General features: G+C 39.6%; 1 protein-coding gene across 2 annotated transcripts; it reads right to left on the reverse strand.

The window, feature by feature from the left end:
* Positions 1-29,847: 29,847 nt before the first annotated feature.
* On the reverse strand, positions 29,848-117,723 carry EPSTI1 (epithelial stromal interaction 1). Of its 2 annotated transcripts, XM_032402950.1 has the most exons (11): positions 117,396-117,723; positions 99,518-99,576; positions 97,649-97,732; positions 94,329-94,402; positions 93,587-93,670; positions 83,188-83,261; positions 65,554-65,647; positions 55,236-55,319; positions 41,263-41,336; positions 36,562-36,661; positions 29,848-30,382 (listed from the first exon to the last, which is right to left on the reverse strand). In XM_032402950.1, exons 1-10 carry the CDS (start codon positions 117,581-117,583, stop codon positions 36,586-36,588), a joined length of 891 nt encoding a protein of 296 aa, XP_032258841.1. In that variant the 5' UTR covers positions 117,584-117,723; the 3' UTR covers positions 29,848-30,382; positions 36,562-36,585. The 2 variants fall into 2 exon arrangements, with proteins under 2 accessions (XP_032258841.1, XP_032258842.1); XM_032402951.1 differs by lacking the exons at positions 99,518-99,576; positions 117,396-117,723 and having other exon boundaries at positions 97,002-97,731.
* Positions 117,724-144,179: the final 26,456 nt, after the last annotated feature.

Below are 144,179 nucleotides of genomic sequence, written 5' to 3' on the forward strand. Positions count from 1 at the left end.
ACACTTACAAAAGAAATTGAGGAAGACACAAAGAAATGGAGAAACATTCCATGCTCATGGATTGGAAGAACAAATATTGTTAAAATGTCTATGCTACCCAGAGCGGTCTACACATTCAATGCAATCCCTATCAAAATACCATCAACATTTTTTACAGAGCTAGAACAAATAATCCTAAAATTTGTATGGAACCAGAAAAGACCCCGAATAGCCAGAGGAATGTTGAAAGAAGAAAACCAAAGCAGGTGGTATCACAATTCTGGACCTGAAGCTCTATTACAAAGCTGTCATCATCAAGACAGTATGGTACTGACACAAAAACAGACACATGGATCAATGGAACTGAATAGAGAACCCAGAAATGGACGCTCAACTCAATGTCTACTAATCTTGAACAAAGCAGAAAAGAAAATCCAGTGGAAAAAAGACAGTCTCTTCAACAAATGGTGTTGGAAAAACTGGACAGCCACACACAGAAGAACAAAACTAGACCATTTTCTTATACCATACACAAAGATAAACTCAAAATGGATGAAAGATCTAAATATGAGTCAGGAATCCATTAAAATTCTCCAAGAGGAGAACACAGGCAGCAACCTCTTTGACCCTGGCTGCAGCAACTTCTTGCTAGACATGTCTCCAAAGGCAAGGGAAACAAAAACAAAAACGAACTATTGGGACTTCATCAAAATAAAAAGGTTCTGCACAGCAAAGGAAACAGTCAACAAAACTAAAAGACAAACTATAGACTGGGAAAAAATATTTGCAAATGTCTTATCAGATAAAAGGCTAGTATCTAAGATCTATAAAGAACTTATCAAACCAAAAAGCAAATAATCCAGTCAAGAAATGGGCAGAAGACATGAAAAGACGTTTCTCCAAAGAAGACATACAAATGGCCAATAGACACATGAGAAAATGCTCCACATCACTTGGCATCAGGGAAATACAAATCAAAACCACAATGAGCTACCACCTCACACCAATCAGAATGGCTAAAATTAACAAGTCAGGAAACAACAGATGTTGTGTGTGTGTGTGTATATGTTTAAAAACACAATGGTATATTACTCAACCATCAAAAAGGATGAAATCTTACCATTTACAAAGACGTGGATGGAACTGGAGGGTATTATGCTGAGCAAAATAATCAGAGAAAGACAATTATCATACTGTTTCACTCATACATGTAGTATAAGAAACAGCACAGAGGATCATAGGGGAAGGGAGGAAAACTGAATGGGAAGAAATCAGAGAGGGAGACAGACCATGAGAGACTCTTGACTATAGGAAACAAACTGAGGGTTGCTGGAGGGGAAGGGGGCCTGGGGACGGGGTAACTGGGCGATGGGCATTAAGGAGGGCACGTGATGTAATGAGTACTGGGTTTTTTATGCAACTGATGATTAACTGAACTCTGCATGTTGGCTAATTGAATTTAAATTTTAAAAAAGGCATTATGCTATGACTCAATGCATGGATTTGTATGAAATGATATAAATGAATGTATTTCTACATGTATAAAGAAAGTTGCTTTTAACTTTAAAAAAATAGCAAAATCTGCTCACATTTGTGAAACTCAACTGTTCCCCTAGCACTAGAGCCTGGTGGCTGTAGAGGAACTCTGCAAGTCTCCATGTAAGGAGCGAGAACAAACCACGAGCCCTCACGGCGACGTGCAGTGAGCTGAAGTGAAGCAAGGAGAAATGGGTATGTGGTAGAGTGTTTGGGATGGGGGCTGACTGGAAATCACTGCTTCAAAAATACACCGAAACACTCACCACTGTGGTACAGTCGTGGATGGCAAGGAAACAAAATGAAATGTCAGTTGAGCATACAAGAGAGAATGAATATCCTTTTCCGAGCCAGGTGTCAGGCAGAATGCGCACTAGCACGAGGCAGTCATGGGGCAGAGGTAAGGCAGTGACCCGGGGACTGGAGGTCCGTTGTTTACACTTTATCTTGGCTCATACGCATACCAACTACATGACCTTGGAAAAGAAACTTGACCTAGTGACCGCAATTTCTACACGTGTAAAAATGAGAATAAAAACAACACCTCACCTGTGATGATCAGATGACATAATATGGGTGCTTTAAAAAGTGCCCTATATTTGGAAATGCCAGAAAGATTGCTTGCCCCCCCCCCACACATATGTGCACACCTCACCATTCACACACACATTCCCATATAGAAATATACACAATTCACATATACAAATGTTATATATACCTAAGTGTGACAGCAACACAACTCTCCTCCCCACTTACAGATGGGAAAGCAAGGCTTGAAGGCCTCAGAAAGCTAAACATCATATAGTAACCCATTATGATGTTGTTGGGATCTAGCAGAGATATACATATTTTTTAAGTAGTCTCTTTCATAGTTGTTAAATATTATTTCTGATCTGGAGAGGGGTCTGTAATCCTTGACCTGAAAAATTCTAAACCCAGCTGCTGTGGACTAAATTATGTCCACCCCTAAAGTTCCTATGTTGAAGCCCTAACCTTCAATGTGATGGTATTTGGAGATAGGGAAGTAACGAGGTTTAGATGAGGTCATGTGGAGGGGGCCCTCATGAGAGGACTAGTGTCCCCATAAGAAGACACCCCATGGAGCTTGCTCTTTCACTCTCTGCTATGTGAGGACACAATGAGAAGGCAGCCATCTGCAAGCCAGAAAGCAAGCCCATACCAGGAACGGGAACCCAGAAACCTTGCTCTTGGACTTGTCAGCCTCCAGAATTGCGAGAAAATAGAGGTCTGTTGTTTAAGCCACCCAGGCTGTGCTATTTTGTTACAGCAGCCCAAGAAGTCTAAGACACTAGGTCAGGGGTCTCTAAATCAGGCTTTTGCAATATTCTGAACTTCCCACATCAAAACACTGTCACCTTGTATTGTTAGTGCCACTTCTAGCTGTGTGGCCTTGGGCAAGTCACTTAAAAGTTTCCCTGTGCATCCGTTTCCCTTTCCCTACAACAGGGATAATAATGGAACCTAGCTCATAGGACCTTCTCTCATTGTACTGTCACGATGACATGATGTAATACATGACCTCACCTAAAACAGTATCTGGCAAACAGTCAACACTGAGAAAACACGAGAAGCTGTCGTTGTTACGGTTGTTTTTTATTGTTACCTGTCTACTTGGCTGCATTATAAACTTCATAAAGGCCTAGGGACCTTAATCATCTTGCTCATAATTGTCACCCTAAGAACAAACACAGTAACTCAGCCATAAATAAATATTTGCTAAATGAACAACTAAAGGATGAGAAAGGAGAGAATGATTCAGCGTGAAGGAAAACATTTTCAGGAAGTACATACTGCATCTATAAATAGAAACAAAAGCTATTTTCTCAGAGATTTTAAGCAGAAATTTATAAGTTGCAATTTAATTGACTCAACCCATAGCCAAAAAGATGAGGAAAGAACAGTATAATATTCTTGTGCATAATAAAATATCCACTACAGAATGGTTGGGGGTGTGCTCCATCCCAAAGCCCATTAAAGCTGTTTGAACAACTACCCTGCAGATTTTGGTTTTTCATTTAATTTTAATAAAATATTTTACTGGAGGAAGTTTGGGGTGTAATAGCAATGAAGTGTGTCTACTGCTTTAGGTGACATTTCATTTCATTTCTGGACGCCTGTGGAGATGAATATACTAATCTTAATGCCTGGGAATTTGGGCTGCTGGTTATCCAAAAGTGAAATGTCATGTACAAAAACTTATTTTTATTGTTTAATATCCAACTGTCTGCCCAGCAAATCAGAATGACAAAAACAACAGCTATTTCAAGACAGGGCACCACATGCATTATAGAAAATGCATCTCATTTGGAACTTCGGTCCTACTCTTGATAAAAGATTGATGAAAATGTGAACTTTGAAATATTCCTCCTTGCGCCCTGAACAAGGGTGATTATGAGCCTTTAATTTTGTTTTGACTGAAATCCTAAAGCAAAGGTAGAGCTGCAGCCACATCATCTGCATAAACAACCCATATCTCTAGGCAAACCTTTTATAGCCTAAATAAGTCTAGCAGACAATGAGAGCAGTAAGTTAGATGTGAAAGCGAGATGGTGATCTGTAGCTCAAGGAAGTCGGAGCAGAGAGCCTGTTCAGTCTATTATCAGGACCACGGCTGACAATTTTTCAACCTTATCACGTATCTCAAAACATCAGAGCATAATTCCCACCTTGGACTAAATTGTCTGAAGAAATTTAGCAATATCACTCTGCTCCTCTGAAGTACAAATAAGTTGCTCAAATGCATAACTTAGTCTCCCCAAAATAAGGAGGGAAGAAAATGCTCTTCTGGTCCATTCTCAGTAGCCTCTGGGGATATAGCCAAGATGAAGCTCCCCAGAGATTTCTAACATAACTATTTATTTTGGACAACACCCATGTGTCATCTCTGTCAGACCCTCCACACCAATCCTTACGGAAAAGGATGGAAGAACATATTTGTGAAATCTTTATGCACATTTGTTTGGGAAGGTCAAGTCATGTTGGAGGGAGAGTCCAGAAAGTTTATTTCTCCTCCTCTGAAAATCCATAGTGGCCATCACTGGCGGTTCCATGTATCAAACTTCTGAGTTAAGCTAATCAGATAAAGTTTTGATCATGCTGTTTAATTTCTTTATGAAAAGGCACTCCCTCATTTTGCATATATTTGTTCAATGGTATTACCTTGAAGCTCTGACCATGCCACATTGGTGATCATTTCAAAAGATGTATTACCTTCTCTTTTCTAATGACACTTCACACCTCCCCTGGGTACTACCATTTAGTCACATGGCTTTAAATATTACCTATATACTGATGATGCCCGAATGCATATCTCCATCCCTGACTTCTGCTTGAGTTCCAGACTTTTATATCTAACTTGCTACTTGATTTATCCATTAGGATGAAGACTAGAAATCACAAACATAAGGAATCACAAATATGAAAACAGGTCTCTTGATTTCCATTTCACACTTATTTCTCTTACAGAAGTCTGCTCACTTGCTCAAGCCCCAGATCTAGGATTCATCCTTGATTATGTCTTTCCTCCTCCATCAGCAATCCCTGATAGCTGGTCTCCAAAATAAACAGTAAACAAGTAAAAACATAAAACAATATGAATTAAAGTGATAAGTGTCATGAAGACTAAGAAACAGGGTAATAAGAGAGGAAGGAGTGAGGTCCTACTTTTTTTTTAATCATTTTAAATATATTTTGTGTAACTCGGTATGTCCATAACATCATCATTTCAACCTGTTTAATACAAAATATGATCAATAAGATATTTTATATTCTTTTTTTATCACAATTTTTTACTATGTTATATTAATCACCATACATTACATCATTAGTTTTTGATGGAGTGTTCCATGATTCATTGTTTGCGAATAACACCCAGTGCTCCATTCAGTACTTGCCCTCTTTAATACCCATCACCAGACTAACCCATCCCCCCACCCCCCTCCCCTCTAGAACCCTCAGTTCGTTTCTCAGAGTCCATAGTCTCTCATGGTTCATCTCCCCCTCTGATTCCCCCCCCTTCATTTTTCCCTTCCTGCTATCTTCTTCTTTTTTTTTTTTTTTTAACATATAATGTATTATTTGTTTCATAGGTACAGGTCTGTGATTCAACAGTCTTATACAATGCACAGCGCTCACCATAGCACAGACCTTCCCCAATGTCTATCACCCAGCCACCCCATCCCTCCCACTCCCCACCACTCCAGCAACCCTCAGTTTGTTTCCTGAGATGAAGAATCCCTCATATCAGTGAGATCATATGATACATGTCTTTCTCTGATTGACTTATTTCGCTCAGCATAACACCCTCCAGTTCCATCCACGTCATTGCAAATGGCAAGATTTCATTCCTTTTGATGGCTGCATAATATTCCATTGTATATATGTACCACATCTTCTTTATCCATTCATCTGTCGATGGACATCTTGGCTCTTTCCATAGTTTTGGCTATTGTGGACATTGCTGCTATAAACATCAGGGTGCACATACCCTTTCGGATCCCTACATTTGTATCTTTGGGGTAAATACCCAGTATTGCAATTGCTGGGTTGTATTGTAGCTCTATTTTCAACTTTTTGAGGAACCTCCATACTGTTTTCCAGAGTGGCTGCACCAGCTTGCATTCCCACTGTTTTCCAGAGTGGCTGCACCAGCTTGCATTCCCACCATTCCATATGGGGCGCCTGGGTGGCTCCAACACCAAATGGGAGTGTAGAAGGGTCCTACTTTTGATAGGCAGCAAGGAAAACCTTTTTAGGAAGGTGACAATTCTGCCATCTGGATGTCCGGATGGAGATGTGCATGCAAAGATCTAGGGACCAGCCATTCCAGGCAGAAGGAACAATGACACTAAGGCAAGACGGAAAACTGGTTTGACTAAGGGGAGAAGGGGAAATACCATGATCTCTGGTTGCAAAGGGAGATAGGAATCAACTCCTATAGGATATTTTAAGCCAAAATCAGGAGTTCAGAGTTTATTTATCTAAATGCAATAGCAAGTCATCAGCAGGCTTTTTAACCTCAGGAGTTACGAGATTTATTTCATTTTTAAAAGATCACCCACGATCCTTGGGCAACATGAACTGAATTCATCTGCATCCTCCAGGGCCATTACCACCACACTCAGGCACTACTGATCCTGTTGAAAACACAGGAATGCCAAGTAAAAGGATAGAGCAATAGTATAGAATACATAATCAATGCACAAGGAAGGAAGGAAGGAAGGGAAGTGGGGAGAGAAGGAAAGAAGAGAGCAAAGAGGAGAGAGAAACCTTAAGAAAGCAGGATGAAAAGAAAACTCAAAAGCAAAGTGGTAATTGTGACCACTGATGAGAGAAGAGCCCACAGGAGGCTTGGTCTGCACGGCCAGCCAGGAAGCTACCGAGCCGAGGCTTTACCTTGCACTGGGAAAAGGAGATAATGCCCTGGGGCAGTGTGAGGCAGGAAGCTAAAGAAAATAAGAATTCTGCATAGAGTGAAGTCCTAGGAAGGACTTCCTTCTCTGGAGACAGAGGACTAGACAAATTCCACCCATCAGCTTGGTAAAGGGGAAAAAAAGCTTACAAATTGCTGGGAATCTGGGTGGAAAACAAACAAAATCTTCCATGAAATTGAAACCCAATACCAGATATGGTATCAGAAGTTATAATGCCCAAGGAATATAATAAATTCAAACCAAGAGAATATTATAAAAACTGCTCTAGTACTAGGGATCCCCTGAAGCCCAAACAAAAGTAAATGCAAAAAATTGAGCCACAAGGGAGTACATGACTTATATGGGAAAAGCAATCCCAGTTTAACAGGAGCTTGCAGTGAAAATTTACAAAACACACATGAAATGAAATTACTTGAAGGAGAAGAGCAGACACAACCATTAGTAGATTTAACACATGTTCTAGGGTAGTTGACAAAATACTCTGAAAGAGATCATAAAATAAGAACCAAACTAAAATGGAAGAGCTGAGAACTAGGAAAAAGAAGAGACAAGTTAAAAACAAAAACAAAACACATACTACCTTTAAACTTTAAAAAAAAATAGCTATTCCAAAACAATCTACAAAACAATGCTAGAGGCCTCATACTTCCTGACTTCAAAACATATTACAAAGCTAGTAATTGAAACAGTGTGGTAGAACAGAACAGCCCTAAATAAACCCACACATACAAAATGCCAAATGATCTTTGACAAGGGTGCCGTGACTATATGATGGGGAAAGGACAGTCTCTTCAACAAATGATGCTGGGAAAACTGGATATCCACATGCAAAAGAATAAAATTGGATTCTTATCCTATACCACACACAATAATCAACTCAAAATGGATTAAAGACTTACATGTAAGACCTGAAACTATAAATAAAACTCCTAGAATAAAATATAGGGGAAAACTTTGTAGCATTGGTCTTGGCTATGATTTCTTGGATATGATCACAAAGAACAAATAGACAAGTGGGACTGCATAAATAGGCAAAGGAAACCACCAACAGAATAAAAAGGCAACCCATAGAATGGAACAAAATATTTGCAAACCAAAAATATGATAAGGGGTTAAATCCAAAATATATAAGGAACCCCTACAACTCTAGCAAAAAAGACATTAATTCGATTATAAAAATGGACAAAGGACCTGAATAGGCATTTTTTCAAAGATGGTCAACAAGTATACGAAAAAGATTCTCAACATCACTAATCATCAGAAGACTGCAAGTCAAAACCACAATGAGAGAGCACCTCACACCTGTTAAGATGGCCATTCTCAAAAATCAAAACAGAATAACAAAAAATAACAAGCATTAGTGAGGATATGGAGAAACTGGAACTTCTGTGTGCTATTAGAGGAAATGTAAAACAATGCAGCTGCAAAACTGTATGGAGGGTCCCCAAAACACTAAAGATAGAACTACTATAGGACCCAGCAATCCTACTTCAGGGTATTTATCCAAAAGAATTGAAATCAGGATCTCAAAGAGACTATCTGCACTCCTATGTTCATAGCAGCATTATTCACGACATGAAAGAGGTGGAAACAACCCAGTGTCTGTGAACAGATGAATGGATAAAGAATATGTGGTATATACCAAAAAATGGAATATTATTCAGCTTTTCAAGAGAAAGAAATCCTGTCATATGCTTCAAATGGATGAACTTTGAGGACAAAAAGCTAAGTGAGATAAGCCAGACACAGAAGGACAAATACTACATGATTCCACTTATAGAAGTTATCTAAAACAGTCAAACTCATAGAAGCAGAGAGTAGAATGGTGGTTGCCAGTGGTTGGGGGAGGGAGAAATGGGGAGTTACTGTTCAATGGCTATAAAGTTTCAATCATGCAAGATGAAAAAGTTCTTGGGCATTTTCCATACAACACTGCGCCTATAAACGACCAATACAGTGCTATGCACTTAAAATTTTACTGAGAGAGGGGCGCCTGGGTGGATGTCAGTTAAGCGGCTGCCTCCGGCTCAGGTCATGATCCCCGGGTCCTGGGACTGAGCCCCACGTCCGACTCCCTGCTCAGTGGAGAGCCTGCTTCTCCCTCTCTCTCTGCCTACCGCTCTGCCTACTTGTGCTTTCTCTCTCTGTGTCAAATAAATAAAATCTTTAAAAAAAATAAAATAAATAAAATAAAATTTTACTAAGAGGGTAGATTTCATGGTATGTGTTTTTTAACCACAATAAAGGTATTAGAGACAAGTCTACATTTTAATAAGCTGTTGTATTTCAAAAAATTACTTATTACAATTAAAAAATTCAATGAATAGATTATAGCAGATGAGAACCAGCTCAAGAGAAAATTAGGAAACCCCAAATATATTTGAGGAAATTGCACAAACTGCAGCACAAATACAAAGGAATATAAAATATGCAGGAGGGATTAAGAAACATAGACGATGAGGAAAAGCTGGACATATATCTAGTAGAATAACAAGAAGGAATGGTGAAAAAGCAGTATTTCAGTCTGACTAATCACAGAACTCTATTCTCCTGGACATAAAGTATGCTCCAAGGGTGAGCACACACTGACAATTCCAGATATTGATAGGGCAGACAGATGAGGTTGGGAGACATCTTTTCAGTGGGCTGCAAGATACAATGTCAGAAGGTACTGTGCCTTGGGTGGGGGTAGAAGAATGTGCAGCAAAGGATGGAAATCTTTTATAACTCCTTAGCTTTTTTCCATGCCTATTCTTTCTTTATACAAGCAATGTCCAGGGGTGGGGAGCTCTAAACACAAAAGCACACACTTATGAGCACCAACTGTGAGCCTGACACTTTCCTAGGCAGTGGGAATGGAGTGAATAAGACCTGATCCATATGGGGCGCCTGGGTGGCCCAGTCGTTAAGCGTCTGCCTTCGGCTCAGGTCATGATCCCGGGGTCCTGGGATCGAGCCCCACATCGGGCTCCCTGCTCTGCGGGAAGCCTGCTTCTCCCTCTCCCACTCCCCCTGCTTGTGTTCCCTCTCTCGCTGTCTCTCTCTGTCAAATAAATAAATAAAAATCTTTAAAAAGACCTGATCCATAGAGAACCAGAATGTCAGGGCCTGAGAGGGGCTGGGACCCAGGCCTCCTGACGTCTAGTCCAGAGCTCCTTGTGCTCTGTCCTCCTCCCTCATGATTCTACCGCATAGTGTGCCAGCCATGACAATGACTGAGAGCTGAATAAAGATAGGTTAACCTCCTCTCGACCCTGGTTTGAGTTCATAATGAAACAAAATACACAGCCTCCCTCTCGTAGTGAGAGCTGCTCTCACTGCCTTCTTTTGGCAGAAGCATCTCATCTGGAACAGCTTGGGGGGTCCCTGGGCTCTTTGAAAGGATTGGTGGCGATGACTGTCTATGTTTTATGATTGCTGTGAAAATCCTCTGCTCACAGCCTAAGGGGGAGCAAGGCTGTGTGCAGAGTAGGGGCCAAACCGTGCGGGCAACTGGGCCTGCTGGAACCTGGGGCCAGGCGGCCCTGGACGGCGGCAGGGTCTGCTGAGTGATCCGCACAGGGCAGCAGACACAATGATCACAAAGGGACTGCAGAAAATGGGAGGAAACACTGCAGAATAAATAAGCACTGCCACACTCCACCCTCGACAAATGGTGGAAATAATCTACTTAAACCCTTTTGCATTTAAGGGAAACCGAAGTGAAAATTCAAGCAAATCAGCTCGTGAACGGGCAGCTCCCCCTCCGAGGCTATGAAGTGGAAGTCCTCCTTTCTCGGGGAAATCACGCCTTGCGCCCCTCTAGGGCCAGGGTGGCTGCCTCCGGACGTGCTGAGGGACAGCCTTAGTTTACAGCTGCTGTCTCGGGGGGTCCCTCCTTCGGCATCTGTGCAGGATCTTGCGAGGAAAGTGGCAGTGCTGCTGGCGGCGGCGGCAAGAATAGTGGTGGCCTGAGCTAGCCAGGACGGGCTCAGCTCACTTCCGGGGGCGGGGGGATGACCTTGTCAGGGCTGCAGGACCATCCGCACAGCTGGCCCAGCTGGCCCAGCTGGCCGCCCGCAGCAGAACTGCTTCAGATGAAAAGTGTCATCTCAACATGGCCACGCCCTCTTCCCAGGGCACCCATGTTCAATGACTTGTTTATGGAGAAGTAGAAAGGCCCTGCCCAGCCTCAGAGCTCCCATGGGGTTGCTCTGTGTCAAGGTTGCCTTCTCCTTCGGCCCCAGCCGCCTCCCCTCCTTCCTCTCCCAGAGCTGGTGGTCTCAAGAGCACTCCCCACAGAGTCCTGCGCACCAATCTCCATCCCAGAGGCGGCTTTTGAGCAGCTCACAGCCTCCGACTGGCGCCATTGGGTGCTTTCACTTTTGACATTAGATGTATCTGGTCGTCCACGAGACACACAGGTAGGGAACGGAGTTCTTACTCTGGTTAGATCAGAGGACGCCCAGAGGTAACCTATCTCACTTTTCCCAGTCTTATCTAGACACCATGTGTGCCAGACTCTGTGATGCCCAGATGCCTCTTCAAGGGAGGACTTGCTGCCCACGTGTGGGCAGCACAGTGAACAGCCAGCCTCCACCTGTCAGCTCCTTCAGGGTCTGCTCAGTTGCAGAGAGTGGCCCCACCGAAGGTCATGCGCCTTCCAGGGCAGCGCACACTCAGTAAGAAGTGGGTGCGAAAGCCCAGCTACTTGGCCTGACGCAGGACACTTCTGAGGGGCCACCCTGGCTCCAGAACTCCCAGCCAGGTTAGCCTAGGCTTTCTCAAACCTGCATCACAGTTGGACACCTTCCTCTTCCCAATCCTGCTCTTCCCCCTTCCTTTCCTCTTGATCCCCCAAAAGACCATCATAGACCCCAAACTCCCTCTCAGCATCTTCTGGATAATTCGACCTGCAGCACCACATAACACCCCCCTTTCCACGACAGCTTGTGAGGTGCTCACTTAACAAAGAAAGTGCCAGAACACTAGCAGCTGGGAAGAGTTCTCATCCACCTGGGAGAATGATGAGCGGAGGTGTGGTGTTGCCTCTGCTGTCCTCTTGACGCACCAGCCAGTTGCGGGGTGACCCTTGTCTTAATTTGAGAGATGCCTGAAGTCAGCAGGTCACCATGTCAGTGCAGTCAGCAGTGGAAAACCAGGGAACTTCTAGTCTAGATGTACATGAAATATGGGTAACAGACACAGTAGTCCCATCACATAGCGTATGGAAACAAATCTAAATGCTCTTGCTACAGTGGTTTTAACATTAATGGTATGCTGTATGCATCTACAACTATTAGATTTTGTTATTATTTGGTAACACTTTAAAAACTGGCACCAAATATTTTGGCATTAATTTGTTCAAAAAATGAAAGGGACTGTATAATGGAAAATCAAATACTCTATTCAGGAGAAAGTCGATGACAAACCTATCAATTCCAAATGTTGATCGACACTTATCATCTACTATGGGGGTCATATGTCACTGATCCCACAAAAACTAGAAGATGCAAATAGGCTAAAGTATCTGTATTAGCTCCCAAGACTGTGCCAGAACACAATGACCTGATACATACAGCTGTGGAAAATATGGAGGAAAGCAAGATTTTCATTTAGATCAAATAACTGCTGTTCTAAATTAACTTTATTCTACTAATTATTATCATTTATTGATTTCTATTTATTAATCAATTTAATAAATTAATTTCATTCTATTTTTCTTGTGCACATACAAAAAGTGTAGATAGATATTAATGTGCTGGCTCCCCTGGCAGAAAATCATTTCAAGTAATTAAATGATGCCACTTTTATATAAATATAATCAGATGCTACAAACTGAAAAACAACAGTTATTTTCAATAATGATTCCTTTTTTTACATTTTAATTCACGGTACCAAAGTAAAGCATTTGGGATTTTATTCTGTTGAAGGTAAACATCTGACATTACTAAAAGTGAGATGCCATTATAAACTCAGTTAAATGGGGCACCTGGGTGGTTCAGTCGGTTAAGTGTCTGACTTCGGCTCAGGTCATGATCCCAGAGTCCTGGGATCAAGGCCCATGTCAGGCTCCCTACTCCCTCTGCCCCTCCCCTGCTCATGCTCTCTCTCTCTCCCTCTCTCTCTCTCTCTCTCAAATAAATAAAATAAACTCAGTTAAATGAATCACTGCTGCTGTAAATTCAGTTCTTAGTCCAAACTAAAGATAAAGCTATCCTTGCATAATAATGTAAGTACAATTTTTTTTAAGAGAGAGCACGCATGCATGCATGCACAGGGGTAGGAGCAGAAGGAGAGGGAGAGAGAGAATCCTCAAGCAGACTCCCTGCAGAGCATGGAGCCCATCACGGGGCTGGATCCCACACCCCATGAGATTATGACCTGAGCCTAAACCAAAAGCCGGATGCTTAACCGAATGAGCCACCCAGGCACCCCAAGTACAAATTTGATGGAGCGCAGTACCATGGTAAAACTACATTTTCTCTAAAAAAAAACTTATGCAGTAGAAATGTGCTCAGAATTAGGTGTACAATAATATAATTTACACTCGCACTCATTTCAAAAGAGTAGCAGTGGCTACAAGAGTCTATATTAGTGTGTGTGTGTATGTGTGTGTGTGTGTGTATATATATAATACTTAGAATAACTATACCTTGTTTGTGAAAAGTCTGATTCTGAATACAAAGCAGTATGTATTTTCTCTTTTTGCCAGCTGCCATAAGTAGGATTTTAGAAAAATTTGATCCTTTGAAAAAATAATTTGTAAATCAATCTAAGTGTCTGATGATGGTGTTGAGCTCTTTACAAAAGAGCCTTCTATATTTGGGCCATATTTCTCCAAATCAGTTTTAGAAAATTTGTTATCAACATTTTCAGTGAATGCAAGATCAAACTTCAGTTTCCCAGAATCTCAGCAAACTGGGATTATTGGTGACAAGGTTTAATAACAGCAAGACACTAAAATTCGTTCCCACAAAAGCAAGAAAGAGTTGAACAAATTAAATACTGACAACTCAAATGATGTGTAAGACTCAATTATTAAATTCCAGAATTGCATTTGGAATACCTCAATTTGTAGAAAGAATTTTTTTATAGAGTTTCTATCTTTCATTGTACCAGAAGGATAAAATCAAGAATTAAATTTTTGCAAAATATAAACTTGGCAAAATAGAGACAGCTAACTTGACAAGCTCTGCCTTGTAAAAATACCTTTTGAAGAAAGGTACTCTGAATGGAAGCAAAAGTACCCTTGAAACTACGTTAGAATTGAGAATATCACCCACTTAGAATTTATTCTGATCCTATTAAGTATGCTAGAGAAAGTACAGTCTCCAACATAATATGGTCTACAGAAATGTTAATTGAAAGTTCATCTCAAATTTGTTAGCCATAAAATGCAACTTTAAAGAAAAATTCAGGTAATTTTTTTTTTGTAGTTTAAATAGCAAGATCATATGGGAGAAAAAAGCCCACATCTTCGGTGCCATGGTGTGTGAAATAAATGTGTTTTAAAGAACTGATTTAAAGGAGTGAATAATGATTCTGATTTTTTTAATGTTTACTTTTCAATATAAAGCAGTTTTAAAGTTTATTCTAATGTACACACATAGATGTTATACATTCTAGGAAAAAACTATGTTTAAGTAGTTCTTGAATATAACTTTTATGGGTCCATCAACATAATGAAACTACTTTATCAGTCATTAAATAAACACTTCAAAAATATATAGTTATTTTTAGTACCTCCTTTCACTCTCAAAAGAGTGTTCTGGTTTGAATGGTAAGTTCTATGGTCACCCTAATTACAGAGTCATCAAGCTCTTTAAAGAAAATGAGTGTTCTCTGGCTCCCCTTTCTAGGGTCTTCTAGGAGCAAAGGCTTCCAAGATGTGAAGGCCTTTCAAAGAAAAGATTAACTCTCTTCCCTAAAGTTTTCAGTGTACATAAGGATTTCTTTGGGAACCTATTATAATGCAGATGCCTGCGCCCTGTTCATAAAGTCCAGGATGGGGCCCTGGAGTCTGTATTTTGCCCAAGACCTCCCCATCTCTCCAAGAGATTCCTGGAGATCCAAACCACACTTTGAGAAATGTACCTGGCCAATTCTCAGATCAACTTCTAGAAGCTTTTCTTGGCTTGGAGTTGAAATCTACATCCCTGCAGTCCCACCCATTACTAAGAATAGCCACAAAGAAGAAAAATGGAGCTCTCTTCACTGTGATGGACCTTCAGATATGGGGAGACAACTGTCTTCCATTTCTGGAGTTTTCACTTCTCCAGCCTAATTACTTTAGTTACTTCAATTCTTCTTCAAAACATAAAACCCACAACATAAACTCATACAAGGTTATTGAGAATACAAAATATTCCAACAAATAAAGATTAGGGTGATATGGTTCAGGAATAAAGTGAGTGGAAAAGTTAAAGATTTTAGGGATGCCTGGGTGGCTCAGTCGGTTAAGCGTCTGCCTTCGGCTCGGGTCATGATCCCAGGGTCCTGGGATCGAGTCCCGCATCGGGCTCCCTGCTCCGCGGGAAGCCTGCTTCTCCCTCTCCCCCTCCCCCTGCTTGTGTTCCCTCTCTCACTGTCTCTCTCTCTCTCTCTGTCAAATAAATAAAAATTTAAAAAAAAAAAAAAAAAGTTAAAGATTTTAGCTAATGGTAAACTCAATAGGAGTCAACAGTATTAATCATTACAAGAAGAAGAAAGAGCAGGGGGATAAATTGGGAGGAGGAGGGAGAAGGAAAAAGAGGAAAAGGAAAAAAATATCCCTACCTCTAGCTGTTGGTATCAAATGAAATGATACTGATTACTCAGACATCGTCCCCCTAACATATTCCACTGTTTCCATTTACATTTCTTTAACCAAATATCTCCTACTTCCTAGAATATGAGCTGTACTCCTCCCCTAAAGCAACTAGCTATTTTCATAACCATTCATCTTTCAAGATTCAGGTCCTCAAGCACCCAAGGAGAATTTACTCCTCCTCCCTCTGTGCACCCACTGTCCCCAAAGAGCCTTACATATCACCACACCCATCTGTTGACACATCTCTTATGGTATGTACACCTTCGAGTATACTATATAATTTAAATATTATGTTTATTGCTAGTCATCTATCTGTCCTCTACTATAAGCTTCATGAGGGCAGGGCTTTGGTTTTATTTAAAACCCTATCTCTAGCACCTGGAAGAGTGCCCAGCACACATTGGGCCACTTAGTATTTGTTGAATAAAGAAAGAACTAAATTCTTATTTTTTCCTCTAACTGTAAGAACTATAGGGCAAGAACTATAGTAAGAACTATAGGGCAACTATGTCATATTTATCTCCCTAGACAATACAACATAGTGTGCACTCAACAAATGTTTATGGAAAGAGAAAAGAAAGGGAGAAAGGAATGGATTATTTGACAACTGTAAAATAATGCCCCCATTAAGGGCTTATTATGGTGCTAAGGAAGGGGATCACATACTAGACAGATAAGCTGGGCCTATCAAAGGTGTCCTTGAATATCCATAAAACACTTACTTGTACATGTAATAATGCATTGGATATGGATTAACTAGACATTTAGGCCCTTTACAAATCTGGATTCTACAGTTTCCAGGTGGTAGAATTTACCTATCTCCAGCCAGCCTGCTTTTCTCCCTTTCTCCACCCTCAAAGCTCCCCCTCCTTAGGTGGGTAAGCTCACTGGCACGTTTTCTCAGAGCCCTGCACTGTAGTTCATTCAGAGCCAGAACCTTGGGCTCATTTACAGCCAAAGCATGCTTTTGCAGAATCTCTTCACCCATCTTGGGTTTACAGTTCTTCTCTTAACAATGTTCATTCTATCCTGTTTAGTCCAAAGACAGCTCTCTTTAACAGAGAACACAGGAGAAACTGGAAGACAGGAGTTCTGCTTTCTTCACATTATCTATCAACATTACACCATTGGCCTGAAGCAACCAGCTTCTTCCTTCTTGTTCTTGCTCCGAAGTTAAAAGCCCCCCATTATCTGCCCTTAATCTTTTTTTCCTCAAAAGCCTCAGCACACTCTGGCCTTTGTTCCTTCTGTTCTCTGTTATTCCCTTGCCTCTCTTTCACATAATCTTTGGCGACAGGCCTCTCCTTCCACTTTTTGGCACATGCCCTTTTTAAATGTGAGTTTCTCAGAAGAGAGTGTTGCCATGTTAGCTCTAGATGCCTTCTCTTTTCGTCTTCAATATACACAATAATTTTGACAGCTCACTCATCCCTTTGAATCTCCCCTTCAGTAGAATTATAACCATCTTTTCTTGAATTCATTGAAATCTGCTTTCTCTGAGAGTTGAGTACTTGTTTTAGCATTCCAAGCTTTCTTCCTGCTTGGCTAGCAGAAATCCTAAAATGACAGTTACTTCCTCACAAGATTCCCATCACTTCCATGCTACCATGGGAGTGAGGTACAGGGGGCTGGAGAACCAGGTACTCCTATCTAACAATGGTCTCTTTACAACATACCAAGGGACCCAATAAGGTGGATGGCAGTAAAGTGGATGGTGGTAAACTGAAAGAAAGGGGACAACTGCTAAGATACTGTGGAAGTTTGACAAGCCCTGCCAGTTAAGTTCTGTGTGGATGAGCAAAAGGAAGACTGTTGAGTCCTGCAAGAGATGATGGTGTTCTAATTCAGAGGTGTTCTATAAAGTGGTGATAAAATTAGGGAGCAGGAGAGCCAACGTTTTCAAAGAAAGAAGAGCAAGAACGAAGAAAGCATCTCAATTGTTATTGTGGATAGCAGAGCTATTCTCTCACATTTCCCAGCAACCCAGTGGTTCTCCTTTCTTTTCCAAGCTGCTACAGCTGAAGGCATTGCTAGTGACCAGCAGGCATTAAAGGACAGGGTTTGACAACATCCTTTTGCCAGCCCTTTGGTTTGTGCCGGCAGCAAGTTTACCTGCTCTATCCTGACTGCTCCGTTCCCTGAGGACAGAAACTGTACCACTTTTCTTTATGTCTCCACAGACTAGAATATAAATACTGTATTTAAGTTGATTTCAGATTTTTCCTAATTCATAATGTTCAATTTCAAAATTTCCTCTTATCTGTTTCTGCTGTCTCAATACTAAAGCACAATTTCTGCTTTAGTACCATTATGGTTTCTAAAATATAAAAATTAAATGCACGCAGCTCTGAGTGGCAAAGCAAAGGGGTGGTAAGCAGCTTGCTAGGGAACGTGAGTGTTGCAGCGCCAGTCTCCCTGTATCCTCTGCTCCAGAAATTGGCACAATGACCAGGCAATAAATGTAATAAAAATGTTCCTCCATTTGCCCTTATATGCCTTTTTTTTTTTAAGATTTTATTTATTTATTTGACAGAGAGAGGTACAGCGAGAGAGAGAGCACAAGCAGGGGGAGCGGGAGAGGGAGAAGCAGACTCCCCGCTGAGCAGGGAGCCCGATGCGGGGCTCCATCCCAGGACTCTGGGATCATGACCTGAGCCAAAAGCAGACGCTTAACGACTGAGCCACCAGGTGCCCCTGCCCTTATATGCCTTTAAAACTCTCACTTTTGAGCATATAATTCTGTGAGGGAAAAAAATATCTTTCTTTGATCCCTTTTAAGCTCCACTGTTAAAACGGTGGACTATTCAAAAAGAAAAGGATTCCCACACAGAGCTTCCTCCTGAAAGAAATGCCTAACATGTACTTATTCTCCCTGTAATCCTTGTAATAACGTGAAAGGCATAATTTTTCTTCCTCGTGTAAATGTATTATACATCAACCCAATCTTATTTCATGCACATCGGCACAGAGCTAGCTATTATATGCACTAGTTCACAGGGTTAAAAACAAAAAATCCACAGCCTCTTTAAGATTTCCTTCTACCTATTACAGTTCAAACACAATGCCTGCCATCTCCTCTGGCAGTCTCTTTCATAGGTCCAGCTAATCATCTCTTTGATATCCTGAAAGTTAAAATTAAACCTGTAGGTGCTGTCACTGTGACTACTGGTTTAACTAAAGTCAATTACAAATTTTCAGTTAGTTACTAAAACTTTGGATTTTAACTTAACGTCTTCATTGTTTTATAAACGCCAAGAATTTTATTTGGGAGGAATATACGTCCACATTTACTGTACGTACAATTAATTTCCCAAAGATGCTTTCTGAAAGACAACCAAATCTTCAACTTAAAAATAAGCTTACAGAATTTTGATAACATCTAACAAAATCAATCCGAAGGAAAAAAAGTGTTTTGTTTTGTTTTTTTCAACTTAAAGTGTTCAGGAAACACAGGAAAAATTTCTCTAGTGTAAAAACACATAAAACGAATGTGGGTGCTCGGGTCTATATTAGGAATGGAATAAGATCACCTGCCCCATATTGTCCACAACCACTCCAGGCAGTTTTTCATTTTCTCATGAGGAGTCACTAGATGGGCTGCTGCTCTGCACATTTTAAAATCTATCCACACAGACACCTGCTTCTAGCTTCTGGTTCAAGATGGCGGCTAGGAGGGCTCTGAACTCACCTCCGCCACGGAGCACACCAAGTTACACCTACGGACAGAACAATCGGTCCTGAAGCGGAACTAAGAGCCGACTGAACAGCTACTGAACAACCACAGAGAGCACAGCAGGAGAGATGCAGACACGGTAAGGAAGGGAACCCCCATCCCCGCTCGGCAGTGCGGAGGGAAAGTACGGGTGGGATCAGGAAAAGAAAAAGCTGGGGTTTGAAAGAACTAGCAGAGAAAAGAGACAAAGCTAGATCTGTGCCAAGCAGTGGAGGAGCCCCAGGAAAGCTCTCCAGGTCAGAGGGTCTGGAGAAGGACACCGTTTACATTCCCGTCCTACCTTACAAGGCCAGACGGGAGCAGGGTCGGGGACACCACAACGGAAGGCCGGGCCTTTCGGTGAGCTTGTGACTTCGCTGCGCCCGGGGTCAGAAGCCCACCGCAGCCGAGTCACGCCGGGGCACAGAAAAAGAAGGCGGGGTTTAAAAGGGCTCAGGAGCTGCTGGAACGCTCTCTCCCCCTCCACCTTAAAAGCCCAGACCCAAGCAGCGTCTGGATACTGTAAGGGGCGGGCTCTGACGCCATGATTAGTGGGTCCTGACGCCATAACTGGCGGGTCAGAGCTGACAAAAAGCTTGCAGCCTTCAGTAAGTCCAAAGTGTGCGGGCCCACACAGCCCGATTGTGCTGTGGCACAGGAAAAAAGGCCAGTGTGTAAAAGGGCCAAGGAAGTGCAGCAGTGCTCCCCTCTCCCACCTTAAAAGCCCAGACTGGAGCCGGGTGTGACCACCATAAAGGGCGGGTTCAGATGCCATCATTAGGGGGTCTAGTAGTCACGGGGAGCTTGGCGACCTCAGCAAGCACGGGGTCTTCAAGCCCATACCAAGCTCCAGTTGTACTGGAACTTAGAAAAAAAGCCGGAGTTTAAAAGGACTGAAGAACTGTGGGAATATTCTCTCCAGCCTTAGAGGCCCAGGCCAGAGCAGGGTCCAGCTCATTGTGAGCTTGGGACCTCAGCGTGCCCAGGGTCCACAAGCCCACACCAGCCTCCCTGTGATGCCAGGGCACAAAAAAACAAGCAGCGATTTTGTGGGGTTTTTAAATTTTTACCTTACGTTATTTTACTTTTTAAAGTTTGTCTTATTGTTTGGGTGGGTTTTTTTTTTTTTTTTTGGTTTTGTTCTTGTTCTCTTTTTCGTTGTTTTTCTTTCTTTCTTTTTTTTCTGTTATTATTTTTTCTTTATTATTTCTGTAAAAAGCCACAGTTTAAAGGAGTAAATAGCATATACAGCCACAGCTCCTGCCAGCGAGCCAGCCAGCAAAAATCACAAAGCACACACAGTCTGCACAGGGGACATCATACACAGCACCACTCCTTCACCATTAGAAGTAGCCATTTTGCCTAGTCCATGGAACCAAATACAGAAAGTGGAGCAAAATAAGAGGCAGGGTAATATACTCCAAAAGAAAGAATAAGGAAAAAACCTCAGAAAAGGAACTAAATGAAACATAATCATAAAGATACTGGACTGGAGAAAAGAGTGGAAGAACTCAGTGAGACCTTCAGTAAAGAGGTAGAAAACATTTAAAAGAACCAATCAGAATTGAATACAATAACAGAAATTAAAAAAAAAAACAAAAACAAAAAAAAAACACTAGAAAGAACCAGCAGTAGATTAGAGGATGCAGAAGAATGTGTCAGTGATCTGGAAGACAGGGAATTGGAAAGCACACAAGCTGAACAGAAAAAAGAGGAAAGAGGAAAAAGAGGAACACTAAAAATTGAGGACAGATTAAAAGATCTCTTGGACGGGCACCTGGGTGGCTCAGTCAGTTAATCGTCTGCCTTTGGCTCAGGTCATGATCCCAGAGTCCTGGAATCAAGCCCCACATTGGGCTCCCTGCTCAGCAGGGAGCCTGCTTCTCCCTCTCCCTCTCCCTCTGCCACTCCCCCTGCTTGTGCTCTCTCTCTCTCTCAAATAAATATTTTAAATAAATAAATAAAATAAAAGATCTCTTGGACAACATCAAGTGAACATTCACATTATAGGGGTCCCAGAAAAAGAAGAGAATGGTGTAGAAAACTTATTTGAAGAAATAATAGCTGAAAGCTCCCAACCTAGGGAAGGAAATAGACATCCAAGTCCAAAAATCACAGAGTTCCAAACAAGATGAACCCAAGGAGGTCCACACCATGGCACATAATAATTAAAATGTCAAAGGTTAAAGATAAAAAGAAAATCTTAAAAGCAGCAAGAGAGAAAGAAAAAGTTACCTACTAGGAAAAACCTATAAGACTATCAGCTGTTTTTTCAGCAGAATCTTTGCAAACCAGAACAAGTGGTGTATATCACAGTGCTGAAAGGAAAAAAACCTACAACCAAGAATACCTGGCAAGGTTATCATTCAGATTTGAAGGAGAGAAAAGTTTCCCAGACAAACAAAAGATATAGGAGTTTATCACCACTAAACCAGTCTTACAAGAAATGTTTTTATTTGACAGAGAGAGCTACAGCGAGAGAGGGAACACAAGCAGGGGGAGTGGGAGAGGGAGAAGCAGGCTTCCCGCAGAGCAGGGTGCCCGATGCGGGGCTCGATCCCAGGACCCTGAGATGATGACCTGAGCTGAAGGCAGACGCTTAACGACGAGCCAGCCAGTCACCCCTAAAGGGACTTCTTTAAGTGGAAAAGAAATGGCCATAATTATACATAAGAAAATTCAGGAAAAGGATGTAAAATATGACAACATATTACATAAAATGTGAAGAAGGGAGTAAAAAGGGAAGAGAAGGGGAAAAGAAAAAAGATTTTTTACTTTATTTTTACTTTTTTTTTCTTTTTTGAATGTGTTTGAATTTAAATAACCATCAAATTAATATGGACTACTATTTACTTAGGATGTTATATATAAATTTCATGGTAACCACAAACCCAAAACCTGTGATAGAGACACAAAAAAAAACCAAAGAAAGCCAAACAAAACACTATAGATACTCATCTATCACAAAGAAAGACAGAAAGAGAATAAGAAAGGAACAAAGAATTATAAAAACAGTCAGAAAACGAATTTTTTAAATGGCAATAAGTACATACCTATCAATAATTACTTTAAATGTAAATGGCCTAAATGCTCCAATCAAAAGACATAGAGTGGCAGAATGGGTTAAAAAAAAAAAAAAAGACCCATCTAAATGGTACCTACAAGAGACTTACCTCAGACCTAAAGATGCATATAGCCTGAAAGTGAAGGGATAGAAAAACATTTACCATGCAAGCAGATATTAGAAAAAAGAAAAAGGCAGGGTAGCAATACTTATATTAGACAAAATAGACTTTAAAACAAAGACTGTAATAAGAGTCAAAGAAAGGCATTACATAATGATAAAGGGATCAAGCCAACAAGAAATTATAACAGTTGTAAAATCTATGCACCCAACACTGGAGCACCTAAATACAAAGCACATAAAGCAATTATTAACAGACATAAAGAGAGAAATTGATGATAATACAATAATAGTAGGGGACTTTAACACTCCTCTTATATCAATAGATAGATCATCCAGACAGAAAATCAATAAGGAAACAATGTCTTTGATTGACACAATGGTCCAGAGGGACATAACAGATACATACAGAACTTTCCATCCAAAAATGACCAAATATAGATTCTTTTCAAAATGGAATATTTTCCAGAATAGATCACATATTATGCCATAAAACATACTTCAATAAATTTAAGAAGATTGAGATCATGCCATGCATCTTTTCCAACAACAACAGTATGAAACTAGAAATAAATCACAAGGAAAAAAACTAGAAAAAACACAAACACGTGGAGACTAAACAACATGATACTAAACAACCAGTGGGTCAATGAAACAATCAAAGAAGAAGAAAAAAAATACATGGAGACAAATGAGAATGAAAATACAGTGGTTCAAAATCTCTGGAACAGAGCAAAAGCTATCCTAAGAGGGAAGTATATAGTAATACAGGCCTCCTTCAAGAAACAAGAAAAACTTAAACAATCTAACCTACCCCTAAAGGAACTAGAAAAATAAGAACAAATCCCAAGGTGAGAAGAAGAAATAATAAAAATCAGAGCAGAAATAAATGATGTAGAGACTAAAAACACAACAGAAAAAAAAAAATCAATGAAACCAAGAACTGGTTCTTTGAAAAGATAAAACTGACAAACCGTTAGCCAGACCAATCAAAGAAAGGAGAAAGGATCCAAATAAATAAAATCTGAAATGAGAGAGGAGAAGTAACAACTGATACCACAGAAATACAAAGGATTATGAGAATACTATGAAAAATTACATGCCAACAAACTGGACAACCTAGAAGAAATGGATAAATTCCTAGAAACATACCATCTTCTTCCAAAACTGAACCAGGAAGAAATATAAAATCTGAACAGACTGATTACAAGTAACAAAATTGAACTGGTAATTAAAAGAACTACCAAAAAATAAAAATCTAGGACTAGATGGATTCACAAGTGAATTCTACCACGCATTTAAAGAAAAATTAATACCTATTCTTCCCGAACTATTCTAGAAAGTAGAAGAAGAGGGAAAGTTTCCAAATACATTCTATGAGGCCAGCTTTACTCCAATACCAAAATCAAAGATGCCACACACACACACACACACACACACACTATGGGATATTACACAGCTATAAAAAAGAATGAGATCATGCCATCTGAGACAGCAAGGATATACCTAGAGGGTATTATGCTAAGTGAAATAACTCAGACTGAGAAAGACAGATACCATATGATTCTACTCATAAATGGAATCTAAAAAAAAAAAAAAAGTGAATGGGGTGCCTGTGTGGCTCAGTCAGTTGGGTGTCCGACTCTTGATTTCACCTCAGGTCATGGTCTCGGGGTCGTGGGTTCAAACCCCATGTCTGACTTCATGCTCAGTGGGGGAGTCTGCTTCTCTCCCTCTCCCTCTCCCTCTGCCCCTCCCCCTCCTCACTCTCTCTCTCTCTCTCTCTCTCTCTCTCAATAAATAAATAAATCTTGTTTAAAAAGTGAATAAACAAGAAGCAGAATCAAAACTATAAATATAGAGAACAAACTGATGGTTGCCAAAGGGTAGGGGTATGGAGTTGGGCAAATGGGTGAAGGAGAGAAAGAGATATAGGCCTCTAGTTATAAAAGAGTAAGTCACCGGGTATAAAAAGCAGAGCATGAGGAACACAGTCAATGATACTGTAAGAGCATTATAATGAGACAGATGGTAGCTACACTTGTGAACATAGCATAATATATAAACTTGTCAAATCACTAAGTTGTACACCTGAAACTAATGTAACATCGTGTGTCAACTACACTCAAATAAAAATTAAGTTACATTTTTAAAAGTAAAAAATCTATCAACATAATACCAAGAGGAAACCACAAAGGACAAAGATTGAGATCCAAATACATAAATATTTAAAACTCAATACTAAGTTAAATAATACTGTATTAAAAGATATATAAAAATTATATTACTTACAACATAATATCTTTACATAGACCTTTTATAAATCAGCTGTACACACACACACACACATAAACACACACACACACGAAGATAAAGAATGACCAGTAAATCTATGGAAAAAAGAAGGGTTAAGCTCTCAAATGACACTTTTTGCTCAGCATATAAACAGTGATTTACAAACCACAGACAGTATTAAGGATAGGGCATGCTTCTAGTGGTAATAAATATTTGTGCCACCTTTTGGGAAAGTAATTTGACTATATATATTAAAACCTCTATAAATTCTAATTCAAGGTGTTTGTCCTTATCCAATCATTAGACAAGTAACTATAAGGATTTCTATTGCAGGGATTTTGATATACATACAGATAGAGAAATATCTGGAAGGGTGCATACCAAAATAATAACTGTGGCTGTCTATAAATAACACCTGAAAAATCACTGTTTTTTTCCTTTTTATTACTCATCTGTATGTCTAAAGTTTCTATAATAAAGACCTATTTTGTAACAATTTGTCTCATTTTTATTCTCTTTTTCAGAAGAAAAAAAGCACTTCAAAAGCATAGAAGTTGTGATGGAAACTTTGAGATTCCTATCCAAAGTTATCCACAAGTCAAAATTGTATTCCAATTGATTCAACAGGGCAGATTAAATGTGAAAAGCAAACAGTAGGCTCCCTTACACAGCAACTCTTGCTTCTTTTCTGCTTACTTCCACCTACATAGAGAATTGTTCAAGAACGATGTTTACAACACCATACATATTCTAGATAATTTTGACCATGAAGTCACAATTTTCCATACCTGCACAATGATTTTTTTCCTTTTTTAATGAGACCAGGTACCTGAACAAAATCTTTGTTTTGGGGAGGCAGGATACGGCAGGCAGTTGGAAGGAAATTAATGCCAACTGTCCTGAGATCCACTAATGTAAAAAGGCATCCCTTTCCCCTATATCAGCTCCTGATTACACACTGGGAAATAGCAGCAAGTGAGGAATGCTGAGCCTAGACACAACAACCAGAACACGACTGTGGACTTCCTAGGTAGCTAGGCTGGCAGGTGTAAGGCTGAAATGGCTGCATGCCACAGCAGTAAAATGCCTGCAACATTCACACATTTACAGTCATTTCGGTGATGTTTCCAATCCGGGTGGAGGGATTTCGTTTTCCCCATATTAGGCAACGACAAAGATTTCCAATGGACCAAACATTTTATGTTAGCGTCAGCAGCACTAAGGTAGCTTCAGCTGGCAGAAGAGAGGAAAACCAAGCGTATTGGCATTATTTACTCCAGAGAAGCTGGCTGAGTGCCATCCGTTCTCAGCCACCCACCCCCACCCAATGCAGCCCTATCTATACTACAGCTTTGTCCTGCTTCTGTGAGCCCCCTCAGTCTCGACCCCAGAACCTAAAGTCCCAAGGCTTCCCTGAATACACGCTTGGAAAGTTCATTTCAACAGAATGACTGGTAACACAGAAGATCTCTTAATGCTGCAAAGTATTATTAGTTTGGGGGAGATTTCCACAAGATGGTAGCATAGGAAAATCCCGAACTCACTTCCTCCCAAGGACACACCTACATATGGATCGTTTTCCTCTGAAAAAGATCTGAGATCTAGAACTGCTTCTCCACAACAAGGGATTAAAAGACCAATATTGAGACAGGTAGAAGTAGAGGCACAATTTCACCCAAAACCCCACCCCCAGCCTGGGACACACAACAGGAATCTCACCAGTCTGGCGCTTCTGCTGGAGAGAGGGGTTGGTGCCCACGTAGTCACCCCAACCCCTGGGACCTGCACCAGAGTGATGAGCCTCCCGGACATCCAACTTAGAAAGTCAACAGGGCTGCCACCCAAGGGACCCAAAGTGCTGTAGGAAACTGAGACTCCCCTTTCAAAGGACTTGATACAGCCTCATTTGTCCCAAGACCCAGCAGAAAAGCAGCAGTTTGAGAAGCACCTAAACTGTATGTGAAAGAGATTCATTTACTAATCTAAAAGCATCAGCTAGAGGGGGAGGGGACAGCTGAAACTCCGCCCCCATCCCAGAGATGGAGGTACTAGCCGTGCCATTTTTGGACACTCCATCTAACCTGCTAGCACAGGTGGGAGCGCCTGGACACACAGCCCTCCCACCACTTTGCTAAGACAGGCAGGGGCCAATGGCAGCAGCTCCGTCTTGCTGCCTCGCTGAGGCCAGCAGCCCAGGTGGCTGTAGCATTCCCCTACTTCTTGGGCAGGCAAACTTCAACGGTGGCAGCATTCTTCTGCTCCCTAGCTAAAGTCCATGAAGTGTGGAAGGCTGCAGCACTCCCCCATTCCCTGGCTACGGCTAGCAAATGTAGCGGTCATGGCATTCTTCCACTCCCAACATAAAGCTAGTACATTCTGCTGCTGCATTTTTGAAGCCCCTGGGCACATTCAGTCAAGATATTTTCCTGCTGCCTTTCTGAAGCCAGAGAGTGTGCCCTAACCCCTACACTTTCTGCCTAGCTAAAGCCAGTGGGGACACACAGGAATGCCCCTTAATCACCTGGCTCTGGTAGGCAAGGGGGCTAGCATTTGTGAGCTCCACAGGAATGTAACAATCAGAAAGACAGTTCTTGGAAGGCCACCAACCCCAGGGCACTGTATAGACAGAAGACAAAAACACAACTGCAGTCTTCCTGGGACAAGGTTTATTTACTTAACCTGGGGCTTCAGCCTGAGGGACAGGCTTCCAAAAAAAATTGGAGAGAATACTTCCAAACTCATTTTATGAGCCAGCATTACCCTGATACACAAACCAGACAAGGACACCACAAAAAAGCAAAATTACAGGCCAACATCCCTGATGAACACATATGTAAAAATTATCAACAAAATATTAGCAAACCGAATCCAACAATACATTAAAAGGATCATACATGATTAACTGGGACTTATTGCAGCATACAAGGATGGCTCAACATCCACAAATCAATTGCAATATACCACATTAATAAAATGTAAGATTAAAATATGATCATCTCAGTAGATGCAGACAAAGCATTTGGTGCAATTCAACATCCATTCATGATAAAAACTCATTAAAGTGGGGATAGAGGGAACATACAAAATCCACAGTTAATATCATACTCAATGGTGAAAAGCTTAAAGCTTTTTCTCTAAGACCTAGAACAGGAAAAGGATGCTCACTCTCCCCACTTTTATTCAACATAATATTGAAGTCCTAGCCAGAGCAACTAGGCAAGAAAAAGAAACAAAAGGCATCCAAATTGCAAAGGAAAAAGTAAAACTGTTACTATTTGCAGATGATTTGATACTATAAATGGAAAACCCTAAAGATGTTACCAAAAAAACTATTAGTATAAATTAATTCAGTAAAGTTGCAGGATATAAAATTAATATATAAAAATCTGTTGCATTTCTGTATATTAATAATGAACTATAAGAAAGAGAAATCAAAAAAAGCAATTCTGAAAAAAAAAGAAAAAAGCAATTCTGTTTACAATCACATCAAAAAGAATAAAATACCTAGGTATAAATTTAACCAAGGAAGTGAAAGACCTGTACACTGAAAACTATAAGATATTGATGAAAGAAATTGAAGGTAATACAAATAATTAGAAAGATATTCTGTGCTCAGGGCTTAGAAGAATTAATATTATTAAAATGTCATACTACCCAAAGCAATCTACAGATTCAGTGCAATCCCTATAGAAATCCCAATGGAATTTTTCACAGAAAACAAATAATCCTTATATGGAATACTACTCAGCCACAAAAAAGAATGAAATCTCATCATTTGTGATAACATGGATGGAACTTGAGGGTAATGTTCTAAGAGAAATAAGTCAGACAGAGAAAGACCAATACTGCATGGTTTCACTTATATGTGGAATCTAAAACAAAACAAACAAAACCCAAGCACACAAATACAGAAAACAAATTAGTAGTTGCCAGAGAGGTTTTAGAGAAGTAGGGGACTGGGTGAAGGGGATGAAGAAACATAAACTTCCAGTTATAAAATGAGCAAGTTATGGGGATATAATGTACAGCATGGGGAATATACCAAATAATATTATATTAACTTTGCAAGGTGATAGATGGTAACTAGACTTAATAGTGGTGATCAGTTTGCAATGTATACAAATGTCAAATCACTATATTATACACCTGAAACTAATATAACATTGCATGTCAATTACATGTCATTAAAAAAATAGTATTAGTTTCCCAGCTGCAAAAACTATTTGCTCTTCCAACCTTCATTCTAAGACTAAATGCAATGCTCTCCTATATAACATGGAGTTGGGACTAGAGCATAAAGCATGGAAAACCAATATTCTTGCACTCTAAGGTCTATAACCTGGTTAAAGGCATAAAAGTAGAACAGGAAAGCCTACTGAATTAGCTATAGAACATTTTTCTCTATTGTATAGAGAAAAGACAAGTTTCCAAAACACCTAAAAACCACACATTGTATCCATATTTGTATCTAGTTGATTTTTATATAAACAATGGCCTTTCAGGCAATTAACTGGCCCACTGTGAAAAACCAGAGGAACAGCATTAGTAAGTAAATCAATACCAAAGGCTGATGCAATAGTGACTGCAGTCCTACATTTGATCTACATGGACTATAATGAATATAAAAATGAGACCCATCAAGAGAGAAAAACTTAAGTGCTTTTCATTAAAAATAAAAACAAACTCGGGGCACCTGGGTGGCTCAGATGGTTAAGCGTCTGCCTTCAGCTCAGGTCATGATCCCAGAGTCCTGGGATCGAGCCCCGCATCGGGCTCCCTGCTCAGCGGGGAGCCTGCTTCTCCCTTCTCCTGCTCCCCCTGCTTGTGCTCTCTCACTCTCTCTGTCAAATAAATAAATAAAATCTTTAAAAATAAATAAATAAATAAATAAATACCATTTATACAGAAGTATTTCAAAATTTATTCATAAATGTGTTTAAAAGAGTATAAAAGATTTTTTCTTTTGCTCAAGTTTGTACCCCAGATTAAGTAGAGCTTAAAATCTAAAAAATGCCAAAGCTTCCCCAAATGTGATCTGAGAATTACATAAGAATTAGCTGCTTTGAGAGACAAGCATGCAGCACCCATAGCTCTTGCAAACCTGAAAGTATCAAATGACTCCCTCCTTTCTCATCTTACTAACATTGCTGCAATTAGGCTTCCAATAAGATGTGAAACCAATGAGAGAAATAGTGTAACATTCCAATGGCAATAGAAATTAAATATGAGCTCAGCAATCAGCTCCTACAAACATGTGTAAATAATGACAGGGAAAAACTGGCCATCCCCAGTTGTTCAGAGAAGTGGGTGGGCAATTGAAGTCAAGATAAAACCCGTGAGGATAAACAAAGGAGCATTAAGGAAAATCATCAAGTGAGGTTCTTCAGGTCAGTTGACAAAGGACAGATGTAAGTAAGTATTTCTCATACATCCTGGAAGAAAAAGAAAACAAAAATGAATATAAGCAGCAAAACAAAATTCAGAGCCTCTGTAAGTACAAAATGAAGTTCCCTCAAAGAACACTCTTTACTATATTGGGCTTAAATGCCTATTTTTTATTTAATGATTTGTCCCAGTGACATGTTTTAATTTTCAAGTCCCATTGCATTTGATTCACAAAATAGTCTCTATCAACAATGTAATGGCTTCTTGAGTGACAGCTCATCAGCTGTGTTCTTAGAGATAGGTTAACGTAGGTCACAAATAATAGTGTTCACAAATACCCACCTCCATAGTTACGGCAAGGACAGGACGAACACAGTGTGAAGCGGAGCAATTTAAATGGAAATGTATGGAGTAGAATGGCATCGTATTATGCAGCAGAAAGTTGACTTCTAAGGGGACCTCCAGGAAGGGAGCTAGACTAAATGAGTCCCCTCCACCCCCCCACCCTGTGCAAAGGGTCAAGAAGTCTCCATCAAGCCTCCCAGAATGCTGGGCAATGTTACACTTGGGATTCAGACTATTGCTGTTCTAACATTCTGGGAAACTAAAATCTCAGGTTTCCTCATAGGTCATGGCAAACGTGCAACTGCCCTTGAAGACACAGGATTTAGAGTTTCTATAGCATTTCAAAGAGTTACACCTACTGGTATCAGAGAAAACAGAACTTGAAGTGATTCTTTCAAAGTCCTACCCTAGTTACATCATGAAAAGTAGTAGAGGAGTCTAGAAAACCAAAAAATTTTTAATGTAAAAGTAATTTTAAATTTTCAAAGATATATCTATCTATCTATAGATAGATATAAAGGAATATGAGACTAATGTGATTTAAATTTGAAAAGATTGAAAAATAAAGATCAATCTAATTTGTTTACCCAAAATACACTTATCAAAGACCTACTACTTAAGTGTTCATATGATGTTCCAAGAAACAAGTTTTTCTCTCTTTGGCTTTCATCATTGTTTTGTTGTATTTTCTGCCCTCCTCCTTTTCTTCTTCCTCAGCTTTTTATTGATTCCAGTAGTTCTTCCAAGCCCCATCTGTGAACTCTTCTCTCTCATTCCTGGGGAAGCTCAGGTGTTATCTATCAACTTCTAAATAAATGACACAGTCTAAATACATTCTGTATACTAAACTTTTGTCCACTTGTTATTTACAAAACATGTCCAGGATAAAAATCTTCATATATGGCTTCTCCTCTTTCTTTTGTATGGTGTCCTTTGATGAACAGATGTTTCATTTTAATGTATATTTATCATTTCTTTTTGGTTTATACTTTGGATCTTACAAAATCTGCCCTAGGTCAATTTTATAAATAGTCTATTTTCTTCTAAAATTTGAAAAGTCTTCTTTTCTACTTATAAGCCTTAATCCACCTTAATCCACCAATCTATGTGGGTATTCAACTGTCCCAATAGTATTTGTTGAAGAGTACACTTTCCCCCAATGCTGTACTTTGCCTTCTGTCATATGTCAGAATTCCAAAAACGGCTGCGTCTGCCTGTGCCAATTCCAGACTGTATTAAATGTTTAATCAGGTCTCCATGCATACTTTTCATTTTTAGTAGTGAATTGGTTATTCTTGGCTCTTTGCTTTGATTATAATTTAATTAAATCTATAGATTATTTGAGAGCTCCTTCCTATTCCTGTCTATTAACAAGGTATAACTTCCTTCATTTATCCCTTAAGATCTTTCTATAATAATTTTTTTAAAGGTTATGTCCATTTTTGGTTTTGTCTTTTTATTAAATTTTCGTTTATTTGCAATTTACAGAAATGAAGTTTTTATAGATTGATCCTACACCTACCAACATTGTTGTGCTCTTATTTATTTTAATAACTTAAATATCAATTCTTTTGGATTTTCTGAGTAGATAATTATATCATCTGTGATTTATAAATGTTTCTTTTCCTTTCAACCCTTGCATATGATTTAAAGGAAATGCTTTTGATGTATTTCTATTATAGATTTTTGCTCCCTTTATTAGCTAAAGAAATTTCCTAGCAGCTTTTACCACAAACGAGTATTGAAATATATCAAATGTTTTCTCTGTATCTACTAAGATGATCATATGGTGTTTCTCCTATAATTTATGAGGTAAATCATCTCAGTTTTTCTGTTTTGTTTTGTTTATTCATTTGTGATAAATCAAGCTTGCATCTGGGATAAATCCAATTTGATAAGGATATATTATGCTTTTTAAATAAATTTATTATTGAATCTGTCAAAATTTTGTTTGTGATTTTTTTAAATCTGTGTTTATGAGTGAGCCTATAGTCATTTTTTTTTTTTCTGTATAGTCTGTGTGTGATCTTGATTCAAGTTATATTCACTTGCTTAATTCTTTGGAGATTATTTTCTCTTATTTATCTGGAAAACTTTCTAGACTTTTGGAATAATCTGTTTTTTGAATATTTAGTAGAGCTTTTCTGCAATATGTCTAGGCCTGGTTTTTATTCTATGCAAAGACAGTGACAAATTAGATAGTGTTTGTATCATTTTGAATTCCCACCAACGATGTGTGAATGAACCCTTCTCCCCACAGTCTTGCCAAAAGAGTATATTGCCAATCTTTTGTTCTTTTGCCAAAACAGTCGATGAGAAATGGTATTTTGATTTAGTTCTTAATTTGTGTTCCTTTTATTGTGATGAATTCATTGAGTGCTTTAATTCCAAAGATTATGTTTCTTTATTCCTAGAAGTTCTATTTTGTTCTTTTTCAAATCTTCTTGGTTGTCTGTCTCTTGTTTTTGCTCATTGTTTCAAATCTAATATTTGTTCCATCAAATGTTTTATACATAGCTATTTTAAATTTAGTATCTCAGCATTTCAGTATATCAAATCATTTGGTTCTAAATCTTTGTTGTTTTGCCAACCCTCAATCACAGCCACCTGTTTCCTTGTGCCTGTGCTAAGTTCCAATCACTGTCCTATGCTTGGGATAAATCAGTGAACAAAACAAAGGGCCCTGATTGATGCAATATGGAACATACATTACCTCAGAGAGAGACTAAGAGTAAACAGTAGATAATACATATAAGTAAATAATGTTAGAAAGGAATGTTAGAAGTTGCAGAGTGCCATAAAAAAAAAAGTAAAGCCCAGAAAAAGGATGGCTAGAGCCAGGCGTAAGGGCACAAGTGGCAGCATTAAGTAGATGGCCAAGGAAACCTCACAGAGGTGGGATTCAAGAAAAGACTTGGAGAACAAATCATATGGAGAAGAGTAGAGAGGGAACAGCCAGTGCAAAGGCCATAAGGTGAAAGCCGCCAGCTCCTTAAATTTTCAAAGAGCAACAAGAAAGCTAGTGTGGCTGGGAGGAATGAGGAAGAAGGGAAGGGCAGTGGTAGGAGAGCACCAGAGGGATAAAGTGGGGTCTAGATCAGGAAGCACCTGGTAGGCTACTGTACGGACTTTGGCTTTTACTCCATGTGATTTGGAGAGTCATGGGAGCCACTGAAAGATTTTAAGGAGGGAAGTGACAGGATCTGGCTTCTGTTTCAAAGGGATAACTCATATTGAGAATAAGTTGTATGTGGCTAAGTGTGGAAGCAAGGAAACCATCTAGGAGACTATTTCAAGATTCTAGCTGAGCACTAACGGAGGTTAGAAGTAGGATGATAGTGGTAGTGAGAAGCTGCTGGTTTATACATATTTGGAGGAGAAGTCAAGAGGATTTGCTGACGGATCAATTGTGAGTGATGTGAGATGGGTTGTACCAATATATAAAAGGAAAAAGTGCAGATGGAGCACTCAGGTAGAAGGAATCAAAGGTTAACTTTTAGACATGTTAAGGTTGAAATGTCCATTAGAGATGCAAGTAGAGATGTTGAGTGGATAAATGGATATGCAAGTCTGGAGTCAAGAGGTCAAGGCTGGAATTAGAAATGTGGGAGTAATAAACATATAAATGGTATTTAAATTCATGAGAATGAATGAGGCCCCCAAGGTGTTAAGTGAACATAAAGTTCAGAAGGTGATCCAAGGTGGAATTCTGAGGTGCTCCAATGTTGAGAGGACAGCAAGATGCAGGGGATTCAGCAAAGGAGAATGAAAAGGAGTAGCCACTAGGATTGGTGGAAACCCAGGAGAGTATAATGCCCCAGAAGCCAAGTAAAGGGCTTCAGAGAGGAAGGAATGATTCACCATGACAAATGATGCCAGTAGGTCAAAAGAGGAAGACTGAAAAATAACCACTGGACTTTGTAATGTGGACATCATTAGTGACCATGACAAGAGCATTATGGTTGGGCTGATAAAGTCTAAATCATGATTTAAATGAGTTTAAGAGAAATGGGAAGAAAGAAATTACAGACAGCTAAAGGATAGATACCTCTTGAAGTTTTGCTTGAAAGGGGAATGAAGAAACAGGACAGTAGCAAGAGGGAGAAGGGTATCAATATAATTTATATTTCTATTTTATGCTGATGGGAATTTTCTAGTTCAGAGGAACATTTGAATTTTCAGGAGAGAGGGGAGTATCATTAGAATAAAGTCCCCTGGTAGGTGGATGAGAAAGAATCTGGTCCCCAAGGAGAAACAGACATAGAGGTAAGGATGTCTGTAGGGAGGTGGAGGTGGGGCCCTGAGGAAGCTCTCGCCTTTCTGTCACTGCTTCTTTCAAGTAAGGGAAGAGCTGATAACCATCTTGGACTCGACCAAGACTGTCCTACTAAGGAAACTTTAATAACCTTCACACATATCAAAAGAAAATGATGATCTTTTCTTTTTATCCATGAAAAATCTAAGCAGAGATTTATAGCTCACTTCCATAAAGCCTACCATTAGTCAGTGGTGAACTAGATTTCCAAATCCTCATTCCCTTAACAGCAGCCCACGTGGTATTCATTTACTCTCTCCCATCATCTTCCCCTCAATTCCAGGTATTTTTCTAAGTACTTTCTAAATTTCGAGAGTTGGTAAGTAGAGGAGAAAATGTGAAGTTTCCAAGTCTTGTCCAAAATCCAAGTTTCAATCATGTCTCACAACTTATAAATTCCATGAGCTTGGATAAGGTCTTCAGTCACAATGCCCCATTTTCTACAGGACTCCTACTCATATATTCTTATGAATAAGTCAGTAATTCATAAATTGTAACTCCTGATACAAAAATACTGTGTTTTCTTTTCTCTCTCTTCCATGTTGTCCCTATTCTGAATGCCATAGTTATACACATGAACATACATTATGGATACACATCCAGTATCATTCCTTGCAAATTTGCCTACATTCAATTATCTTCTATATGTATATATATAGAAGATAGTTGAATATATATATTTGTGAAATCTATTCATCAATTTTAACTACTAAATGCCTTTCAAGAAAACATGCATAAGATTTCCAACAGATTGTCTTCTCAAAAATTATCTTTTGTCCATCAAGTATTTATTAAAGCGTGATCTGTAGAGTTTCCAGCAAGCACTTGATTATTTTGTTGTATTTTACCAGTTTAAAGATTTCTATCTGCTCCGTTTTTTTAGTAGGTACATATGCACTTGGGCTTCAATTAAATTATAAAACCCAGTGTAGTTTTGATTCTATACACATTGCAAAGCCTGCAGTCATACACATTCCAAAGATTCGGTGCTGGTTCAATGATATATTGTGCCCACAAAACACATTAAACACATATTACAACACAGTTGCAAGGTTTTCTTCACAAATCCATAAGGACATTTCATTTCCAAAAAGTGCCTTTTGCTGTAGGGTTTGTTTTTAAATCATTTTGTAGTGAAAAATTAAATACTGGCTTCTTTGATGTGCTAGTTTCACTGAAAGAACATATTACTAGAGAATGCTTACTATTTTTATAACCATATTGCACTTAAAATCCTCTTGAAAAAAAAAATTCATTTGTTTTTGTTGTAGGTCTGGGCAAGGGGTGATAAAAAATCTTTACAGTCCAGGCAATCACACTGAGAACAAAGGGCAGGTGTCATTTTTATTTTGATTGGCCAGCCCTGAAACCAGGACTTTCTCCTTCTCTCTAGAAACTATTGTGGAACTTACAGTAATCACCCTGGCTGACTGCCCATCACACAGCTGAACAGCACACCAAAAAAATAGTATCTTGGGAGAAAGCCACAACATATTTTTAAAATTCTCATTGTTTTTACTCTTCAACTTGGAAAGTTTTTTTTTTAAGAGAAAAGAAAAAACTCACCCAGCTGTCACCGCTATTCATATTTCAATGGCCTCCAAAGTGCTCGAAGCCACCTGGTTGACTTTTGCCTTGGAGCCGGTCCAGAAAAACATTATTTACCCTTTAAACAATGAAAAATGTGTGTAAGTGGAAAGCTTGCTACAGGGCTGAGAAATTTTTGAGAACCTAACATGCTGTATGAACTGACTGTGAGGATTGCTTTCCCCCCTCAGCTTAGAAGTTATCTATAGAAAACTTCACATTAGCCACCTGACATGCTGTTAACAGCCCTTTGCTGGAACTGGGGCCAGTTATGGCTCCAGCCGGAGGGGGCACAATTCTGAACTTCAGAGCTTCAGTCCTTCATCTTCTACCAGTTCAGCAAGAGTCTTATTGCCCAGCAACCATAACCCTCCAGGCCATGCCAGGTGTGAACTCTAGAGGCTGAGGAGGGGTGGAAGCTTCAGCAAGACCTGAAATATGAAGGGAACCCAAAATAGCTCTGTGGCACTATTGTTGCAATGGAAACGTCCCTCCCATATGCCCTGTACCCCTCTGCCAGTCTTGCTAAAGTAAATCCCATAAGTGTAAAGTAGAAAGAAAATAGGAAGAGAGTATAAGAAATGGGAAATATCAGAAAAGGGAAACTCAAACTTTTAAAAGAAAGAATGGGTATATCTTTTCCCCGTGTTTGGTCATACTTGCAGCAATCAATTTCAGAAATTAAGGTTAACACATAGAAGGTAAAACCTTAAGGAAAGGCAAGAAAATGATTATCATAGAGGTCAGAAAAAGGGTTAACTGTAGGGTGGTGGTTATATTCTATTTCTGGAGCTGGCTACTTGGATGTTCACTCTGTAATTAATCATTCTAAATACTTGTTTCATGGATTTTCCTGTGTGTTATAGATTATATATATAAAAAAAAAACTTCCCATGGCCACCATTCTAGTCTAAATCACTATCCTCTCTTGGGCGCCTGGGTGGCTCAGATGGTTAAGCGTCTGCCTTCGGCTCAGGTCATGATCCCAGGGTCCTGGGATCGAGTCCCGCATCGGGCTCCTTGCTCAGCAGGGAGCCTGCTTCTCCCTCTCCCTCTGCCTCTCCCTCTGCTTGTTCTCTCTCCGTCTCTCTCGCAAATGAATAAATAAAAATCTTTTAAAAAAATAAATAAATAAATAAATCACTATCCCCTCTCATGTTGCTTTTGCTTCCACTCCCACCCCCTGTAATTCATTCTCCACACAACCACCTTACTAAATTATAAAAGGGATCATGCCTTCCTTTTGTTTAAAACCCTCCTATGATTTTCCATTAGTCTTTTTAATTTATTTAAATTCAACTTAATTAACATATAGCGTATTAGTTTCAGAGGTAGAATTTCGTGATTCATCAGTTGCATATAACCACCAGTGCTCATTCCATCATGTGCCCTCCTTAATGCCCATCATCCAGTTACCCCATTCCCCCACCCCCTTCCCTCCAGCAACCTTCAGTTTGTTTCCTAGAGTTAAGAGTCTCTTACGATTTCCCATTAGTCTTAGAATAAAATCACTGGCTTACAAAATCTTGTATTTTCTGGCTCCTGCCAACCTCATTTCATCTTATTCTCTTCCTCACCATCTATAATCCAACCGCTTGAGACTCAAAAAGTCCAAACTCATTCCCACTTGAGGGCCTTTGCATTTTTTTCCTATATACCTAATAATAGGGGACATCTAAGTGTATGTTTTGGACCCCAATCTCTATATGACTGGCTCTTGTCCTTTGATGTTACCTCTTCATGGAGGAACTGTCACCTCCAGTCTCTCTACTCACATACATATCATTGTCTGAAATACTCCTGCTGTTAACTTGTTGACTTCTATTTCTTTTCTCCAGATTGTAATTTCTATGCAGTCAGGGATGTTCTCTGCTATTTTATGCCTATTCGCAGTGCCTAGAACAAATCCTTCATGGAGTGTGTCCTGATAGGTAAAAAGTGAATAAATGAATCATCCAGGTGTATGGTCCCCACATCTGCCTACTTCTGTGACTGCATAATGAAACCACCAATGGTGGTGAGTATAGGCTGCAAAACAGCCCAATGTCCACAGCTCTCAGTTTGTTCACACACTGTGAAGACTGATGGCTTGTCATGTACGCAGGTGGTATGATTCGCTTTTGAGCATCATTTACTAAGAGGACAGCACAGTGGGTCAACAAGAGATCATAGGTGGTAAAGAGATTGTTTTTTCTCAATTCCTATTGAGAATTCAAAGAGAAGAAAGAGTACCAGTTTATAGATTTGTTTACTAGTGTTAGAAAGTGCATACATTTTATTGCTGTCAAACCACTGCTCTGGATTTTCTTCTAAGGGTTAATATGGATAAAAACTACTATTTAAGGATGGTTCAAGTTTCAATAAATCAATTCAGTTCACTCCAGTTTTCAGCTCATAGAGCAGATCTTTTCAAGTCCTTGACCCCCATGCTTTGTCTTTTCTCTTTGAGGTTTCAACTGTCTTCTCTTACTTGGAAAGTTACCATGGGTCAGGTTCAGGTGCAGCCGGGCTCAATCAATATAGGATGCATTGGAAAAGCTTGTGAGGAATTCCACAAGCTTTCTATTATAAAACACAGAGTTGAATTGTCTGCTATGTCAACTTCTAAATAGTAGAAAGCATGTTGTCTTTTTGACTCTAATAAAATTATGTCCCTGGAGAAAACCTCACTTATGGCCTCTACACATAACACATCCACAAACCCACACACACACACACAGCTAATGCTATTGCCCTCAGCAGGAACAGTCACAGTGATTTTATTCATTAAGAGACTACTGAATGAGTATTTTCATTTAACATGCGAAAGCTCACTGTAAACTCTAAAGGACAATACAAACATATGCTCTCCTCAAAAACTGAGTGAGAACATAAAATATGTGTTCAAAAACTTGATCAGTTACCTCAAAACTGGTTACTGAGGTTATTAGTAGAGGAGATTTAATTTAATCTAAGAGGAGAGATTTCCTCTTAGATTAAATTTGCATCTATATTTAACTAGAATCAATAAAAAGAGAAAATAAGGTGTAGAAAATAAATGGCCCCACCAATATTTAGGTATCCAGTATTATGGAAATAAAGAATGAGGGTCAAGTTTCCTACAACAAGAAATTAATCCTTTCCCCCTCTAATCAAATAACTTTCATTTTTATTGGATGCCCACTGAACATGAATTTCTTAGCAAGAGGGCCTATTAATGTAACATATCTCACTATCTTTAAGATGCTTAAAGCTTTACAATCTAATCAATCCTCAGAAATCCAGAGAAATAACTGGCTACTTACTAACAACCAGTGTTAAAGAAATGCACTATCAGGTTTTTTAGTAGAAATAATTTTAAAGAGAAAATGAGAAAAACCAGTAAGAGACTAAACTATTTTATATCCTACTTTATTTAAAAAAAAAAAAAAATAGGTAGCAGTAACTGTTACCACTTACCCAAAAAAAATAGCCTAACCAGTGTATCAGAATTTTGATGTCTTTTAGTCAGAGAAAACCACATAAACTTGACATTTTAAAACTATTTTGACTGGACTATGGAAGCAGAATAATCCAGCAAAAAAAAAAAAAAAAATATGAGTACCCATCCATAGTTCACAGCTCCAGCAGAATTGGGAGCTTCCATTAACACTTTAAAGTCTCAATTACAAAATGAAACCACCACAACTAAAAAATACACATTAGCAATAGTGGGAAGGTTAAAAGTATAAGTGAAACCACTCAGCTTCAAAAGAATTTGCTCTTTTAGATCAGGAAAGCCTTTACATTAAATTCTTCTGAGATCCTCAAGCACACTGCAATAAACTCAGATAACCCAAGCGCCCCCAGGAAAATCCTAGAATAATGATAGATATGGAGGTAATTAGCACTGGCCCAACATCAATATGATATTTTACTGGGTATTCTCAGTGTCTGATATTAGGGATAAGAGAGTACTTACTTACAATGTTAAAAATTGTTTAATGGTTCTATTTTAAGATATTTTTCCTAATATGTTAGTCAATATAAAACAGTTCTTGTCTGACCTTTCATATTCAAGTATGAGTATCTCACCATCTATACGAGTTCAATTATTCTAAAGTTGTCTACAAATAGTAAAAGATCATCTCAAAGTAGTAAGATTCTTTGTCCCATGGGAGGCAAATTAAGTATCTCCTAAATAAACAAATAGCTTGGGCGCCTGGGTGGCTCAGTTGGTTAAGCGACTGCCTTCGGCTCAGGTCATGATCCTGGAGTCCCGGGATCGAGTCCCGCATCAGGCTCCCTGCTCGGCAGGGAGTCTGCTTCTCCCTCTGACCCTCCCCCCTCTCATGTACTCGCTCTCTCTCATTCTCTCTCTCAAATAAATAAATAAAATCTTTAAAAAAAAAAAAACAAAAAAAAAACAAATAGCTTGACAGCATGATTCCGTTTTCTAGTGTGAATTTATGCCACCTATCCAGAAAAATTGGATATTGTATGTGTATGTATGAAAAATCAGATATTGTATGTGTATGTGTGTATGTAGGTAGCAGTTGGCATCCTCAGATACATACCATACCCCAATAATATAAAGATTGAAAAGGGAATATAGATTCCAAAACCATATTCAATATGACTATAGTGTTTTCTTAAAACATTGCAAAAACTTTATAGGTAGTTATTTTAATCAAGGATGCTTATCTTATTAGCCATTTATACCTCCTGTGTTCAGCTTGGTGGGTTTTGGTTCTTTCTTCCTCCTGTTGCTGTCGGTTAAATTCCAGTAATTCACTCTAAGAACAATAAAAGTTTTAAAATATGGCTTTCAATTAACATGGTTGTACGGAAGATACCCAAATCAATTACATATTTAGCCTGAGCTGGTATAATAGTTCATTTTTGAAACTTCTACTTAAGTACCATTTCCATGTGAAATTATTTTCTTATATAATTAGGTAGCAAAAATAATTGTGCCTGAGTCAAACAATAGCTCTGGGAGTATAAAATTGTAAGATTAAAACGCCAATGTGCATGCTCAAGATATTACACTAATAGGTACAATATACACAGAGGAAAATACAATATGAGTCAAACTCACCTGTGTCTTCCAAAGAAAAATCACATCAGTTGTTCAAGAAATGTCACACAATACTACTTCCTGGTATTTCTCTAACATTTCTTTCCCAACAAATTTATAGCAGCTTACAAATAAATGTTGGACTCAATTCTGTAGTGCAATTCCATTAGGAAAACGTTCTCCATCCTGGAGAATAATCAACTTACCTATTATTGACTAGTTATTTCTAATACCAGCAGAACTTTGGACTCCCTAGAGGGGATACTTTGCTTCGGGTAGGAGATCATGTTACTACAACTAAATCTCTGCTTATTCTGATTATTTTCCTAGAAGAGGTAACTTCCAAACTTAGTTACTCTGCTTATGGTATTAAGCCAAGTGTCTTCCTTGAGGCTGACTGATTTTTAACCACTTTTCAAAGACAGGAAAAGGCAAGGGGATATTTTTAACCACAAAATGTCCTGGATGCAAAATATAAAATAAATTCAAAGTTCAGGTTGACATTTTACTTTTTTAACTTTATTCAAAGGCCTTCTAACATTCCACCATCCCCAAAACAAAGAGACTGGTTTCATATACTGTGATATCCCAAATATATTACTCATCAATCCTTAAAGCACATATTTAATTCTAATTGCTATCCAGCACCACCACCAAGAGAAAAAAATTGAAGAGTTTTCTAAATAATTGAACAATATTCACTCAACCATTCTACAGGCATTTATGCACTAGATGCCAAGCCTTGTGCTAGAGACTCACTTTCCTGCAATGACATAAAGTCCAAATGGCATAAAGTCATTTATTTCATTTCATTTTTTGTCACTGTAATGTATGAACATAGTTAAAAGTCTACCAAGTAAGAGAGCTACTTATTATTAGTACTACCAAGCCTTATACTAAAATAAAAGAAGCTGCTGTCCTCCCCCATTAACCTCCAAATCACTTTCAATTCCTGTGTGTGGTTTATCTTCCAATTACCTCCTTCTTAATAGTATGCATATTCTTCTATTTCTTAACTTTGAAAAAACATACACCTTATGACTTCTTGCAAATGAGTTCTGGCTTTTCCTGCTCTATGTTTTAGCTTCCAAAATTCTGCTGGTTCCTTTTCTTTACTGCAGTCTCCAACCTGTTCTTTTGCTCTTACTGGCTTATGGCTTTGAAAAAAAATTTTTTGGGGGGAGGGGCGGTGCAAAGGTGTTCTCTCTCTCCCTAAAATAAATAAATCTTAAAAAAAAATTTTTCCCTTTATCATCTTTTCAATGGGCTTTAGGGAGAGAGAGACTAGAGATAAGCAAATGAAATATTTTAAAGGTACAATGTTTAACCAGAACTTAACATTTTCCAACAAAAATTTTACCAGAATTCTGTTATTTGATCCTTACAATAATTCCCAAAGATAGGCAGATAAATAAAGTATTAATTGATGAGTGAAGATTACGCTTATTTTACAGATGAGGGAACAAGATCAGAAACTCAGCTTAAGTAATTTATCAAGAGCTAAATGGCTCATTAGTCGCAAAATAAAGACTAAAGCTCAGACTTTTTTTTATCTAATCTCCTGAAAGATGCATCCAAAATAGGCAGTTAAGATTAAGAATAACTTGTCAGTAGTTCATCATACTCAAGTGTAAATGCCAGAATATAGCCCCCATTTAAACTCAAAAGTTCTAGCAGAACATATCTAGCTTAAATAAAAAACTCTCTTGTCAAAGGATGCTAATTCTTCTCACATGCACTAACCCATTTCTCCAAGGAGCAACTTCTGATATCCAGCCCATCCTAAGTCAAATAACATGAACTCTGAACAAATTAAATTCTCATCAGTTCTAGACATAAGACAAAGACAAAAACTATAAAAGGTATATACACTGGCTATACATGAATATTATTACGTATTTCTTCAAACTATTTTTTTCAGCCTTGGCAAAAATGATCCTGTAGTTCATCTGGAAAAAATATGCAATCATAGCCATGAAAAAAAAGAGAAGAAATGAGGGAGAATCAGATTCTCCAAATATTAAAACCTATCATGAAATTACAGCAATTTAAACAATTTGATTGAGTTCAGGAATCCACGGAAATGTAGTTTACCACAAAGTTGTATGCTAAATGCATGCAGGAGAGACAATTCAATGAATGATGAAGAACTAGCTAACTATTCCGAGAAAAATTAAAACTACATTTTTTAAATAGAAAAATTTTATTGAGGTCTAAGATTTGACCTTAAAAGATGGAACCATAGGAGGTTTTCACAGAAGGCTTGGGTAAATTTATTTATAGGTGTAGAGCAAGGAAGGTTCAGAAATCATAAAGGAAAATGATTGGTAAATTTGGCTGCATAAAAATTCAAAGCTTCCATCGGAAAAAGTAGCATAAACAAAATTAGAAAACAAACTTAAAAAAATTTTTATAACACATATAAACTAATTCAATTATTCTTTCATTCATTCAACAACATCTGAGTGCTTATTATGAGCCAGGCTTGGATCTATGTGACAGGGATACAATAATGAACAAGTTAGAGGAGAATTTTGCTCCTTAAGAGTTTCTACTCTAGAAAAAAGAAAACCCATAAACAAGTGAGAAATATATCCAGTTGTAATCCTATGTGGAGGATTAAACACACTGATGTGAAGCTCAGTTACTATTTTAGATCAAGGCTCAAGGGAGGCCTGAGGAGGTGGCCTCATATAAACTAATGAGAAAAAACAACAACCAAACAGAGAAAGGGCCAAAGGATAGGAAGGGAAAATTCACAAAGTACAGATTGCTTGTAAATTCAAAATGGTCATCATCTTCACGCACAAAGAAATATAAATCAGAACAATGAGATAAAATTTTTCTATCATACTGAAAAAAACTAGAAAAGATCAACAGAAAAACAAGTATAGTCAAGCACTTTGGTGACATATCTAAATTAGTGAAAACTGCTTTAGTTTTTGGACAATTTGGCAACAACCATCAACAGGTAAAATGCACACCTCCTTTGCAGAATTGTTCAAAGATACACATACAGGGATAGTCACAGTTGTAGTATTGAAAAGTAAAAGTTCAAGAGAAAGTCTTAGTGCCCATTAATAAGGAACTGGACCAGTAAGTTAAACAATTTACACAATGGAATACCATGCAGGAGATACAAAGAATAAGGTAGATGAGAGAGAAGGGGAGGCACTTATAGAGGGATCTCTAAGATATATTAAGTAATAAGAGATAGGTTCAGAGAACAAACTGATGGTTGCCAGAGGGGAGGGAGGTGGGGGTTGGGCAAAATGAGTGAAAGCTTCCAGTAATGGAATGAATAAGTCACAGGAATAAAAGACATAGAATAAGGAATACAGTCAATGATATTGTAAAAGTGATGTATTGGGACAGATGGTAGCCACGCTTGTGGTGAACCTAGCATAGGTATAAACTTGTTAATTCACTAAGTTGTACACCTGAAACTAGTGTAACATTCTGTGTCAAATACTCAAAAAACTTTTTCTCATGAGACAAATAAATAAAATAAATAGAGGGGGAAAAAGATAGGTTCAGAGCAGTTTTCTTGGGACTATTCCATATAAATAGAAAAGATACATGTACATCCATTTCAACTTTTATATACAGATGTGTATCATATTTAAAATAATTTTATAAAAAACATACACCAAAATGTTAACTGTAATTATCACTGGGGAGAGAAGCATGGAAGGTGGATAGGCAGGGTAAGGAGCTTTAACATCACATATAATTTTTGCTTTCTAACTTTTGATCCATGTGCATACATTACTTCCTCATACTATCAACAGAGATTTATCTGCATGGGAGGCCATTTCTGGTCCTTTATATTTTCCTCTATTTAAAAATCCTAATGAATACACAGTTTTTTATATGTAAAGATGTTAAAAAGCAAAACACTACATTCTGAAGCCAAGAACTGCCAGGGAGGAAGAAAAGAGGGCAGGAAGAGAAGTAACACGCATCCTCCTATGACAGAGCAAGCACAGGGAGAGGAGAAAACACAGAGCGGGAGGGAAACCGGGACAGAGCTGCTAAGGCATCACCACGCAGGAACATCGCTCCAGATGGCAGAGGGGAGGCTCTGGGAAAGCTGCACTCAGGATTATTATTCTATATCTAGCAAAGCGTATTTACTAGAGACAGGCTGGCTTTCCTTTGGTACCACGAAGGACAATTTCAACTAATTAATTTGTTCTGCTGAATTGACAGCCATTGCAGATGCATCCGCATGCCTTATGAGCATATCCTTGGTTCATTTACTGGTTTCTCATCCAGAAGTGCAATATCTAGTTGGACAGATACAAATAAGTTGTTCTTGTTCCAAGGACTGAGCTTTGGACATTAAGGACATCAAAACATTTTTAAGCAGGAGGAATATGACACACAGCGGCTGAGAAACCATCAAGCCTGTCCCACTCAATACACGTTTGTTAAGCACCAATTGTTTTCCAGACACCTGGATTCATGCTGAAGGTACAGATGCAAATAGACACAGCTCCACCCTGAAGGAAACCACAGTGTAACGAGGGAGACAGGCCAGAAACAACTGTGAGACGAAACACAAAATGTGTTGCGGAACACCAGTTCAAGCAACAGGACATGGGGCTACAAAGCAACGGGTGCAGAGAAACAAGGAGCAAATACTGCTGGATGTTGTTCAACAATATACGTGGGTCATGAAGGCTCCCAGAGGAAAGAGAGCGTGTCTTCTCATTGCTTTCCACATCTCGCTACATTCAGACAGAGCTGCATACAAAGAGGGCGCTGAAGTAACAGGATAAATAAAATAACATCTTGGAGATGCTACGAGCAGAACCTGCTGTAAACACTGGCCAGAGTGGGGTAGGTAAATGCAGACAACACAGCAAACCGTGCCTCTGCCTTTGCTCAGCCCTCTGGTGGGGCTGCTCTCGTTGGGGGACAGACTGCTTGGCCGGGGAGCTACAGAAAGTGCCAAGGATCAGCCTGGGGCCCAAGCGAACAACAGAAAGTAGAGGGTTCACCATGTCCTGCTAGAGGAGGTAGAAGTCGCTCCTCTGTGGTCCAATATATCAAAGGGTCAACCACACGACAGCCCGGTGTGTGCGAGCGGGACACTGGAGAAACGTGATGTGGCCAGAGTGAAAGGGATGCCCCAGAGCAAGGCTATCATGCAGTCACTGAAGAGTAAAATAGGGTCATCTTGAAATCATGTCTGAATCCCAGTGAGGCATGTTCCGACATGGTTCAGCTTGACCGCTTCATGTAAACATTAAAGTGCCGTCGCCTGGCCAGGACAAACTTCTCCCAGGAGAGGGTGTTCTCTCAACTCAAGAGGAAAAGGATAGTGGAAGCAGGAGAGTTGATGCCACGGATGTTAAAGAACCCCTTCTTTTGAATGTTTTTTAATACAAGAGAGGAGCTGTATGGGGAGGGGACAGTTTAGAGAGGTCCTGGTTTGGGGGCTCCTCACAGCAATACCTTTGCCCAGAAGGACAAAGATGGCCTTCACTAAGGAAAAAAAGTGGAAACCACTTCAAAAAATTAAGAGGAGACAACCAAATCAAAAGAAGTAAATATTAATGGGTAAAGTAGGGGAGTCAAAAATGCATTAATAATGTGTATTCTCCTTTCACTAATTATTGTTAGTTCTACCACTTTAATATAAAGAGAAATGGACTTCCTGCTATAATAAGCATTGAATCACCAGCTCTCTTATCTCCCAACCCAGAAATATATCCTATCAACGTTCTTCTTTTAAAAAATATTTCTCATAAAAGTTACTTATTCATTGTGGAAAGTGTAGAAAGTGCAGAAACTATAAAGGAAGACAGAGAGGTGCCTGGGTGGCTCAGTCAGTCAAACATCTACCTTTCGGCTCAGGTCCTGATCCCAGGATCCTGGGATGGAGCCCTGTGTCTTCGGGCTCCCTGCTCAGTGGGGAGTCTGCTTCTCCCTGTCTCTCTCACTGCCCCTCCCCCTGCTCATGCCCTCACTTTCTCTCTCTCGAATAAATAAAATCTTTTTTAAAAATAAAAAATAAAGTAAAGGAAGACATAATAATCACCCATAAAATCTCTCTACCCAGGGATAACATGTCAGTTTCCTTCATATCTTGATTTATACACACAGATTATAACTTCTTATCAGCAGCTCAGGTCACATTTGTAGGCTTACCACATGCCAGGCATTAAGATAAACTTTCCACAAGCTTTTCTCTCATTTGATCCTAGAAACAGTATCACAAAGTAAATAACTATCATACATAATAAAGCTTAGAGGGATGAGATAATTTGCACAAAGCACAATAAGAAGAGGCAGGTTTCAAAAGCCCAGAGTCTATTTTATAATTTTTTTTCATTTTTATATAGGTGATCATATTCCCCATATCATTAAAACACAGTAACACTTGCTGCATGGTATTCCAAACTTCAAAATCCTCAAATCCTCTATCACTGAACAAATTATTTCAAACCTTCCAGTAATATTTAAAAAAAAAATGTTGTATGTACATCTTGTATACATCTCTGATCTCTGATTATTTCTGCAAAACAAACTTACACCTTTTATATCTAATAATTTCACATTTTGGAAACTCTAATTTGATGTTGTCAAAGAGCCCTTCGGTTCACCTCTTACGAGCCGCAGTACAAGGGAGTTTGAGGTATTTTTTAATAGCTAATTCTGTACACTCTCCTTGCCCCAGCAAACACACAAATTATTATCCATATTTTTGTAAAGCTTCTTATTTAATCTTGTGATTATTCTCACGGTTGAAATGTAGAAATAGTTTTTCAAACCACCTCATTCCACACTGAAAGCTTTATTGGAATTGCACACACCTCACTAATTTGGATAGAACTACAGTGATTACAATATTGAATTTTACCATTCAGGAGCATCATCCATCTCTACATTATTCAAACTGACACTTACAGGTCATAGGAGAGTTTGGGAGTTTTTTGGCTTTTTTTTTTTTAATTGAGCAATGTGTTTACATAGTTGTTTTTTGATAAGGTCTTTTTATTCCATTTTATTTTCTAATTGATGTTTGCTAATATTTGAGAAAGTTTTTGATTCCTGTATGTATTTTATAACTCTTTAATTTAATTCCATTTGTTCTAATCATTTTTCAGTTGATTCTCTTAGGTTGTACAGGCAAATTGCGCTCATCCAAAAATAACTGTACTTATTTTCAATAATTAGAAAGGCTCCTTTTTTATTTTTGTCTTATCAAGTTGCTTAAAATAATTCCCAAACCTTGTTCCATGCTATATTAAGAGTTTTCAGTTTAAAGAAAAAATGTTTTCCATCAAATAACTTTACAAAGCACTAGGTTAGAATTTCGGGTGCGGATACTGATTGGTGGTAGTAGGGGTTGAAGATGTCCTGATATTGTTCACTGCTCTAATATTTCACCATTGAGTTAATGTTGGTTATTGGTTTGGAAGACTATATGTATGTTAAGACAATCTTTTAAATTTCTAGTTCACCATATTTGTTTTTGTTGTTTTTAAATTAGTAAAAGAGATTAAAATTTATCAATGCCTCTTTTTTTTTTTCTATAGCTAAAGAGGTGGTCCAATGGATTTTTTTCATGACCTATCCTGTAGTGAAAAGATATAAAAAGTTATAATATATAGTCAGTCACTTCACATTCCTAGAATAAACCTTACTTTGCCTTGGTAAATTAAGTAAGAGAAAAAATAACTAGAATTTTCTTTCAAAGTTAACCTCTACAAGTTTCTATGTGTGTGTGTTTCTCTTTCTCAGGCTGTGACATCATGGGGATTACAGTTCAATATTAATTCTAAATTACTTCACCTTTTTCCTTGCTCTGAAACAACTTTAAAGAAGTTGTTCCTAAAGCATGAGAAAAAAATGTGTTCCTTGAAAATTCCAATGAACCTGCTGGTAAAATTTTCCAAGTTTAGCTTGTTAGGGGAGAGTAATTCTCAGAAAACTTTAGAAATCACTTGCATTTTCATTTGTCTTTATGTGTTTTAACTCTGAATCATTTTAGAGTTTTATATTTCCCTGTAAAATCATTCACTTAATCCACATATTTGATTTATTAGCATAGTCTTATCTACAGTAATATAAGCTTAATCTTTTCCAAATCTATGGTTCTGGCTCCTCCTTTCTAATGTTGTGTATTTGCATTTTTACTAATCTCTTCTTGATTAGTCTTGCCATAGATTTGTTCATTTTGTTGACCTTATTAGAAAACAAGCTGTTGGATTTTTATAACAGCTGTTTCTTGAAGTTGTTATTAATTTCTGTTCTTATCTTAATTACTGCCTTCAGTATCCTTTATTGTTCGTGTTCTAAATTCTTAGATTGGATGTTTAATTCATTTCTTTTTTAGTACTGATTGGATTTAAAAGTTATGATTTTTCGTTTCTGAGTACAACATCTGAGAATATAACTTTGCATGGCATTCCCCATAAAATGCTCTCATAATTTTTTATATATTCTAAAAGAATTTTCTCTGTCACCCAATTATTTCAGTATTTTCTTATTTTTTTGGCTTGTTTTTACTTTCCAAATGACTATATAAAATCAATAAACATGCAAAATCAGTAAGTGCAACTGGCCTATTGGATATCTGTTTAAGTTACCGAATGGTAGAAAGGAGACAGGATAAATTACACAGGGAACCAAACGTGCAGGATAAGCTGAGCTGAGTTAGCTGTACCTCTGAAAGAGCTCCAAGGCGGAATACTGAGGTAGTCACTAAGAGGACGAGATGGAGAAGTTCATGGAGAGCAGCTTGGCAGCGGGCCCTTTTCCCTCCCACACTTGCACTACACAGCAGACAGCACTGACATGGGCCACTGGGTAACCAGTGAATGGAGGAGGGGTGTCTGGGCTCAGAGAAACAGGACAACATCCCAGGTACCTACTGACTATAGGAGAAAAAGAGGCTACTACTTCCAGAAGACAAGCTCCTAACTACCTCACTTGGCAACATGCCCAAAGAAACAAGATGACCAAGAATCATACAATTGAGAAAGAAAACCACAGGAGATAAAAAAAAAAAAACTTAAAATGGAAAGGAAAAAATACAGTTAAAGTAGTAAATAGAAAACCTTAATGTTTGTGTAATTACCATCAGTGAAGAGATCAGAAAGAGTATGGTGCTTATAAAGCATAATATTGCTATGAAAAAGTCAGCAATCTTGGTAAATAAATTCAATACATGTGCCAAGTAAGCAAAATGGAAACTTATGAAATAAATTAGTAAGCAGGATGATCTAATTAAAGAATTCTCCCAGAATGCAACGAAAAAGGCCAAACAGATAGAAAGTATGAGGAAAACAATTAAGAGATATAAAGAATAGGTCTCAGATTTCCAAAATCCATTTGATACATATCCCAGAAATAAATAACAGAGACAAAATAGGAGAAGAAACATAAAAGAATTAGAAATTTCCCTAAAGTGAAACATATATTTTGAGATTAAATAGACCAAAGGTCATACAAGATCAAAAACAAAAACACTGAAATTTATTACCACTAGGGAGGGGAGGGAGAGGTAAAGAGAAGAGAGGAGAGAAAGGAGGAAAGGAAAATAAATGGAACAGAAAAAATTCAGAGAGTCAAAAAAATAGAGAATGGAAAACAAGAAAGAAAATATAGCTATAAAGCAAATTACATAGCAAGAATATGTACAAATGCACAAGTAATCACAATAAATGAGAATATATTGAAAGAAATCATGATTGGGGTGCCTGGGTGGCTCAGATGGTTAAGCGTCTGCTTTCAGCTCAGGTCATGATCCCAGCGTGCTGGGATCAAGCCCTGCATCGGGGTCCCTGCTTGGCAGGGAGCCTGTTTCTCCCTCTCCCTCTACTGTTGCCCCTGCTTGTGCTCTCTTGCTCTCTCTGTCAAATAAATAAATAAAATCTGGAGAAAAAAAAAGAGATCATGATACTGGGTAAAAGGAAAAACAGCTACTTTTTGTCACTAGAAATATAATTTAAACCAAATGACACAGAGAGGTTAAAAATTAAATGATGGAAAAAGAAATTGCCATATAAATTCTAACAAAAAAGTGAAGAGAAAATATTAGAATCAGATAAAAAAAGGCAAAAAAAGGAATCAAGCTGAAAATCATTAAATGGGAAGACTAGTATATTTCATATTGATAAAAATCTGTATTGAAAGACAGGCTTCCCTTAAGTTTCATTGGTTGGAACAATTTCCCATGTCCATAGCTAAATCAATCACAGTTGATGAGACTGGAATTCCCAGGAGCAGTTAGACCCTTTGGGATTAGATCCCTGGGACTTGGATGTGCCTGCCTTCTCTGAAAGATGGGCTATGCCAAATAGGATGTATACCTGAGGAAAAAAAATCAGGGTTTTAGGACAAAGGTAGGCAATCAACAGTATTCAATACACCACCCTGAAGTTATCACAATACACAATTTCCTTCTTTTGCAAGAAAGAAGGACTACAAAGTGACTATATCACCATATACTACAAAGTGACTGATCACCATAAATTAAAACATGCAGTGTTTTATTTCTTTGTCTCCTTTTAATTGTCTATCTCCTCCACTGAGAAACAAACTTTGGGGGGGCACCTGGGTGGCTCAGTCCTTAAGCGTCTGCCTTCGGCTCAGGTCATGATCCCGGGGTCCTGGGATCAAGCCCCATATCGGGCTCCCTGCTCAGCGGGAAGCATGCTTCTCCCTCTCCCACTCCCCCTGCTTGTGTTCCCCCTCTCTTGCTGTCTCTCTGTTAAATAAATAAATAAAATCTTTAAAAAAAAAATAGAAGCAAACTTTGGGAAGTCAGGGATCTTGTCTATCCTGTTCTTCATTGAAGCTCTAGCATCTTGCAGAAGCCTCCAAATATAATAGGAGTTCAATACATGTTTGTTGATAGGACGGATGGATGGATGGATGGATGGATGGACAGATACTGGGATAGATTACTCTGAGATAGATCCACCAGGAAAAAAAAAAAAGCTAGAAAAGGAAAGCTTCAAAGTGGTATTAAATACTGTTACAGAGTTACAGGGAGACAGGGATTGCAAAATGACCACTGAATTGAAGGAATTTACCTTTGGAGAGGTTTTGGTACAAGCATTTCTAAATATAAGTCAGAACATAAGGAACGAAGGGCAAAATGGATAATAAAGATGTGATTATAGTAAAATCACCTTTGTCTTTTTTTTTTTTTTTCCAGTAGAAGCAGAAGAGATAGTATCTCTAAGGATAGCAGAATCAAGGGAAGGGGTTACTTTAGAAATTCAAGAGTGAGTGTACTTGTTCCCCCAAAAAAAGCAGTCAAATGAGAAGAATATATTGAGTATATAGGGGAAAAGGGGAATTAAATAAATTTATGTAAGAAGAGGGAACTGAATTAAATGTAAAATATTGAAAGGTTAACCTTAAGGAAGAACCTACTGTGTCCAGAGATCAGAGTAATGAAAGAATGTGAAAAAGACACACAGAAAGAAAATAAATGTACTATCACCTCAACTTAACTTAGACTAGCTGCTCATGAATCACTTCATCGTGGGTGTTCACTAAATATTTGTTGAATGAATGAAATGAATAAACACATGAATAGATGTGATATTATACGTCTGGGGTTTTTTCTGTATCTTCTTATCATAAACATGATCCTTGTTTTCTTAAGCTAAATCCTAGAAGTGATACAGAATGAGAGATTCTACCAATCAGGAAATGCCTTCATGGACATGTAAACAACAGATTGAACAAAAAGGAAGAGAAATAAAAATAAGGTAAATATCCTTCTCTATCCTACTGTTATTGAAAACTCTAATGATGGGATTATGTATATGCCAAAGTTAGTCATTTTACTAAAAGCTACAGTAAGTAAAGGGAAATAATTTATGCAAAAGAAAAATATGCTCAATCAATAACCAGAAAATATGTATCAATATTTGTCTAACTCTACAAGAAAAATAAGATTAAGAAATAAAAAGCTTAATTTTCACTGTTTAAAATAACTGCTCAACCTGAAAATTAAATCCCAGATCTGATTTTCTAATCTGTTGAGCATTCTCTTTGTGAAATGTTCTACTTTTAATGGTTTTCATGTTGCAAGTATTCCACCAAACTTTATAAAGTACTATTTAAAATTCACTAGAAGTTATTTTTATATAAATCATATCTTAACACTGACTTCACAACATTCTCCTCAGTATCTAAGTACCTCAGGACTTGATATTAAGTTAAAACGTCATAGAAATAGACCAACATTTACATGTCACTTGACAGACATTATTGAAAATACAACACGAGTGTACATCAGACTTAGCTGCTACATGCTAATTACTACAGAATCTTACTATAATATTAATTATTTAATTGAGGATTTCAATATGAGGCCTTTGTCAAAAGAAAAAGATGTTTTTTAAAAAGCACAAAGGAATAAAAATGTTTTTTGGTTTCTTCATCATTTACATAGTGGCTCAATAACTAAATGTACAACTTACATTATTTCTTCCAATGATTTAATTATTACCTACGATGCACAAAGCAGTTGAGTGACACAGTCATCTATGCTGTGTGCTGATGGAAATGACGAGTAAGGGGTTGACCATTGTTGGAAGGAGGATAGCACTCAAAAGGATCAAATTATAGCAGTGACAATCAGTACATACAGTCTATTTCATAAAGTGATTTTACACACAATTGCCATAATAAATTATGTTGTGCAGCAAAGACATAAAGAAAAAATTTAAACCAGTTAACTCAAGGAAATCAAATGAGAGAATTCAAGTTAATTGTATAATAAAGGAATAGATTTGAGAGATATTCTGGAAGAAATGACAGGATTTATCAACCACCAATATGGCAAGAGGAGAAGTTGGAAAAGGAGAATGATGGGGAAGATAACGGTGTCCAACTAGCTAAATAATTTATTTTGTTCTTTAAAAGATCTGGAATGAAGAGACACCTTGGAGCAAACCACTGGTCTTCATTCTCATCCCATGCTGAGGAGCTTCTGGCCCCATCTGATCATATGTAGAAAAGGCAAGTATGACCATCAAGTCACAACATTGAATGTTTTCGGTTATCATGCCAGAAATTTTATATTCTAACGAGAATTACCCTTTAAGCACTGTTCTTAGGAGGCTCTGCATTCATTGCACTGATTTCCATTCTCAAAACATTTGGAATACCTCACATATTTGTATACATGTGTAGAGTATCCTCGTTTTATATGTGCATTTTTAGGTGAATAGTTAAGCTAGTTTCATAACTTTTTATGGCTATTTGTTATGCATTATAGTATTCTCTGAACACTATTTATAATTTCATATATCTTTGGTTTGAAAAATGACAGTGACATTGATATATATTGTAGATCAGAAGTTCACGAGTGTTCTGTTATCTTCTGAATTACTGGCCCACCTACAGCAGATACACTATACCCCCTCTATGAAGCTAAGTACCATGAGAGTTTTGAACAGAAGTTTTGACCACACCCCATCATACTCTTAAAATACACCCGGATCTCACTTTTTATTTTTAATGCTTGTTTTTTCATAATTTTCATGTATGTAAATATTTTTGTTCAGAAAACCTTCAAAATTATCTAGTCCTACAAGCAAATAATTAGCAGTGACTAATAGGATCTTGTGAATACCTTCTGATGTTGTTCCTCCTTCTTCTTTTGCAATTTTTTATTTTCTTCTTCCTTTAGAGAATCCTTATAAGCCTGGCTTCTGGCCTATAAATGTATAGGGAAAAAAAATCATAGGAAAAAGCATCAGCACAATATACTAGTCTGCCTGCCACGGGACTGGTTCTAATAACTCAACCTCTGTATCAAGCATACAGTAAGCTCTCCGTACACACTCGCTTACTGAGTGATTTATGCATATGTCTGAAGATGTCCCTGGGGATATATAAAAACAAGGCTAGTATAAGCATAATCATCCAGCACATTTTAAAGGATGATCTAAATGTTTGTTTAATTAAGCTTAAAAATATCCCCTCAGAGATAATCAACATAGTTTATTCTTCTAGTGATAAGGATTTGAAAAACATATTTAACTTTCCTCTATTCCAAGTATATTCCAACTAACTAACAGCAGTTCTAACTAGACTCTGGTAAGGAGAGAGAATGGAGATGAAACTGGACTAAGAATAAGCCCATCAAGGAGGAGGAAAATCTATAGTTTTTACCTCATTTACAATAGCATCAATGCATTAAATTGCCAGGCATTTATTGCTATTACTTTATTTAACCCTTAAATTCTATGAAGTAGGTATTATCCTCATTTTGTGAATAAGGAAATGGACTTGGGTATGTGAAATAACTTGATTGGACCACAAGGCCAGAATGGATCTCCAATTCCAGGTGATCAGACTCCGAAGCCCTGAATCTACCATTCTCCTCCTTGCCTGGAATATCCCTCCTTCAACACTTCCTACTCCTTTGCTGCTCAGCTAAAATGCTGTCATATTCAACACATATGGAATTCAACATATACGGAACTCAACTAATGGCTTACACATGTAAATTCTGGAAAGTGGTCCCTGCCTAGGAAAGATATTGCTTTCAAATAAAGCTATATTCTTCTGTAAATTATATAGACTCTAAGTAGCTGATCAGTTAATCTCAGAGACAAGCAATAGAGACGGTGACTTTAGAAGCACTGATATACCTACTGCTCATCAATGGTATCCTATTAAATAGCCTGTCAACTGGTGACTGATACCGCAGAATTCCAGAGATGCATTTCTTTCTAAGTCTTTGCATCCTTCATTGGTACCTGAAGCTCATTTTTATTTCTCAGAAGGAAAACAAAGGCTGTTCAGGAACACAAGAGTCATTACTTCTGGCTGAATTAGAGCCTCAAGGGGCAGCGTTAGGAGAACCAGCACACACAGTAGGATGCCCTCCAGTCCCACTGACCCAGCACGACAGGGTTTCACACACTGGCATAGTGACCATGCCTTCTGGAATTTATGAGGTTTCAAGTATTTTGTCTGTTCATTTGTCATACACTTTCCCTGTTCACAGTGATTTGTAGCCTACCCTCTGTGAGGCAGAGAGGGCAGCCTGATAAGCTAATATGTAGGAAATGCCATTGTTCCCATAAAACTACCAGCAGCATCATGGCAGGACACTACATATTTCAGGCCTAGTTCTTTGGACTAATAACCCATAAAGCTTATGAAGGCTGGTCCCCCCCCTTTCCTTACTATAATTTTTCTCAAGCACTTCTTAATTCATTCCCCCATTTCTGTCACTATAAAAACCCACATTCCATCAAATAATAAGCTCTTGCCAGGAAGGGAGAGAGGCCTTTGGAATGGTATCATCTACAGCACTACTAATTGGAATAGTGGAACTCCAGATGTGTTCAGAAAGCGCTCACATATTCCAATCCTGCTTCATTAAACGGGCAAAAATATCCTAGGATTTTCTCTTATCTAAATCCTAAACACAAGAGAACTGTGATAAGACACTGAAGGTGAAGAGTTGTTCTCTAATGACCCCTTCTTTTTACATTAGAGAAGGCTAGTCTTTATCACAAGTATTCCATATAAGACCTGAAAGAAGGAAATGGACCAGGGGCACACATCTTCTACTCAAGAGATTAAAAGGAGTAATAAAATATTTAGTTAAAGCAGATATGATGATTGAGTGAGAAACCTAAATTCTATTTGTATAACTTCCTTTTAAACCTAACCACTTTATTGGTCTTTTATCAGAATACGGGTCCTAGTTTTTTACTCAGAAAAAAACACAGTGATTAGACACAAAGTGTCATTTTAAAAAGGCCACAGAAACTGGGAAGTCACATGGCTCCTCAACTATGAAGAGTTCAAAGTTACTCGCAATCCTAATTCTTGCTTACCCAGCTGTGATTCCCAGGCAGGACAGGAAGTTTCTGTTCAAAAATAATGGGGGGGGGGGGGGGGACTTTTGATCACGATTTTTCTTAGTTCTAAATCCCAGCAATTTCTGTCACTGTATTCACATGATTTTTCTATCACTAAATATTAATATAATATTAATACTAAATTTTTGTTATTCAACCAAAATATACATTTTTACTCACCCTGCCCCAAAAGTTATGCTTATAATACATACATTCAATAAATAATATTTAAGCCTCTATGTGCAAGCACTTTGTAAGACATGATCTCAGACCACAAGTGCCTCATAGCCTAGTGTGGAAGTCAGACAAGATGACTGATGATTACAGTACAGCATGATGGGTATTATGGACAGAAAAAGCTAAAAAGCACATTTAATTAAACTGGATCAGAACACCTTCTTGGGGTGTCTGAGTGGCTCAGTCGCTTAAGCATCTGCCTTCAGCTCAGGTCATGATCCTGGGGTCCTGGGATCGAAACCCACATCAGGCTCCCTGCTCAGCAGGGAGTCTGCTTCTCCCTCTCCCACTCCTCCTGCTTGTGTTCCCTTTCTCTCTCTCTCTCTCTCTCTCTCTCTGTCAAATAAATCAATAAATAAAATCTTTAAAAAAAAAGAACACCTTCTCAAAATGGGTTGACACTAAGTTGCGTTTTAGAGAGTAAGCATGAATCAGACTAAGCAGGGGGAAGGGCACTGTGTGAACAAATGAAAAATAGCATGGCATTAGTTTGTTAGGGCTCCCATAACAAAGTACCACAGTCTGGGGGCCTTAAACACACAGAAATTTATTGTCTCACAGTTCTAGAGACTAGAAGTTCAAAAATAAGGTATCTGTAATGTTGATTCCTTCCGAGGTCTGTGAGGGAAGGATCTAGGATCTCCTTGGCTTGTAGATGGCCATTTTCTCCCTGTCTCTTCACATCATCTTCCTTGTAGATATGTCTGTCTCTGTGTCCAGATTTCCCCTTTTTATAAGGACACCTGTCCTGTTAGATTACAGCCCACCCTAATGACCTCGTTTTATTATTCTCTCTATAAAGACCCAATCTTCAATACAGTCACACCCTGAGGTACAGAGGGTGGGGACTTCAACAAATGAATTCTGAGGTGGGCGTGGAGACCACAATTCAACCTGTGACGAGCAATTAAGTTCCCATTTCAAGATGGTGGAGTAAAAATGTTTCTGTGCCATCCTTCTCTCAGAAATTACCCTGCACAGAGGAGAAAATGAATCAAACTCTACATTCAGAAACCAAGATACCCACAAGAAGCTGGCTTTCTCCACAGAGCAACGTGAGGGCCCAAGAAGGACGTGACAGCTGTCGAGGACGACAGATGGAAGATGGGAAAGTGGCTATTCCTGCTCCCACCCTGAAAATTCAGCCACTAATTCTCCCAACACTGACAGTAAATCAGAAATGTATTCTCTGGATAAACTAAACCAGGCACACCTAGCACGGAAGGCCACGGTGGTCAAATCCCAGTTGGAGAGTGAAAGGACTGTATAAAATCCTGCATACTGAGTAGTGAGCCTCTGGGCCCCCTTCTTTGAAGTTTTCCTCTGCTCCCTGCACCGGGTCCTCTGAGGGCTAGAAGGTGATATTTTATCCATGAAACAAGAACAGGCTGCTATTTTTATTTTTTTTTAAGATTTTATTTGTTTATTTGACAGAGAGAGACACAGCAAGAGAGGGAACACAAGCAGGGGGAGTGGGAGAGGGAGAAGCAGGATACCCGCCGAGCAGGGAGCCCGATGCGGGGCTCGATCCCAAGACCCCGGGATCGTGACCTGAGCCGAAGGCAGACGCTTAACGACTGAGCCACCCAGGTGCCCCACAGGCTGCTATTTTTAAGAAGCAACAAAGAAGAAAGAAGGTCTTGAAAAATAAAAATATCTTCCCTCCCCCCACAAAAAGGCTGCCCATAAAATATTTAGAAGATAGTCAAGAAAACATGTGAGATAACAGAAAAAATATGTGTACATACACACACACACACATACACACACGTGTGCATCTCTGCCCCCGTTCCTGGCACAGACATCCTAAAACCTTTGTAGTTTCCTAAGTATTTCCTAAGTGATAAGAGCATTAGGAGCATCTCTTGGTTTCATATTTGTCTTTGACCCCATCCCTCACACAGGGCTCCTAAACCCATATAAATTCCTAAGTGTTAAGAGCATTACAGCATCTTTGTTCTAATGAGGCTTGCTGGATGGGCTCCAGGATGGGAACTGGTCACCAGAAAGACCAAGCCATGATTAGAAGCTTGGAATTTCCCGACCAGTCCCCTCCAACCCTCCAGAGAGGGGAGAGGGGCTGGATATGGAGTTAATTATTGATCATGCCTACATGAGGAAGCCTTCATAAAATCCCAGAAGTATGAGGGTTCTGGGAATTTCCAGGGAGATGAACTCATCCACACTGGGAGTTTGACCCTATCCCAACCCACAGGGACAGAAGCACCTGCACTCAGGACACTCCCAGACCTCACTGTATGTATTTCTTCATCTGGCTGTTCATCTGTATCCTTTATCATATCCTTTAATAAACTGGTAAACATAAATGTTTCCCTGAGTTCTGTGAGCCACTCTACCAAAGTAAGGGAACCCAGGAAAGGAGCCATGGGAACCCCCGATTTGTAGCCATGTTTGACAGAAGTTATGGGTAACCTGGGAACCTACTTGCAATTTGGCATCTGAAGGGAGGGCAGTGTTGTGGAACTGAGCCCTTAACCCCTGTGGGAACCTCCAGGTAGGTAATGTCTGAACTGAGTTAAACTCTGGGACCCCCAGCTGATGTCACAGACTTGGTTGGTGTAAGGAAAGTTCCCACACATCTGTTGTCAGAAGTGTGTGTGTGTAGTCACAAGACAGGAAAGGAGACACTCAGGAGGGAAAGGACAGGAGATTTGTCTAACCCAATACACCAAGAAGGAGAAAAAAAGGTCAAAGATAAATTAAAGGAGAAAAATATTTTTTTTCCACAAAGAAGAAAATAAATCCAGGAGGCCTAGGATTTCAATAATAAGAATTCCTTAGAGAAAATGAAGGGAAATAAATCAAAGAAATAACACAAGAAAATCACCTAGAACCAGAAATGAGTTTCCAGACTGAAAATGAATATAAATGACCCTCATACTAGGGTACATCACTACAAAATTACAGAATACCAGGGGGAAAAAAAGATATTAAAACATTTTCAGGGGAAGCGGGATAAAGCCCTTATGTATAAGGAATGAAATTCAGATTGCTTTGGATTTCTCAGGAACCAACACTCAAAGGTAGAATAGCAATGCCTTCAGAATTCTGAAGGAAAATTATTTCTAATTTGGAATACTTATTAGAAAATTACAAGCTAAGTGTGAGGGCTCAATAAAGATAGTTTCAGACATGCAATGACCTGAGCATGCATCTTCTCTTGGGAAGCCACTAAATAATACGCTCCATCAAAACAAAGAAATAAAACAAGAACATAGAAGACAGGAGACCCAAAAATCAGGGGACCCAACATAGGAAAACAAATAAGAGCAATTCCCCAGATGACCTTAAAACAGCGAGCCTCATCCTAGGCTGCACATTAGAATTACCTGGGGAGTTTTAAAAGCCCTGAAGCCCAGGCCACAATACAACAGGATCTCTGAGGGGAAGACCCAGGCATCAGTGAATTTTAAAACCCCCCAGGTGATTTCCGTGTGTAGATGAGGTTGAGAACCATTCAGTGAAAGGAAACTCCCAGAATAACAGCTGTGTAGGAGGCCAAATGAACAACCAGCCCCAGTTAAGGCAGAAGACTGCTGCAAGAGGGCTGTTTCCAGGAGGGAAAGGAACCCGAAACTGACAAGCTTTCTCACAGGCACAAAATGGAAAATTTTGTGGAAATTTGCATCAGAGACACTTGGTGGAACAGTCACAAAATCTGAAGGAAGGCATTCAAATAAATGTTCAGAGGAAACTAAGCCAATGTTAGCAAAATTTTTGAAAAGTTGTAAAAGAAAGAAAATGTAAAGTATACTAACTGGCTTGGCAGTGAGAAAAAATTTATGTAGTCATAGTAAGAGAAAGCATGAAATACTGAATAGTTTTATATTCGGAGAATGGAGAGGAAGGAATAAATTAACAAAATCTAAACTTGATTAGTCAAGCAATAGCAATATATACATTGGGTAGATGAATCCAAATAACAAACAGCTAGGAGAGTGTGGTGGGAAGAATAATGGCCCCCCAAAGATGTCCACGTCTCAATGCCTGGAAGCTGTGAATGTCACCTTACATAGCAAAAGGGACTTTGCTGAAATTGAGGATTCTGAGATAGAAGAGGATCCTGGATGATCCAGGTGAGCCCAATGTAATCACAAGGGTCCTTACAGATGGAAGGCAAGAAAGTCAAAGGGAAGTGATGTGAGGATGAAAGCAGAGGGTAGATGCAGCCACACGCTGGGGGGCCAGAGTGTTGGCAGCCAAAGGGAAGCTAGAAGAGGCAAGGAACGGATCCCCCCACCCCCCACCTTGAGCCTCCAGGAGAAGCCAGCCCAGCTGACACCCTGATTTTAGCTCCTTCATACTCAATGCTGACTTCTGACCTCCACATCTGTAATGGAACAAATCTGTGCATCTTAAGCCACTAAGTTCGCAGTAATTTGTTACAGCAGCAACGGGAAGTTTTTTTATAGAGGCATAACTGACATAACATTATATTAGTTTCACGTGTACAACATAACGATTCAATGTTTGTGTATATTGCAAAATGATCACCTCAATAAGCCTAGTTAATATCTGTCACCATACATAGTTACAAAATGTTTTCCTTGTGACTAGAACTTTTAAGATCTCTCTTAGCAACTTTCAAATACACAGTCCAGTGTTGTTAACTAGAGTCACATGCTGGGCCTTACATCCCCAGGACTTATTTTATAAGTAATGGGAAATTAATGCAAGGAGTTTAAAATATTGGGAGTGGGAAAGAGGTGGAAAGGGTGCAAGGGACACAGGTATTTCTTTAAGTGCTGACTTTTTTTTATTATGTTCAGTTAGCCACTGTCTAGTACATCATTAGTTTTTGATATAGTGTTCAATGATTCCCATAACACCCAGTGCACATCACAACACGTGCCCTCCTTAATACCCATCACCCTGTTGACTTTTTAAAAACATGTGGCACATGGATAAAAGTTAAACCAAACTGCACTAGGTCTTCTAAGGAGCGGAAGTGAGAGGAAATGGCTGGAAAGGCATGAGCCATGGAGCAGCGCCCCCCAAACATTAATGTGTACACAAGTCACCACAGACTGTGTTAAAATGCAGCTTCCTATTCAGGTCTGGAGTGGAGCCTGAGATTCGTCTATACCTCTATAGGCTCCCAGGTGATGCCCATACTACTGGTCCACAGACCCCATACTTGGAGTGGCAGAGACCTAGAGTCTATGTAGAGAAAGGTATCATGCAGGGAGGGAGGAGGGCAGAGGGCCGAAAGGGCTTTGTGCTTAAGCTAAAGCATTTTGACTTTATCTTTGAAGATACAGGGAGCCACTGGGCAGTGGAACCACAGAATGAGATTTTTTACATTATTCTTCTCTGTAGAAGAGGAGGCAAGAGGCAACAAAGTGGACTGGAAACCATTTAGTGTATAACCAGAAATATTCAATGTTAATGATTAGGGAAGGCATGATGATGCTGGGACTTCTGACTACACACACACACACACACACACACACACACACACTACAGAGAACTGTATCAATCCATGTGTAAGTAAACACTGCATCTTTTGTCTGAAGTTCTCTTATGTATCACTTAAAGGAATTTTCTTGTAGTCTTGATGGAATTGCATAGTATTTATTAAATTCCCATCTGCCCATGGAAAATCCACATTTAAATAAGTGTGATAAGAACAATTTTCTCAGAAAAGTTGCATTATGTTAAAATTGTTTTTTTTTTTTAACTTGAAACCTTGCAGCTCATCACACCCCATATAAATGGGTACCACACAGTGTTCACATTCCATACGTTGATAATAATTGAGGCAAACTGCTAGTGTCTTCTTTCCACATCACAAAAAGTGCCCTGTATATGTGGGACGTTCCTAAAGCGTCAGAAATGGTTCTGCAGAGCATTCTCAGAGCCATTCTATGCATATGGATTAGACAGAATGAGAAGAGTACAATATGGGTAAAAAAAAAAAAGTCACTTAAGTATATTGAACACCAACAAATTATTAATAAGTTTGGTGTTGAAAGGGGAGCAGCTATTGAATGCAGCTCATCAAGAACCATCCTGGGTGCAATGCTGCCCCTTATTTTCTATTAATAGCTCTGAGGATCGTGTGACTAATGCAATAATCAATCCACAGAAAACACAGCTCTGGGAGAAATGACTCATGTTTTGGACAACAATATTAAAATTCAGGATGATCTTGTTAAATTAAAGAAACGAGCCAAAAATCAATTGAGCAGGCACACACAGTTCTGCCAGGTGTTTCAGACCATAGGATTCAGGAAGCCCTCAAGCAAAATCAAGCCCATCCTGGCAGCCAAGCACCCAGTTGATAACGCTATCCAATTCCTGTCTTTCCTCCCCTCCCTCACAGCCACAGGGGATCTGGATAGACGTCAAGTACTGTCCCTACACAGGATTTAGCTCTACTACCTACAGCTTCTCATTCCTCTAGTGCCCTGCAGTGAGGGAAGAGATAACAGATATGACAGGACCTGTGGCAAATCTAGACTTTGGAACACATTAGAAGTGGACCAAAAAAATAAGGAACTTTTAAAATTTTGTAAGAGCATAAGGACCTTTTCCCAAGGAGTGTCATAACGTGTTCTTGACATTTTAAAACATGGTCACTAAAGAGAAAGGGGGATGAAGGAAATGAAGATCAGGTTTCTGTAATATCTTATTTACCTACCCAAACTCTGGAAAAGTGAACACTCTTGAAAACTTAAACCCATCTTTTCTTTCAACTACAACCCTTTCCCAGAGGCATCCTTAATTACACTTACTTTCTTGTCCCCAGTTACCTAGTCAATAACCAAGGCCCTGCCAATTTCACCTTCTAAGTGGTTCTCTGACCTGTGCTCTCATTTCCACCCTCCTACCCACTGCCCTACTTCATGCTTTCATCATTCCTCACCTGGACTAACACAGAGCCTCTTAGAGGCCTCTCTGCCTCTCTATTCCTTTAGAGCCATCCTTCACATGGTTACCAGTGTGATTCTGCTAAAATACAAATCTGACCTTGAACCTTCCCTAAAAATTTTTAGTACCTTCAGCACTCACAGAATGAGGTCCAAGTTCTCCAATCATCATACAAATTTCTGCAGTGTTCTGCTGGGAGCACCACAAGCTCCACGTGTGATGCATTTCTGGAAGTCTTGATGTCTGGGGGATGCTACCAGCATTTTGTGCCCAGGGGTCAGGGTTGCTAAGCATCCTGCAGAACCCAAGACAGCCTACACAATGAACTACCCCACCCAAATTGCCACCTGAACTACCCCACCCAAATTGCCCCTCATGGTTCTTGCATCCTTCTCTAGCCTTCTCTAGAAGAGTGAGCTACACAACTTTTGTTCCCTAACATAAGCTGTGCATTTTCTTGCCATTATACCTTAATTCTTGCTTCTATGTTCTAATTCCTGACACCCAGAATGACTCTTCATGTTACTGACTCATCCTTTAAGCTTTAACTTTCTAATTGTTATATGCTCTATACTCACCTGTTGACTTTATAGCTATGGTTTATCTCCTTCACTTAACTAAAGTCCTTCCAGGCAGAAACTGTATGCACTTGATAGACCTTATGTAAACATAAAAATTTGAAGGATAGAAAAATAGATGGATGACTAGGTGAGATCAAAGGCTTTTCAGAGGCTGAAAGGTGCCCATAATGTAGATAACAAGTACAGCATTATTTTATAGCTGAAGGAAGCAACAGTTGAAGTCAAAGTTTCAGATCAGATCATCTGCCTTTAGTCCCAACAATCTACAATATAAGGACACTCTATGCCCTTAGTCTTCATTCACTAAATGCCTCTTTATAAAGTACCAGATGGCAACCCTGCATGGCATTCCACTTACCCAAGTTGAAGACTGTGGGTCACGAAGAGCAATTTGACGGGTACTTCTGTCTGGCAACTCTGCTTCCAGTCTGCTCAGGAACTCAGCAGTTTTGCTAGCAGGAACACAAATACATGTTAGTGCCTTCATGAAAATAGAAATATTATTTATTGTGCCTTTGGATACTAGCCTAGCCTTTTATTGGGTGATGACTGAAAATCTCCTGAGTAGAACAAAAGGTGAGTTGAGAACAAGGTAGCGTAGAAGACCAAAACAAAATGCTATTGCAAGACCACATTCTTGAAGAACATTAGTCTGAAAAATATAAAATTGTTTGTGGAATGTGAACCTATGATTTCATATTTTCTACTTTGTGTAGTTTGACATGGAGATAAATGCTCTCTCAGATTCCACAGTGTGGGGTCCTAACTTCCCTTTTGAGCATTTAAAGCTTGACACTCGGACTTCACGACAGAACTGTGTTACACTGGGTCCCCTGTGACTGTCATTCCACACTGGTTTCACATGGCCCTTCACTTACTTTCTCCTCTCATTTCCCTCATGGCTTTGACTGCTCTCAGGATACATAGCCCCTCCAATGCAGTAATTCTTTACCACATATGGATCATGGACCACCTCCCCTTTGGGATTCTAAAAGCAGCAATGGGCCCTCTCTCTCCACACAGACAGACAGACCCACACACCTTTGCATTTGATTTGTACCTCCCATGGGAGTTAAGAAGTGCTGCTGGTCTGGCCTGCATTTCTGACACCTCTTTTTAGCTCAGAAAGATTGGCCTAGAAATATCCTCAGTTCTAATAAGAAGTTCTTTGATTTTCCCTTAAAAACTCAAACCACTGGGGGTGCCTGGGTGGCTCAGTCAGTTAAGCGTCTGACTCGGTTTTGGCTCAGGTCATGATCTTAGGGTCATGAGATCGATCCCTGAGTCGGGCTCTACACTCAGCAGGGAGTCTGCTTGAGATTCTCTCTGTCCCTCTCCCTTTCTCCCTCCCCATGCCCTCTGTCTCTCTCTCTCAAAAAATAAATATTTTTTAAAAAGAAAAAAAACCCAAACAATCACCCCAATTTCTCCTCTCCTCTATGTCAAGCAGAGCACACTAGCATTGTTTCCTAGCCCTTACTTCAATGACTTTCCCATGCTGCCTACCATTGATCTCTATTCCTTTGTCCTTTCCTCTTGTAATTTGTGGGATTTTTACCACTTTATTTCACATTCACAACCAAATACCTCATGGAGGCCTAATTTATATCGCATCAGCTCCTTGCAGCCTGCTTTCTGCCTGCCTCCTTCCCTCAGTTATCCCTCTTCTCCCCCCTAATATTTTAGTCCTACTGCTAGGATCCAATTCATCAAGCACTTAGGATGTGGGCATCAAAGGAAACGCAACTGGTCTGGTAAAAATAAATGGTATCCAGTGGAGGTAAAATCAAAACAAGGAATTCAAAATTAAACAGAGATGCCCACATCACTTCAAATAATTACTTAGATAGAACATGGCGTTTGAACAAGGTCAGAAGCTTGAGTTAGGAAAGGAAGAGCAAAAAGTTAAGCGATGTACATAACCCTGAGAAACATAAGGCTTCAGCAGTTGAGACAAACAGCCTCTCCATTTGTCTAGGATTGCTTATCTTGCCCAGAGTAGACAAGGAGACTAATGAAGTCGCAGAGCTGGAAGCTGCCCCACTGTCTGGGGCTTTATGAAGTCATCAGTCAAAAGTGTTAAAAGAAGAGAGTTGCCAGAAGTTGGGATGAGATTCCTGAATATCCTTAGCTGAGTTCAGACATAGGAAACGCAGTGAAAAAGAAACACCATGATAAAACAAGGAAGGAACTTCAGGCCAAGTTGACTGGCAGCCCTGCACTGTGTGCTGACGGTTGCTTTCTTAACTGTGGAGCCAGCCACTAGCCACGGCCCTTCTGCCAATGACCACTGCCCCACTTACGCCACAGGACTAAATCATAACAACGGTCACAGGAATACAAGTACGGGTCTGTGCAGAATGCGGATTATTCCCCAAGATTAAGTACACAAACAAGCCAAGTTCCAAGCTACTAAACTAACTGGTATTTCTCTACTATTAGTACAGTGCCTAGGTATATACTCTAGTTTCCATATATTGGCTAAACTGAATTGGGATCCTTGTAGGCAACCATGGTCATATTTAATAAAAATAAAATACACAACCTCCTTGAGGGCAAAAGTAGGAGAATTTCCTGGTGGGAAGTCCAACAAGACTAAGAACCCTGGACTGCAGCACTGAGTCACTTTTCCCTTGGAGTTTCTTGCCCTTTGTCATCCTGTGACTTTGCCACCTATTGAGGGGATGATCCTGTTTTGCTTTATCACTCTAACCCAAGCGTCAATAGAGGACTCCTTCCTTTATTCTCCACAGAACTGATGAAAGGATTACCAATAACTCAGACTTGGTTTAGATTTAGTTCCCTCATGTCCAACTTAAGACCTTCAAGCGTCCTTCCTGCTTGTTTTTAGGGTGATTCCTATAGCTTATCCTAAAAGGTGTCTTCAGGATAACCTCACTTCAATATAACCCAGTTGCAGCAGAGAATTGCTAAATGTCCAAATTCATGTTCTCCTCTTCTAGTCACACAACTTGACTATATTTCCTGGCCTCCCTTGCAGTTGAGGTTGGCCACAGGGTCGAGTCTTGACCCCGAACATGAAAGGGAGTGATGCATACCCCTTCCGGGACGAACTAATTATAAACTTCCCACACATGCTCCTCCACACGTTTTTCTCCTTCTCGCTGGCTGGAATAAAGATAACCCCCAGCACAAACTTGAAAGTTGTATACTGAAGTTAGGGAAGCCTATATTGGCTTGGGGCCTGCCTATATGAGTAGAGGGGGCCTCCACTTGAACTTGTTCACCCATGCTTTAAATGAGCCAGAAAAAAACCCCATATTACTCAATCTATATATATATTTTAAAGTCTATTACAGCACCTAGTGTACCCTCATAACACAACACAAAGAAATATATACAAGAGAATCATTTCTCCATTCAGGTGATCAATTCCAAAACTATAAGAGGTAGCCAAGAAGAGTTGAGGAAGAAGAGAAAAAAAGGATTCTCAAGGATTCAGCTAGGCAGCTTAGGTATTTCAGAACCTTCGTCGGGGGAGGGGAAGGTGGGAAAGGGGAAGAATCTGTTCATCCTTGAGCTTTGTCTTCCTGTCAGTTCTAGAAGCTACCTAGGCCCAGTGTATAAAAAAGTATGATAACCTTCCAGATGCTAGGGAGGGTGTCTTGCAAAACTGGTCCCTTTATAAATTGCTAATGGAAGGGAAAATTGATGTTACCGCTTCAGAGAGTATTTGACAATACTTAGTAGAGTTGAATATATGTATCATGTCTAGGTGCCTACTCTAGAGAAACTCTTGCATAGGTATTTAAAGACACCTGAACAGGGTCATTTAATCCAGCACCATTTGTAAGAGTCTCAGAGATAGAGAGAAGGAAGATAGAGGGAGCTGGGGGTGGGACAGGGGTGGGGGAGATGAGAATGGAAAGGAAGAAGGAAATGAACTAGATCTACATCAAGAATCAATATGGTTCAATTCCAAAAAACAGTATCCAGTGGGGGGAGGAGGAGAGTTGTGAAAGTATGATACAGTGATCAAAATATCTGAAGGACACAAACAACAGTCTGAATATATGAGTAGAGGGGGTTGTGTGGTTTCATATATATGTAATAAAGTTGGAAAAATGTACATGATGAGAAAAAGAAAAGCAGCCCAAGGCATCTGGGAACTGTTCTGACACATCTACACCTCAATGTTATTACAAACTAATCTGACTAAGCCATGTTGTTCTACTAATGGACATAAATGATCCCACAGAGCATCCACTTCACATAAGTACATCTCACAAATTACCAAATATCCCCCATCTTGCTAAATGAATGGCGACTTCCTTACCAATTACAGCTTTATACTCATCTAGGCTGTCCTTCCTATGGGTAAGATTTATTGAGACAGCCAAACATAGAATTGTCCCCACATGCTGACAACACATAATCCAGAGCAATCCCCTGCTTCTTTAGACCCTTCCCAAAATTACCCAACCAAAACCTAAATCCTAATCAGTTATTCCTAGCAGCCTTACTGAGCTATCCCTTCATTTCTTATGGTGTGTTTTCTTTATCTGCAACAAGTAATAAACCCAGCACGTTCAACTACCGGTGTATCCCTGGTGGTCTTTGGCTGAAGGGCACTGACAAATGTTACATCCCAGAACAGCTGTTACTGCTAGGAGAATGACAGAGGGATGGGGGAAACAGTGAAAGGGTTCATTCATCTCCATGCCATTTAAATTTCTTTTTAAAAATGAACCACATGTGGAGGGCACGTTCTGCATGGAGCACTGGGTGTTATGCACAAACAATGAATCATGGAACACTATACCTAAAACTAATGATGTAATGTATGGGGATTAACGTAACAATAAAAAAATTTTAAAAAATGAACCACATGTAAGCAAAATCTTAGGTATGACTTTAGTGGTTGATACATATTTTCTGTGATTTTGAAATGTTTCTCAAAAAGACAAAAAGCATACACACCATTGTGGTGCATACTGGGGAAAAGCTTTACACATGCCATTCTAGGTTCCTTTGAACAATAATTTCCAAAATGCCAATAGGAAGACCTGTGTGAGGCTGGAACCATGAGAATCATCTATGGTGCTTCTTGGAAATGACTGTACTCAAGACTTGGACTTTCTAATTCAGCATACCTGGAGTAGGATCTGAGAATCTACGTTTCTCAAAAGCAGCCCTGTTGATTTTGAGAACTATTATAGTTGTACAGATGGATATTTAATATGCATAATTCTCTTAGGTCCATGTGATCCTGACTTAAGATTAAATCATGTTATAACACTCATTTGAAAACAAAACCTCAGTGTGTCTTAGGAGCCCTTCTATATGAGTACTACCTAACAGGACATTCTTCCTGTGTTTCACAATAGCTTCACAAACCTGAACTTCCCCACCGTGAAGGTTAGGTGAGCAAGTAATCATTCTTACATTTACACATGCATTTGTGCAGGCAACAGATATTTCTTTAGTCTCTGCTTTGTGCTTAGCAATATGGGTTATCAGATAAACTAAACAGATACCGTGCCTGAGTTCGTTTCGTGTAAGTGGATGTGAACAAAATCCATTCATACATTTGTAAGCACTCAGAGCTAAATCAGCAGGGAAAAATTTGAGGGTAACCGGATATTAGAATAGCCCTAAAGTATCTCCCCCAATTACAAAGGGAAGAAAATAACTTTACAGTGGAGATTACCACAACCAAGTAATGAGAGTTAACATCAGCAATAAGGAGGACATCAACATCATGTATCCTCTGATATGATGCTCTGAGGACACAGCATCACTTCTTAGTATTCTGAAAATTAAAACCTCAATCTGATCATAAGAAAACATCAGATAAATCCACATATGAGGTACATTCTACAAAGTAACTAACCAGTACTGACTGAAAGTGTCAAGGTCATGAAACATAAGGCAAAAATGAGGCACTGTCACAGATTGGAGGAAACGAAATAGTCATGACCACTAATTATATTATGTGATCCTGAATCAGATCCTAAAATAGAAAAAGAACATTGGAGAGAAACTGGTGAAATTCTGATAAAGCCTGTAGTTTGTAGTGTTACATCAATGTTAATTTCCTAGTTTGATAATTGTACTATGTTTATATAAGATATTAACATTAGGGGAAGGTAGGAGAAGATCTTACTGCAAAACACTGTACTATTTTTGTGACTTTCTCTAAACTGAAAATTATTTCAAAAGAAAAAAAAAAATCTCCCTCAGATCTCTTCCTTACCTGAAACCAAGACTATATCTTAAAGACAGTGCTTTCCTCCAAGTTCCCTAAATGGAGGTATTTTATTTCTCATACTACATTGTCCTCAGTGCCTAGTGGTGACACAGGCATCTTCTTTGCTCCCCGTGCTACTGCAGACCATTACTTCTCCCCCCATCACTTACAAAAAAGAATGTCTGTTCCTGTAGTGCTCCTGACATCAGTATACCCTAAGTTCTTCCCCTCTTTGCTACTGCTACACTCCAAACCATCTGGTCAACCAGCTCTCATTCATTACGACTAGCCTTCCTCCTTATCTCAACTAGTGTCAGTGACATGGAAGTCCTTGATCTCCTCCCTGCCTTCCATCCAGCCCCTAGGCTCTGGTTTTGAGGGGTTTTTTGTTGTTGTTGTTGTTTGTTTTTTTTATTTCCTCATCTCCAGTAGCTCTTCATTCTGCCTCAGCAACACTCCTCGAGTCCTACCCTAGATTTTATCATCATTAACAAATATCCTCCCTCCAACATATGAAATGACAGATCTCACTCTTGGACAGAACTTTCTGTCATTCCATGTTCTTTGCACAAACATCCTCACTATAATAATTTTCTAGCCTCTTTGAGATTTCCAAACCCTTGTTTCCTCCTTTCTCACCATCAGTTCCCACCCATCTTTACTTATGGGGCAGCTTAGAGTCCACAGTCCATTTTTACAAACTTTCCTTTACAAATGCCTTTAATTCTCTCCCTCCTCTTTCTCAGATAAAGTCAACCATCTGCATGTGTACCAGAGCAAGTGAATTAAACTTGGGGAAAAATAATATATCAGGTGTTTGGGGATGGTAGACATGGAGGAGGATGGAGGAGTGGTGGGGTCAATTGGCTTCACTTGAAATTCACGAACACTGACGTCACTCTAAACTGAGCCAACACCAACTCCTACCTGGACTCCGGCAGTAATGTTGTCTCTAGCTTCTCCATTTCCATTCTTGCCTCCTCGAATCTATTCTTTTTTTTTTTTTTTTTTTTAAGATTTTATTTATTTATTTGACAGAGAGAGACACAGCGAGAGAAGGAACACAAGCAGGGGGAGTGAGAGAGGGAGAAGCAGGCTTCCTGCGGAGCAGAGAGCCCGATGCGGGGCTCGATCCCAGGACCCTGGATCATGACCTGAGCCGAAGGCAGACGCTTAACGACTGAGCCACCCAGGCGCCCCTCCTCAAATCTATTCTTGACACAGCAAATGGTAATCACTTCTTAAAAAGAATAAAAAAGCTTCTGAAGGCTTGCCCCCTCTAGTTAAAATAAAATCCAGATTCTGCGCCATGGCCTGCATGATCTGTCTGGCTCCTGCCTATCTGGGCAAATTCAAGATCTCTCATTCCCCACTTCAACCCCAATATACCAGCTTCCTTTCAGGTTATTGAATACACCGTGTGCTGATCCCTCAGCCTAGGACCTTCTCTCCTGGTTCTCAGCAGAGGTCATTCTTTCTCATGCTTTCATCTGCAGTTCAAATATCATTTTCTCAGAGATTCAGGTCTTCCTGATCATGCTAAGGAGATTCTCCCTCCCAGTCCCAGTATTCTTGATCACTGGTAGAGATTGCTATCTTCACCACTATGTTCTCCCACAGGAATTATAGTCTGTTATCCTATATATTTCTTGGTTAGCTTGTTTATTATCTGAATTTCCACATTTGGTTATGGGGCTATATTTGTTTTATTCATAATACATACCTAGAACCTAGTAACCTGGTAGAGTGCTTTGCCAGTTTTTCTAGAGTTGTCTTTTTCTTATTACTTTGTAGAGTTCTTTGTGAAACTAATCCTTTGTCCATTACTCTTGAGGCAAATATTTTCTCCTAGACTCACTTGTAGTGTTGTTCACTGTGTCTCCTATCATAAATTTTTTCTGTAGTCTGTACTTTTCCTTATAGCTTCTGAGTTGTGCACATGACTTATAATTTCTAAAAACATTCATTACATTCTAATTTTGTGGGTTCAATACAGTTTGTCAAACTGTCTTTTTGATACTGATTTGAAAGGATACTTTTATCAATAGCTGAAGTCCTAAATACTAAATGCCCATATATTCATGGGCCTACTTGTAAATTCTCTCTTTCATTGAATAGATTTATTTATTACAATGCCAATAACACTTTATTACTATCATACTTTTATATTACATATATGATACCTGGTACATTAAGCCTCTCCCAAGTCCCTTCAATTTTTCATTTTTAAGTTTATCTACTTTTTTAGTATTTTCTCTTTAAACTTTGTTTATCAAATTCTCCTGTTCAGGAGAAATATCTTTATAATATTGATTTTTTCCTCTTATAGTAAATGGTGTATATTTATGTTCATCTTCTTTTAGGTATTTCATTTATGTGGGGTCTATTTATTAGACTTATAACCACATGATTTACATTGTGGATGATTATTTTATATGGGATTTTTCTTTCAATTATATTTTATAGTGGGCTTTTGATGGTTTTTAAGAAAGACAAATGTTTGCATTTAGATCGATTCATGTTAGTTGAACTATTTGTACCAGTTCTAATAATTTTTTAGTTGATCCCTTTGGGATGTTTTAGACGGACAATCAGAGACACTTACCCCTTTCTAAAGAGCCAATATGTAGGCTCTTAATTTCTTTGTTAGAAATAGAAACGGTCTCTAGTTGCAGGTCAGTAATAATAAGCACTCTCATCATCCTGTTCCAGACTTCACTGGGGAAGCTGGCTTTCTTCCTAGAATTTCAAACAAAATCTAATACCTTCCTTGAAGGTTTAGTAGAACTCACTGGAAAAGACCCAGCTGGGCCTAGGGACTTTTGTAGGTAAAAGTCAAACTACATTTTCTCTTCCATTTATAGTTTTTATTCTATTCAGGCATTAAGTCTAACTGTATATATTTTCCCTGGAAATACTTTTTTTCACCCAGATTTCCTCATTTAACAATTAGAAGTAGGACATAGTATTTTGCTCTTCCAGAATTTTGGTTATACTTCCTTTCTTGTCCTTGCAGGTTTTTTTGTTTTTGTTTTTGTTTTTTCTTTTAAAATCAGACAAGTTCTGGGGCACCTGGGTGGCTCAGTCAGTTAAGTGGCTGCCTTCGGCTCAGGTCATGATCCCAGGGTCCTGGGATTGAGCCCCACGTTGGGCTCCTTGCTCAGCGGGGAGCCTGCTTCTCCCTCTCCCTCTGCCTGCCGCTCCCCCTGCTTGTGCTCTCTATCTCTCTCTCTGTGTCAAATAAATAAATAAAATCTTTAAATAAAATAAAATAAAATCAGACAAGTTCAAAATTTGTCTGAAATTTTATCAGAAGTTTAAAGACTCCAGTTTTGGGGTTAATTTACAGATGATAAATTCCTTTTCTACCTTACTAAAAAAAAAAAAATTTCTGTTATTATCCTCCCATCTCTTCCATATCTTTGTATTTATTTTATGGTTATAATACTATATTAATAAAATGCTTTGGTTTTTTATTTCCATTTTTACTAAATGCTTTTAAAACTCTACATTTTCTAAATAATTTTGTAGCCATATTCTGTAGATTTTAACATGAAATACTTTAGAATTTGTATTCTTTTATCCCTAAATAATTTATAATTTGAGTTTTGGTTTCAATTTGTACCATAACAGTCATTTAGAGAAGTGATTAGAAAAAAAAAAAATTAAGGGCGCCTGGGTGGCTCAGTCATTAAGCATCTGCCTTCAGCTGAGGTCATGATCTCAGGGTCCTGGGATCGAGCCCCGCATCGGGCTCCCTGCTCCACGGGAAGCCTGTTTCTCCCTCTCCCACTTCCCCTGCTTGTGTTCCCTCTCTCGCTGTCTCTCTCTCTTAAATAAATAAATAAATAAATAAAATCTTCAAAAAAATAAAAAAAAATTAAGTGAATAGATGTTAAAGCTTCTTATTGCTTAATTTCTAACATTATTAGATTTTTCTTAGGAATGTTGGCTTTGTAGGATTTGGGAGTATTTGGGGGATTTTCTGAGAAACTTTGAAACCTTAGTCAGGGCCAATTGTAGTTACGTCAATATTTGTAAAGAATATATATATATATATATATATATATATATACATACACATACATATATATATATATATATTTTTTTTTTTTTTTAAATAGACTCCGTGCCCAGTGTGGAGCCTAACATGGGGCTTGAACTCATGACTCTGAGATCAAGACCTGAGCTGAAATCAAGAGTCAGACACTTAATCAACTGAGCCATCCAGGCACCCCAAGAATACGTATTTTCATAAACTAGGTACAACACTTTATAACTGTCTATATAATCATACTAAGCCATTGTTATTCAAATCTTCTATTCCTTATATTTATTTTTTTGTTCACTTGATGTATTCATTTCAACGGAAAATTAGCTAAATTAAAAGGAAAATTTGACAAACCCATTATGTATATTACAGACTTAAGCAGTTTGCTTTATAGGTTTCAAATTGATATTTATAATTCACATTATCTTTTGGGTTACATATTTTATCTCTAGAAAAGACCTTTATCCTGTTGAATGGTTTTCACCTTGAATTCAATTCTGTCTCCTACTAATAGTGATATTAATTAATCTGCCTTCTTTTGTTAGCATTTATGGTTATATTTTCCATGCCTTTACTTTCAACTCCTTTGTTTTGCAGCGTCTCTTGTAGTAGCGTATAGCTAGAGTTTCATCTTTTTATGTGATCCAAGAGCATTTCTTTTAATAAGGAGATTTGGCCTATATACCTTTTCTGTGATTGCTGACTTAAGATTTAATTTATTTGACAGAGAGAGAGAGAGCATAAGCAGGCAGAGGGAGAAGCAGGCTCCCCGTTGAGCAGAGCCCGACAGGGGGCTCGATCCCACGACCCTGAGATCATGACCTGAGCCAAAGGCAGACGCTTAACCAACTGAGCCACCCAGGCGCACCAAAAGGTGAAGAAAGTGCCTCTGCCTCTCAGAACCGCTAGCTGATGCTGTTGTCAGCAGATATCTGGTGCTGCTCCCTTCATTTTTTTTTTTAAGATTTTATTTATTTAACAGAGAGACTGGAACACAAGCAGGGGGAGCAGGAGAAGCAGGCTTCCCACAGAGCAGGGAACCTGATGCAGGGCTCGATCCCAGGACCCCGGGATCATGACCTGAGCCGAGAAGACGCTTAATGACTGAGCCACCCAGGCGCCCCACTGCTGACTTGTTTATAAAACTTGCACCCTCCTTTCTGCCTTCTGTTGTAATGATCAAATTTTCATTGTATTCATTGTATTTCAGTGTTGTATTTTTTTCTCCTAAGGTTTTTATGTTATATAGCCTACATATCCTGTTATGTATCTTATAATCCTGTTATATATCCTATCCTATATCCTATCCTATTTGTACATATAATTAAACACATAAAACACGTATCACTTAGTCTTCTATCAATATGAAGAATTCACAAGCCTTTCCTCATGCAAAGAAAAAAATGCTTATGTTACTTCCTATCTCCCTCTCTTCCTTGTGCCTTTTCTAGCACTAAAATCCTCTTGATATTAATTTGATCATGCTGATTCTTAATTAAAAAAAGAAGATAAAATCCATCATATACTTGACTATAAATGTCACTATCTTCTTTGTTCACAATTATTCTGATATCTTCTCTCTTCCTTTTTCTTAGATTATTTGTTTGACCAGAGTTCATTTTGTGGTAATTTTTTTCAGTAAGGATCTTAGAACTCACACGGAAGTCACAAAGTTGGCTCAGCAGGTAGCCTGTCTCCAAGAGGGGGGTGGGCCACATATGCCCCCAGGTACCGTATATTTACCAGAACCGCTTTCTGGGCCCCACAGCCTTAGTAAATCTTATGTGTCAAAAAGACATTCTTGGGACGCCTGGGTGGCTCAGTCGGTTAAGCGGCTGCCTTCGGCCTGGGTCATGATCCCAGCGTCCTGGGATCGAGTCCCGCATCGGGCTCCTTGCTCAGCGGGGAGCCTGCTTCTCTCTCTCTCTCCCTCTGCTTGTGCTCTCTCTGTCAAATAAATAGAATCTTAAAAAAAAATTAAAAAAAAAAAAAAAAAAAAAAAAGACATTCTTAGGGTCTATTCTTGGGAACAAAGGCCAGAATCAGCTGGTCCCTCTCATACTTCTTCTTGTGCTGTCATTTGCAGTTACTTTAGACTTTGTTTAGTTTCTCCCTCCAAACACAATACTGGATGTCTTACATGGATTATATTGATTAATCTTCTTCTGAGTTAGCAACTTTTACTAGTCCCACCCCATGCTCTCCATGAGGAAACAGAGGCTCAAGGAGTTAAATAATGCTCAGCTAGTGAGCAGACGGATTATAGCTTGAGCCCAAGTAGTCTGACCCCAGATCTGCCCTCACAAGAAGAGAACACTTGACAGGACCAGCTTCCAATGATAAGATAATTAAGTAAACTAGTTTATAAATAAGACACTAGTCAACTTTCATCTTTCACCAATTATTAATTACGTATTGAGAAGGCTAGATGCTGGCCCTGACATCCAGGAGCTGGCCTGGCACTCAGAGCTAGGCCTTGGTGTTCTCCTGTTGGAAGCAATTTCACACAGTATCAACGTCAAAAGAGGTCACCCTGTGACTGTGATGGATCCTGACAAAAAGAAGACCACTCGTTAACATGTCTGAACAAAGATACAAGAACCTCGTCTAAGCCAAAGTGACCAAATACCCCCAATTCCTAGCTAATTTGTGTGACTGCCACTTCTTTATTAATTACATTACCATTACAATTAATCACTCAGGTCTTCCCTCCTTTCAGATAAGATTAAGATACCTAGGGGCGCCTGGGTGGCTCAGATGGTTACGCATCTGCCTTCGGCTCAGGTCATGATCCCAGGGTCCTGGGATCGAGTCCTACACCGAGCTCCTTGCTCAGCGGGGAGCCTGCTTCTCCCTCTCCTTCTCCTGCTCCCCCTGCTTGTGCTCTCTCTCTCTGTTAAATAAATGAATAAAAATCTTTAAAAAAAAAAAAAAAAAGATTAAGATACCTAATCACAATCACTCCTGCCTCCATTCAACCCAGAACAAAGCCCTGCTTCCTCAAAGCCTCCTGCAATCACCTGACACAGACCCAAATCCTAGCATGGTCTGATATCTTCTTACCAAGGTGGCCACAGTTCCCCCACGGTATGGTTAAGGAGTTTGGAATTCATCTAATAAAAAATGGGAAATAATTGAATTGAATTGGTTTTAGAATAGGGTAGAGACATGATTAAAGTTGTGCTTTAGAAAATGAAATCGACAAAACATGTAAGGCAACCAGAAGAAAAAGACAGTGGGCAAAGATGGTAATGAAGCCATTCCAGTAGTACAGGGGACGACAAGGAGACAGAAGCCATAATGCAGGTGGCATGTGATAAATACCTACATGAAGGTGGTAGCAGCGGGAATGAAAATGAGTTAACGTGCACCAAGACATCTGCAGGAAGAATCAATAGTGGGTAGAGATTTTGATATGGTCTTAACCATCAGCACGATTTAATATTCACTAGGCAGGGATTCTCCCAGATCAGATTTCCCATAAAATATTCAGTCTTATTCTGAACAAAATGGGGATTTTTCTATCTATAAGTTCACTTCATTAGCATAAGATAGAAAGTTATGAATAGGATGACTTTGGATTCACCTTACTTGGATTATAAAATGTGAAGTTGGATTTAATCCTACCATATGGATAAGGGATCGATTTAGCCCTTAAGTGTCTTTTGGAAGCTCCCATGAAGAGCATTAGAAGTTTTGTGAGCATATTAGAAGGCAAACTTGGGGCCTAAGTGTGCATATTCAGCAGACCTGCCTGGGTCCTCCACTCTAGGAAACTAAAATAGATGAAGATGTGCCTCCGAGGAACTAATCATACTATTATTTAAATGGAAATAAAAGAGATGCATGGCTCTGATGGTAGAAACGAAGTAAACTTCCCAACCTTGCAACCGAAAGGCTGAGCTCAAGGTGGTGCTTGGCACTTTAGGAACAGGAAGGTCCTGTTTTGGAATGAACATGGTTCCAAGAGCTTTTTGAACTGGGGTTTCAAGAATTGAGCCCCTTCTCCCCTAGAAATATTAGAAACAGTATCTAGGAATAGAGTACAGCCCAGAGAGATCACAAAAGCCCACGGACCCTATAGTAAGTTTAACTGTGGTACCAACTCAGTGTCCGACCTGGAAGAGGATGGCATTCATACATGTTGAAAATCAGGGGAAGCACACATACTTCCTCAATTTTTCTTTCACCTACTCTAGGCAAGATTTAGATCTTGGTAGGAAGAAACGCATCCGTTTTCTCCCATCCTACGTGAGCCCCCACCACCGATTAAATAGGCTCAGAATTCAAACCTATCTCTCCATCTATCCAAAAGACATTATTAGAAAGATGACTACAACCCTCAAAATAAGCTACCATTCAAAATTCTAAATGCTGAGATTTTACTCAAGTGTTTTAAATCACCTAAATCCCAACATCCTCCCTTTGATTTTTTTTTTAAAAAGCACAGCCAAAGGTTTATTAATTATTATTTCAAATGCCCAAATCCACCAGTAATATTAATAGAAAAGGCCATCCTGAAAAGTGCCACATTTCACTTTTTATAAGTAAGTAGAGAGAGTAAAAATAATGGTGAAAACTACACCAGGGTCAGAGGCCTATTTCTACCCTCTGCTTTCATGCTCAAGAATCCTAGAACTAATTCTAAATTGTGAAATGAATCTGTCCCCAGCCAGAGTAGCAGACTTAATGCACCATTAATCTGGTCTGCTCTCAGCTGCCAATTGAAATAGTCACAGTCATTCGATTTTTAAGGAAAAGACAGTACTGCAGAAGTACATTCCAGAGGTCTTTTCATAAAAGCCATCCTGTGTGCTCCATCTGCACACACAATCTGCTTGTGTATTTCCAGCCAGCTTGCATGGGCAGATTAATGCGTACAATTAGAAAGCAACCTCACAGGCATTCAATAAACTGCCTTCATTATTACACTCAGGAGAGTCCCTTTGGATGTCAATAAAAGCCTAATTTTCTGCCTGTTAGCTAAATAATTGACAACACTAAAAATAATCAGAAGCAAATGAACGAAGTCAGGAATAAGGTGTTAAGAAAGAGCACATTAAGATTCTCATGGTGGTGCCCCAGGACGCTATCATGAGCTTTTTCTCCAGCAGCTTGGATTTACAGTCTGCTCAAGTCCATGGATGCACTTCTGTACAAAAAAAAAAACAAAAACAAAACACCATTCCTGGTCTGCTATTTGAACCACATTTCACAGCATGCTGAAACTAGCAAGGACATGAGGTATTGACTAGTTTGAAAGAATTTCTTACTCGTGTTTCTATTTTGTGTTGCTTGGTTTGACAGCTTCAGGAGAATCGAATTCTTTTGGTGGAGGAAGGGAGCATTGGGGAATGTGGAATAGGCTGGCTGGTCTGGTGAAATCGTTGTGCAATTAGAATTCTAACAGCTCCCCTAGACAATTTTTGAATCATAAACCAATTATAAGAAGGTATGATAGAGGCTTGTTATGCCGAGGATCCATGTTTTCCAAGAAGTCCCTTTCATATTTCTAGCTATATAATGATCATTCATTTCATGAGCTATTAGTCTTTTAATTTCAAAAGTAGTTCAAAACAAAATAATCTTTAAAAAAACTCACATATATTTTATGTTCCTCAATAGACTTTAAAAATCAATTTGAGATACTTCTCATTTTTAGTCAACTCCTTTTTCCTGGTTAACTGGGACTTTCATGATAAGTAGAAGAAAGAGCAAGAGTGAAATGTGCGTGTAATTGAATTCATCTCCACTGATGGTATAGGAGGTGGTTGAGGGTAAAACTCTTTTTTTTTTCTTTCAGAGAAAAAGGGTGATTGATCTCTAGTATTTAGTAAAACACAACTCAAGAAGCTGGAGACTATGAAAGAAAGGCGCGTGGGTGACATAACCTCCCATGTCCTTTAGATTCTGAGAATCTCTCATCCTTCACCTTACCATGCTTAAAAGGCTCCAGTAAATGGGCTTGTTCAAACTCCTAGTCCTATACCTAAGACCCTTCATTGGTAAGCAGCTCTTTCCTTTTCCAGTGAACCTAGAATGACACAGGATAAATACATTTGTCTTTATTGTCTCTCTAGCCTACTACTACCCCCATGGCACATCCCCTTGTCTCCTTCAACTCCTCTGGCTGGCCTAGAAATACTTTCATCCATCCTATACCAATGAACAGAAAGGCAATAATATATTAACACCCTTGATCTACTGCCTCTCTCCTGCCATCTCTCTCTCTAAGACTGCTTCTCCTTAGATTCCCACCAGCTCCCTCAGCCCCATACCAGTCTTAGAAGAACAGCAGGGAAAAACAGCCTATGGATTCTATGACTCAAATGAGGGCAACGTCTATTTTAACTTAAGAAAGATAATGTCACTCATTGGCACTTCTACCCAACCCATTCCATCTCCCATTTTTCTGGCCTGGGTAGCAGAAGACAACCAAGTACCTCACTTGCTAAGAGGCAAAGTAAAGCATTGAGAAACTCCTTCCCACTCCTCCCTCGGAGACTTAAAGCAAGAAAGAGCTGCTTAGGATAGAGGCAGGATAATTGCCATGGAATGAGAAAACCAGAGGACGCAAGATCCTTTAGGGTGTCACATATGCTCACCCCAATAAGAGAATGATCTTAAATTCTGAAAATGAGGTATAACGACGGGAAGAGAGAAGAGGAGGGAGTCAGATAACAATCCACCCGAAAGTGGAGGCCAATTGCCAGTTCTGGGTGGGACCAGAATAATCTCTACATCATAGTCACTACAAAACAGAAGTTGTCTGATCCACTCAACAAAGACACCTGTACACAGTTCCATTTCCATAAAACTCAGGCACTTACATGCCATTTATGTGAAATATTTTATTTAATCCTTACAAATGGCCTATGGGAGAGATACTGTCATCCCTATTTAAAAAAAAAAAAAAAATGAGGTTTCATACTCTGTCCAAGGTCACAGTTGGGAAATGGAGCTAGGACTTTGAATCCAGATATGCTTGGTTTTAATTCTACCACATTTGGAATTAACCGAGGTTAATTTCTAGGTTATGTATTTTATATATATATATATATTCCTAAGTTATAATTAAAAATATGGTTTTGGGCTTTTTCTATTCTTTTAAGCAGCTTGCAGGTAATCTAGCTACTTAGAGTTAGGACAGGAGCTTATCTTTAAAGCCTGTATAACAGAGTAGATTACCTACAATATAGCACATAGTAGTTGCCCTATACATATTAGCTGCTGATATTCACAAGTCCTACTAGAAAAAGTACCTTGGTGGATGACCACCAACTGGGAATTTTGCCAGTAATTGCTAAATTATTCCTCAATTTTTGTCTACAAAAATACAAGTGTGACTAGTCCCCAGTGCATTAGATAAACCCCTAGTTAGTTCAGATTCTGCTTGGGTACTTCTTTTCAAATATCATCTTCTTTATATCAGTGTTTTGAAAGTCGACATTATCAGAAGTACCTTGGATCACCAAAGAATCAGCCCTCCTAGTTATTTAGAATGGGGAATTTCTCAAATTTAGCAGTATTATTTCAAATCGATTAACTACTAAAGAATACTCTGTGAACCTCAGAACCTCACTTACATAATGACAGAGTTTAATTACATAATTAATGTAACAGCCAATAATCCAATACCAGAGGTCTTAAACAGTTACCAGCACCTAGAACTTAAAAGCAGATGAACAATATGCCTATAAAGGTACAAAGTTCTGAAGATACAAACTTACTATTGCCGGTGCTCTCTAAATGCTTCTCTTCTGAGGCTTTCTTGAAGTTTTTTTTTCTCCTCTAGTTTATTGCTCTGAAATTGCAAATATCAAAATGCCACCTATTAGGGAAGCTTTAAGCAGAATCATGGTGTTAAAGTTAACCAAGGTCCAAAATCCTTAAGTTCAAGTGGCCCCAGTAGTCCAAGATGGTACCTAGCAGGGCTTCCAAGATGTGCCCTCTCAACCCATGGGTACTGTTCACTGAAAGCCAGGAGCCCCAGATTCCTGCCGTGGCTCCCCTCTCCCAACTTGATTGGTATAATCACAGAATCAGTATTCACATTTTTATTCTGTAGTTCAAATGATGGCAACATTTATATTTTAAGAAGTGTTTTCAAGATGGTTTAAGGGAAATATGAAATTTCCACACCAAGTATGTTGAATGAAAATTATAAGAAATGGTTAAGTAGTTCATAAAAAATTATATATATGTGTGTGTGTTTGTATATACATATATATATCTATATATATAGATAGATATATATATATCCCACCCACATTCCATTAAAGCATTCAGAAAAAGATTTTCAATAAGCCGACTCAACTCCCTCCTGATTTAGAATCAGATACTTAAAGCTGTTGAGAGACTGAACAGCAGATGTCATAAAAAATGGAATGGAAAAGTTTTTTTAATTAGTTGTTTGGCGAACCTAGAAACAAAGGACTTCATATTTGATATTACTGTCACCAAGGCTCTGGCATATTTTAATCCAACTTAAATAACCCTGGAGCTTTTTGTTCACTATGACATAACATTTTTTTTTTTAAACTTGCCTATGAAAAACAAGTGAAGTTCCTAGAAAACAAATTTAATGTGGAGTTAAAACAAGTGCTACAACACAGGGGAGACTTGAAGTTTTAAATGAATCCAAGGGAGACAGCAAGCAGCTGGGTTTGCTTTAATGAAAGAACTGGATTTGCCTAGCAGGAAGACCTGTGAAAAGGGAATAATGGAAATCATTACTTCTAAACCCTGACATAAGTTTGGCTTCATCTTTTGAAGAAGGGGAAAAACTGTTCATGTTGTTCATTTCCATGGAAGTCTTCATTCACACAGAACCACTTACTAGTCCCGTTTTGAAAAGTAAAATGGAGGGGCGCCTGGGTGGCTCAGTCAGGTGGGCATCTGCCTTCGGCTCAGGTCATGATCCCAGAGTTGGGATCGAGCCCCGCATCAGGCTCTCTGCTCAGCGGGGAGCCTGCTTCTCCCTCTGCATGCCGCTTCCCCCTGCTTGTGCGTGCACGAGTGCACTCTCTCTCTCTCTCTGTCAAATAAGTAAATAAAATCTTTAAAAAAAAAAAAAAAGTAAAGTAAAATGGAGGTTTCAGTTTCAGAAAGAAACAAAGGAGGTTTATTACAAAAGGAATCAATTATAATACAAAGCAATTGGATTATTCATGAAATAAGTTCTAGGAAGTAAACTAATAGAGAATTGTGAAACCAAATCAACAGGCTCTCAACCTAGAAAAACAAAATCCTGATTCATGAGGCCAACATGATCAATTGTGATGAGGCCCTACATCTCTGGAAAAAAGTACGGGGCAGTAAAAGACAGCAAGCAAGCAGTAGGGATTCATTAAACCACTGTAAGGAATGCTACTTTGAAAATAGTGAGAAAACCACACAAGCATCTGGAGACCAGGGCTGGGTTCCTTTAGCAAGGTCAAAAATTGGAAACCCAGTTTTGATATCTTCACTAATAGATTATCATTGAATTCAACTCATGAAAACAGTTACTCAGTAGCTAAATTCTGTACAAAAAGATCTGTTTATCCCTCAGAAGTCGATGGAGAAGTATTTTGCAAAATACCAGAGTATTTAAGAAATTATATTCAATACCTATCAATGTAGAAGCTGTTTATTATGCTAATCTGAATACTTACATTTAGTCATACTATTTATTTCTTTCCATATAACAGAGAATTAAGGAGTCATCCAACCATACTTTACATATATATATATATATATATATAAATGTAAAATGTCTAGGAGCACCTGGGTGGCTCAGTTTGTTGGTGTTCAACTCTTGGTTTCGGCTTAGGTCATGATCTCAGGGTCACGAGACTGAGCGTGGGGCACCGTGCTGGGTGTCGAATTTGCTTAAGATTCTCTCTCTCCCTCTGCCTGTCCCCACCCTGCTTGCACATGCACACACACTCTAATTAATTAATTAATTAATTAAAATATCTAAGAGCATGGGTTCTAAAAGAAAAAATTATGTAACCAGCTCCAGATCCACCACCACTGAGTAACCTTAAGCAAATCATTTAATATTACTGAATCTCATTTGTTCAAACATTTATCAAATGCCTATTATAAGCTTGGTACTATGTTAGATGCTGAGAATACAGATATGAACAGAGCAGTGCCTCCTCTGGAAAATTTCAGAGGCTAGCTGGGAACACAGACAAGAAAGAAATGATGGCAGTGTATAAAATATGTGGGGGGATAGAGGTTTGCAAACAATATGACCAGAGAAAAAGCATAACGTAGTGCTTTCAACAGTTCCACAAACATTAATCTAGTGTCCACTAAGTGGCAGACCCCATCCTGGGCACAGGAGCCAAGTTGATTAACATTCAGAATGTGGTTTCTAACCTTGGGTTCGTGAGTAAACTCTATGTTAAGAGGATGCTCATTTTTACAGAGAGTGGGTTCATCCATAGCTTTCTTCAGATGCACCAAGGGGCTGATGACCAAATTAAAGGATAAGAACCGTGGTCTAAATTCGAGACAGAGATCAATCTTAGCAAGTTTTCCAGGAGGAGGAGCTGATGGGAGCAGGGCTACTTCACTCCATTACACAGGTTGCTCACTACTCAGGGGGGCCAGGAAAGGGGTTGGGGAGGCTAAAAGAGGGCTGGCATTCAGCTCACCAAGCCCTATATCCCAGCACGGGGTGTCTCAGCACAGCACAGGTATCTTTTTCTATGTCCCACAAAAGTACTATCAGTCACCAACCTGAGCACCCACAGAACTGACTGCCTGCATGAAGAATCTGCTTCTAATTTGCACAAAGGCAATGATGGGCTATAGTTGGGACCTATAGGAAAGGGATATTCCCATAACTTACAATATTTTCAGTAAACAAAGACATGAGAGAATAAGCCTGTTTAGGGAACTCTGAGAAGCTCATGGATAAATTGAAATGTGTTTGTAGTGAAGATAAGGTTGAAGAAATGGGAAACGGTGGTTAGAGAGGAATTTATATGCCAAGTAAAGGAGTTTGGACTTCATTAAAGGCAATGATGAGCCATTATGTTATTTTAAGCAGGACAGTAAGCAGCTCACTCTGAAAGCAATGTGGAGAATAAACTGCAGGAAGGGCCACAAATATAAAAACCAATGGAGTGACTCTCACAATAATCCAGGCCATAAATTATGAGTCCTAAATTAAGGCAACGGGGACAGAGAAGGATGGGCAAACTCTAGAAAAATGCAGGGAACAGAAATAATAGAGGGGAAAAAAGAAATAATAGGAGGTAGACTATATCAATGAAGGATGAGTGAGGCAAGGGGGAATAGTACAAGAGGATGGCCATTAAGAGCATCAGAATGAGCGGAAGTTTGGTTTTGAACCTACTGGATTTGAGATCTACTTGTGGCACATCTAGAGAGAAATATCAAGCATACAGTAGAATGCGTGGTTCTGGGATTCAGGAATATGGGCTAGAGATACAGATTTCAGAAATCACCAGCACAAGCAATAACTAACACTTAAATGTGGAAATGTGAGGACTTTCACCCAAGACTGTGGTTGGATAGGTACAGGGATGAGAGACCAACAGATAGGACCTAGATAGAACATCAATAATAGAAAAATATGTGGGGTGAGGGGAGGATCTGGAAATCCAGAGAGGTGGAATTTGAAGGACAGAGTACTTAATAGTTACAATATTACAAAGAGTTTAAATAAATTAGAAATTAGAGTCTCCATTAGGTTTTTTAAATTAAGAGCACCTTTGGTGCTCTTAGCTAGATCAGTACCAGTGGGGTACTAGAGACAGAAATCAAACTCAGCCCACCAAGGAACAAATAGAGATGAGAACTCAAAGAAGGCAAGTCCTTAAGCCAGCTGCACTCAGCATCACCTAAGGGACATTTTTAAAAGCAAGAGATCCTTTGGTTTAGGTGATTGCTAGAAGTCGGTCCACAGACTGGCATTTGGGAACCAAATGTGGTGGAAAGGCTTTCAAGCAGTTGGGCCATGACACTTGGCAGGGAGGAGTTGAAAGCAAACCAGAACAGAGAGAGACCCTTTGTTTTTAAGAGAACTGAGTAGGATTATGTCCCAAGAAACAGAGGGGTTGGGGGACAGGAAAGTAACAAGAAAAAAGGGGGCTTAACTGATGGAGCAGCAAGGTTCCTGAGGAGATGGGAGGGAAGAGGAGATAATAAACACAAGTAGAAGAATCCATCGTAGCAACAAAGAAAAGCACTTTCTTATTCCTTCTGAGATGGGGTGGGGGTAGAAACAGCAAAGGAAGAGTACAGAAACAGAAAAATAAAGGTCCCTATGGCCTGATGGACTTTATTTCCCAGAAGGTGAGAGGGGAGATCATAAGCTGAAAGTGAAAGAAGAGGAGAAGAAGAAAGTGAGAGGAGGAAGATCTTGGTAATTAGAGGTGGGCCAGGCCTACAGAGTGGAGCGCCACAGGGTAGGCATTGTTAGAGACCCAGCTGAGAGGGAAGCCCACAAATCTGGTGGAGCAAAAAAAGAAAACCCAGAAAAGCATGTGTGTTTGCTTTCTCGAGCAACCTCATTCATGTTGGTTTAGTAAAAATGAAATAATTGAACTAATTCACATGTAAAATAATTCTTTGCCTTCCACGCACCATCTTGAAACAACAAAGTCAAATGAGATAGTGTTAAAGCACTTCTCTACATCTATAATTAATTAGGTTAGGGCACCCCAAGTCAGTGATTACTATATGCTAGGCATTGTACTAAGGGCTTTCCACATATTGTATCCTTTAAGCCTTCCGTTCCATTATATTCTTATTATACCCATTTTACAGATAAGGAAATGGACATTTCTCCTAGTTTATAAAAACAATATTGCAGTAAGTACCTCAATGTGGTTTTACTCTGTAATCTGTCTTAAACTGTTAGCCTTTGCTACTACTTGCTTCCTAGAAATAAGTAACAAATGTGATTCCTTAAAAAAATATGTATACGTTAGCATCTCTGCATCTAATATGCATACCTTATTTTCTACTGGTTAGTTCCTACTTCACTTTATAGCATTAAAACTAACAGGGTCACCAGGGTGGCTCAGTCGGTTAAGCGTCTGCCTTCAGCTCAGGTCATGATCCCAGGGTCCTGGGATTGAGCCCTGCATCTGGCTCCCTGCTCAGCAGGGAACCTGCTTCTCCTTCTCCCCCTGCTCGTTCTCTCTCTCTTGTTCTCTCTCTCTCAAATAAATAAAATCTTAAAAAAAAACTTTAAAACTAACAATGCTTCTCAGCATCTGCATAAAAAATGGTGACCTCCAGTGCTCCAAATAACTCTCAGCTTTATGACTTTATAGTTTACTAGAAAGAAGAAGGAGAGTCATCAGATACCACCCAGATCTCTGGCTGGTTTCCTGCCCTTTCTGAGGTTATAAGACCACAAATGTTCTGAGTATTAAATGAAATTATTTATAAACTATATACCACTGTGTAATATCATTTCAAACATAAGTAGATCAAAGGCAGAAGAAGAGGAATCCAGGAGGTAGGGAGGGTTTTTAACATGGAATTGGAAGATTTTCATGTTTCAAGTGTGTGGGTATTATGAAAGCCTGGGGGAGAAAAAAATCGAATTATTACCTAATCCATCAATGTAATTATGAGGGAAAATCATGGTGGAGGTTTACTCCCATAGCACAAAATTCCGGCAAAGGCCTTGTTGTGAGGATTTATGAAAACCTGTGTACTTATCCTGCAAGTTCCAGTTGGCAAAGAAAGTACTTATACCTGGTACGCTGCCTTTGTTTAACGATTTTCTTTCACTCTGATGTTCTAATAGTTTAGGGATATTTTCTCTGTCTTATAGATTTCCAGAAAGAGAAGCGAATACATTATCATAAAACCACATGAGTTGTATTAATTTCCTATTGTTGCTGTAACAAATCGCCAAAACTTAGTGGCTTCAAACAATCCAAGTTTACTCTAATAATCTTACAGCTCTGGAGGTCGGAAGTCCAAGACGGGGTCATTGGGTTAAAATCAAGGTGTCAGAAGGACTACTTTTCTTCTGGAGGCTCCAGGGGAGAATCTTTCCTTGCCTTTTCCGGCTTCTAGAGGTCACCTCCATTCCTAGGCTCATGGCCCCTTCCTCCATCTTAAAGCCAACAGTGGCAGGTGGATCTTTCTCCTGCTGCCACCTCTTCAGCTCTCAATCTCCCGCCTCCCTCTTTCAGTTTGATTACATTGGAGCCACCTGGATAATGCAGGTTCTCTATTTGAAGGTAAGCTGATTAGCAACCTTAATTCCACCTGCAAATGTAATCCCCCCCCCAACCCTTTGCCAGGTAACATAATATATTCCTAGGTTCCAGGGATTAGAATGTGGAGGGGCAGGGAATGGGGCATTATTCTGCCTACTACATGGGTTATAATCTAGTTTTATATCAATAAGCATCAGACATATAATATGCCAGATACTTCACGAAATCTTTGCCCTTCTTAGCCCTCAGAGGCTTGGCTTTGGAATGTGTGTGGTAGGGGAAGGTGAGGGAGGCCCTCTTTCACTTAGGGCTAAAGCAGTGGTGTGCTGATAAACTTAGCAACCAGCTCTAGCAAAGAGGAGGAGGGGAAGGTTGACTTGTAGCATTTACTGATTTCTGTGGTGAAAATATTCCCACAATGGTCAGTTTCAAGTTACCAAGATGAAGTCCAGGAGCTCTAGTACACACCAGGGGAAGAACACATAACATCAACATACCCTAGTACAGGAAATAAAAGTTTGATTGGAGTATCCAAGTGCCCTTTACAAATTTCCCCTTCACCTATAGGACTAACTCTCCCTGAACCCATTGACATGACCAGATGCTAAAGAGCTGGCTACCTTTCACACCCTTGTGCTTATTAAAAATCAAAGACCACTCACATGTGCTAGCAGGGAATATAGTTTACTCTCCCCTCACTCACACACAGGTGGTGACCAATTAGAGACCCCGTGTTCCATGGTGACCCCGCCTGGGAGAGGGAGAACTGAAGGGCAGGGGGTGTTAAGACCAGAGGCCAAGCTAGGGACTCTCAGGTGGCAATAGGCTGCTTGGTTTCTACTTGACCCAGAGTTCCTGGACAGTAGCCATTTGCCTGGAGAGGAGGATGGTATTTTGCAGGCTGCTGTCCATATGGGTGTTTGCTGTGCATTTTAAAGAATAAATGCTCCATAAGCATCGCCATTATTGCTTCCCTTGGCCATTTCCACACTGGCAATGTGAAGTATGCCATTTCTAGATGGCTAACATCCATTTTTCTTTTATCTGACACAAGCTACTAAATAGGCTCACATTTAGTAGGAAAAGCCACAGATGTGTATCCAACAGGAAGAGCTAGGTCCTGGTGGCAGCACAGGGCAATTAACCAGAGAAATCAAGTCTATGGAAGGACCAGGGGCAGGCTGCTCCTTATTTTGTTCAGTAGCTTACATTAATGCTCCTCAACTTTTCTATGCACTAAGAATCAACTGGGGAGCTTATTAAAATGCAGGTCCTGGTTCAAAAGGTCTCAGGTGGGGTCTCAAGATTCTGCATTTCTTTCTTTTTTTTTTTTAAAGATTTTATTTATTTATCTGACAGAGAGAGAGAGCAAGCACACAAGCAAGGGGGGAGCAGCAGAGGGAGAAAGAGAAGCAGGCTTTCCGCTGAGCAGGGAGCCTGAAGCAGGGCTTGATCCCAGGACCCTGGGATCATGACCTGAGCTGAAGGCAGACACTTAACGACTGAGCCACCCAGGCGCCCCAAGATTCTGCATTTCTAACAAGTGATGCCAATGTTGCTGCTTCAAGGAACACATTTTGAATGGGAAGGATCAACATATCAACGTTCTCTCCCCATCTTTCACTTTGGGACAAAATTATACCAATAATCATTACAGTTATCACATTAGAAAAGCCAACCCAATTAAGATTTCTGTAGTTAATGATTGCGATACATCTAGTGCTACGGTACAACTTGGAAAGAGAAAAATGTTGCTTTTACTCAACGTGAAAGAAAGCCACTTCAGCCACCAGCATTTCTGAATAGTGTACATTATTTGACCCCGGGGAAGAAATGAGCTATAAATAACCCATAAGCCAGCCAATTATGGGTATTAAATGACCACTAATGCATGGCTTTTAGAAGGAGAAGTTGCAACACAGTAATTCTTCAGGATCTGCAAGCCTCTTAATTCAATTCCTGGTGATGGCTGGATGATCTTCTTAATTCCCCCTGAAATGCAGACTGACTATGTAAATGGGACACCTTCTCTACAATCACAAGACCAAAGTGTGAGCATTCCTTTGAAGAAAAAGAAATGAAAGGGGGGAGTTGGGTGAAAAAGGATAGGGAATAGAGAAGTAGAAAAACAAACAAACAAAAAATGTTTTAAAGGTTAAAAATGAATTATTGTAATAAAAATCTTTTCAGTGAAGGTGTAGTAGCTGATCAATTGGAAACAGACTGCCAAATCAAATTTTGCAAGCAAAAGTTCTTATACTCTTCTGTCTTACACCTTCAGCATTTCATTAGAGTTCCTCATGTAGAAGTCCAGTCTTATCTCCACGCCAGAGCCCACATCTCCATCTACAGATGCTCCCAGCCACGAAAGAAGAGGAGGAGGTGGGGCTTAGTTTAGGGGCATGGTGGGGAGCTGCCCAAGATCATACAACATAACCAAATACCTTATAAGAAAGACGGTCTGCTCACCAGCCAGGTGGACAGCAGAAAAGACTCATATACTCGCATGTGTTTTATAAGCCATCACATTTTGGCTTCATTAACTCCAACTGGTAAAAATATCTATTGCTCAGTAGCAGGAGGGGAAGAATGAAGGGGGGGAAATCGGAGGGGGAGAAGAACCATGAGAGACGATGGACTCTGAAAAACAAACTGAGGGTTCTAGAGGGGAGGGGGTGGGAGGATGGGTTAGCCTGGTGATGGGTATTAAAGAGGGCACGTTCTGCATGGAGCACTGGGTGTTATGCACAAACAATGAATCATGGAACACTACATCAAAAACTAATGATGTAATGTATGGGGATTAACATAACAATAAAAAAATTAAAAAAAAAATATCTATTGCTCGGTAACCAGGCTTAAATTTTGACCAATACTCAGTCTTTAAAAGAAAAAAAGAAAGAAAGGGAAGGAGGGAGAGAGAAAGAGGCAAACAGATAGGCAGGCAGACAGCAAGAATAGGAACGGTGTTTCCATGACTTATACTTGCAGCAAGTGCCATGCTCAGTGGTGAGGATCATGAGCCAACGTCCCCATACCTCCAGTACTTTTTTTTCTTCTTTAAAGATTTTATTTATTTATTTGACAGAGAGAGACAGTGAGAGAGGGAACACAGCAGGGGGAGTGGGAGAGGGAGAAGCAGGCTTCCCACTGAGCAGGGAGCCTGATGCGGGGCTCCATCCCAGGACCCTGAGATCATGACCTGAGCCGAAGGCAGACGCTTAACGACTGAGCCACCCAGGCGCCCCCCCATACCTCCAGTACTTAAAACCTACTACAGCTTAGGACTTTGTGGAGAATGGGAGGAGGAAGGAGAGGTGGGAATAGAACAACACTACATTCTTCCTTCTTCTGTAGCAGAAAAGCATTTTTAAGAGATTTTTTTGGCCAAGCCCCAGAAAGAGTTATCAAAATGAAAAACATCACTTTCGCTTTGAGATTTTGCATAGATCCTATCAGTAATACTGAAATGCAAATGCACACTTTTTCTTTTATCAGGAAGAGAGGTATGTTCACCTATTGTACACTCATCCCAGAAAATTCAATATTTGGATATTAACATGGCAGTGCCCCGAATGTTATCGTTACTAACTACTTTGCCTTCTGGTTAAATACATAGCCCCTACTTGGATCGCTTGCCTGGGAGGTGAGATGGTGTGGTCACTCAGAACTCTAGCTTGGAGGCCAGTCTGCCTGGATTTGAATCCTACTTCTTCTGTTTACTGGCCATGAGCCCTTGGGCAAGTTATCTATCCTCTCTGCCAGTTTCCTCATTTGTAAACTTAGGTAATAAGAATAACATATACTCGTGAGGTTATTGTGAGAATTAAATGAATTTGTGCATGGGCAGTGTGGAGAAGAGAACCTGGCACGCAGTAAGCCTTCCGTAAACGGCAGCTCATCATCCTTTCTGCCGTCTTACCTTCTCTCTCTGAATTGCCTTCATTTTTTGCATTTTGGCTTCTTCCGCTTCCTTCCTGATTCTTACAGATTCTTCTCTTTTTAGCTGAATTGTATTGAAATTACAGAGGACAAAACACAGTTACTATTTTTCAGTCTGAACTTCTGGAACACAAAATTATGATGAAAGGCAAATTACAGTATTGTTTGTGCTACACCTCACCATGATTATAGGTTGGCACTTCCAGCTACTTAGATCACAGAGGATGGTCAGGCTGCATCCCCTGCCCGTGAAATTAATCTCTTGTGTTTTTTCCTTGGTCTCTGTCTTCCCACCCCCTGCCCAGGTTGCAGGGAGAGAAAGAACAGATAATATTTCCTTATTATAAAATTCATAGAGTTCATTATTTTAAAAAAAAGTCACTGGCATCTTAAATCTTCCTCTACTACTTTCATGTCAGGCATTAGGTGAACAAATCCATGTTCTTGGAATAAAACATTCAAAACATGGTAGAGTTAAGCTATAAACAATAAATCCCTTTATCAAGGGTCCTCCTGATTGATACATACGCCTTGGATAAGAATTCTAGATATCTGTCTCTTCACTTCTCACTTCCTAATTTCTTTGATTGTGAGAGTCTCCTTTTGCAATCGATTTAAAGGTTTTATGTTTTTGGTAAAGTTACTGTATTATTCCATGGTTATTGAAAGTGCTGGTACTCAAATTCCTTGCCAAAATTAAACTAAAAAAGATGGAATCTGACCTTTTGCTGGTATTTAGATTGCATCAGTTGGAGTTGTTGTTTCTGCCTGACTTCAGCCTCTGATTGGCTTCCACCTATGGAAAAAAAAGTCACAAATGTGAAACATGAATATTAAGCTGAAATGTCAGCCTTCAAAGACTAATTAATACATGATAAGTCTACACTGTGAATTTCTTTAACATTTTCATATCCCTGGAAATAAGGATATAACCAGTTTTCTTGCTAAGACACTAGAGAATGGTAATTTCTTAAAAGAGAAACAGAGCTGGACAGAATATGGTGCCATATTCCTGAAAGAAGAGGACAATCCCACTAAGGTTTTCAGTTATGTAGGTATTCAAGTCTTTACTTAGACTGAAATTACACCTGAAGGTCCATGCTAAATAATAATACTGCCTGTCTTAGAAATTCTAGAACATTCCTCCTACTTGAGTACAACCATCCCTTAACCTACTAAGGATGATGATCAGTGATGCTTTGTTTTTCTTCTTTGGACTCTACTGCCTCATATTCCAGTAGCAAAGTGCAGGAAATCCTCAGGAGTCTTGCCACCGGACAAATACATAGCCTTTATAACCCAGTTTTTTAAAATTACAATGGGTCTATTTTAGTTAGTAACTGATTGTCAATCCATACTATTTATTATCCTTTCTTTAGGTATTCAAGAGAAAAATATGGATGTTAGATTATCTGCATGTTCTCTCCTAAACCTCTAATAATTTGGGGACAGAAATCCTTGCAGCTTGACCATCATCTAAGAATTGCTGCTTAGGGATTTCTCAGTGTTTATGTAAGCTTGGTATGTGTATTATAAAAATTCCTTTGAAATAATTCTCTGGTGCTTTGGTCACTAAAAGTGTCAGTTCTCTGCAAGATTCATTCTCACAGAAGAAGCATTAAAACAATTTGCATTCACTGTAGTTTTTGTAATTGAACTGATAAAAATACCATAGAGACATTTCTGAGTCCCAAAAGATATGTAAGACCTATTTGGTTCGGGCCCTTCAGTCTCTGTTGTGGGGAATTGGGGAATGGGAAAGAAACACTGAGGGCTACTGAAGCTTTTATCTACTGTTACAGCCACCGTCGGCATCTCCGGGAACTATTCCAATATTCTAAAGGGTAGAGGAATAGGGGAGGAGTTGAGAATTAATAGAAATAAAGAAAGTCAGATGCCTACGAATTTGAAGGTTTTGTTCAAAACTCTTCTCAAAGTTTAATGCATTCTAGACTTTTCTTTTTTACCCCCAGCCTCTTCCCATGCATAGAACCTTGACCATTCCTAGATACATCATTAACAGAAAGCTACAATGAGACTCGTGCTCATATTGGCTAAGGTCCCAAGATAATAGGCACCAACTGCTGAAAATTCTAAAGTGAGGGGCCCGGCTCCCTCAGCAGGATCTGCGAGGGGGAACTGAAAAACAGTTTGGGGAACCTTAACTAGCAACCGCCTTCAGCCTATAAAAGACGTTGGATAGGTCAAAGGAAGGTAGAAATCAGAGGGAAGAGGTCTTTGTGGATTCCATTTTCTCTGTGTATTTGGGGAAGGAGGAATAGTCACATCAAGATGAGCAAAAGAGGTTTAATGAAAATCACTTGGAGAACGCAATCTTCGTCCCCAAGAGACTGAAGTACCTAGTGGACCTGTACCTAGAAAAGTCAAAGCCTATACGCACCTGGCTGCCATTAGGTGGCTACTCAGGTCATCAAGAAGAGGTGGCTGCATGGCAAAGAGTCTGTACTCCCAGAGTTTGGGGGAAGAAAGGATGCATAAGTGTCTCCTATGCTCCCAATCTGGGATGTCGTGAAAGAGAACACCAATCTAAAGCCATCTTAAAGGACTTGCCCATGTGGGCCACCTGGAGGAATAATGGAGCCCTACAAAGATGTCTCCCTAGTTAAGAGCCAGTGGTGAAGCCAAGCACACCAGTAGGAAAGTATGTCAGGGAAATCCAGTGAGGGATGAATGGTAGGCAAGGGGACTCTGAAAAACTCCAAGAACCCCAGGGGTGAGAATGCACAGTAAGGATTCAACAAGACTTTCAGAAACCAGGATCTGTGCAGTACAGATCCTACCTCTCTTCTCTCTCTCTCTCCTCCTTTGACCCAGCAGGGGTCAGAATCTGGGAACAGAGGAGTCAATAGAGAAAAATTCAGCCATGTCCCAATTCCTTTGCTGGTTTTCTACCCAGAATAGGCCTGGGCTGGAGCAGGGAAGAAGCTTTAGTCTCCATTAGTAACAGAGTTTTTATTAGTACCTGGGACTGAACATTAATTACTAAATGACACTGTTTAATACCTAGAATTAGCTGGACAGCTTTCATTTGAGAAAGACCAAAAAGATCTAATTTCATCCAAAGAGCATGGGAAAAACTAGTCCCATGTAGCCGGTTTGAAGGGGCCCATTAGGAAGGACAAAGCTATTTCTTGGTCATACCCCTCAAATGTGGCTTATTCAGCATAAGGGTGACACTTGAGATTAACCCCTTTCATGAAATACAGTGGAATGATGTATTTACCATTACTTTCACCCATTAAATGATTTCCAAATTAGCTTATTTTAACCTATATCCTGGAAAAACTACTTTTCTAAAACCATTGCGACAATAAGTAGCCCCTGACTCTAAGGCATTTGTATTAACTGAATCTGTGGGAACAGTGTATCCAGACCTTTCAGTTCTCAGATGCTGCTGGAAGAGAAAAGAGAAGAAAGGACGTGAATGATTCCCATTAGGTGGCATCCCTGTTGAATGATTCAAACACCAGGCAAAGGCAGCCCACACAATTCATCACAGTAGCATGCACTCCAGAGGCCCAAAGGTCTCTCTGTCTGTAGAATGAAAACACAGGTGGTGTTCTCTTTATACCCACCACCGGGTCCCCAGCTCATTCTCATCTTAGTTTTAGAATTGAATCGCCATTCATTTTTTTTTCCCCCATTAGCATTTAATACTGCCAGGATTAATATGCTTGTACTAGCGTTTACTGCCCTCTTGTCTGGTGCTCTGACAAGGCATATGCCGCGCCCCAGGTAAGCTTTCTTCAGAGCTGATCATCTAAGAGGCTCTAAATTATTCAGCAATTAAGCCATCACTTTATTCCCACATAACTGTGGCATCATACGTTTGCTTCTTGCAGAAGATCAGAAACAATAACATACCTGCCTACCTAAGAGTTTCAGTTTTAAATGCATTCCACTCCAAGCAGCACAGTGACCCAAAAACCTATTACTTGCGTCCAAAGACAAGTACAGGCAAGGCACTAACAGGTTCCCTGGGTGGCCCCGCGCTCCCCGATTCAGGCACTCGCTGGGTTACCTAACCGCCTTGGCGCCAGGTTAATGGGCTTCGCTCCATGTTGCTCCTTCCACTTCTCAAGACTCTGTAGCTCTTGCTCAGCAACTAAGCCAGGTGAGAAATGTCAAATCATCAATTATTAGAATGTGAAAAGGAAACAGATCCCTTGAAAGCCTAAGGAACAAACATCAGAGGGCAATTAACCACATGCAAGCACGAGTGGACAAAATATCCAGGAAAGGAAGCCGCCCCTTGGAGTCACCCTGGGCCCGCCACGCCGCCCCCCCACCCCACCCTGAGGCACTTTCTCTCCAAGAGTATGAACTGAAGGTTCAGATTTGAGGAAAAAAGAACAAAAACAAAAACAAACCTGAACTCCTACTAAAATAAAGGAGTTTAGTTTTTCCTCTCATTCTGGCATTTTTAAAACCCTACATCAAATTAATTTTTTTAATTTCCTCTAGAGAATGTGTGCAAAACGAGAATATTCTTATGTCGGTAAAAACTCTTCACACACAGTAAACCTATCCCCAGAGAATTCTGATGCCCATATTAACTGTATTTTAAATGTCCCCCAAGCTTACTGCAACTAGGAGGCGTGAGGGTTCGTGGGTTCCTTGCGCTGGATACCACCAGGCAGAAAGCCTCCTCTTGGTGGAGCGGTGCTATTTCCCTAATACACCCTCTGTGTGACAGCAGGGGGCGCCAAAAAATACTAATACCGTTCTTCCAGGGCACGTCTGAATCTACCCCTTAGACCTGATTGTTTCAAATGTCCATATATGGCAGTTTTTAACTATTAGAAAAAAAAAACAAAACTTCTGAAACATCCCAAAATTCCAGACCACACCAAGTCTTAAATTCCTGGAAAGTATTTAAATCAAAAGCTTGTAAAATGCTTAAAATCCTTAAAATCTTTTAAGGATTCCGCTGGTCACCTGCGGCAGTACCCACAATCACTCTGCATAGTTGTGATTATTGTATTCAGCACTGATGGAGGTGTACCACCCAGGGGGCTACCTGTCTGCTGGAGACCCAAGTTTCTAATTTAGAGACCTGCTTTCCTGTTGTGGCTGTAGGTCCATTCTCAGCCACAATATTAAACTTCCTACCAAGATCTAATAAAGGAGAGCACAGAACGTCAGGGCTAGCCCCACAGTTTGACTTGAACAAGCCTCATAACTTCTTTGTGAACTAGTGGAACTTCAGTTCTCCATCCACCTCTAAGGTATAATGCTGTAACTTTAAATGCCAGCATTTATTTTACCATATAATTTCAGCCAAATATGTTACACACCCACTGGGTACAAGGAACACAAAAATGAGTAAGGTGTAGTCCCTGCCCTCAAACAGCTTGTAATCTTACAGGAAACTGAGGTACACAAATAAAAACAGCTTAGGGTAGACTCTGATACTTACAAAATTACGGGAGCACAGAAGTTAAAGAAAAATTCTATTAAGAAGGGATGGGGCAGGACAGATCAAGAAAGGGACAAATTAGGTCATGATCTATTTCATATATAATTCATCTGCTCCACAAGTGTTCATAGTCCTGTAAAAATATCTGCACTCAGCCCAATTTCCTGGGAATTAGATAGATTTATTGACAATAGATGTGAAAAAGTTTAGGCCAATGGAAATCTGAGATTTACAATTGCACTATGAGTTCTGCTATTAACATAGAGAAACAAATTTAGAAGCACCAACAATAGAATAATTTTAAAAGGTATAATTAAAGCAGCTAAAGTTAAAAAAAAGAAAAAAAACTTGATAAGATCTGGTAAGTCTATACAAATGAGAAAATAAAAATACTACAAACCTAAGTAAACCAATCCTACTCTATAAGAAGATGAGAAGAGTTCTGAATGTTGATTGAGTAAATATACGTACTCCTTTGTATCTGATTTCTTCGGTTTTCATTTGGTGCTATCACGGTGTATGCGCCTGGGCTGGAATGAAGAGAAAAACATTGATTACCACGAGAAACTACTAATGCATATAAACCTCCAGACAGTCTTCCTGCTTATATATTTATGATCGTCACCACCAAATAGGTACCATGGAAGATAATCTTCTTAAGACCCAGCTCTGTTCTCTGAGAGCTTACAATCTAGTTGACAAAGTAAAACAAACGCACATGGCCAAATATGGAAATATAAAGCAGCTGGTGAAGACGGACAGTGACTGCCTCACAGTTGGCTCTTGGTAAACTGTCTTTGTAGGGATCCATTGTTCCTCCAGGTGGCATTCGTGGGCAAGCCCCTTTGAAAGGGCTTTAGATGGGCATTCTCTGCCATTGTGACCCACACTGGGGGTACAGAAAACACTCCTGCATTCTTTGTTCCTGCCACCTGGAAATATAGGCCATTTGCAAAGCAGCCACCTTCTCTTCATGACCCATCTGAGTGGCCCTCTGGCCATAATCTTATGCTTTGGGGCTTTGACTCTTCCAGGCATGGGTCCACTAGGTCCCCTTGTCTCCTGAGGACACAGGTAGAACATAATCAGAGAAGGATCCTTGAAACATTTTAATTCATGGGGTGGGGATCTGGGAAGACTTCGTTTAAGCAAAAATACGCAACACTGAGATACCAGGAAGCTCTGAAAATATTGTGAGCTTTTGAGGACCCAGAAACTTGACTGATCTGTACACACCCAGCCTCTGGCACGATACCTGGCACAAAGTAGCTGCTTGATGAATGTGGGCTGAACTAAAATGAAATGATGCCACAGACCCAGTCTGTAAATCTGTGTGTGTGTGGGAGGGTTGCTCTTCTTTGAGGTGATGCATGTAGTCCCACAAGAGTACAAATACTTCACAGAGCAGAAATCTAGGGCAGCAACAGATTGCAGCATATGTGTGGGTCCAGTTTTAGGGGAAATGCTATGGATAAACACTATCAGCTTATAATGTAGGGTTTAAAAAAAAAACCAACCCAGATACTCTTAGAATTCCGTCTCTTCAACACAGAATGTACAATTTCAAAGGACAAATTAGCAAAGATTGAACAGTAGAGGTCAAAGTGCTGATTAACAGAAGTCATTTCTTCCTTATTTCATTATTTTCCTAGCAGCAAGACTTCAGCCTGCTTCAAACTGGGCTTTAATTTTAGACTTGTAAATGGGAAGTGTACAACCACCTTTGCATGCAAATGGGGCTGCAAGATGTCCAATTACCTAATGTACTGATACACAGACGTTGCATTTGTAGCCTCACCATGCATTCGACGTTATGAATACAAAATTAGGAGGCTGCTACTGGAAATTAATCCCTTGTCCATTGCATATTCTTTGTTCACCTTAGAAAGATTTTTCACTCCTCAATTGCCAGCAGTTCATAGGAGCTTGGGAGCTGCAATTCTGTGGGTAATAGCTGCACACTTGACTATGATGCAGTGGTGAGCCATTGTACAGAGCCTTAAAGATGAAACACAGGCACTGGACTTAAATGCCAGCCGTGACATGACTGCATAATCCTCAATGTCCGCTAACATTATGATACAGAGCTTCTCGCCATACCAGGGATTTGACTCTACAAAGATCAGTAGTTCTCAAACTTCAGCATGCCTCAATCACCTGGAGGGTCTGTTGAAGCGCAGAGTTCCTGATTCAGGAGGTCTGAGGTGGGGTTGGAGAACTTGCATTTTTAACTGTTCCCGGGGAGTGTCCCTGTTCTCACACTGTGAGAACCGTTGCTCTGGATCAATCAAGTTATCCTCGAACCCTTGGACTTAAGGGAATTTAGGGATTAAATCACTGATAAAGACATAGACATTAAATCATCTGCCAAAGGTCACGAGGTTAATTAAGTGATGGTGCTTAGACTCAAACCCGGGACTTTTGTCTTAGACCTATTGCGCATCTGCGGCTAACTCTTCGGCTCAATACAGAAAGCATACGGTATGATTGTCATTTATCGCGCCCTCTTGATAGACTTCCAGAGTAATCTACTTAACTAGAGCACCTATTTATGGACTTGTGTTAAGGGGCTTTTGAAGAGTGAGGGGAAATACGAAAAAACAGACCCCAACCACTTTAACGGAGCTTAGGCTTTAGTTTGGAACAATTTATGAAGCCAAAGGAGCACCCCACAAGAATACCCAAACAAGGGGCGCCTGGGTGGCTCAGTCGTTAAGCATCTGCCTTCAGCTCAGGTCATGATCCCAGGGTCCTGGGATTGAGCCCCGCATCGGGCTCCCTGCTCGGCGGGAAGCCTGCTCCTCCCTCTCACTCTCCCCCTGCTCGTGTTCCCTCTCTCGCTCTCTCTCTCGTCAAATAAATAAATAAAACCTTAAAAAAAAAAAAAAAGAATACCCAAACAAGTGTCAAAGTAGGATGATGTTAAGTAGAGATCCAAGGTAGGGGAGCGTCACAGAGGCCCCAGGGGCGTAGAAATCTTTAGAGAGGTATAGCAAGCTGAAGTTTAAAAGACAGGATCCCAAATGGCACAAGAAGTGTTTTTTTGGTAGGACTTTACTAACAGCTGCTTCAAAGAAAATTTTCCAAGTTCCATAGGCCTCCCGTATGCAAATTTTGTGAAAGATTTGGAAAGAAACATCAATCCGTTTGTAAAAGATCTTACTCTACAATATCTAATCTGGAGACGTTTAAGTCTGATAACATCATACCACAATCTTTAGTTTTAGGACTAGAACTGCAGTCAATCTATTGTAATATGTGTAGCCTACAAGTACCCAGACACAGTGCAGGACCATGAAAAGAGGGAAAGAACTATCCAACCCTAAATTCAGAGCCTTTTAATTGAAAGCATTTTAACATAACCCCAGGCTCAAGGACAGAGGTCCCAGGAATAAATGTTTCATGTTACAGAATTCCTTAGCAACCTTCTTAGTAACATTTTCTTGGCTGAACATGCCAAATCTGAAACATAATATTCAGAAGAAAGCATGGCAAGAAATTGAGCTTCTATTCCTCTGACTTGCTACATAGGAAGAGGAGCCTACATCTAAGGATCTTTTTTTTTTTTAATCATGTGGCAGAAATAAGGCGTTGGTAGATGCAAATATTCGTCCCTCCTCTCCTCTCTTGCTCTTGACATGAATAACAAGTATAATTTATTCATGTTTTCAGCCAATTAGTTTCCACCCACAGCAAGGGCCTCTGCTGTTTTAACCTGCATGTCTTCCCTTTCAACAATCTGACTCTCAAAGATGCTGATCTAGACAAGCCCAACCTACCTATATTTAGTATTCTGGGCATTTCCTGATTAAGCAACATTCAAGTCACTGAAATAAATGTATATCTTTGAAAATGAGTTTCCTTAATTGTCTCATTGAAATTTAATGAAATATCACAACTTGTAAGATTATTTTCATTTTCCAACAGCACACATCCATGAGACATACTAAGGGAGAATATATAAAGAATAGCGCAAGAAAATGTGTTCCTGCACCATAAAAAATAAATATATATATAAAAGAAAAATATATTTAAGGAATGTTTTTCCTGTGAGGTCTCTCCTGAGCTACACAACTGCTTCTCTCGTGTCCATTCTTGCACAATTTTTACAACGTCTCATCAATAAGCACTTTATGAAAAAATGTTATGCTAAAGTTATGAAAAATATCTTGGCTGGCTAAAAGTATTACATAAATATATCCCCTGGTGTGTACAAACTGCAGCAGATGTAATTTAAATTTCTAATTAGGAACAACAGTGGTTTGACTGAAAAAGAAATGTAGTCAAGAGCAAAAATTCAGAAAGAGGTAGAAGATTAAGTAACAAATAGATCTTTCCAAGCAGAATAGTAGACATGTAGTCTACCATCCTACAAAAAAAAAAAAAAAATTAGTTTGAGATTTTCATAGTTCAAGAAAATCTTAATCTTGCATGAATTTGAAAAACAAGGATTTTTGGGTTAATCAAAAGCACTGGATAGAAATTTATTTTCTAGCTATGGCTTTCCATATTGGTTTTTGCTTTATGACCTTAATATGGGCATCTGAAGCCTACTGCTTTTAGCCAAAATGAGTGAAAACTTTTGAGGCATTCAGGTTGCCAAAAGTTCTTTTATAAACAGACCATATTCCCAAGAAAAACAAAAAATGACAAGATCAGGCTGAGCAAATCATCCTTAAGCACTAAACCTATTACACCAACTCTGACCCAGCATTCCACAACTCCAGTGTGGAAGGGCTCATGGATTCTCTTTGGTCGCAGAACCTGCAGAGTCCAAAACATTGTCTACACATCCAAGAGGCTGATGTGAAGCAGGTCAGTTCTTTAATTCACAGCTTCTGTTGGACAGTTGAATAGATCCCCAGAGGGCTGAACAGACACCCAGGGGGAAAAGATAAACAAGGGATCACAGGTCATCAGTACCTTTGTTCATAGGATAACTTCATGGAAAGTCTAAAGAGGTATATACAAACACATCCATCCATCCCAGCACCCCTATGTAGGCTCATGACTTAGTGAGATGTGGTAAATTTATGCAAATTAGAAAAATGTGCCCCTTCTTTCGGGTGGAGGTCACCCTACACTAGGCCACACGGTTTGGCATGTATTTCAGCTCCAAATTATCACTTGCAAACTAACCTTAACCTAACAAGCTACCCTTAGCCTAATAGTGAGCCTGTTACTGTTTCATAGATACTGGCAAAAGCCATGAGACTCCTGGGTCAGAAACTAAGACTTTATTACTCATGGCATAGCACATAGCATGAGCATCAGTATATTTATGTCTGTTCTCTCTGGCCCCATGTCTTTTGGAGGTAACATGATAGATGCTGCACACACAGCATGTTTGCATGGCAGGTGAGGAACACAGCTGAGGAATCCACTATTATTACAGCAGGTAGTAAGCAAGCCTGGTCTTCATTCTGGGGAAAGCTTACCTCATCTCTCAAGGTTTCCAGCTACATCACAACCTTGAGGAATAGTCCAGATGAAAAATTGGTCTGGTGTGCTGTCTTGGCACACCCAGCAAGACATACTAGTTGGCAGAGGCCCAAGCAGGACTGTCCTTTCCAACAAGAGAATATTCAGGATAAACATTCTTTTAAGAATAGCTTAGTGACAAGGAAATTTGCATTTGCATAAAAACCACATATTTACCAATGGTTGTACATTTTCTTTATATATATGTGTGTGTATATATATATATATATATATTATTTATTTATTTATTTGTGAGAGAGAGAGAGAGAGCATACACAAGTGGCAGGGAGGGGAAGAGGGAGAGAGAGAAGCAGGCTCCCCACTGAGCAAGAAGCCCTATGTGGGGCTCGATCCCAGGACCCTGAGATCATGACCTGAGCCAAAGGCAGATGCTTAACTGACTGAGCCATCCAGGTGTCCCCATTTTCTATTATTATTATTAATAGACTAAGATCTGATTATGTCCACATGTCTTAAGCATTGCTCCTCAAGATTATCTATAACTTAAAGGACAAAACCAGAAATATAAGGCATGAGGGATTTATATCTAAGTCTCTGCATAGAACATTTAAAAGCAAAATTCATCTTTTATTTCTGATTTTGATTTTGAAAGAAACATGCTTATAGATGAAAATGCACAAAAATATATTTTTTAAATATTGAAAAGTCGCTCATAATCCCACCCCTCGGAGATCACAATTACTTTTTTTTTTTTTAGGATTTTATTTATTTATTTGATAGAGAGCAGAAGCAGGGGAAGCAGCAGGCAGAGGGAGAGGGAGAAGCAGGCTCCCCACGGAGCAGGGACCCTGATGCGGGGCTGGATCCCAAGACCCTGCGCCAAAGGCAGATGCTTCACCGACTGAGCCACCCAGGCACCCCCACGATTACTTTTATTTGAGTGAATTTCCGTCCAATCTATATTCTGTACCTATTATTACACAGCTGCAATCGTATCTTTTTTTTTTTTTTTTTTTTTTTTTTAAAGATTTTATTTATTTATTTGACAGAGAGAGAGAGAGCTAGAGAGGGAACACAAGCAGGGGGAGTGGGAGAGCGAGAAGCAGGCTTCCTGCCGAGCAGGGAGCCCGATGCGGGCCTCGATCCCAGGACCCTGGGATCACGACCTGAGCCGAAGGCAGACGCCCAACGACTGAGCCACCCAGGCGCCCCAGCTGCAATCGTATCTTAAGTCCAATTTTATGTCTTCAGTTATAAGTGGTTTTCCCAACTATTCATGTAACAAGCTTAATATTAAATGGCTACATAATACTTCAGAACATGGATACAGCATAATATAACCTCTCACTTAACTATTTCAGTTGTTTCAATTGTTCACTATTATAAACAAACCTGCAGGATGTACAAAGCAAAAAAATAAAGCTTTGCGTAGAATATTATCCAGAAGATAACTCTAATAGTCCTCTAAAATCAATACTCTGAACAGGAGTGTGGACTACATTTAAATTTTTCTTCCTTAGATATCCCATTTGCATTTCTGAAATCCCAGAAACAGTTTGAATGATTAATGTCTGCTCTTATGTTTGACTCTCCTCAATTCTGAAACTAGGAAAGATGCTGACTCTACCCAACCATTCATTTTCACCTTCTCCTTCTAATGGCACCTTTATATTATTTAGGTTGACAATGTACCCAATTAAAAGACTACAGTCGGGCGCCTGGGTGGCTCAGATGGTTAAGCGTCTGCCTTCGGCTCAGGTCATGATCTCAGGGTCCTGGGATCGAGTCCCGCATCGGGCTCCCTGCTCAGTGCAGAGCCTGCTTCTCCCTCTCCCTCTGCCACTCCCTCTGCTTGTGCTCTTCTGTCTATCTCTCTGTCAAATAAATAAATAAAATCTTAAAAAAAAAAAAAAAAAAAGACTACAGTCCATGACCTTTTCCATAGCTAGGTATGACCGTGTTATTAAGTTTGGGAAATTGAAATGTAGGTGGAAGCTATATAGAAGGATTTCTAGGAAAGCTCCTTTAGATGGAGACAGAGAGGAAAGGCTTTTCTGTTGCTTTCCAGTCTTCGTGGAAGACTGAAGTGGTAGCTGGTGCTCAAGCAGCTATCTTGGTCAATGAGGCAACTTGAATACAGAAGACATGTGTCAGAAATGGCAGAACAGAAGGACAAAAGCCATCTGGTGCCCTGTGACTATAAAACCACCACATTAGTGGTAATCTATTGTCAAGTTGCCTGGTTTTAAACCTTAATTCTGTTATTTTTTAACTACAATTTTGAGCAACTTACTAAGTTTTTCTATTTTTTCACCTGTGAAATGGGGATAACAGCTATCTACATCTTAGAGTACAGATACAAAGTCCTTAGAACAATGCTAGAAAATAAATGTTCTGTTATGGTTGCCTGCTATTTGTACTACATCATCCCTAGACTAACTACCTTCAGACTTATTTCATAGGTGAGAAACAAATAAAGCCATCTATGCTTAAGATACCTATTTGCAGATATCTATTACAGGTAATTGTAATATGAGAATTATGTATAACATATATATGCCACCTCTTTCACCATATGTAATAAAACCTAGCCCCAAATCACAGTACATCTCCTTTTTCCTGCTGTGACTGAATTTCTTTGCTCCATCTTCTTCCACAATGTATGCGATTTAGTTTTTCTAATTGTCTTTTTACAACCCTGGTTCTGGCATTGTTCTCTAACATCTATATCCTAGTTCCTGATTCTTTTCTTCAATTTGTGTCTTAGGAGTAATAAGAACCACTGCATGAAACAAAGTGGTGTTGATAAATAGTTCATTAAAGATTCGCAAATAGTCTTCTGTAAAAGATAACATGGTTCTGAGCCCAGGTTTTTTCCCTAAATTATTTATTGAGCTATAATATACTTAGGACAAACTGTACAAATCTTAAGCATACAACTCCATGACAAACTTCCTTTTAAATTCTCCAGATTCCAAAAGAATAAAGGAAAAGAGAGGCACAATGAACTTTAGAATATGATCTGAAATTACTTTTTCCCCAATTTTTTATCTTAAAATTTAAGCCTACAAGCAAAATTAAAATATTAGTAAAATGAAAACCCATATACTATTTACCTATATTTACCAATTGGTAAATGGTTGGCCACACTTCTTTCACTTTCCTCATCTTTGTTTTTTCTGAATCATATGAAAGTAAGCTGCAGAGTCAGTAACATAACCCTGAACACATCAGCATGTATCTCTTAAGAACAAAGACATTCCCGGGATGCCTGGGTGGCTCAGTCATTAAGTGTCTGCCTTCGGCTCAGGTCATGATCCCAGGGTTCTGGGATGGAGCCCTGTATTGGGCTCCCTGCTCAGCAGGAAGCCTGCTTCTCCGTCTCCCACTCCCCCTGCTTTTGTTCCCTCTCTCGCTGTGTCTCTCTCTGTCAAGTAAATAAATAAAATCTTAAAAAAAAAAAAAAGAACAAAGACATTCCCCTACTTACAGGTTAAAAAAAAACAACTATCACACCCAAGGGAATTAATATTAATATATATTTATTCTATATTCAAATTTCTAAATGGTTCCAATGTTTAGAATATTCTTCCCTACCCTGACCGCATCCTGGATCCAATCACAGATTACACATGCCTGTTGTTTGACACGTCTCTATAGACTTCAGTGATCCAGGACCATTTCCTTGACTTTTTCCTACCTTTCATAACTAACATTTCTGGAGAGTCCAGGTGTGATGGTTAATTTCTGTGTCAGCTTGACTAGGCAACAGGGTACCCTGGCTAAACGTGATTTCTGGGTGCATCTGTGAGGATGTTTCTGAAAAATGTAAGCATTTGAATCCATGGTCTGAGTAAAGCAGGTGGCCCTTCCCATTGTGGGTGGGCATCATCCAATCCAATGACGGCCTCAGCAGAACAAAGGAGGCAGAGAAAGGTTGAAACCAATGTTGACCTGATTGACTGACCTGACACATCAATCTTCTGCCCTTGGTGCTCCTGGTTCTCGGGCCTCCACACTTAGAAGGGAATGTACACCATGGGCTCTCCTGCTTTTAGGTTTTGGAGCTACACACTGGCTTTCCTAGGTCTCTAGCTTGCAGATGACAGATCATGGGACTTCCCAGCCTTCATAATTATGTGAGCCAATACCTTATAGCCTTATAATAAATTTCTTTATATATATACATATATGAAATAATAATCTCTTTATATATAAAAATATGTTATATATTATATATTTATATAATTCTAAAATGATTTATAATATATATTTTAAAATATTATATATAATATTTATTATAATAATCTCTTTATAATATGTACTTTTATATATGCATATATATTATATATTAGATTATATATATACAAATATATATTGTATATATTTGTATTTGTATACAAATATATAATCTCTTAGTTCTGTTTCTCTGGAGAACCCTGACCAATACACCAGGTAAATTGTCTTTTTTTTTTTTTTTAAAGAATTTATTTATTTGACAGAGAGAGACAGCGAGAGAGGGAACACAAGCAGGGGGAGTGGAGAGGGAGAAGCAGGCTTCCCACGGAGCAGGAAGCCCAACGCGGGGCTCGATCCCAGGACCCTGACACCATGACCTGAGCCGAAGGCAGACGCCTAACAACTGAGCCACCCAGGAGCCCCACCAGGTAAATTGTCTTATAGAATTTATAGAACACCTCACAATCTGGATTTGAGAATATGATTTATTCATGATTAGATGTTCAGGTCAAATATTTTGGGGAAGAGTACTACATAAAAGATATTATCTAAGAGTCCACTGTTAGAACAAGAGTTGTTTCCTTGCACAGTTAAATAATAAACCAATGTGAAAACAGTATCTGCCTATAGGGTAGCGAGCAATCACACTTTAAAATAAAGATTAGAAAAAGAACATATCTTCTGCTGCCTGTCACCTTCTATTGGCAATAGAAATCAAAAAGTGTAATGGCTCTAAGACTTTCTACTTGGCATAAAGAATCAATGAGCACATTTACACTTTAAAAATAAAGATGTCTTCATATCAAACTATTTGAAGTGTTTATTTCTAAGGATTAGAATTGCAGGGGACTTTTACTTTCTATATTATTTTTGTAATGTTTGGGTTTTTATAACAAGCAGATATAACTTTACTTTTACAATCGGGGAAAATATTCTGAAGATTTTTAATGAGGAAATATTTAAAATAAAGACTTCAAGCAGGGGCTCAGATTTTCTTACAAGATTAGGTAGCACAGGATTTCCACTCTCTCTGGTGCCACAGTAAAACAAACACTGGGCCATACTAGCCCTTGAGTTTTAATGATGATCAATGTCTTTAGTTTTTCTATAGGACTTTAATGGATTGCCTTTTAAGTGTTCATATTTGGGGGGGGGGAATTACAAACATTACAGAACAAAGGAAGATCATCATTAGCTGATTCTCTGATATAGAACAGACCCTTCAAATGCAGTCTTCTCCCTTTAATGATTTTTTTCCTGTTAAGCTTTTGTTTCAGATTCAAATAGATTCAGAATAGATGCAATTAACCTTAACAATATGTAAAACCTTACAGCACTCTACTGACTTTGAATTAAATAACCTTACTGGGTAATTGAACTAAGTTTCTTTTTTCTCATTTCTGCTATGCTTCTACTGATTATTATAGGTATTATGTTTTTTCATGCTTTCATCATCCTGTTGATTTATTGTTTCACTATTTCAGCTGTCAAAGACTTTTTGAGAAATGCCCACTCATTTTTGATATTGTATTTGAGCAAAAATGATTGCTCCCTAAGACTTGGCAGACTGCAAATGCATTCCATACAGAGGAGTGAAATCTAGTACAGAAAAGTTGGAAATTCGTTCTAAACAGAACCATAATTTCTACCCTCCTGTATAAACAGGAAGATAAATTGGACCTAAGCAAACCAAAATGTCTTTTCTTTCCATCCACTCCAGCAATCTCTTCTGCCATGCACAGAGCTATGTTTTTTCACACCATACATGTAACCCACTAATGGGTCATAAAACCAATTTAATGGGTTTATTTTTAATGAATGAGAGTAGAAAATGTCAGAGTGCATCACACACAGTAAGGGTGAGAGTTGTGAATTTTTTTTCTGCTATATATAAACTCATATATACCCACACATGTCCAATATCATGAATGTCAAATGAATTGCTTACTCTGGCCTGTGGTCAGAAGTCTGAAAGATCACCGGGAGGCGGGGTGTTGTTTAGGTTGCTCATAAACAGGGATGGTGAGGGGATGGTGAGAGAATTGTTCAAGCCCGCCAAACTGTCATTTAAGAAAAGCAGCAGAGACAAGAGAATCCCCACAGAAACTTGACTCTTGTAAACTACTTCTCTATCCAAAGAATTTTAAAGCTGTAAATGTCACATCACTGTTTCTATAGCATCACTCCCTTTAGCCTATAGAATTTCTATTTTCTTGATGTGAAAATAATGACGATTGATGGGAACTTAGCCAGCTATACTGCCACTTCCTCCCTCCAGCTCCATCTCATTTCAGGATCTAGACTTTGGTAGATAGACTTAGGTTGGAATGCTGGTTCTATCATTTAAAAAAAGCCGTGAGACCTTGGGAAATCATTTAATCTCTCAAGATTCAGTTCCTTCAACTGTAAAGTGGCCAAGTGTTTATTGTGATGAGAAAAAGGAATTATATGACATGTGTAGTACAAGGTCTAGCACATGGTTAAGAGTCCAAGATGTAAGAGTTCCAGCTATTGATTGTTATTTTGGTTTTATTCTCTCGGGGTACCCAGTTTGACTATTCTAGGTCACAAGTAATTGACTTTAAGCTACTACAGTATTGGCATGCTTTGCCACATTTTTCATTTCAAAAATAAGTCAAATAGGCAGAGTTCTACTGATTAGGTTGCTAGTAGAATATAGTAATCACTGAGACACCTAACAAGCTCATCGAGCCATATAATTATCATTAAGAGTTAAACACTATCTGTTGTTCTACAGACTTTCTGAATGCTTATGAGCCTTGTCTGAAGATTGAGTTATAGTCCTCTAATGAATACCCATCTATATTAAGCTGTCAAGAAGATTACTCATCAGAATCAATCATAGATTTTTCTCTTCCTATGTACTATTATTTTATAGCACTAAAAGGAAATTCGTCATTATTCAGCTCACTAGCCCCAGGGAGGAGTGATAGCCCGATGCTTTCATGCCATTTAACATCTATAGGCAAAAGCTTATTTTCTCACACTCATATGAGGATTCAGAAGAGAACTCTGGGGCATTGCAGTGAAAAAGAAATAGTGAAAGCAGTTCTTACAGGCTCTCATAAGTTTGTAAAAACTTGCACTTAATTTAAGACTATTTTATGTGGCTAGTTCAGATTGACATGAGGTGAATCAAGAATGACCTAAGAAGTTTTTGATGATCTGTCTTGGACATAAGATATTATACTTCAGGACTCAGAATATACTCAACGATTATTAGATGGTGATGTTCACGGAAATTGAACACTATAACTTACTGATGTTATCATATATTCCACTTTATATCCCACCTTCTATGTATAAAATACTTAATACTAATGTAACACAGTGTTCTTGAAGAGGAAAAGAGAGAAATTGGGAATTGGCCATTAATAAGTGGTCTTACCAAGCCATCTTTATTCTCCCTTCACTGTCCCTTGAGACTTCGAGGATGAAGGGAAAGAAAAGTATCAGTTACCAGGGTTATTCCCTTCCCTGGAGCACAGCAAACTGGGAAAAGTTTTGAAGTTTGAGTAGGGAAAGGAAACTGGAGCCCCAAAGGGAGGAAATAAGAAAAAGGAGTGGGTTTCCCCAGTACAATTACATAGCACTTCAACAGACGTAGTGTCTAAGCTATTGTAATCAGGGGTGTGGTGTATCTACGGGAATCTTCTGGCAGAAGTTGCCCAATAGAGGAGTCCCACCTGGGCCAGGACTAGGCTGACACTAGCACCCTGGAATGTTCAGACACTGGCTGGAAGAATGCAGAATCAGTGTGCTCCCAGGACAAAGGGTGTAATGGACAAAGGGGTTGCAGCTGTGGCTGTCAGAGGACTATGCTTCCCACAGTAAGTTCTTTTGAAGGAGATCTGGATAGCAAGTTTCCCTGGCTGCCACAGAGGCTATATAAACTCCTGTGGCATCACAGAATGTAAAAACTTAGTCTTTGTCCCTGGTTCCTGGCACAGAACTCCAAAAATCCTTGGGATTCCAAGTGATAAGAGTGTTGATTGTATGCTAATGAGATGACCCCAGAATGCTTTAGGATGGAAGCTATTTGCCAGGAAAACCAACCATATGCTTAGAGGGTTACAACGTTCAGGTCTGCCCCTCTGACAGCTCTGGGGAGGGGAGAGGAGCTAGAGATTGAGTTCAGTGATGAGCTCAGTGGCCAATGCTTTAATCAGTTACGCCTGTGTAATGAAGCTGGAATAAATATTCTTGAATAAGGACTGAGGACCTTCTAGATTGGTGAGCACATCAAAGTGCTGAGAGGGTGGCCCACCCAGACAGGGTATGGCAGTTCTGGGCAACACCCCACCCCCATATCTTGCCCTATGCCTCTCTTCTATTTGGCTATTCCTAAGTTGTACCCTTTATAATAAAACAGTAATCGTAAATATAGGAGTTTCCATGATTTCTGTGATTTGTTCTAATGAATTATCAAACTGGGGGAGGAGAGGTCATGGAAACACCCACATTTGTAGTCAGCCAGGCAGAAGTGTGGGTAGTTTGGGGACCCCATTTGTGGCTGGTGTCTGAAACAGGGGCAGTCTTGTGAGACTGGGCCCTAATCCATGGGGTCTGTGCTAACTCGGGGTAGTGTCCGAACTGAATTGAAGTTGGTTGGTGTTGGAATAATGTATGATGTCAGCAAAAAAACACACAACTCCCAATTATCCTGTAGATTGCAGCTCGAACATCCCTTCTTGGGAACACTTCTCAGGCTCCCAAGACTAGCTCAGACTCTGGTTTTCCTTTATAGTGTATATGAAGAGTCATTCCTGTAATTATCTAATCACTGTCTGCCCCTTCAATTAGACTATAAGCTACCTAAGGGCTTATCTTCTGTTGAGTAGTTATTTGTTCCTAAATTTTTAATTAAATATCCAAAGCTGGAGATCCTCTTATATGGTTCTTGTGAGGCCTGAAAGAGATAATATATACAATGCACTTTCACATACTAAGCATTTCATGTGTTTGCTATTATTATTGCCCATCTTTACATCTCTTCAGTTCTTAGTGTACAGTAGGCTGCAAATATGTTAATTTATATACAAATTCAGTTCATCTGATGTAAACTGTATAGCAAAATTCCACATTACAGGTTCATTTTTAGAATATCTTTTTATTTCCTTTAAACGGCATCAAGCTAAAGGACCACTTCCAGGTATGATTATAGGCTAGCCTCTGAATGAAGTGAACCCTGTGTTGCTATCACAGATAAGAGCCTATTGCCCAGAAGTGGGTAAAGTCAGGTGAAAACCCCTTCCAGAAAAACCCACGCTTTATTCTTATACTTATCTAGATATTATAGAAGTGAGTATGAGATATTTACCAAAAAAAATCAAAATATTGAAAGGGAAAGTGTTACTTTGGATTTGAAGTATATATGAGCTTTTTTCTCTTTAAATCTGTGTAGATGGCTTATGATATTTAGGGAGAAGAGAAAAATCACCAACTAAAAATAATTGGGAAAGCCGATATGAATTAGCACTTATAATTACTTAAATCCAAATACAGTCAGAACACAGCCTTGCCTTAGAGTCCATTAGAGATTCTCAGAAGTCATTTAAAATTGTAAAAGATTGCCTTAAAATCTCTATTTATATTTATATGTAAGCAGGTGTTTTAAATCAGTGTATTTTTACAAGGTACAAACACTCCACCTCAGGGTGACAGCATGGCACTTGATCAATAAACATTTGTTAAATGAATTCAAGGCTCTCAGCACCCAACACTTACTGGACATTTCCTTTCCGCTAGGCATGACGTTACATTTTATGCATACACACATGCAAAAACAAAGAAACCCTCAGAGGTTGGTATTATCTCATTTTAAGCAATGAGGAAACTAGGGCATAAAGTAGTTAAGCACCGTGTTGACGTTCAGAGAGCAATTAATGGCAGAATTAGAATGTGGACCCAAGTGCGTCTGTCCTCAAAGCCCATGCTCCCATGCCTACACTGGCGCTTCCCTAATGAATTAATGGAAGGATGCACACAATACAAGGTTAAATCTCAATCCTTTATCATATAAATGAGCTCATATTGAAAGTGAACAAATGAAGCTTATTAAGCACTTAATACGTCCTTTTTATTTCCCATCAGAAAAGGCTGTAATTCCGCTCCAAAAATTAAAAAAATGAATAAATTAAATTCCCCCCCTTTTTTTAAGATGTTATTTATTTATTTGAGAGAGAGAAAGACAGAGATAGTGAGAAAGAGCATGAGCAGGGAGGAGAGGGAGAAGCAGGCTCCCTGCTGGGCAGGGAGCCCAACGTGGGGCTCTCCCAGGACCTTGGGATCATGACCTGAGCCAAAAGCAGATGCTTAACCAACTGAGCCACCCAGGTGCCCCAAATTAAACCCCCTTCTTAATGGCTTTAGTGTATGTGTGAATTTTACTAAGATGTTATTTACCAGGCAACCATTTTCCTTGGTTTTCCAGTTCCATTAAAGGAGACAAGTGGGAATAAACAGTAAATAGAAGTGATTGATGGAGATGTAAGAATTCAGAGTGGTCCAAACAGGATCTTATATATTAAACACCTAAAAGGGATGGGGCGCCTGGGTGGCGTCAGTCAAGCGTCTGCCTTCAGCTCAGGTCATGATCCCAGGGTCCTGGGATCAAGCCCCGCATCGGGCTCCCTGCTCAGCGGGAAGCCTGCTTCTCCCTCTCCCACTCCCCCTGTTTGTGTTCTCTCTCTCGGTGTCTCTCTCTCTGTCAAATAAGTAAATAAAATCTTTTTTTTTTTATAAAGATTTTATTTATTTATTTGAGAGAGAGAGAATGAGAGACAGAGAGCATGAGAGGGAGGAGGGTCAGAGGGAGAAGCAGACTCCCTGCCGAGCAGGGAGCCCGATGCGGGACTCGATTCCGGGACTCCAGGATCATGACCTGAGCCGAAGGCTGTTGCTTAACCAACTGAGCCACCCAGGCGCCCAGTAAATAAAATCTTTAAAAAATAAAAATAAACACCTAAAAGGGAATGTCTCTTATAATGCTCTACTTATTGCAACTGGTTCAATTTTAAAAATAAATAAATAGGGGCACCTGGGTGGCTTAGTTGGTTAAGCGTTTGACTTTTAGTTTCAGCTCAGTTCATGATCTCAGGGTTCTGGGATCAAGTCCCCATCTGGCTCCACACTCAGTGTGGAATCTGCTTGAGACTTTCTCTCCCTCTCCCTGCCCTTCTTGCTCTCTCTCTCTCTCTCAAATAAATCTTTTATAAATAAGTAAGTCAGTTCCAGGAAAACTAACTGAACTCTTCCATGTGCTCTCTAATGGTCTATTAGCAAATCTTAAAAATCACAAAATAGTATGCAGTGAGGTCTTCAGGTATTGAGGCCTGGACAATTAATTAGAAAACTGCCCCTTTCTGAGCAATTTCATCCAGCAAGATTCTGGGGTAATTTACAATCATATAAAAACAGATAGATGCAACCACTAATATTTATGAGTTGGTAAGAGCTTGCAACTAAATGGTTATATCTAAGTAGATGCTCTTTAATAGAAGAAAAAGACATATAAAGAGTGTTCATCATCAACATGAGACTGTATGCCCATGATCTCTACTACATTAAATGCTACAGCTTACTGAGATGTAGATTACTTGAAATTAATGAATGTCTATTGTAGCAGGACACCTCTCATTCTGCAAAGGAGAGAAATGAAGCAATCTCCAACTGAAATCACCCAGGTCACCCACCCCATCTAAGGTAACCCTAAGCTGGATAATATTAAAAGCCCAGTACTTATGAATTCTTTCAAAAGTTAAGGATGAAAGAAAATCTACTGTTTACCGGTCCTAAGGTCATATACGGTTCCTTAGCAACCAGCATGTCTTTCGTGTGACTAGCAGTTGATGGAAAGGGGGGAAATGAAAATGAAACCACCAGGACAATTCCAGTTCACAGAGGCAGGGCTTCCAAAGCACTGTGTACCCCACACTATTGTGTTAAAGAATTTCCTAACGTTGGGAAGAAAGAGGATCACTGACAAGGCATAGCAAAATGTTTCGGGGTACCAACTGGAGACCCTGAACCGAAGACCAAGATAAAAGTTACCTGTAACGGTTCTTGCATAGAGCACCTACCCACGCCAGGACAGGAAACCCTGCAGCCACTCTCGACCTCACCCAGCCTCACGGCTCTGGTCCTAAGAGGTGGTTTATCTGGGAACTTTGTTGAGATGCAAGCGTGCTCCCAGAGGCAGCATTTGGATCCTCTACCCCCTAACACATTCCTCTCCGCCCCTACCCTGGCATCATTTAGGGCCCGGATTTTTTAAAACAGGAAGGAAAAAAATTTTTTTCATACTAGTTAAAGAGTGTGAGTTCTGGAGATACCTGGAAAGTTAGTAAGAAGCTTAGCGATTTCTACATACATCTTTTCAATCCTGTAGCCAGTCACAAGAATCAAGAAAGCAGTGTTCTTGCAAGGAACTGGAGCTCAGACATTTAGTAAAGACCCGCAGACTGGCACGCTCAATTTATAAGGTAATAATTCCTGAAGGCTTTTTGTGTAGGCAAATAAGGCTGCAGTCTCTCAAAAACCCTCTTACTAGGCCCCTGTGGTTTCAAACTCCAGTGATCAAGAGAGTGCTTGTGAGTATGTTTGAGGTCTGGGCTCCCGCCCCCGAAACAGGTTGTTAAGTACTTACAGCCGCTGGCCCGCGAGCCCGGGGAGCCCCGGGCTCTCCTGCGCGGGGCTCTGGGGCGCCGCCTCCACCCCGTGTCTGGGACCTTGCAGCCTGCCTGGCTCCGGGCGCCGCTCAGGGGGGTCCCGGGCCGGGCGGGGGGCGGGAGAGGCGCCGAGCCCGGAGCCCACCACCCGAGTGCGGGTGAACATAGCTCTGAGTCCACGGGTCCCGGGCGCCCACTGCGGGAGGGTTGCGGGCTGGGACGCTTAGCGAGTCTCGAGATGCGATTCCGAAGGGCAGGGGCAGCGGTTTTAACAGCTTGAGTTTCGATTTCCCGCTACCAGCTGCAGCTGCGCCCGCCCCAAAGGACTTCCCCATCGACGCTCTCTTCAGGCGCCCTCTGACCTTATCCCCGGTAACAGCTCCCGCTGCGCCGCCCCGGCCCCGGGTGCGGAGTGGAGCTGGCTCGGCCGCTCTCAGTGAGTCGGTTTAAGGTCCCACAACCACCTTAGAGCATAGTAAAGAGAACTGTCATCAGCCGCCGACACCTTGTGAGCGAGCAGCAGCCGCAAGGGACCTAGAATCCTGAAAGATACTTTAGGGACTGTTGAACAGGTAACCCTAATTTGTGGTTACTGCTGGATATCTGAGACCGTGAACCATATATTAACCTTCGGACGCCAGAGATCAGGTGAATAAATAAAATCATCCAAACAAAATGTTGCCTTTATCAGTAATGATTGCTGTTTGGTTGTTGTGCAAATACTTTCAAGTTAAGGAAACTAAAGTGAAATCAAAAGCCAAAGGAAACCCACAAGAGGAGAAGCAAGCCCTTGTTATTTCGCCTGTTACCATGGCGGCATTAGCATTTGCTTACATGTCTCCTACAATGCAGGTCTGGGGAGGCGAGAGACGTCTCTCATTTTTGTATAGCCGGCATTATGACAGTCATGATCAACCCAATGCACATCAGAATCATACGGGAGCTTTTTGAAAATATGGATGCTGAGACTTACTCCCAGACCTACAGATACAGAGTCTTGCAAATCCATATATGAGAAAGTCCCTATACCATAGTTGAATGTCTTGCACAGACCAGCTATGTAATCAATATTTCTTGAATGTCTGATCAATTACTTAGCAAGGCTGCCTGGAGAATCATTTCTGCCTACTGCTCAGCTTGCCCAAGGATTGGCATTTTTTTTTTTTTTAAGATTTTTATTTATTAATTTGACAGCGAGAGAAGGACAGCGAGAGAGGGAGCACAAGCAAGGGTTGGGAGAGAGAGAAGCAGGCTTCCCGCTGAGCAGGGAGCCCGATGCGGGGCTCCATCCTCAGGACCCTGGGATCATGACCTGTGCCAAAGGCAGATGCTTAACCGACTGAGCCACCCAGATGCCCCAGGATTTGCATTTCTAACAAGTTTCCTGGAGATACCAATGCTGCTGGTCTTTGGACCACCCTTTGAGACTTTGAGAAGGCCGCTGTGGGCAATGTGGAAGGCACAGAAGGGTTTTCAATAGGGCAGTTATGTAATAACATGTTTGAGAATGTTCTACCAGCAATGTGAAAAGGAGACTGAAAAATGAAGAGACTGAAATCTGAGAGATAAATTAAGAGCCTGGTTGTTATAATCTAGGCAGGAAATACAGACTGAACTAAGGCAATAGCAAGTGAAACAGGAAGCAGGGAGCAAAATCAAGGCATTCTGAATGAAAGGTTAACATGGTTAGATAAAAAACTAGATGCAGGGCGCCTGGCTGGCTCAGTGGAAAGAGCATGCGACTCTTGATCTTGGGGTTGTGAGTTTGAGCCTCACATTGGGTGTAGAGATTACTTTAAAAAAAATAAAATTAAAAAAAAAAAAACTTAAACACAACTAGATGCAAAAGGGAACTGAGCTCCAGAGGTAGCAAAGACAGATGGGGAGACAGTTTTTACAGTACTCTGAAACTCAGCTCTGCCACATACCAGCCCCATGACCAAGGACAAGTCACTGATTTCCCCAGAGGCCCAGTTTCCTGATCTACACTATGTGGAATGAAGTTACAATACTTACCTTGTGGGGTACTGCAAGGAATAAAGAGATGATCCACATCAGTGCTTCTCAAATAGAGTTGGAGTTGATTTTACCTCCAGCAGACATTTGGTGATGCCTGGAGACACTTTTTATTGTGAAGCCTAGAAGAGGACTGAGGTGTGTCTCCTGGCATCTAGAGGGTGGAGGCCAGGGATGCTGCTAAATATCCTGTAATGGACAGGACAGCCTCCCAGAACAGAGAATCACCCTGCCCAAAAAGTCAATAGCACTGAGGTTGAAAAATCCTGATCTACGTAATTTGCCTAGCTTAGAGTCCCAGTGATTTAATGGTTGCTGATTGGTGGTTACTATAAGGTTTTAGTTTTGTGTGTGGGTAGAAGGCAGAATCATTGATCATTAACCAGGAGGAGGGACAGGTTTTTGGCAAAGGTGAAAGACTTTGATTTGGAAACTGCTGGGTTGCAGGTGCCTGCAGGGTGAGAAAGGCAGTTCAGGAGCCCACCAAAAAGTGGATCTGGGTGGTCTTTCTGAGGCCATCTTCTTCAGAATGTTGTCTGCTAGGAAAAATACCACTGGAACTTTTGTTTCAGAGAAGAAAACAATTGTTTTGGTGATTGGATTCAAATGAAAGATTGAATAAGGGAAAACCAGTTCTTCTAAAGCAGCTAGTAATAGTAATGCTGACTTCAAGAATACACTTAGTTGACCGTTATTTATTTTATAACCCAACCATGTAGCACACCGAAGTTTCAAACATGAGATAGATGGGACGCTTGGGTGGCTCTGTCGGTTAAGCGTCTGCCTTCATCTCAGATCATGATCCCAGGGTCCTGGGATCGAGCCCCGTATCAGGCTCCTTGCTCAGCAGGGAACCTGCTTCTCCCTCTGCCTGTTGCTCCCCCTGCTTGTGCTCTCTCTCTCTCTCTCTGACAAATAAATAAATAAAATCTTAAAAAAAAAAAAAAACATGAGATAGAAATAGAGGATAATAGGCCAAATCTAAATTGCTTAATCTGTTCATTTCTCATTTTGCTACATTCTCAAAGTATTAAAAAATGTGACTATGATTTATTACTGCAACAGACATCTACAGGCTCCTTCAGGATACTTGAGAGTGGGTCATCTACTTGTGTATCACGTTTGCTCTTACATTATGTGTATTTGTGTGAGAATGTAGGCTGGCCTTTTACTAGGGTTGCTCAGAGTTGTGTGCCTCTGAACAATGGCTGGTGGAGAGAAGCATGGTGAGTGGAGATCCCTACCACTGCCTCAGCCAGAGTATTTGAGCCCTTATTTCTTCCATGTACCAGATTGCTGCCTGATTTTGTTTGTACAAGGGTTCCATGGCTTTAAAAGTTCGACAAACCATTGTACTAGACAATTACCCGTATGTTTTAAGGGCTATGGGGGAATCCCTGAAATCCAGTGAGATTGTTAAATTGCCTGAAATTTGGCCAATTAGAGATTCCTTTAGGAAATGGATTTCTTTTAAAATGTAACAGCCTCCAGGAAATAATCATTTATTCCTTCCTTTAGGTAAAGGAGTTTAATCTAAGCAAAAGACATTTTGGTTGGGGAAGAGGGAACCTGAGTGGAAAGAAAAGGAGGATTCAAAAGGATGTACATAGGAAAATGTTGTAAAATGAGACATTGGTAGGAAATGGCAATTCGGGACAGCAAGGAGCAGTTTTAGTCCAATGCACTAGGATAAGATTAAAGATAAGGGGCACCTGGGTGGCTCAGTCGTTAAGCGTCTGCCTTCAGCTCAGGTCATGATCCCAGAGTCCTGGGATCAAGCCCTGAGTCGGGCTCCCTGCCTGGCAGGAAGCCTGCTTCTCCCTCTCCCACTCCCCCTGCTTTTGTTCCCTCTCTCTCTGTGTCTCTCTCTGTCAAATTAAAAAAAAAAAGATGAAATCAAAAAGGAACTTCACCAATTTGGGCTAATGCTAACATGTCCAAGTATGTCCTTTGTCTTCCAAGGAAATAAATGAAAACATATATCTGATTTTAAAATTAGTTGCCTTCCATTACTCTTTCATTATTGTGAATAAATACATAGAGAGACAGAGGTTCTCAGCTGGTTCCTGTCAGAAAGTGTCTCAATGAAAATCTTAGTTTCTGAAAATTCTAAAAAGTCATACTTCCTTAAATATGATTCTGCAGTAAAAAGTTAGATTAATCCAATAGATTGAGGACAGCAGTTATTTTAAAGCTTTGATTTCTTTCTTCAACAAAGGAACTATGTAAACCTCACCTACTACTAGGCATCTCCTCATTTTAAGCATGAGTGTATGTGTGTGTGTGTGTGTGTATAAGCTGATTTGTGTTGTGGCAATTTCATATTCTTTAGAAATTCTTTAAATTTATGCCATAAAATCATGGAATGCTACAATTATAAGTCACCTTAAGTTCATGTAATAGATGTTTATTGAATGATAAGCATAAACTTCTCACTTTGTCAAACCCAGGAGCTACAGTGGGGAACAGACTGAACCTTGTTATGCTAACTCCACGTTTGAGATCATCTAGCCACCTCATTTTAGATGGGAGGAAACAGAAACTCAGAGAAGTCAAGTGACTTGCTAGTGTTGTGTGACAACTTAGCACAGAACCAGAACTTAAATTTAGGTCTTCTGCGTTCATGTCTAGCTTTCCACATTTTGGAAGATGATTGTGACAATATATATCTTTTGACAAAATTCAGAATTTGGAATGCTTTTCATTTGTTATAATTTTCCCCATGAGCAGCTGTGTATTTTTTTCCAAAAACAGTTATGTCAAAGTCTCTAAACCTATTAGAATCAACATTAATAAAAACCAATGCGCTCCAACATTCATCCCTATAATTACATGGTCAAATAGTCTTTATAGTGACAGTGCTTTACACAACTTGTCAAATTTTCATGAATAGCAAACATGCTAAATTTGGGTTAGAATTCCTTTTTCTTTAACAGCATTAAAATAGTGAGCTTTATAGTGTAGCATAAAGAATTCTACTTAGCAACGGAAAGAGGCAAATTTGTTCGCTCTATTTTTCTGATGACAATGAGAACTGTCACTTGGGGAAATGAGTAGGAATAAGCTTTCAATAATATTTGCTATCTTCTAGAAGGTGGCTGCATTTCTTTGTTTGTAAACTCCTATCTGAGGAAAGGGTAGTGGCTTCTGTCTCTGGGTTCTAACACTGCATAGTAGCTGTCACAAGACCTCTGGGGCTGCAAGGATGAAAGGAATTTCCCTTCACTGGGGAAAGTTCTGAAGACTCTGTCTGTGGCATGGGAGAGAAATTCCCCTGAAGGGTTTCTTTAGCTGTGATAAATGAATCAAACAGAAACTTTGCACAGCACTGCTCATTTTAAACCCCACCTCTATGTCTTTTCCAAAAATGCCCTCTCTTAGGGAATTCCTAATTGTCCTGATGTTTGAACTCTAAGCCAACTCCCTTGAGTATTCATATCCTTTGTCAATATGGCCAGGTATATGTAAGAGAAAATGTAGTGTAGGGGCAGAAGACCCAAACTTGAGACTTGGCAGAGCCATTTAAGAATTTTGTGACCTCAGGCAAATACTGAAACTCTCTGAGTTTTGGTTGCTTCGTTTGTAAAATGGAAATATTAATCATAATAAGACCAGCTGTCCAATCTACCTTCAGGGGTTTGTGATGGCCAAATGAGATAACATATGTGAAAGTGGTTCCTAAATTGCACCTTGATGCCATATAAATGGAAGGTTGTGTTGTGGGTTTTTTTTGAGCTGTCAGCACAAGGGCTTTATATATGTTTTCTAATAATACTTAAATTTGTCCTCAAAGAGTTCTTAACTTCAGTTGCAGCAGCTCTTGGCTCTCAATTGCTAAACATTACAGAGCTGTATCCTCAGTGTGTTTTATCTTGAAATCCCTTTCAGAATAGAAATAAAGCAGTATGTAGTTTTACCTACCAATATATAAATGCCTGGCATAAGAGTACAGTCCCCAGTGAAGTGGAACTTGGTTGGCATAACTGGAAGGCACTGAGTACTCCCTAGACATTTCATGACACTGTTCCATCCCTAATACCTTCTGGAAGCCAACAAGAGTTCCATTTCTGTGGATAAAACCTAAGATTCTCCTATTTGACTTGACTTGTAAAACGGAGTCATATTAAAAATTCCCTTGGCCTTGTATCCTTCCAGGAGGGTGATTTGGGGGTGGGACTCCCCACAGGCATACCATAGAGGTTAGAGTTCAAGACTCTCCTGAATAGTCCTCAGGAGCCAGTCAACTATATGGCTCTTCTCCCTGGGGTTCCAGTAAAACGATCTCTGACAAAGGGAGGGTAATGAAAATGATTACAATAATGAAGTTACATGCAGTCTGAAGAAAGGGAGGGTTTCCCATGTTATCCACCATGGGTTTGTCATGCAAGCTTCAGGCTTTGTTAGATCGACCTGTATTTAGATCTTGACTCTACCACTTATAACTGAAAGACGTTGGGTGAACTACTGAACATCTCAGGGCTTCAGTTTCTTCAACCATAAAACGGAAATGAGTTATAGACCTACTGAACATTGTTGTATACATAAGGTAAGCATAAAGTGTTTAGTACCATGTATCCAACAGAGTATACTCAATAAATATAGTGATCAATACTATCCAAATTCTCAAAAAATAAAGTGAGCTGGGCAAAATACTTGAACAAGCACTTTACATAAAAAAGATATCCAAATGGCTAGTAAATATATGGAAAGGAGCTCCACTTCATCTGTCATGGGGGAAATGCAAATTAAAATTATAGTAAGATACCTCCATACGCTCAACAGAGTTACTAAAATGAAAGGAAAAAAGTACCATGAGTAAGGATGTGAAACCAAAATTCTCATGCCCCACCAGTGGGCTTGTAAATTAGTACCTTTCTGGAAAATTGGCAGAATCTTCTAAGGCTGAATATTTTCTTTTTCTTCTTCTTTTTTTAAATTTTGTTTATTTATTTGACAGAGAGAGACACAGCAAGAGAGGGAACACAAGCAGGGGGAGTGGGAGAGGGAGAAGCAGGCTTCCCGAGGAGCAGGGAGCCTGATGCGGGGCTCGATCCCAGGACCCTGGGATCATGACCTGAGCCGAAGGCAGACGCTTAACGACCGAGCCACCCAGGCGCCACCAAGGCTGAATATTTTCTTATCTAGCCATTCCACTGTACGTGTGTTCACCAAGTCCTGTGCAAGAATTTCAAATGAGCATGATTCATAAGAGTATAAAACTAGAAATGACATATATACCTATCAATAATGGATGGATTGTAAATCAAACCATCATGCTGTATACTTTAAACTTATATAGTGATGTATATCAATTATATCTTAAAACTAGGGAAAAAATAAAATAAGGAAAAGAAATAATAATAGAAAGGGGTGCCTGGGTGGCTCAGTCGTTAAGCATCTGCCTTCAGCTCAGGTCATGATCCCAGGGTCCTGGGATCGAGCCCTGCATCAGGCTCCCTGCCCGGTGGGAAGCCTGCTTCTCCCACTCCCACTTCCCCTGCTTGTGTTTCCTCTCTCGCTGTGTCTCTCTGTGTAAAATAAATAAAGTCTTTAAAAAAAAAAAGAAATAATAATAGATGGTGGAATATTCCTACGATGTAATCCTACATATGAGGAGTTTTGTATTTGTCATTCTCTAAGTGCTAGATGGCCATTTATTTTACTTCCTCAGGCTATTTTCAGGCATGACTGTATTTCTATCTAGCCCCTCTCACTCATGTAACGTATTAGTTAAACTACAGGCTCAGCTGCAATAGTAGAGACTCAAAATAACTGCGGTTTAAACAGCTTAGAAATTTGCTCTTAGGTACTAATCGCCGTATATGCAGGCCAGGGCTAGTACAGTGATGGTGTTATCTATTACAGTGTCAGGGGTCCAGGCTTCTACTGTGTTGCCCTGCCTTCCCTAGGATGTTTCTCTTATCCGCATCGAATGCATAAATAATCCAGCCAGTGAGGAGGGAGTAAAAGAAACTGCAGGGCAAGTTTACCTTTAAGTGCACAACCTAGAGATTGCACTCATTACTTCTGCTCACATTTTGCTGGTCAAATTTAGTTGTATAGCCACACCTAGTTACAAGAGAAGCCAAGAAATGTGGTCTTACTTCAGTCATTTAACACATATATATATTGAGTACCTACTGTAAACCAGGCACTGGGGATATAGTAGTGAATAAACCCATCAAAAATCCCTCTGCCACATGCTTTCATTCTAGATGGACAACTAACAAAGCAAATAAGTAAGATATGTAGTGTGTTAGATATTGTTAAATACGGAGGTAGTCAGATTTCAAGATGGCCTCCAGTGATTCTTGCTTCCTACCCCAAGTTTGGGATAAACTGTAATGCAGAAGTTAACAACTAATATAGATGATAATACCTGGAAGTGTGGCGCAGTCTAACAAAAACTGAAAATATGGGCTTGGCTTCAAAACTGGTCAGAAGGCAGAAGCAGGAAGGACTCTGGGGAGAATGTCAGCCCAAGTTGAGGAGCACTGTAAGGGATCTTTACTGTGTGAAGGTAGATAGCAACACTGTGACCTGTGATAATGCAGGAACTAGAAAATGTACCTAATGAAGTGAGTGAACCAGCTGAGGAGATATCCAGGCAGAATGTGGAAGATCCTGCCTCTTTCATTCTTGCTGCTTATAGTAAAGTGTGGGAAGAGAGAGAGAGAACCTAAACAGAGGGTTATTAACCTAAAAGGAGCTAGGAATTGCTGGTTTTGGAAGTTCCCAACCTCTCTAAATAACAAACTATGCTAACATTTGGCTTAGTTTGGCTTCCTAAGAAATGGCTCCAGGAAGAGTTCAAATCAGAGCACCATCATGAAAGTCTGATCTAAAGTGGAACATGAGAAAGTGGCTATTAATTCCTTTGTTAAGACATCAGAATGATCTAAGAAATAAATATCTCTGGGAACCATTCAATCAAATAATAAAACTTTCAGAAACTTAAGAATATTGTCCTTAAACAGTCTAGCAGAAGCCCAAAGTAGACAAAAGCCAAGGTGTGATTTTTGTCCAATGGGATAAACCAAAATGAAATTTGTAAAAAACACTCAGACTTATTTATTTATTTATTTATTTATTTATTTATTTATTTAGAAATAATCTCTGCACCCAATGTGGGGCTTGAACTTACAACCCCGAGATCAAGAGTCGCATGCTCTACTGACTGAGCCAGCCAGGCACCCTCCTGCTTCAGACTTTTGAAGAGAATTTTATTTTCATAAATGCCACCAGTTTGGACTGAAAGGGACAGACACATGATGAAATGAAGGCTCGTACTGACAGGGATCAGGCTGGGAAAACTACCAACTGCACACATGGGCTACCTTTCATGGAAAAGGGAAGATAACTCAAAGGGCAGAATTGAAAGCCCACAGTATGTAATCTAATGCCACAAACAATTATTCCCATGCCTTGAGTCCTAACCAAGGAAGTGCCAACCTATACCTTATTGAATTTCAGAATCACTATAGCCCAGTGACACCCATGTTCCTCCCATTTCCCCCTTTGAACAAACCTATACTGGTTTTCCTATGCATATCCCACCATTTTATGTGGGCTATATTGGTGGCCAATAACTTGACCCTTTACTTTGTAAGTCTTCGGGTCAAGAGAAACCATACTGGAGGAGCTATACCTAAGTAACTACATGTGTGGAGTCTCACCTGCACCAGACTTGATTTAGATAACAAGATTCTAGATTTTGAGCTGATGCTGTAATGGGATGAGGTTTGGGAGGAGCTGAGTGTAGTTTGCATGTGAGCCTGTGGGGACAAGCGGGCATACTGTGGTAGCTGCCCTCCAGGGCGGCCTCCAGTGATTCTTGTGTTCTGCTATTCTTGCCCTTAAGTAGTTTCCTCCAACTCTGAATAGGACTGTGTGATGTAACCTCCAACCCCTGTCAAGAGGACTATAACTCTAGCTGACATCTTGCTGCAACCTGAGCAAGAACCACGAAGCTAAGCTGCTCCTGAATTCCTGCCCCACAGAAACTGCTGGAGAAAATAAATATTTAATATTGTTTTAAGCCACTGTATGTTGGGGTAATATGTGATGCAGCAATGGATAACTCATACAAGTATGAGGAGAACAATTAAAGTGGAAAGAGAATGGGAAGTAAAATTTGTATGATATTTTAGATTAGGGCAGCCAGAGAATGTCTTCTTGTGACCTCTGATTAGGGATCTCAGGGATAAGAGGGCACAGGAAGAGCATTTCAAGTAGAAGCATGTTGATACTCAAAATATTTAACAACCAGTATGACACAGGCCCTGACCAGTCACAGCATATGCTCAAACCAATAAAAACTAATGTAAGTCACAAACATTCCCTAGGGCCTCATTTTGAAACCCAGCTGAATTTCAGCCTTGAGCAATCGGAATAGAGTCAAATGCCCTGAGGTAAGAAAATGTCTGTTGGATAAACAACAAAAAGGTTGATGTGAGCAGAAGAAGAGAGTAGTAGGAAACGAGGACAGAATCATAACATGGGGGCCAGACCATATAGGGTCCTTTAAGTCATAGTAAAGCTTTTGGCTTTTACTCTGCATGAAATGGAAAGCATTTGGAGGATTTGGTGCAGGGGAGTAACGTGATATAACATGTTTTAACAAGATCACTGTGGCTGGTATTTTGAGAATAGACTGAAGAAAAGCAAGGATAGAAGCAAGGAGGCAAGTTGAGAGGCAGTTGGAATAATCCAGATGAGAAATGGTAGTAGCTTGAACCACACACACACACACACACACACACACACACACACACACACACACAGTAGAGGTGGTGAGAAATGCCCAGATTCTCGATATATTTTAAAAGTATAATGAACAGAATTTTAACTGAAGGATGAACAGAAACAGATTGAATGTGACTTGTAGAGAAAGAGTCAGGGATGATTTGAAGGTTTTCATCTTTAGTTGCTGGAAGATGGAGTTACCATCAACTAAGTTGGGGAAGGCTGCGAGGGGGCTGTTTCTGATATTGGTGGTGAGGAAGGGTATTGTCATGAGCTCACTTTTGGACATGTTGAGTTTTAAGAGCCTACTAGACATCCAAGTAGAGTAAGTTATTAAAGTAGAACTGTGGGTTCAAGGATGATGTCCAAACTGAAGATATACATTTGGAACTCATTGACTTATAGAGTGTATTTAAAACCAAGTGGTTGGATGAGATTACCCAAGAAGGGAGTTTAAACAGAAAAGAGAATTTGGGTGTCCTTTTCCCTAGCTTTAAATGATAGAAGCAATTTTATCACTACAGAAGAAGAGAAGCAACCATATTGAAGAAGAAGTAGAATTCTCTCCCTTCTCACTCCAGGTTCAAGCTGGCCAGTTATTTAGAATGCATAGGTATCCAGGGATGGACATTAGTGAGCCAGGCCAATGCTCTGGTGGTGTGGGGTCAACACTGAGAGTATAAGAACAAACAAACAAAACTCAAATCAGGAACACAGTCACCGGCAAGGTAGAATAGCTATTGACTGACTAGCAGCTGGTGAACCAGCTCTTTATATTCTAGCTCAGTGGTTCTCAATGTTGGCTATCTTTGGAACCACTGGGGCAGCTTTAGAATCACTGAGGCTTGGGTCCCAGCCCAGAAATCTGATTTAATCAATCTGGGGTACAACATGGACACAGGGAGTTCACATGCTTGCTGGAGATTCCAGTGTACAGCCAAGGTTGAGAATCAGCACTGTAGATGAAGCACTACAGTTAATAAGTCAGCATTATCAGCTCTTTTAGGAGCAGCTCTTAGTTTCCTTTCTGTGCAGACAGACATTAGAGCAAAGATACTAAACTGTAACTAAATGACAGCTTAGAAGGCTGAAAAATAGACAAAGTACAGGGAGAAGTCTTGAACTTAAATTTTACATTGCTTCTAGTAGGTCATTTCTCAGAACATTAGGTCTAGACCAAATAAATGTTGGCTGCAAGCAGAACATTAATTTGGGCTTTTTTTTTTTTTTTTTTGGTAGTTTGTGATAGAGTAGGTGTTGTTAAGTGTAGAGCAGAATCATCAGTTGGACAGGATAATGAAATATGTACACAGATGTACTGAAACAGAGGCTGTGGCAGTGAATGCAATACCTGACACTTTTTAGGAGAATGAGGAAAAAGTAAGGATATAAAAATTGTTTATTGATGTAAGAAATTTCTAAATGTATAGACAGTGCTTTCAAAACTCCTTCTGAACACACATCTGGTAAGTCTGTTTGTCAGAGTATGGTTCTACTTGGACCCCATGCAGCTGACCCTGAAGAGGTCACCCTGCTCTTGGGGCTGGAGTACGGGGACATCACCTCAATGAGACGAGTTTTGTGGCACAGTGTTGTGAAAAATAAAAGTATTTTGAAGAGTAAGCCCACATCACTCTTAGTCCCTTTTGCTTTCAATAAATTTTCACAGCTATAACGTAGGAAGAACAAGTAAAATGCAAGCAAAATAGTACAGTTTGTACTCTGTCAGTATTAGATAGAGGTTCTTTGCTACTTGGTGTAGGTTAAAACAATCCAATAGACATCGTCTCAAAACCTCACATATTCACGCAGAATCTGCCACAAAAACAAAGTTGAGACCCAAACAAACAACAACAAAAAAACCCCAGTGTTTTCTATTTCCTTGTTGTATTTGTCAGCAATGCTTTTTCTGACACAGATGACCTTGGATCATCATGCTGTTATTCCCTTGTAGGGTGTATTTAAAATCCAAGAAAAAACATGCTCCTGGACTATGGAATGCCAAGACGAATTTTCAACCCACTGGGAAAATAAATGAAGAGCAATCAAATGTATTCTGTTATAAATAGTAATAGGTGGATTAGTTCTCAGGTACCATCAACAATCTATGCTTCAAACCAGATGTTTACTTCTGGCTAAGCTGTGTTCTAAAGAGATGACTGACAGCGGTATTTTAGGAATTTTAAATAAGGAAGTTACCCATGTTGTCTCTTCTTAAAAGCTACATAACCTTGAATGAATTACACGACTCATCTGAACCTGTTTCCCTCTCCTACCCATTGGCTTTATATGATGTCAGGGCCAAATGTGATCATGCCACACTGGAAATTATAAAGGTTTTTTTTTTTTTTTCCTAGTTGTTATTTAAGAAGTTAACAATGGCAAACCCGATCATCTGGATCTGCAATAGTAATTGTAAGCATGTATTAGTGTGATAGTAACATTTTTATAGATAATGTAAATGTTCTCTGCAGGAGGGTTTAGAGGTTAAAAAGAAATTTTACATTTATTATCTCATTATTTATCCTGACATAACCTATGAAGAATGTTAGTTTCTCGATCTTAAATTTAAAGCAAGCTACTCAGAATTATTGCATAATAATTCTCACGCACACACACACACATTTACATATACATTTACTGGATGTATGCTACTGTGTGTCAGACATTGTTAGGCATTTTTACCTGTGTCAGGTCAGTTCCAAAAGCAGGCTTCAGATCTAATTCATCTAATTCTCTACCACTCTCTCCACTGCCTCACTCTGCTTTATCATATTGGCCATTTTAAAAGAGATACTATCCAATAAGGAAATAAAAATTAAAAGATGGTATCATAGTCCATTTGGGCTTCTATAACAAAACACCACAGACTGGGTGGCTTATAAACAGAAATGTACTGCTCACAGTTCTAGAGGCTGGAAGTCCAAGATCAGGGTGCCAGCATGGTGAAGTGAGGACCCTCTTGGGGATGACAGACTTCTTGTTTTGTATCCTCACGTGGCAAAAGGAGCTAAGGAAATTCTATCTACCTCTTTTATAAAAGCACTAATCCCATTCATGAGGGTTACACCTACATGACCTAACAGCCTGCCAAAGGCCCCTACCTAATAATACCATCACGTTTGGGTGATGGTTTCGACCCTAACACATATATTCTGACCATAGCAGACACAGTGACATCATATGCAAGACTCCCATAGGTATGTGGATGAAAGCTATGCGCATAGAAAAATAACAAATATTTTTTATGTGTACATAGAAGTACATTACTATATTGCTCTTTCAGTTGCTCTTTTAAAATATTCAGAAAATCATATGCATAAGATGCTGGTGTTAATAACAAGCAAGCAATTTGGTTTGTCTTAGTTTCCTAGGGGGGTCATAACAAAGTACCACAAACTGGGTGGCTTGAAGCAACAGAAAATTAATGTCTTACACTTCTGGAGGCTGGTAGCTCAAAATCAAGGTGTCGACCAGAGTTGGTTCCTTCTGGATGCTCTGAGGGAGAATCTGTTCCACGCTTGTCTCCTAGCTTCTGGTGTTTGTTTGAAATCCTTAGTTTATAGCTGCATCACTCCGACCTCTGCCTCTACCATCACATGGCCTTTTTCCTTGTATCCCTGTGCCTCCCAATCTCTCTCTCCTTATAAGGTCATCAGTCATTGTATTTAGGGCCTACCCTAATCCGGTATACCCTTATTTTAACCTTGATTCCATCTGCGAAAATCCCACTTCCAAATGAGGACACATTCACAGGGATGAGGTTAAATCTTCAACATTATCTTTTTGGGGGGCACAATTCAACCTTCAACAGAGTTTTTAAAACTAATTTTTGCTGAAATATTTGAGCGTAAGTTATAGACACATAGCCCCGTTACTCCTAAATACTAAGGCGTGCATTTCCTAAAAATGGAGACACTCTTCTACATAACCATAGAATCCACATAAAAATCAAGAAATTAACATCGATCCATGCTGCCATCTAGGCCACAAATTCCATTCACATTTTGCCACTTGTGTCAAAAAATCCTTCATAACAAAAACAAACAAAGAGCAAACTTCTTCCCTTTCCTCCCTTTCTTCTTGATCCAGGATCCAATCTAGACCCGCTTAGTTGTCATACCTCTGATCTCTTTCAAGCTGGAACTGTTCCCAATTTTTCCTCGTCTCTAGTGACCTTGACATTTTTTGAAGAGTACAGCCTAGTAATTCTTCAGTATTCTTTGCAAAGGTTTGTCTGATGTTTCCTCAAGATTCAAATAAAGCTATGCATTTCAGCAGAAATACCACCATAGGGATAGTCCGTTTTCCTCAGTACATCATATTGGGCAACATACAATGGCAGTTTGTCCCATTATTGCTCATGCTATTATCACTTGGTGAAGATAGTACATGCTCGATTTCTCCACTGTATAGTTAATGCATAATTAGTAAGCAATTGGTATGTAATTTGTGGGAAGATATTTTGAGGCTATGTAAATATCCCATTCCTCATCAGACTTTTACACACTGGCTTTAGCACCCACTGATATTTTTTGCCTGAATCATTTGTGATTGCAAGATAGTAATTTCTAACTCCATCATCTCTTCAACCTTTATTAGATGACATTCTGCTTTAAGGAAGAGCTTTCCTCTTTTCCCTTATGTATCCATTTATACAAATAAGGACTCACGGATAACTATTTGATTCGATAGGTTATAATCCTTACTATAATTATTTAAACTGCCACATTTGGCCAATGAGAATCCCTTCATGCTGGCCCCTGATCCTTTTGATACGGCCTATCATTTTTTGAGCACTCCTTACTTTCTGTTACAAGAAAGGCTTTCATACTTTCCCTGCTTCAACCATAGGATTATCCAAGAAACCCTATTTCCATTTAGTGGGGAATGGTATTTAGAAACCATTTGAGTGCAAGGTGTACTCATTTTTACTGGGGTATCATTATTTCTAGGCTCTTTCCAAAGACATGTATAGGAAACACACACGCAAATATTTCTATATCTTTCCATACAGATATTTGTTAATCCATTGATAATATGGGGAAAAGAATTCTAAAGATAGCTTCCCTAAGATTTTTTTCTCTCATTTATTCAATCAAACACTAACATGGGTACTGCTGTGAAGGGATTTTGCAGATATAATTTAAGTTCCAAATCACTGGACCTAGAAATAAGATGGTTCAGGTAGGTGAGTCCTTCAAAAGCAGAGAGTTTTCTCCAGCTGGAAGCAGGAGGGAAGTCAGAGATGGGAAGCACAAGAAGGTTTGACTTGCTGTTGCTGGCTTGAAGATGAAGGGACAATATGTTGAAGAATGCAGGTGGCCTCAAGTAGCTGAGGATGGCCCTGTCTGACAGTCAGAAGGAAACAGGGACCTCAGTCTTACAACTGCAAGGAACATAACTATCAACAACCTGACTGAAACAGATTCTTTCCCAGAGCCTCCAGATAAAAGCCTAGCCTAACCCCCACCTTGATTTTGGTTTTGTGAGACCTTAAGCATAGAACCCAACAGAGCCCCCTTGGATTTCTGACCTACAGAACTCTGAGCTAATAAATGAGTATTGTTTAAAGCCACTAAATTTGTGGTAACTTTATAGTAGCAATAGAAAACTTATACAGATAGGCAATGTTATAAAGATAAAACTGAATTTACACTGATTCTAACTGAATACTGCACAGTTTTTTTCTAATTTTCCCTTTTTCATATCTGAACCTTTAAAAATTAATAACCAATTCCCGTTATCTTCAAGATATTTACTTATTTGCTTAATAACCTTACATATAACCAATTGCTTCACCTGTGGACCAGCCACTTCACCTTGGGTCATCTACTCAGCCTTGACCCCACAGCATAGGGGTTGTACTGGTTGAATTCTCACCACCCGTGACCCCATTATACACACTAAACCCAGACCTTACCATCCATGGGGGCCATGCCAGCCAAATTACGACACTTGGCCTATGCTCTGCTCCTCCACTCTAGAGGATTTCTGTTTAAGTATATTTTATTTTTTTTAGCATCATTTTAGAGACAGCTCTTCTCTTTTAAAAAATGGTGGTTATGGTGCACCTGGGTGGTTCAGTGGATTAAGAGTCTGACTTTGGCTCAGGTCATGATCTCAGGGTCCTGGGATCGAGCCCCACAGAGAGTTCCCCGCTCAGTGGGAAGTCTTCTTGTCCCTCTGCCCCTCCCCTCACTTGTGCGTTCTCTTTCTCTCTCTCTCAATTAAATAGATAAAAATCTTTAAAAAAAAATGGTGGTTATGTACCACTTCCTATTCTAACAACTTTATTGCTGCCATCAACATAAACAGCCTTGACTGAGTACCATAGTACTCACTGCTGTGTTAGATGTTCTGAAGCACTTCTAAACGAGGAATATGATGCCTGCTTTCAGACTACCATTTTATAATATAAGTATGGAAGAATTACAACCCTGAATTGATAGCTGAACTTTTACTTTGCCTAACATTTTTATCCCAAAAGATAGACTCTGTCATCCAATTTTGAGATTTTTTTTTAACAAACAGTCCATGTGTTTATTAGTATAAAGGAAAAAACACACCTGTGTTTCTCCTTTACTACTCACACTAAACACTTCAGACACTCCTGGTCACCAAATGTATATGTGTGTGTGTGGGGGGGGGTTCTTTCCCTACACCAGGCAATTCTGCAACACCAGCTGGGTGTTCTATAATTCAATTTTGACATGGCCTGGAGATAGTATTAGATCTCAGAGGTTAAGGGCTCAGACCCACAGGACTACAACCTCAGTCTCACCTCAGATGCCAATTGCAAGTCCAGGTTGTTACCCATCCTTCTGACTGGCTAGAAATGGGGGGTTTCCAAGACTGCCTCCTTAGGTTTGATTAATTTACTAGAACAACTTACAGAACTCAAAGAAACATCTACTTATTTATTTATTTTTTTAAAGATTTTTTAAATTTATTTATTTGGCAGAGAGAGACACAGTGAGAGAGGGAACACAAGCAGGGGGAGTGGGAGAGGGAGAAGCAGTCTTTCCGCTGAGCAGGGAGCCCGACGCGGGGCTCGATCCCAGGACCCTGGGATCATGACCTGAGCTGAAGGCAGACGCTTAACGACTGAGCCACCCAGGCACCCCAAGAAACATCTACTTTTGTTTACCACTTGACTATAAAGGATATTATAGAGGATACAGATGAACCTCTACCTAAAAAGATACATAGCATGGAGTCCAGAAGAGTGCCAAGCACAGGAGTTTCTATCCCCTTAGAACTGGGGTGCACCGCCCTCCCGAGTTCACCAACCTGGAAGCTCATCAAATCTCATAGTTTCAGAGTTTATTTTATGGAGTTTAATGCGCAGCCCCCAGCCCCTTTCTCCTTTCCAGAAGTTGATGGGTGGGGTTGAAAGTTCCAACTTTCTAATCACTTGGTTTTTGTGATGGGCCCCATCCTGAGGCTATCTAGGGACCCCACCCTAAGCCACTCATTAGCATAAACTCAGGCTGCTCCAAAAAAGCTCCATATGAATAATAAGACACACTCCTATTAATCAAGAAATTCCGAGGTTTTTAGGAGATTTGTGTCAGTAACCAGGGACAAAGATCAACTATATTTCTTATTATACCACAGTTAGGAAGACATCTTCCACACATTTCTTCTCTTTTGGAACAGAGAGAGAAAAGGGATGGGCTAGATTTGGGAAAATGTACAACACCATAAATTTTAATTATAATAGGCAGGTAATACAAAGAACTTGTTTTGCTATCCGGTAGAAAAAGCCCTCCTCTCTCAACTCGAAATCTGGCTGAGAGACAAGGTCAAAATAATTATATATTCACCTCAGTCTTTCAATAAAGGCAGAAAGAGCTTTCCATTTCAAATTTGTTTTGTTTTGTACCACATGTGGGTTAATTAGATAAAACCATGTCATGTGCCAGATTCAATCAGCCTGAAAATAATCAGAAAACCGGGTTTGGCATTGTTTATGCTGTTCTGGCTCAGAAAGACAAAAGCACAAAATGTAAATTGGCTCCAGAAAATAACATATGTGTGCTGGTGCCAGGTTTTGTTTCATGGGATTATCTCGAGCAGGCAGCCGCACAGTAGACGCCGCTCTGGGTGACCAGGAGACAAACCCACACCATGTAGATCCCCATTTTCCACGAGTGGACACCTCCCTGAAGGGCACTTGTTTTACTGCCTCTGACATAGGCCAAAACCAGCTTTCCAGCCATTGGCAGCCAGTCAACTGAAAATACATGTTGAAGTTAAAAAATGAAAATGCATTTTTGTGTGGCTTATCCCCTAGTGACTTCCTTTAGGCTTATTTCTTTGTTTTTAAAATCTCCTGTAAGATTAGAAATACAGTCCTGACACCACTCCTCAGCTGTATTTCTTTGCTGTAGATAGTTCAGTGAATATTAGGAAGGGGAAGAAGGCAGAACATTTCACTCTTTTCCTACTTGAGTTCCAAGGGATGAACATTTTAGCAATTATCCAATCATGGAATTGATGTGGTTTTGGAATATAGGTGAGGTTCAGTGGGGTGAGGTCCAGAGCCGCCGGCCAAGAAAGAATTCTTGAGACATCTTTGGTGCAAAATGGTGATTTATTAAAGTACGGGGACAGGACCCCCAGGCAGAAAGAGCTGCTGCAGGGTCTTGAGGAGTGGTGATTATATACTCCCGACAGAGTTGGGGGAAGTAAGGAAAAGGGAGGTTTCAAAAGAACTCTCATATGCTAAAGAGGACCAAAGTACAAGATAACCTACAAGATACGTACAAGATAACCTACAAGATACGGGAGGCCTTGCCATTGTCAAGTTAAGGCTGTTTTCCCCTCTAGCAAGGTATTAACATTAAGACAGTTGGGAGATTCCTGGAAGAATGTCACATGTGTCCCACCCAGGAGTGGGGGGTAGGGGGAGTTTACAGGGTGTCAGTTTATGCTCTGTCTTCAGCTAGCCTTCTGCTCCCTCATCAGAATGACAGTCATTTTAAAAAACTAATCATCTGATGGATGATAGAATCCAAATTAGCTAGTTTTCCTTCTCTTTGTGCTATGTAAACTATCTGATATCAATGCACAAGGGAATAGGATTCCACATTGCTCTCCTTATACTTTTTTTAAAAAGAATATTTTTTAGAATATTCTAGAATGTGTGATGGTTGGTGATCCCTTCTCCCAGTATGGATGAAACTACATTGCTCAGGTCACCAGTGAGTACCTGAGACAGGGAAACTAAAGGGACTCCATGAAGAATTGCTTTCTTGCTCCTTTTCCTGATTCTATTTTTGCTAGGACCTGTGCCCCTGCCCTACACATGCCTTATAATATATCCTCTTTGTAAGAATCAAGGAGTTAATGATTTCTTTGGAATCTTCAAGCACAGTAGATAACTTCTAAGGAGTGACCATGTGAGATTATCATGTATGTTTTCCAGATCACTGACTCCAGACACCTTGACACCAAGACAGACCCCTAGCTCCAGGGCATAAATGACTTATGGAGGACACCTGGACACTTGTCTTTGTTTAAACCAGTTCCTGGATGCCTGAGAGGACGTGTACACTAGACCACAATCCTCAATAAAACCCAGATCCCAAGCAAAGGAGAGATTCACCCTCCCCTCAGAGTCTTCCAGACGCTCGATCTGAATCTGCACTCCTTGTATCTTCAGTAAACTCTGCTCTCACTTCCTTCTGGCTCATATTTGTTTCTATCCTGTGTGAAGCCAAGAACCCTCTTGGCTGGCCCTGCGGGACTGCTTCTGGGTCCTCAAATCTGGCCTGCATATGTCATACCTACTTGTCAAATTCAATGGGCACATTTTATCCTCATCTTACTTGGTTTACCTGCAGGTATCTGGCATTTTTCACTATTTCATCCTTTTTGAAATTTCACTGTTTTCCATGACCCCACTCTCTCCTGACTTCTACCTCTTTTACTTCTCTGGCTTCTTATTTGTAGTTCCCTTTTCTTCCCCCTTTCTTCCATCCACTTCTTGAGTCTCAGTGTGCACAGAGTCTAATCTTTTTGTTTGTTTGTTTGTTCTATATGTTTTTTCCTAGTTCTGTAGTTGCCAATGGCAGAAATCTAAGATTTCTTGGATTCTTCCCTTTTCCTTATCCCTTCTATCTGCTCAACCCCATGTCTTCTTGACACTATCTCTTCATCCCTTAGATTTCTCCTCTTGGATTAGTAAGACTACTTTGGTGGCAAATACAGAAAATCCCACTAAACCTGGTTTAAAAATAGGGTGACAGTCTCTCCAACAAGTCACTGGGTGATGGACATTAAGGAGGGCTCATGATGTTGATGAGTGAGCAGAAGACAAAGCATAAGCTGACACCCTGTAACCTCCCTTTACCCCCCACTCCTGGGTGGGACATGTGTGATTCTTCCAGGAATCTCCCAACTGTCTTAATGTTAATACCTTGCTAGAGGGGAAAACAACCTTAACTTGATGATGGCAAGGCCTCGGGTATCTTGTAGGTTATCTTGTAGGTATCTTGTAGGTTGGTCCTCTTTATCATATGAAAGTTCTTTTGAAACCTCCCTTTTCCTTACTTCTCCAACTCTGGAGTATATAATCAGCCACTCCTCAAGACCCTGGGGCAGCAGCTCTTTCTGCCCCGGGGTCCTGTCCCCATACTTTAATAAACCACCATTTTGCACCAAAGATGTCTCAAGAATTCTTTCTTGGTCTGGACCTCACCCCACCAAACCTCACCAATATTCCAAAACCACATCAATGTAATGAGCACTGGGTATTATATGAGACTGATGAGTCACTGAACTCTTCCTCTAAAACTAATAATACATTATATGTTAATTAACTCAATTTAAATTAAAAAAAGAGAAAAAAGGTTTTTTTGTAACAGAAATTTGGGTAAGAACTGGATATTAGATGACACTGTAGGAGACAAGGGCAGAGTGCCCCAAGATGGACCACATTGGCATGAACATTATTTTGAGTTAAAAGTAATCAAAACCCAGCAAATGCAGGAAAAGCTCTCTTCTTGGTCCTCAATTGCCTAAATTTATATTGGAAAGGAGAGCCTATACCAGGAAGAAAGCTATTAACAGAGACTTCCCTTTGCCTAAGATACTTACCTGCATGATAGGGCAAACTTTGTGCTTCAAAACATCTCCTTTCATCTTCCTGCTAATGGCCTTCTTCCCCTTTGTATCCTCAGACTCTATCCCTCTTATTAGCTCATATAAGCTTTCTGTTTCCTCATTGTCTTTGGAATTTTATGTCTGTGTGGACTTCCCATATCTAGGCCTATTAAATTTGATTTTCTCCTGTTAATCTGTCTCATGTCAATTTGATTCTAAGTCCAGCTAGAAGGACCTTGAAAGGCAGAGGATGGCCTTCCTCCCTGACAACACAAAAGCTTATCAATAATCTTTGTTAGGTTCACAATGGTGTGATAGAAAATGCCCATACTGAAACACATGCTGTAATAATCAGAGTGAAATGATATGATATCTTGATTTGCTTGAAAATACTTCATCAAAAGAGGAAAATAGATGAAGAATTGTGGCAGAATCTTGACAATGGTTAAATCTGGATTTTGGAATGTGAGGGTTCATTATACCATCTTTATACTTTTTAAATACTTAAAGAGAAATTAAAACAAAGGGAATTTTTAATTCATAACGAAGAAGTTCAGAGATAAGGTAGACTTTAAGTGAAACTTGATATACTAGTTAATATTATTAAGGATTCAGTTTCTTTTTAATCTCTTTGTGGCTTTCAATGGTGTTTGCTTCATCCTAAAGTTAACAATTATTTATAGTACCGACTTTCTTTTTTTTTTTTTTTAAGATTTTGTTTATTTATTTATTTGAGAGAGAGAGAGAGAAACAGCATGAGAGGGGAGAGGGTCAGAGGGAGAAGCAGGCTCCCTGCTGAGCCGGGAGCCCGATGTGGGACTTGATCCCAGGATTCCAGGACCATGACCTGAGCTGAAGGCAGTCGCTTAACCAACTGAGCCACCCAGGCACCCAATATAGCACTGACGTTCATTTAACTGTGACCTAGTTTGAGATAAGTTAAATGGTCACCCAAGCCCATGATTGTCAAATGATTGCCAACCACAATGAGGGCTTCACGCTTCTCTGTTGTCCAGCTGCCTAGAGAAAAACTCCTTCCACAGAAGCACCCAGCAAGCATTTTCTGTAACCCAATGTCCAAGAAGGGCTATGTGCCCATCCATGAAACGAATCACCATGGTTAGAATGATGGGATACCTTGGTTGGCTTAGTTTAACAGAGCCCATCCTGAGAGCAGGGGCAGAGTCAATCCTTGGGTCCTTGTTGGGTGGGGCCAAGAGGGATTGAATGTGGGGAGGAAATCAATAAATGTCACTACACCCCTCCTTCCCATGTCCCTGCCACTGTCCTGGTTTAGCACCCAACATTTCTTACTTAGACTATTGAAATAACTTTCTTGCTGATTCCCTCCTTTAGTTTTGGCCCAACAGTCCTACATTACTAGCAGAATGATCTTCTTAGCATGTAGATCTGATCATGTCACTACCACATTCAACATTTTTTTGATGTCTTGGCTTTACCTATAAGATCAATTCCAAATGCCTTTTCTTATTAAGTAAAGTTGTTTAATATCCAGCCCTTTTCTGGTTATCTGTCCACTCTCATCTATCTATATTCTCTTCTCTATACTTTAAGCTTTAGCAAAGCTGAATTACTTGAAGTACTGTTCATATGCAATGCTTTCTCATACCTTGTTCCCCCAAGCCTGCCTCAATCTTATCAACCCAGCCAATCTGTATTCATCCTTCCACAGTTAGCTTGAATGCTATCTTCTCTAACTCCTTTCCTTTCTTTTCAGACCCATCCTTCTTTATGCCCACTGCACTTGCCACCCAGGAGAGTCCTATTTTCTGATCAGACCGGGATAGTGGTTGATGGGTTAACTGAAAAACTACTTAAATCGGGGATTATAACAATAATGATATATACTTTAAACATTATATATTTTTAAGATTTTATTTATTTATTTGAGAGAGAGAAAGAGTGGGGATGGGCAAAGGGGAAGGGAGAAAGAATCTGAAGCAGACTCTGCACTGAATGCGAGCCCAATGCAGGGCTTAATCCTATGACTGAGATCATGACCTGAGCTGAAACCGAGTCAGACGCTTAACCAACTGAGCCACCCAGGTGCCCCTAAACATTATTATTATTATTTTTTTTTTTTTAAAGATTTTATTTCTTTATTTGAGAGAGAGAGAATGAGAGACAGAGAGCATGAGAGGGAGGAGGGTCAGAGGGAGAAGCAGACTCCCTGCCGAGCAGGGAGCCCGATGCGGGACTCGATCCCGGGACTCCAGGATCATGACCTGAGCCGAAGGCAGTCGCTTAACCAACTGAGCCACCCAGGCGCCCAATATTATTTTTTTAAACATCACTTACAAATCACTGTTTCTTAGTAAGGAGTATTGTTTTGTTTTGTTATTTATTTATTATTATTATTTTTTTAAAGCAAGCTCTATACCCAATGCAAGGCTTGAACTCACAAGCCTGAGATCAAGAGTCACATGCTCTACCAATTGAGCCAGCCAAGCACCCATTACTATGGAGCTCTTTTAGACATTTTCTAGTAACACCCTTCCTCCCATTCCCTATGAAGTTTTAATACCACAACAGACACACACTATATCTATTCATGTACTCTATGTATGTCTATAGGGTCAAGGCCTTGTATTTGGATGTGGGTCCTCTGCCTCAGATTTCTTCCACATTGATAATCTATCCTATATGATTCCTAATTTGGGTTTGTTTAAAATGAAGGGGAACAAAACATTTTAAAAACAAACTGAATGTAGAATCACACTCAATTGTTATGATTTTATTCCCATGCCTACCATTTGACAACTTCTTAAACTATATGTTTATGTGTGTATAAAACTTGCTTTTATCAAGTCTTTCCAAAGCATTTAATTTAGTTTTCATAAAAATAACTTGTTCTCTCCCCACAATTACACTTTATCACTATATAATGTCTAATCGCATTTTATTATTTCAAAAACAAGACAACCACTTGGGGATCCAACACAACTGTTGTCAGGGGGCAGCAATAAGAAAATATATAGGAAACAAATAGGTGAAAGAAGTAATATATAGAAAATAATAACAAATGCTTTCAGAGAACTTACAAGGTATCCAGCACTGTTTTAAGACCTTTACAAAAATCAACTCATTTAATCCTCACAACTAAGGTTCCATTATTATCCCCCATTTTCCTGATTAGGAGACTGAGGTACACAAAGGTCAATTTTTTTTTTTTTTTACCAAAAGTCTTTTTAAACAACAAATGTTTAAAACATCTTTTACTGAGATGTTTCTAAGATATTACCAACATCTGCCTTTCTTTCATAAAGTCTATTGAACCTAATGTAACCTGTCTCTAAAATGGTATAACTAATAAAAATAGACTAATGAAAATTTAATGTGGCTTCCCTTTTGGTTTCACAAAAGCATTCCTCTTCATTCTCAGGGAGACCAGAGAAGTGAGTTTAGCTAAATCAGGATGAGATCTGTGTGAGGAGAGAGAAGACTTAATTGCTCTTGTTTCCATCCTTTCTTAGGAGGGGAGGGTGACCTTAGCAAAGAACCAAAAGCTGAGAACTGATAGTCTTTATGGAAGGTTTTTCTTTAAAACTGGCTACTGCTGTAGGAGCAGATGCTCCAGTCAGCAGTGGGACTGGGACAAGTCTGCAAGCAGTCAGCAATCTGCTTTCACTAGGTTGGGGTTTGAGCCGAGGCACAATCCTGCTGAGCTCACCTCCCCATAAGCTACCATTCTCTCCCTTGCCCCATTCTCCTTTCTCTCCTTTCTCGACTTCTGCTCTGAAAACTTCCCTCTAGCTCTGGAGCAGAGGCAGCAGCTTCCCTGAGGGGAGCTGGGGCTGACTTGGGTCTTGCTCTAGGCTAGTAGCCTGTGACTGTGAGGACCCAGCTGCTAGGGGACACCAGAACCCTCCCATAGTGTGGAATGCAAGGAATCAGTAATCTTATTTGCTTACTTGACACTGTAGGCCCAATGCCTAGTTTAGTGTGTAAGACCTAAGAGATGCTTAGTAAATGCCTACTGAACAAATAAATGGATGAATGAATGAATAACCTGTGGACCCCAATCTAATTCATTTGCTTAGTTCACCAGTATCCTTGATAGTTGTGGATCAGTGTAATGAAATTAATTTTTGTAATAAGATTGAAATGGGAGAGCTAGGTTCTTGTCTCACGGAGTTGAAGAATGAATCTCACGGACAAAGGAGAGTGAATAAAGTGATAGATTTTTTTTAAGCAAGGATACAGGAAAAAAAGCTTTCAGGAGTGAGAGGGGTCCCGACAGGGTTGCCACTGAGGGCTTTTAGGGTTGGTCTTTTATAAAAAGCTTACCATAGGAACTTAAATCTTTTTGACTTCTCTATTGGCAGCACCATGGATTAAGGACTAGTGATAACATCTTTAATGGCTTACTTCTTTCTAGGGTCTGGTTATTTTATTTTATTTTTTTTAACTGACTGAGCCACTCAAGAGCCCCCGAGTGGTCTATTTATTTTAATTGGTACCTTTTCACTCAGCAAGTGAAAACTCTCCCATTAGTCCCTTTGCACATTATAAAGATCCTAATAGCTACAAACTATTAGGATCGATGGAGGGTTGGCAGTTTAATTTTTTTTATTATTATTTTTTATTGTTATGTTAATCCCCATACATTACATCATTAGTTTTAGATGTAGTGTTCCATGATTCATTGTTTGTGCATAACACCCAGTGCTCCATGCAGAACGTGCCCTCCTCAATACCCATCACCAGGCTAACCCATCCTCCCACCCCCTCCCCTCTAGAACCCTCAGTTTGTTTTTCAGAGTCCATCATTTACCCCAAAGATACAAAAGTAGGGTCTGGTTATTTTCTGTTGACCACGGGAGACTGTCATAAATAAGACTTCCTAGGGCAGGGTGGTCTGGGGTGTT

This window comes from Phoca vitulina, unplaced genomic scaffold (assembly GCF_004348235.1).
Source record: "Phoca vitulina isolate PV1807 unplaced genomic scaffold, GSC_HSeal_1.0 scaffold5, whole genome shotgun sequence".
NCBI lineage: Eukaryota > Metazoa > Chordata > Mammalia > Carnivora > Phocidae > Phoca > Phoca vitulina.

Coding starts and splice junctions, on each gene's coding strand:
- EPSTI1 (XM_032402950.1), bottom strand. CDS start 117,583: ATGTTCACCCGCACTCGGGTGGTGGGCTCCGGGCTCGGCGCCTCTCCC. Junction 93,671..94,328: donor AATCTAAATACCAGCAAAAG/GTCAGATTCCAT, acceptor AATACAATTCAG/CTAAAAAGAGAAGAATCTGT. Junction 36,662..41,262: donor CACCAAGCTGAACACAGGAG/GTATAAATGGCT, acceptor CATTGTTTAAAG/GGTAAATAATGTTTTTCTGG.